This window comes from Mesoplodon mirus, assembly GCF_964341445.2.
Source record: "Mesoplodon mirus genome assembly, chromosome: 1".
NCBI classification, from domain to species: domain Eukaryota; kingdom Metazoa; phylum Chordata; class Mammalia; order Artiodactyla; family Ziphiidae; genus Mesoplodon; species Mesoplodon mirus.
Genome location: NC_138976.1, coordinates 222,483,756 through 222,627,934, shown reverse-complemented (window position 1 = coordinate 222,627,934; position 144,179 = coordinate 222,483,756). Strand labels below are relative to the sequence as shown.

Sequence of the window (144,179 nt, the reverse complement as noted above, 5' to 3'; positions counted from 1 at the left end):
TTCTTGTATGCATTGTGCCTTTGGTATCATATCCAAAAAGTCATTGCATACCCGAAGTCTGTAGGTTTTCTTCTGGAGTTTGTAATTTTGTATTTTACATTTAGGTCTCTGATCCGTTTTAAGTTAATTTTGGGGAAGGGTTTAAGGTCTGTGTTTGGATTTTTTGCATGTGAATTACTGAGCATTTATTAGAAAAAATTTCATATGTTTTAAAGGAGTATTTCATTTCCCTTCCATGTGGGCCTTTTCAATGTTACATCATTTAGGATCATTCCTAAACAGTTTTTAAACACAGAGAAAGCTTTTTCAGAGTCTCAGTAAGGGACATGAATTTCTTGCTTATCATTTAGAAGCAGTGTGGACCCCAGCCAAGTACAGATTTGTTCTCCTGTTGATCTGATTTTCTTTCCTTTTTCAACTTGGTTAGTAGCCAGGCAAGGCAGGGCATTTATCAGTGGCAGCCAGTTCCAGGTAAACATTGAGTAGGGGAAAAGGTTACTGCTGATTTTGGTTTAGCTGGCAGCGGCAGCTGTTGTATAGGGCTAAGAGCACAGAAACGGATCCTAAATTGTCTCTGGAAGGGAAAACACAAAGCAGAAGCTACGGAGCAGGGCAGGAGGGGGCAGTGGTGATTCAGTGCTTTATGACTCCTTTTCTGAGTCACCACAGAAACAGTTTTCTCAAAGCGATGGTGATTGTTTGGGGAATGGCACCAGGAAAGCCAAGCCAAGCCCAGTTCTGCAAAGTGAACAAACTGCAGAGAAGGTGGGCCAAACTCGGGCCCTGTTTCCTCAGGGGGTGGGGCTAGGGTGAGTGAGACCCCAGCAGACAGACATGCGGGGCCTCTCCCATGGCGCATCCACGCGCTGGTGGAAGGGGCAGTGGACACGGCAAGCGCTGAAGTTCACACTTCCAGTTTTCTCCATGTCTGGGTTTTTCTCCCTGGTTAATTCCTCCATCTTTCCCCTCTCTTTGCCCCCGCCGACTCCCACTCCATTTCTCACTCAGAGCCTTTCCTTGCTCTGGACCGTGGTTTTCACTGAGCCCCTCACTGCACCAAACCAGATTATTGAGTGTCTGCTCTGAGCCCAGACACTGGACCAGCACTGGGCCTTGGGGAAGAGAGAAGCAGAGGTACAGAAATGTACAAGACAGTAGAGTTACAGAGAGCTGGGAGGGGAGGTGCGTGATGTGTCAATACCGCCATTTGGACATCAGGATCATTTTTTTCAGAGTATGGTAAAAAACACATAATATTCGATTTACCATCTTAATCATGTTTAAGTGCACAGTTCCGTGGTGTTAAGTATATTCTCATTTTGTGCAACAGATCTCTAAAACTTGCAACACTGAAATACTACACTGATTAGATACTAATTGCCCCAACATTAGAATACTTTTTATTTTTAAATTAATTGTATTGGAGTATGGTTGATTTACAATGTTGTATTAGTTTCTGCTGTATAGCAAAGTGAATCAGTTATACATATACATATATCCACTCTTTTTTAGATTCTTTTCCCATGTAGGTCATTATAGAGTATTGAGTAGACTTCCCTGTGGTATACAGTACGTTCTTGTTAGTTATCTATTTTATATATAGTAGTGTGTACAGAATACTTTTTAATATCTATGTCTTGATAATCACAGTGTCAGAAAACAAATGATTAAAACTTTCATCTTGAAAAACATCAAGCATATATATTTATATGCTTGAGCGAATCCTGAATATCTCTGGAAAGATGAGTGGCTGCCTTTGAGAGAGGAAGGGGTGGCTGGGGACAGGGTAGTAAGGGAGACTTCTTTTTCATGATATATTTTTTGTGCCTTTGGAATTTTGCGCCGTGTGTATACATCCTAGTAGAAAAAGTAACTAAGAAAACAAAAAAGATCAGGTCGTGTGTGCCACAGACCGCACACCACCAATCCCTGAGCAAAAGCTAGGCTCAGGGAGAGGTGGAGAGAAGGGGAAAGGGTGAGGGTTAAGGATGTCTTGGTTATTAAAAATGAAATACAATAAGATAAAAAAACAAAAAGCAAAACCAATAACCTGTTTATATTTAGATATGACTGTTTGGATCCTGTCACCTCAAAATGTCTTCCACGCCAGAATGGCCCCGTCACATCAGCGATGCCGGGACATCGTACTTGGCACTACACCCCAAGAGATAAGGTACCGTTGGCACTGCTCAGCAGGGGCACTGACAACAGCAGAGGCATCAGGGACCACGGCGGGCTATGACGGCCTTAAACATGGGATGGAAGGAGGGCTCCTGCAGTTGTGCCTGGGAGGACGGGTCAGGAGGGCAGAAGGGATGGAGGGGGACCTAGGAGACAGGAGAGGGAAAGTACCAGACATATTTAGCCAAGGGAAAGGCAGGAGTCTCACTGACATGAGTACAGCAGAGAGAGTGAGGTGGGGGCCGCTCTGTGGGAGATGTGGTTTGGTCAACACGCAGTAGACAGTGGGGGGGGGGGCTTATGTCATCCTAATGCTCCACACACCTAGCTGTGTGTTCCTGGGTGGGCTGCTTAACCTCTCTGTGCCTCAAGTTTTCTCATCTGTAAAGTCAGAATAACAAAATGAAGATTGCTGTGGTTATTGAATGAATGGATATATGTCAAGATCTTAGAACCTGGCACATAGTACGTGCTTAGTAAATATTGACTGTTGTTATTTTAACTTTTATTATGGGAAGATTAATCTGTTAGATCAGATTAAAGGAGAGAGAAAATGAAGGCAGGTAGATACATTAGGAGCAGAGGTAGTGTGAACCAAAAAAAAAAAAAAAGAGGTAGTATGAACCTAAAAAATGGTCGAGGCAGTGAAAATTCAGATGAGTGCTAGAGAAAAGTTGAGGAAAGAACTCAGTAGTTGGCTACATCTGCAGTGGTGGGTGGGGGAAGGCAAGAGAGTGAGCAAAGTCCAAAGTGACCATGAACTTGAGTTTGGACTTGGGAGGCTATTGAAGCCATTAGTAGAAATAGAAGTCAGGCAGGGCAGCTCTTCTGTGGGGATGGAGGAACTCTAGCTTAATTTTAGATGACTTTGAGGTGACAGCGGGCCATTACAGTAGAAATGTCAAGTATGCAATCGGAAACGGTTGACTGGAGCCCATGAAGAGGGGACTCCATGGTCACTAATGGATTCATGACGCATCTTAGATCACAGTGGAGGCCGTTGTCCTTGTGGAGAGGTGACGGGGGAGGGGAGGGTGGTGGGGAAGCTCACTTGTCTAACGTAGAATGTCGTCTGAGACCAAGGAAGGCGGGAAGGATCATAATGATCCTGGGGAGAGTGAAAAAAATACTGGAGAAAAGGCCTCCAGAGTTGAAAATAGGAGATCCACGTTGACATTTTGAAGCATAGGACCCTTTTCTGTTAAAACATTTAAAGTAAAAGCTTCCTGGCTTACAGTATTGAATGCAAGCTACAAAATATAAAGCAACTTCGGTTATTTTTGTGTCTGGCAAGACAAGTGCATAAAGATTAAGAGAGAAACCACACGTTGACCACAGCGCCCTGCGCTGAGGCCGCTTACCTTCTCAACAGGAATCTCCTGATTCCACAGCAGGAGCGTGACTTCTGTTCTGGCCTTTCCTCCAGCAAACGTTTCCTGAGGCTGTCTGGGTACCGACCTCTGGGGACACAAAGGTGAAAGAGGCATGCTGCGGTTGGAGCAGCTCACAGCCTGGAGGGGGCAGGGGTGAGCCCCCTAGTTCCCCTCCCTGCCCCCAATTGCCTTCTCTACTCAGATGTGGTTGTAAAGAACTTGTGTCTGAGTAGATTGGGGTCAAGGATACTCACTGCATTTGCAGCTCTGTACCCCTCCCTGCCCCCACTTTTGTCCATTTGCTGCTGCATTTTGAGTTCTCAGATGTCTTCTCTCCTTCACCTTGTTCAGCCTACTTCTTTCCAAAACTGGTCTTTCCACTGTGGGTGAAGATTGTCCCCTGTCATATCAGTCAACAAAGGATGTTGCAGCCATCGGGCCATCGGTCACAGCCGCCCCGACTGCACCCTGAGGGGATTCAGGATGGGGAAAAGCAGGACACTGGCTCTAGATAAGGTGCACATCACAGGAATGATTTCAGTGAGCCCAGACTCTTGCATCTTCCCATACAGACAAGTGCTAAATTCATTAACTTGAGATGCCTGGTTTTTCTTTAATTAGCAGTAATCTTTTCATGTTCGATGGTGAGGTGTTTGTTTGTTTGTTTGCTAAAATTCCTATATCCTGGCTCCTTCCTTACCTCTTCAGAACAGTCCCTCTGAGCAATCTGAGAGGCTGTTTCCCTGGCTTAAGTCCTCAGCAAGTCTACCAAATAAAACATAGTTCTCAATGTTCAGGTGCATTTTTTTCAGTCGACACCACCCAGTGGTTAAGAAAACGTCCTTCACCCCCCACCATGTCCAGCCTCTGGAGTACACTCTGCTCTGTGGCTTCTCTGTGCAGGTGTGTGAGTTCTCTCTGTGTCCCTGTGCCCCGGCCGCTGTTATTCATCCTCATGGCCCTCCCCGCAGAAGGTTTCCTCTCACTGAATGCCCTCCACTAGGCTTCCATAGATTTTCCTGCTACAGTCTGTTCTTCGTAATAAACGAATGCCATGAACTGACCACCATCAGGCAGTTTTAGGGTATTGCCTTTCTCAGCTAACTTTGCTGTGTAACTTCCAGAGCCGTGAGGGGTAAGTGCATTAAATGAGACTCCAGATTATGAGACTGGGCTGTGATTCCCTGCACTTCTCCATAGCTGGTATGCAGGATAAGCATGAATCTTCAAAACCAGCCCTGTTTTCAACTCAGTTAATACAATTTCCTTTAATGTTATAAAGCACATTCATGAATTCACATACATTCAATATGCTTGATTTTCTTTTTATTCACTTCAGATCCCTGACCGGGCAGTTTATGACCTCAACACACAAAATTTTCCCAAGTAATGTAAAAAAAAGTTCTTAGAAATCTAATATATAAAAATTTAAATATTGTAAATCTCATGTTTTCTTAAATATTCCAGCATTGTTTGCAAATTTAGACAAATTCACACCTTTCAGCTTAAAATCGTTAAGTCTAAAAATCAATGGCACATTTTAAATTGGAATCACAAGCTCATCTGTCAAATAATCTAAAATGTCATTCTCTGAAAAATGACAGTTTAAACACCAAATACATAGATTATCTCTAACTTTAGCCCCGAAGTATTGATAGTGTGAATTTCATTTTAAACTTTCCGTGGTTGAAAACGATTTCACCCTTATATAATCTCAGTCTAAGGATTTGTCAGCTGAAAAAAAAAATGTGCAACCTAAAAATTGAGAATTATGTTTTATTTAGTGCAACACTGAAGACTGTAGCCCAGGAAGGCAGCTTCTCAGATGTCTCTGAGGGTCTGCTCCAAAGAGGTCGGGAGGAGCTGGGATATATAGGAGTTTTTGCTAAAAAAAAAAAAAAAAAAAAAAAGGTAGTGGAACATCAAAAGATCACCACTAAACACAAAAAACAGATATCTTAAAATAATGATTTTAGCACTTTTCTATATATGGGAAGATGCAAGAGTCTGGGTTGGTTGAAATCATTCCTTTGATATGCACTTTAACTATCTAGGGCCAGTCTCCTGTTTTACTCCACCCTGAATCCCCTGAGGGCACACTGTCAGGGCAGCTGCAATGGCTGCCGGCTTGATGGCCAGCATAATTTATTGTTTACCGGAAAGGCAGGCAACATTCTTTGTTTACTGAAATGCAGGCAACATTTTTTGTTCACAGATCTAAGGCTGCATTCTCTAGTTACAGAGCAGTGTCAGATTCCACACCTGGCCCTGAGATCTTGGTACAGAAGAAAAAAACATCTGTTTTCAAGGGGGGTAACAAATGATTAAAACAAAAGTGGTAGTTAAATATTTCTTATTCAATTTTTTTTCAATTTTCAATTTAAAATGCAAATTGAGTGTTGCCCATGCTAATTGAATGGCCTGAGTGGAATCAGAATAATGTCACTACTATTTTTTTTTTATTATGAGGTCTTTTTTTTTTTTAATTTTTATTGGAGTATAGTTGATTTACAATGTTGTGTTAGTTTGAGGCACACAGCAAAGTGAATCAATTATAAATATACATATATCCACTCTTTTTTAGATTCTTTTCCCATATAGGCCGTTACAAGAGTATTGAGTAGAATTCCCTGTGCTATACACTAGGTTCTTATTAGTTATCTATTTTATATGTAGTAGTGTGTATATGTCAATCCCAATCTCCCAGTTTATCCCTCCCCCCTTGCCCCTTGGTAATCATAAGTTTGTTTTCCATATCTGTGACTCTATTTCTGTTTTGTAAATATTATAAGTTCATTTGTACCATTTCTTTAGATTGCACGTATACGTGATATTATATGATATTTGTCTTTCTCTGTCTGACTTACTTCACTCAGTATGACAATCTCTAGGTCCTCACTACTGTCTTGAATGAGCCCAGTGGATGGGAGGTTCTCAGGGGCCTCCCAGGACTTCTGTGACCTCTCTTAGGTTATGAGAGGTCCTTCCTTTTCTTCTGAGTCCTGCAACACAATCCCAGTTCAACGGTGAGAATGTCCCATCCCATATAAAAGCCGCGCTTCAAAGGTGTGACCTCTACCCTCTCCCTATTGGTGGGGGTGGGGTGGGTGCTGCTACAGTGGGGTGCCAGGCCTCCTCCCCACTCCCTGCAGGATGAAGGGCTGGAGCTATAGACAAGTCCAGGTGGGGAGGCCTGTCCTAGGCTGGCTTTGTGAGGTCATGCATCTCTTTTCTGGTTGGCCACTTGCTCCTTCTGCAGCCCTAGGAATCTGGGGGTGCTTTCAGATTCTCCTGGCAGAGACCTAGTTGCCCCTAGTTTTGGACCAGCCCTGGAACCCCATGCTGGCTTCCTCTCGCGTGGCTCACCTCTGGTCCCTGGGAACACTTGTGCATCTGCATCCAGACAAATCCTGGGAGCGCGTCCCCTCCTCTCTCCCTCCTCACTCCCATTCCTCTCACTTCCCCTGGAGGGGCTGTCAGAAGATTCCAGATTTCCCTGGAGGGCGAAACTGTGCCCATGCAGGCAAAGCACAGAGCAAGCTCACAGAGGGGCCTGCTGAAGCCGAATTCAGGTGATGGCAAATTCCACCTCCCCTCTTTGAGGAAAGAGGATGAGGGGTGTCTCTAAACCCCTCATTTTAGATTCCAGAATCTCCTCCTCTCCAATCTGACTTACATTCCTGATCTAGATGATGAGAGGTTTAAGATCCATGTCCAGCACCCTGAGTCTGGGTACCCCACTTGGATAGCTCCCTCCTCAGAAACCCTGCTGGAGCTGCCATTTTGTGTTTCATTATATGGACCAGCTCCACGGGCAGTGTCGGGGACCAGCTTTATTATTTTTTTAAAAATTTTTTAAAATTAATTAATTAATTTATTTTTGGCTGTGTTGGGTCTTTGTTTCTTTGCGAGGGCTTTCTCTAGTTGCGGCGAGCGGGGGCCTCTCACTGTCACGGCTTCTCTTGTTGTGGAGTATAGGCTCCAGACATGCAGACTCAGTAGTTGTGGCTCACGGGCCTAGTTGCTCCACGGCATGTGGGATATTCCCAGACCAGGGCTCGAACCCATGTCCCCTGCATTGGCAGGCAGATTCTCAACGACTGCGCCACCAAGGAAGCCCTATTATTATTTTTTTTACTACCAATACCTTCACATGATTCCATCAATTTCCCTCTCAGCCCCCCACCCCCTATGACATCTCAGACACACCCACGGTTGTCCTGCTTTAGCTGTAAGAACAGTCTCCTTTGCAGACATTTAAAAGTTAGCCTAAGTCAGCACTGTGACATCACGCTGAGTTCCAGACGGGTCCCCTCCCCTGGGGGTGAGGAAGGGGCCTGGGGTGTGTACTCTGGCTCCATCTTGCTCTGTCATGCTCTCTATGTCCCCCTGCTGCAGGCTCCTCAAAGGTGGGGGGAGAGCGGGGGGCAGAGAAGAAAAGGGTAAAGCCTGTGTGACAGGAGTGCCGTGATGAGGCCACCTGGTACCTCTTTACTCTAAAGGCATGAGGTGTGTTTCTGGAACACACCTTTGCAAGGACCTCTGTGCCATGCTCTTTCTTGCCATTTGGTGGATTCTCTCCCTACCCTGGTTCCCATCTGCATCTACAATATCTGCTGTGGTCTGAATGTGTCCCCCCAACATTTAAATGTTGAAATCCTGCCCACCAATATGAGGGTCTTAGGAGGTGAGTCCTTAGGGAGGTGATGAGGTCATGAGGGTGGAGCCCTCATGAATGGGATTAGTGCCCTTATAAAAGAGACCCCAGAGAGATTCCTTGCCCCTTCTGTCATGTGAGGACACAGCAAGAAGACAGCTGACTGTGAACAAGGAAGCAGGTTTGCATCAGAAACTGAATCTGCCTTGATCTTGGACTTCCCAGCCTCCAGAACCGTGAGAGATACATTTCTTCTGTTTATAAGCCACTGGTCTATGATATTTGTAACATGGACTAAGGCAGCCTCTTTCTGCTGATTCCCTCATCGCTGCAGACACTCCTCTTGGAAGGAGGAACTTCAAGATGTTTCAAGCAGGCTGTGTTCCCTGGGTCCTCTTGCTTCACGGGGATGTGTCCATCCTTGCACTCCTACTCACTGCTCATGAGCTTATGTTCACATGTATCCTCTGACTCAGGTTCTCCCCAACCCTCTCTCACCATCTACATCCTGGTGGCCCCACCAAGATGGTCCCGTGAGTTTCTATAGCTGGAGGGAGACCTCAGGCACCCCTTCCCCGGGAGCTCCCCATCCTGCTCAGTGCTTTTCCTGGAGACCTCTCAGCTGGCTTGTGGGAGGCCCCTGCCTCCCTCTTCTAGTCCTGTGAATTCCCTGCCAGTAATTCTCCTTTCCCCTTTCAGTCTTCTTAGTCTAGGCTGGGGGTGTCCAGCCAGACTGGTTCTGCTCTAGTTTACTGGGTTCTTGGGTCTGCTCTCATTTATTAAAATGTTAGCTTATTAAATCTCAGCTGTCTGTAGAATTAGAGGTCCTTGTCACTATCAGCCTCAGCTTGGGGACTTCAGCCCAAACTCTGAAACAGCAGGAGGAGTATCATCACGTCCTGCGTGAAGGATGTGCTTACACATAGGTTATTATACTTTCGGTTGTTGATCTTTTCTTAAACCTACTTCATTTATGATAATCCCCTGTAAGCTTTGAGAATGTAATCCCGGCTCTATATTTTTCCTTATTTTTTAAAAGATTGTTTGATCTTTTTTTTTATTGGAGTATAGTTGCTGTACAATGTTATATAAGTTACAGGTGTACAATATAGTGATTCACAATTTTTAAAGGTTATACTCCACTTATAGTTATTATAAGAGATAAAAAAGATTGATCTTACTCTGACAGAAGTGAATTAGTCTCCCATTGCTTTGTGTTTTATTAATTTTGCTGCATGTTCGGCTTTTTGTGCTTTTTGCAGGAAAAGTGACCTGAAACTTGGAAACAAGAAAAAGAGAGAACACTGAAAGTGTTCTTTCAGTGCAATGCTAGGCCTGACTCTACTTACTAGGTATTTCACAAGCCCTTGGGGCAGAGGTTAAGTTAACTTGCAGATGGTCGTCAGGTAGAATTGAAAATCATTTCTGTCTGGAGGAACAGATAACCCCAAAGGTTTATGGCCCTGTTGCACATTAACCAGTTTTGTATTTAACCCATAATTAAACTATATGTACATATCTAGCTTCTCAGTTGGTCTTTTGATAGGTTTGTTTGTTTGGTTTTTTAACAACAGAAATTTATTTCTCAGAGTTTTGGAGACTGGAAGTCTGAGACCAGGGTTCCCACATGATTAGGTTCTGATGAGGACCCTCTTAACTGTTTTGCGGACAGACGTCTTCTCTCTGTATCCTCACATGGCAGAGAGGAGAGAGGGAAGCAAGTTCTCTCCTGTCTCTCTCTCTCTTTTTAAAAAATATTTAATTAATTAATTAATTAAATTTTGGCTGCGTTGAGTCTTAGTTGCAGCATGTGTGATCTTTGTTGTGGTACATGGGCTTCTCTCTAGTTGTGGCATGCGGGCTTCAGAGCACATGGGCTCTCTAGTTGTGGTGCGCGGGCTCAGTAGTTGTAGTGCATGGGCTTGGTTGTCCCCAGCATGTGAGATCTTAGTTCCCTGACCAGGGATCGAACCTGCGTCCCCTGCATTGGAAGGCGGATTCTTAACCACTGGACCACCAGGGAAGGCCCTTGATAGGTTTTAACATCTTTCTGGTTACCTCATTAATTAGTTAAAATCTTTGACATGTGTTCTTTTTTTTAAGTTTATACTCCATTTATAGTTATGATGTAATATTGGCTATATTCCCTGTGTTGTACAATACATTCTTGTAGCTTACTTATTTTATACATAGTAGTTTGTACCTCTTAATCCCCTACCCATATTTTGCCTCTCCCCAATGGTATCCGCTAGCTTGTTCTCTATATCTGTGAGTCTGTTTCCTTTTTGTTATATTCACTAGTTTGTTTTATTTTTTAGATTCTGCATACGAGTGATATCATACAGTATTTGTCTTTCTTTGTCTGACTTATTTCACTTAGCATAATGCCCTCCAAGTCCATCCATGTTGTTGTAAGTGGCAAAATTTCATTCTTTTCTATGGCTGAGTAGTATTCCATTGTATATATGTGCCACATCTTCTTTATCCGTTCATCTGTTAATGGACACTTAGGTTTTTTCCATATCTTGGCTTTGTAAATAGTTCTACTATGAACATTGGGGTGCATGTATCTTTTCAAATTAGTGTTTTCCATTTTTCCGGATATATACCCTAAAATGGAATTGCTGGATCATATGGTAGTTTTTAGCGTTTTGAGGAAACTCCATACTCTTCTCCCCAGTGGCTGCACCAACTTACATTCCCATGAGTAGTGCATGAGGCTTCCCTTTTCTCCACGTTTGCCAGCATTTGTTATCTCTTGTCTTTTTGATGATTGCCATCCTAATATGTGTGAGGTGATATATCATTGTGGTTTTGATATGCATTTACCTGACAATTAGTGATGTTGAATACATCTTCATATACATGTTGGTCATTTATATATATTCTTTGGAAAAATGTCTAGGTCCTTTACCCATTTTCCAATTGGATTATTTGTTTTTTTGTGGGGTTTTTTGTTTTTGCTGTTGAGTCGTATGAATTCTTTATATGTTTTGGATATTAACACCTCATCAGATATATTGTTTGCAAAGATTTTTCCCATTCTGTAGGTTGTCTTTTCATTTTGATAATCATTTCTTTTGTTGTGAAAAACTTTTTTTTGAATAGTCCCACTTGTTTATTTCTATTTTGTTGCTGGTATTGATACTTCAGGTGTGATTTCCAGAAAATCATTGCCAAGACCCATGTCAAGGAGATTTTTCTTATATTTTCTCCTAGGAGTTTTATGGTTTCTGGTCTTGCATTTAAGTCTTTAATCCAGTTTGAGTTAATCTTTGTGAGGTGTAAGGTAGGGGTCTAGTTTTATTCTTTTACATGTGAATATCCTATTTTCCTAGCACCATTTATTGAAGAGACTGTCTTTTCTCTATTGAGTATTCTTGGCACACTTGCCAAATATTAGATGATTGGATAAGTATGGGTTTATTTTTGGATTCTTGATGCTGTTCCATTTGTCTATGTGTCTGTTTTTATGCCAGTACCATACTGTTTTGGTTTACTGTTTGGTTTACAACTTTATAATATAGCTTGAAATCAGGATGCCTCCCACTGTGTTGTTCTTTCTCAGGATTGCTTTGGCTATTTGGTTTTTTTTTTTTTTTTGTGGGTCCATATAAATTTTAGGATTTCTTCCTGTTTCTGTAAAAAAATGCCCTTGGAATCTTGATAGGATTGCATTGAATCTATAGATGGCTTTGAGTAGTGTGGATATTTTAGCAATATTAATTCTTCCGATCCATGAACACAAGATACTTTTCCATTTATTTATGTCTTCTTTGATTTCTTTCATCAATGTCTTGTAGTTTTCATTGTAGAGATCTTTCACCTCCTTGGTTAAATTTATTCCTATGTACTTTATTGTTTTTGATGCTATTATAAATGGGATGGGTTTCTTTATTTTTTTTCAGATAATTCATTGTTAGTGTACAGAAATGCTGCTGATTTTTGTATGTTATTTTGTATCCTGCAACTTTACTGAATTCATCGATTAGATCTAATGGTGTTTTGAAGTCTTTATGATTTTCTATATATTCAATTATGTCATCTGCAAATAGAGACAGTTTTACTTCTTCCCTTCTAATTCTGATGCTTTTTATTTCTTTTTCTTGCCTGATTGCTCTGATGGGGAATTCTAGTGCCATGTTGCATAGGAGTGGTAAGAGTGGGCACCCTTGTCTTGTGCCTGATCTTAGAGAAAAAGCATTCAATCTTTCACCATTGAATATAATGTTAGTTGTGGGCTTGTTATATATGGCCTTTATTACATTGAGGTACGTTCCTTCTATACCTATTTTATTAAGAGGTTTTTTTTTAATCATGAATGTATGATGAATTTTGTCAAATGCTTTTTCTGTACCTATAGAGATGATCATATGTTTTTTTTCTTTCATTCTATTACTGTGATGTATCCCATTGACTGATTTGCATATGTTGACCTATCCTTGCATCCCAGGGATAAATCCCACTTGACCATGGTGAATGTTCCTTTTAATGTGAGTTTGGTTTGCTAGAATTTTATTGAGAATTTTTTACATCTATATTCATCAGGGATATTGACCTGTAGTTTTCTTTTCTGGTAGTGTCCTTTTCTGGCTTTGATATCAGGGTAATGATGGCTTGTAAAGTGAGTTTGGGAGTGTCCTGTCCTCTATGATTTTTGGAAGACTTTTAGAAAGATTGGAGTTAACTCTCCTTTGATGTTTGGTAAAATTCACCAATGAGGCCATTTGGTCCTGGGCTTTTCACCATTGAGTGATATTTGATTACTGACTCAATCTCCTTATTAGTAATTGGTCTGTTCAGATTTTCAGTTTCTTCTTGATTCAGTCTTGGTAGGTTGATTGTAAGAATTTTTTCATTTCTTCTAGGTTGTTCAGTTTGTTGGCATGTAGTTGTTCATAGTGGCCTCTTATGATCCTTTGTATTTCTGTGATATCAGTTGTAATGTCTCCTTTTTCATTTATAATTTTGATTTGGGCCCTCTCTTTTCCTTGGTTAGTCTAGCTAAAGGTTTGTCAATTTTATCTTTTCAAAGAATGAACTCCTAGTTTTATTAATCTTTTCTATTGTCTTCCTGTTCTCTATTTCATGTATTTCTGCTTTGATCTTTATTATTTCCTTCCTTCTGCCAACTTTAGGCTCAGTTTGTTCTTTTATTTTGGTCATACTGTGTGCTTGCAGGATCTTAGTTCCCCAACCAGGGTTTTGACCCGGGTCCCAGCAGTGAAAGTGCTGAGTCCTAACCACTGGACTGCCAGGGAATTCCTTCTTTTTTTTTTTTTTTCTAGTTCTTTGAGACATAGAGTTAGATTGTTAATTTGAGATCTTTCTTGTTTCTTATTGATTTTTTTTTAAAGATGATGTTGGGGGTAGGAGTTTATTAAATTATTTATTTTTGCCGTGTTGGGTCTTCGTTTCTGTGTGAGGGCTTTCTCCAGTTGTGGCAAGCAGGGGCCACTCTTCATCGTGGTGCGCGGGCCTCTCACCATCACGGCCCCTCCTGCTGTGGAGCACAGGCTCCAGATGCACAGGCTCAGTAGTTGTGGCTTACGGGCCTAGCTACTCTGCGGCATGTGGGATCCCCCCAAACCAGGGCTCAAACCCGTGTCCCCTGAATTAGCAGGCAGATTCTCAACCACTGCGCCACTAGGGAAGCCCTCTTTCTTGTTTCTTAATGTAGGTGTTTATAGCTATGACTTTCCCTCTGAGAACTGATTTTGCTGCACCTGTAAGTCTTGGTATGTTGTGTTTCCATTTTTGTTTTTTCCAAAATACTTTTAAATTTCCCCTTTAATTTCCTCTTTGACCCATTGGTTGCTCAGAAGAGTTGTTTAATTTCCATTATTCATATATTTTCCAGTTTTCCTCCTATTATTAATGTCTAGTTTCATACCATCATGGTCAAAAAAGACACTTGGTATGATTTCAGTCTTCTTGAACTTGCTGAGGGTTGTTTTGTGGCCTAACATTTGGTCTATCCTGGAAAATGTTCTGTGTGCACTGGAGAAAAATGTATATTCTGCTGTTATCAGGTACAACGTTTTGTATATGTTATGTCCGTTTGGTCTATAGTGTTATTCAAATCTGCTGTTTCCTTATTGACTATGTCTGGATGATCTATCCATTGTTGAGAGTGGGTTATTAAAGTCCCCAATTATTATTGTATTGCTGTTTATTTCTCCTTTTAGCTCTGTTAGGTTTTGCTTTATATATTTAGGTAGTCTGATGTTGGGTGCATAAATATTTACAATTTTATATCTCTTTGATGGATTGACCCCCTTATCATTATATAATGACTTTGTCTCTTTTTACCATTTTTAGTTTAAAGTCTATTTTGTCTAAGTATAGCTACCCCTGCTTTTTCTGGTTAGCATTTGCTTGAAATATCTTTTTCCATATCCCTTTACTCTCAGTCTGTGCATGTCTTTTTTTTTTTTTAGTTTCTGCTTTATAACAAAGTGAATCAGTCATACATATACATCTGTTCCCACATCCCTTCTCTCATGCATCTCCCTCCCTCCCAACCTCCCCATCCCACCCCTCCAGGCGGTCACAAAGCACCGAGCTGATCTCCCTGTGCTCTGCGGCTGCTTCCCACTATCTACCTACCTTACGTTTGGTAGTGTATATATGTCCATGCCTCTTTTTCGCTTTGTCACAGCTTACCCTTCCCCCTCCCCATATCCTCAAGTCCATTCTCAAGTAGGTCTGTGTCTTTATTCCCGTTTTACCCCTAGGTTCTTCATGACATTTTTTAAATTCCATATATATGTGTTAGCATATGGTATTTGTCTTTCTCTTTCTGACTTACTTCACTCTGTATGACAGACTCTAGGTCTATCCACCTCATTGCAAATAGCTCAATTTCGTTTCTTTTTATGGCTGAGTAATATTCCATTGTATATATGTGCCACATCTTCTTTATCCATTCATCCGATGATGGACACTTAGGTTGTTTCCAGCTCCGGGCTATCGTGAATAGAGCTGCAATGAACATTTTGGTACATGTCTCTTTTTGAATTATGGTTTTCTCAGGGTATATGCCTAGTAGTGGGATTGCTGGGTCATATGGTAGTTGTATTTGTAGTTGTTTAAGGAACCTCCATACTTTTCTCCATAGTGGTGGTACCAATTCACATTCCCACCAGCAGTGCAAGAGTGTTCCCTTTTCTCCACACCCTCTCCAGCATTTATTGTTTCTAGATTTTTTTATCATGGCCATTCTGACTGGTGTGAGATGATACCTCATTGTAGTTTTGATTTGCATTTCTCTAATCATTAGTGATGTTGAGCATCCTTTCATGTGTTTGTTGGCAGTCTGTATATCTTCTTTGGAGAAATGTCTATTTAGGTCTTCTGCCCATTTTTGGATTGGGCTGTTTGTTTTTTTGCTGTTGAGCTGCATGAGCTGTTTATAAATTTTGGAGATTAATCCTTTGTCAGTTGCTTCATTGGCAAATATTTTCTCCCATTCTGAGGGTTGTCTTTTGGTCTTATGGTTTCCTTTGCTGTGCAAAAGCTTTGAAGTTTCATTAGGTCCCATTTGTTTATCTTTGTTTTTATTTCCATTTCTCTAGGAGGTGGGTCCAAAAGGATCTTGCTGTGATTTATGTCATAGAGTGTTCTGCCTATGTTTTCCTCTAAGAGTTTGATAGTTTCTGGCCTTACATTTAAGTCTTTAATCCATTTTGAGCTTATTTTTGTGTATGGTGTTAGGGAATGATCTAATCTCAAACTTTTACATGTCCCTGTCCAGTTTTCCCAGCACCACTTATTGAAGAGGCTGTCCTTTCTCCACTGTACATTCCTGCCTCCTTTATCAAAGATAAGTTGGCCATATGTGCGTGGGTTTATCTCTGGGCTTTCTATCCTGATCCACTGATCTATCTTTCTGTTTTTATGCCAGTACCACACTGTCTTAATTACTGTAGCTTTGTAGTATAGTCTGAAGTCAGGGAGCCTGATTCCTCCAGCTCCGTTTTTCGTTCTCAAGATTGCTTTGGCTATTCGGGGTCTTTTGTTTTTCCACACAAATTTTGAAATTTTTTGTTCTAGTTCTGTGAAAAATGCCAGTGGTAGTTTGATAGGGATTGCATTGAATCTGTAGATTGCTTTGGGTAGTAGAGTCATTTTCACAATGTTGATTCTTCCAATCCAAGAACATGGTACATCTCTCCATCTATTTGTATCATCTTTAATTTCTTTCATTAGTGTCTTATAATTTTTTGCATACAGGTCTTTTGTCTCCTTAGGTAGGTTTATTCCTAGATATTTTATTCTTTTTGTTGCAATGGTAAATGGGAGTGTTTTCTTGATTTCACTTTCAGATTTTTCATCATTAGTGTACAGGAATTCCAGAGATTTCTGTGCATTAATTTTGTATCCTGCTACATTACCAAATTCATTGGTTAGCTCTAGTAGTTTTCTGGTAGCATCTTTAGGATTCTCTATGTATAGTATCATGTCATCTGCAAACAGTGACAGCTTTACTTCTTCTTTTCCGATTTGGATTCCTTTTATTTCCTTTTCTTCTCTGATTGCTGTGGCTAAAACTTCCAAAACTATGTTGAATAAGAGTGGTCAGCGTGGGCAGCCTTGTCTTGTTCCTGATCTTAGTGGAAATGGTTTCAGTTTTTCACCATTGAGGACAATGTTGGCTGTGGGTTTGTCATATATGGCCTTTATTATGTTGAGGAAAGATCCCTCTATGCCTACTTTCTGCAGGGTTTTTATCATAAATGGGTGTTGAATTTTGTCGAAAGCTTTCTCTGCATCTATTGAGATGATCATATGGTTTTTCTCCTTCAACTTGTTAATATGGTGTATCACATTGATTGATTTGCGTATATTGAAGAATCCTTGCATTCCTGGAATAAACCCCACTTCATCATGGTGTATGATCCTTTTAATGTGCTGTTGGATTCTGTTTGCTAGTATTTTGTTGAGGATTTTTGCATCTATGTTCATCAGTGATATTGGCCTGTAGTTTTCTTTCTTTGTGACATCCTTGTCTGGTTTTGGTATCAAGGTGATGGTGGCCTCGTAGAATGAGTTTGGGAGTGTTCCTTCCTCTGATATTGTTTGGAAGAGTTTGAGAAGGATGGGTGTTAGCTCTTCTCTAAATGTTTGATAGAATTCGCCTGTGAAGCCATCTGGTCCTGGGCTTTTGTTTGTTGGAAGATTTTTAATCACAGTTTCAATTTCAGTGCTTGCGATTGGTCTATTCATATTTTCTATTTCTTCCTGAGTCAGTCTTGGCAGGTTGTGCATTTCTAAGAATTTGTCCATTTCTTCCAGGTTGTCCATTTTATTGGCATAGAGTTGCTTATAGTAATCTCTCATGATCTTTTGTATTTCTGCAGTGTCAGTTGTTACTTCTCCTTTTTCATTTCTAATTCTATTGATTTGAGTCTTCTCCTTTTCTTGATGAGTCTGGCTAATGGTTTGTCAATTTTGTTTATCTTCTCAAAAAACCAGCTTTTAGTTTGGTTGATCTTTGCTATCGTTTCCTTCATTTCTTTTTCATTTATTTCTGATCTGATCTTTATGATTTCTTTCCTTCTGCTAGCTTTGGGGGTTTTTTGTTCTTCTTTCTCTAATTGCTTTAGGTGCAGGGTCAGGTTGTTTACTCGAAATGTTTCCTGTTTCTTAAGGTGGGATTGTATTGCTATAAACTTCCCCCTTAGAACTGCTTTTGCTGCGTCCCATAGGTTTTGGGTCGTCGTGTCTCCATTGTCATTTGTTTCTAGGTATTTTTTTATTTCCTCTTTGATTTCTTCAGTGATCACTTCGTTATTGAGTAGTGTATTGTTTAGCCTCCATGTGTTTGTATTTTTTACAGATCTTTTCCTGTAATTGATGTCTAGTCTCATAGCATTGTGGTCGGAAAAGATACTTGATACAATTTCAATTTTCTTAAATTTACCAAGGCTTGATTTGTGACCCAAGATATGATCTATCCTGGAGAATGTTCCATGAGCACTTGAGAAAAATGTGTATTCTGTTGTTTTTGGATGGAATGTCCTATAAATATCAACTAAGTCCATCTTGTTTAATGTATCATTTAAAGCTTGTATTTCCTTATTTATTTTCATTTTGGATGATCTGTCCATTGGTGAAAGTGGGGTGTTAAAGTCCCCTACTATGATTGTGTTACTGTCGATTTCCCCTTTTATGGCTGTTAGTATTTGCCTTATGTATTGAGGTGCTCCTATGTTGGGTGCATAAATATTTACAATTGTTATATCTTCTTCTTGGATCGATCCCTTTATCGTTATGTAGTGTCCTTCTTTGTCTCTTCTAATAGTCTTTATTTTAAAGTCTATTTTGTCTGATATAAGAATTGCTACTCCCGCTTTCTTTTGATTTCCATTTGCATGGAATATCTTTTTCCATCCCCTTACTTTCAATCTGTATGTGTCTCTAGGTCTGAAGTGGGTCTCTTGTAGACAGCGTATATATGGGTCTTGTTTTTGTATCCATTCAGCCACTCTGTGTCTTTTGGTGGGAGCATTTAGTCCACTTACATTTAAGGTAATTATTAATATGTATGTTCCTATTCCCATTTCCATAATTGCTTTGGGTTCATTATTGTAGGTATATTTCTTCTGTTGTGTTTCTTGCCTAGAGAAGATCCTTTAGCATTTGTTGTAAAGCTGGTTTGGTGGTGCTGAACTCTCTCAGCTTTTGCTTGTCTGTGAAGGTTTTAATTTCTCCATCAAATCTGAATGAGATCCTTGCTGGGTAGAGTAATCTTGGTTGCAGGTTTCTCTCCTTCATCACTTTAATTATGTCCTGCCACTCCTTTCTGGCTTGTAGAGTTTCTGCTGAGAGATCAGCTGTTAACCTGATGGGGATTCCCTTGTGTATTATTTGTTGTTTTTGCCTTGCTGCTTTTAATATGATTTCTTTGTGTTTAATTTTTGACAGTTTGATTAATATGTGTCTTGGTGTATTTCTCCTTGGATTTATTCTGTATGGGACTCTCTGTGCCTCCTGGACTTGATTAACTATTTCCTTTCCCATATTGGGGAAGTTTTCAACTATAATCTCTTCAAATATTTTCTCAGTCCCTTTCTTTTTCTCTTCTTCTTCTGGAACCCCTATAATTCGAATGTTGGTGCGTTTAATGTTGTCCCAGAGGTCTCTGAGACTGTCCTCTGTTCTTTTCATTCTTTTTTCTTTATTTTGCTCTGCATCAGTTATTTCCACTATTTTATCTTCCACCTCACTTATCCGTTCTTCTGCCTCAGTTATTCTGCTATTGATCCCATCTAGAGTATTTTTCATTTCATTTATTGTGTTTTTAATCGATGCTTGATTCATCTTTAGTTCTTCTAGGTCCTTGTTAACTGTTTCTTGCATTTTGTCTATTCTATTTCCAAGATTATGGATCTTGGAAATAGAATCTTGGATCAGCTTTACTATCATTATTCTGAATTCTTTTTCAGGTAGACTGCCTATTACCTCTTCATTTGTTAGGTCTGGTAGGTTTTTATCTTGCTCCTTCACCTGCTGTGTGTTTTTCTGTCTTCTCATTTTGCTTATGTTACTGTGTTTGGGGTCTCCTTTTTGCAGGCTGCAGATTCATAGTTCCCGTTGTTTTTGGTGTCTGATCCCAGTGGCTAAGGTTGTTTCAGTAGGTTGTGTAGGCTTCCTGGTGGGGGGGACTAATGCCTGTGTTCTGGTGGTTGAGGCTCGATCTTGTCTTTCTGGTGGACAGGTCCACGTCTGGTGGTGTGTTTTGGGGTGCCTATGGCCTTATTATGTTTTTAGGTAGCCTCTCTGCTAATGGGTGGGGTTGTGTTCCTGCCTTGCTAGTTGCTTGGCATAGGGTGACCAGCACTGTAGCTTGCTGGTCGTTGACTGAAGCTGGGTGCTGGTGTTGGGATGGAGATCTCTGGGAGATTTTCGCTGCTTGATATTATGTGGAGCTGGGAGGTCTCTTGTGGACCCGTGTCCTGAAGTTGGCTCTCCCACTTCAGAGGCACAGCACTGACTCCTGGCTGCAGCACCAAGAGCCTTTCATCCACCCGGCTCAGAATAACAGGGAGAAAAAGTAGAAAGAAAGAATTAGTAGAAGAAAGAAAGAGAGAGGGAAAGAAAGGAAGAAGGGAAGGAAGGAAGGAAGGATGGAAGAAAGAAAGAAAGGAGGGAGGGAGGGAGGAAGGATGGAAAGAAAGAAGGAAAGAAAGGAGGGAGGGAGGGAGGGAGGAAGGAAAGCAAAAGGAAGAGTGAATGGAAGAAGGGAGGGAGGGAGGGAGGAAGGAAAGAAAGAAAGAAAGACAGGAGGGAGGGAGGGAGGAAGGAAAGAAAAAGAAAGTGGAAAGAAGAAGGGTGGGAGGGAGGGAGGGAGGAAAGAAAAAGAAAGAAGGAAAGGAGGAGCGGAGGGAGGGAGGAAGGGAAGGTAGGAAAAAAAGAAAGAGCAGGTAAAGTAAAATAGAATAAAGTATGAAATATAGTAGCGTTATTAAAATTAGAAAGTAATTATTGAAAAAGAAAAAAAAAAACGGACCGATAGAACCCTGGGACATATGGTGGAAGCAAAGCTATACACAGAGAATCTTACACAGAAGATTACACATACACATTCACAAAAAGAGAGCAGGGGGAAAAATCAAAAATCTTGCTCTCCAAGTCCACCTCCTCAATTTGGGATAATTCGTTGTAAAAAGAGGAAAAGGGCGAGAAGTCTGAAATCTTGCTCTCTAAGTCCACCTCCTTAATTTGGAATAATTCGTTGTAAAAAGAGGAAAAAGGGGGGAAAGTCTTAAATCTTGTCCTCAAAGTCCACTTCCTCAATTTGGGATGATTCGCTGTCCATTCATGCACTCCACAGATGCAGGGCACATCAAATGGACCGTGGAGCTTTAATCCGCTGCCTCCGAGGCTGCACAGAGAGATTTCCCTGTCTCTGCTCTCACAGCTCCCGGGTCTCAGCCTTGGACCTGGCCCCGCCTCTGTGCGTAGGTCGCCGGAGGGCGTCCGTTCTTCGCTCAGACAGGACGGGTTTAAAGGAGCCGCTGATTCGGGGGCTCTGGCTCACTCAGGCAGAGGGGAGGGAGGGGCGCGCAGTGTGGGGCGGGCCTGCGGCGGCAGAGGCCGGCGTGACGTTGCAGCAGCCCGTGGCGCTCCGTGCGCTTTCCTGGGAAATCCGTCCCCGGGTCTCGGGACCCCGGCAGTGGCGGGGTGCACAGGCCCCCCGGAAGGCGGGGCGGACAGTGACCCGCGCTCGCACACAGGCCCCGCGGCGGCGGCGGCGGCGGCGGCGGGCCACGGCGGCGGCGGCGGCGGGCGGCGGCCGCGGCGGCCCACGCCCGTCTCCGAGGTCCGCGCCTTACCCGCGGCTCGCGCCCGTCTCCGGCGCTTCCCCAAGCAGCCCTCTTAATGCCCTCTCCTCGCGCACCAGGAAACAAAAGGGAAAAAAGTCTCTTGCTTCTTCGGCAGCTCCAGACCCTTTCCCCGGACTCCCTCCGGGCTAGCCGTGGTGCACTAACCCCTTCAGGCTCTCTTCCTGCCGCCAGCCCCAGTCCTCTCCCTGCGCTCCGACTGAAAGCCAATACCCGAGCCTCAGCTCCCAGCCCCGCCCGCCACGGCGGCCGAGCAGACAAGCCTCTCGGGCTGGTGTGTGCCTGAGGGCACCGGTCCTCTGTGCCGGAATCTCTCCGCTTTGCCCTCCACACCCCTGTGGCTGTGCTCTCCTCCGCTACTCCGAAGCTTTCCCCCTCCGCCACCTGCAGTCTCCGCCCGCGAAGGGGCTTGTAGTGTGTAGAAACCTTCCCTCCTTCACGGCTCCCTCCCACTGGTGCAGGTCCCGTCCCTATCCTATTGTCTCTGTTTATTCTTTTTTTCTTTTGCCCTACCCAGGTATGTGGGGAGTTTCTTGCCTTTTGGGGGGTCTGAGGTCTTCTGTCAGCGTCCAGTAGGTGTTCTGTAGGAGTTGTTCCACGTGTAGATGAATTTCTGATGTATCTGTGGGGAGGAAGGTGATCTCCGCGTCTTACTCTTCCGCCATCTTCCTCCGGGTCTCTGTGCATGTCTTTAAGGCTAAAGTGAGTCTCTTGTAGGCAGCATATTGTTGGATCTTATTTTTAAATAAATAAATTTATTTATTTTTGGCCGCTTTGGTTCTTCATTGCTGTGCACAGCTTTCTCTAGTTGCAGCGAGCGGGGGCTACACTTCATTGCAGTGCACGGGCTTCTCATTGCGGTGGCTTCTCTTGTTGCAGATCATGGGCTCTAGGCGCGTGGGCTTCAGTAGTTGTGGCATGTGGGCTCAGTAGTTGTGGCAGGTGGGCTTAGTTGCTCCGTGGCATGTGGGATCTTCCCAGACCAGGGCTCGAACCTGTGTCCCTGCACTGGCAGGCGGATTCTTAACCACTGTACCACCAGGGAAGCACCACCCCCCTTCTTTTTTTAATCCATTCATCCTATCTATGTCTTTTGATTGGAGAATTTAATCTATTTACATTTAAAATAATTATTGGTAGGTAAGAACTTATTATTGATGTTTTGTTAACTGCTTTCTGGCTGTTTTGTAGATCCATTGTTCCTTGTTTCTTATTCTTCTGTCTTTGTGTTTTGAGGTCTTTTGGTATCAGTATGTTTTGACTTCTTTATCATGTTCTTTTGTGTAATTACTATGGGTTTTTCCCCTATGATTACCATGGGACTTACATAAAATATCTTAATATTATAACACCATATTTTAAACTGATAGAAACTTAACTTCAATAGTATTCCTAACTTTATGCCTCACAATTTAGGTTATTGATGTTACAGTTTACAAATTTTTTATATTGTGTAACCAATAACAGATTATTGTAGTTATGGTTATTTTTTTTTTTTACTACATTTGTTTTTTAACTCTTAAACTAGAATTGTAAGTGAATTATGCACCACCATTATCATATTACAAAATCTAACTTTGACTATATATTTATCATTACCAGCAAGTTTTATTCTATCTTCTTATGTTTTTAATATGTTAAATAGCATCCTTTCACTTTCACTCAGAGAAGTCCCTTTAGCATTTCTTGTCAGGTAGGTCTAGTGGTGATGAACTCCCTCAGCTTTTGCTTGTTGGGGAAGTCTTTAACCCTCCCTCATTTCTGAAGGACAGCTTTGCCAGGTATAGAATACTTCATTGACAGGTTTTTTTCTTTCAATATATATATATATTTTTTTGCGGTACGTGGGCCTCTCACTGTTGCGGCCTCTCCCGTTGCGGAGCACAGGCTCTGGACACACAGGCTCAGTGGCCATGGCTCACGGGCCTAGCCGCTCTGTGGCATGTGGGATCTTCCTGGACCGGGGCACGAACCCGTGTCCCCTGCATCGGCAGGTGGACTCTCAACCACTGCGCCACCAGGGAAGCCCTCTTTCAATATTTTTAATATGCTATGGCATTCTTCCTGGCCTAAAAAGCCTTATTGAGTTTTCTTTATGTGAATCTTCTCTCTTTTCTCTTGCTACTTTCAAAGTTTTTTTTGTCTTTGACTTTTGACAATTTAATTATAACATGTCTTGAAGTAGACCTATTCAGGTTCAACTTATTTGAGATCTTCTGGGCCTTATGGATTTGGATGTCCATTTCTCTTCCCAGGTTTGGGAAGTTTTCAGCCATTATTGTTTTAAATATACTTCTTGTCCCTTTCTCTCTTTCCTCTTCTTCTGGAATTCCCATAATGTGGATATTATTTCTTTTGATTGTGTCCCATAAGTCCTGTAGGCCTTCTTCACCACTTTTCATTCTTTTTTCCTTTTACTCCTCTGACTAGATAAATTAAAATGTCCTGTCTTCTAGGTCATTGATTCTTTCTTCTGCACAGTCAAGTCTGCTTTTGAATCTCTCCCTTGAATTCTTCAGTCATATTTTTTCAGTCACTGTATTCTCAGTTCTTGGATTTCTGTTTGTTTTCTTTTGATGTTTTCTATTTATTTGTTGAAATTTCCATTTTGTTTATGCAATGTTTTCCTAATTTCATTTAGTTGTCACTGTGTTCTGGTGGTTTGCTAAACTTCTTTAAGAGGATTATTCTGAATTCTTTGTCTGACAGTTCATAGATCTCCATTTCTTTAGGGTCAGTTATCCTACCTCTATTGGTTTCCTTTGGTGGTGTCATGTTTACCTGATTTTTCATAATCCTTGATTCCTTATGTTGGTATTTGTCCATCTGAGTAAGTGGTCTCCTCTTCCAGACTTTACATGTTTCCTTTGGCAGAGGCAGGTCTTCACCGGTCAGCTCAGTTTACGTTTCTGAATGTGTGTGCTGGTAATGCTCTTGGGCAGGTAAGACTTGCTAGCAGGGTCTATTTTTGGGTGAGGCCACTGCCTGAGCTCTGAGGTGGCAGAATGGGGTTGTGCCACTGGCTGAGAACAGTTGGATAGGACTACTGGCTTGGTTCCCTGCCCAAGCAAACTTGGTTCTCTGCCTAAGCAAAGTTGTAGGATGAGCTCTCTGGTTGCCTCAGTTCTCTGATCAAGTTTACTAGATGGTCAGGATTGAGTACTCTACTCAGCAAAGGAAGGGGCTATGAATTAGCTTCCCTGTCTTGGAGGGGCAGCAGGATGGGCCCCAGGACCTGCATGGCTTAATCTTTGGGGACTTAAATCAGGTAAGACTGCACTGAATTCCCTGGCCAGTTGGGACCAAGGTTTTGCTCTGCAGACAGGGAAAGCCATGAGTGTGCTCTCCGTTCAAGTGCCTCTGTAAGTAGGACCATTGGGTGGGCCATGCAGCTTCCCATGTGCTCTGGTTAGGTTCTCTGGTAGGATGAGCAGAGGGCTGCATTTAGCAGTGGGTGGGGCTACAAATTAGCTTCCCTGCCCAGGTGCAGTGGGAGAACCAGTTCCAAGGCCGACAAGGCTCTTTGTATGTGGTCTTGACTCAACCTGACCCATGCCCCAAGTTCCCCGGCTGAACAGGGCCACTGGCTTTGCTCTACAGGTCATCAGCTCTGCCTGCCGTATCCTCTGCTCTGCTTGAGCATTGCTGGGCTATTGCAGCCTCCCAGGTGTCCCCAGTCAGGGTTTCTAGCTGGAGGGGCTGGGAGCTACACTCAGCAGTAGGCTGGGCTCTGACTCAGCTCTGCTGCCTGGGCCAGGGCAGACCAGCCTCCAGGGCTGGCAAAGCTCTTTGTTTGAGGGCCCAAATCAGGTAAGCCTGTATCCTGCCAAGTTCCCTGGCCAGACTGTGCCCATCTTGGCTCTGCAGATGAACAAAACGGCTGCAGTCGTTGGGACTACTGCTTAGACGCCACAGGTAGGACTCGGTCTGCTAAGATCTGAGTGCTGGTTGTTGCCAGCCCTTCCCCACTTCTCCATCACAATCATATTCCCGGGGGTCAAGTCCTGCAGGTACCCCTGCAATTCCTGTGGGGCATGACCAGAGTGGGGGGCTCCCAAGAAGGGACCCACAATGGGAGCTGGATATGTACCCTTGGCTCTCTTTTCCCACTGGAGGAGCCGTAGGCTCAGGGGCGACCTGTCAGTGTGATACTGCACCAGCCTGGGGATGGGGCAGTGCTGTCAGCGTGCAGCGGCTCCTCTTACCCTTCTGATGTGGTGTCTTGGTCTCTGCAGTGCAGGGCTTGCTTCAGCCTCTCTCTTGTGTTCTAGGGTTCTCTCAGTCGTGTCTTGCTCATGAATAACTGTTAGTTCTTCTTGAGGGGGAGTGAAGGCCTGTAGGAATGGACTATGTCACCGTCTTGGTGATGCCACTGTTCTGTTGTCTCTTGTCTAATATTATTGGATGAAGGCTCCACCCTGTGACCTCATTTACCCTTAGTTACCTCCAGAGAGGCCTGATCTCCAAATTCAGTCACATTGGGGGTTGAGGCTTCAATGTATACATTTTGTTGGGGGGGGACACAAACATTCAGCCCATCAGAGCAGGGCTTACTGATTTTGCCATGGAGTTGCCGTCTGGGTTGTTTCTTGAGGAACTCGATATGATTGTATGTTTAAGTCTTTCCTCTCAGGCTGGTTATTCTCTAGAAGAGCCTGTCAATTTCTGGCCTGTGGGGAAAGGTCTTGTCAGCATTCTGAAAACTGAGCTGGGGAAGACGGCGGGAAGTCTCAGTACTCACTATTTAATATGCATGCGTTCACTTCCTCATCCTGTTCTCAGTTCTGTTACCCCGACCTTCAGCTTCGTCTGGAGTTCTCTCACCCAAAGATCCTGTCTTGTTTGACTTCCTTAATTCACCTCCAGTCTGTTGGGGAGGTGGTAACAGAGCGCGAGCTGAATGGAGGGAACCCAGGGACCCAGGACCAGTAAAGGGGCTCCGTCAGTCCTGCTCCGGCTCTTCCCTTCCCCTCCAGTGTATGGTGTTGCCAGGTCCTGTGGCTTAAATTGTACTGGAACTTTCTCCACTATCCAGTCTCAACTGCCAACTGAGTTACTATTGTCCATCTGCTTTAGAGTTTCCAAAATCTTAGCACTTTCGTCTCTTCTTTTGTCCTTGTGGATTAAAAAAAAAAAAAAAAAAAGAAAGAAATCCCCTTTAGTCTGTGTGAGCTTTGGTTGGGAGCCAAACTAGATGTGTATATTCACTCCTCTATTTTAACCCGGAAGCGTCCATCCTTTTCTATGAGAGTAACTTCCAGAGTTACTTGGTTTCAGCTCTCTATTTAAATAGATTAATTACTTACTGCTGGTTCTTTTTCCGTATTATCCCTATTCCTAAGTTCCTTATTTGGATATGTCTGTTGGCTGTATTTATTCGAGTAGTTTTTCAAAGGAGAGCTCACTGGCAGTTGTGGTGAGAAGTGGCTTGAGGTTGATGGGGGTGGAGAGCAAAGAGCATCTGCAAGGCAAACATAGCTGAAAAAAAAATCCCTTTCCAACCCAATTGCCAGCCTGAAACCATTGGTTTTAGAAATTCTAGAGCCACCACTGCTCATAGGTATTAGGGTCCTTAAATCTTTACAAGTTTGCGAAAGTCAACCTGTTGCCTTTGTACTTAGCTCTTCACTTACCAGCTTTGTGGCCTTGGTTACATTATTTAACCGTTCTGAACCTTGGTTTCTCATTCATAAAATGGGGGCCAAAATTCCTACCTCGGAGGATTGTTGTGAGGGCAATACCGGGCCTGTCCGCTCAGATAATTCTTCCCTTTCTCCTTCCCTTTCCCCAGCGTTCCTTTCCCTTCCTTCAGGTTGATGTAAGTAGTCCCTTACCTACTGCCCCAGCACCCCAAGCACGCAGTGGTCCAAGACCCTAGTTTTTGCAAAGCTAGATGGAGGCAGAAGCCAGCCTCAAACCCAGGCAGCTGGATGCCACGCCGGCTCTTCCTTGGAGGGCGGGGTGGGGTGGTGGCCAAGTGCCGGGCCCCTCCCTACCTGCCCCGCTGGATAGCAGGGACTATCGTCTTCCTAGCTCACTTCCCTGGTGGCACAGTGGTTAAGAATCCACCTGCCAATGCAGGGGACACAGGTTCGAGCCCTAGGCCGGGAAGATCCCACATGCTGTGGAGCAACTAAGCCTGTGCGCCACAACTACTGAGCCCACGAGCCACAACTACTGAGCCCACGAGCCACAACTACTGAGCCCACACTAGCCACAACTACTGAAGCCCGTGCGCCTAGAGCCTGTGCTCTGCAATAAGAAAAGCCACCACAATAAGAAGCCCACACACCGCAACAAAGAGTAGCCCCCACTCGCTGCAACTAGAGAAAGCCCGCGCGCAGCAACGAAGACCCAAAGCAGCCAAAAATAAAAAAATATTAATTAAAAAAAAAGGGAGAGAGTTACAGAGAGGACATGTGAGCCCTGAAACACCATTTAAAAAAAAAAATGTTGTGAGGTTAGCTCATACCGCTAACCTCACAGACAAGATCAGCCCTGAAACAAGAGGATAACCTTCCCTGCAGGGCTTGAGCAGTTGAGGAATGTGACCTGAAGCAGTAACTTCCATCAGGGGAGGTGAGGTAAGGTAGGGTCACCTCTGACCTCAATGAAAGTACCTTCACGCTCCAGCGCCTCTCGGTGACGCACAGCTTGGCATTTTGTGTGATGGGACTTGCTCCCAACCGCAGGTGCTGCTGACTCTGCCGGGGCAAGGCCAGGCCGCAGGCAGGTCGCTCCTTCCCCACCTCCTGGAAGGTGGGTAACAGAGAAGGATGGAAGGGCTTGGGGGCGAAGAACTACAGGGAGGGACCCAGAAGCCTGTCACGGATGAGTGAGGCTCGTAGGAAAAAAACTAAAGCAAATCTTAGTGTATTGAGTCAGCGAGTGTATGCAGCCCCCATGCTTCATACACAGTTCTAGCTATTGTGACCATGAGGATATAAAGGAATGTAAGATGTGAGAAGACCCACTTAAATAAAGTGTGGGATCTGCAGACAGTGGGAAGCTAGGTAGCCATTAAAAAGGATGAAGTAGATCCGTGTGTCCTGACACGGGAAGATGCTGGTATTACTTACATTTTGTGGAATGAAAAAGGTTACAAAGCGACAGGCACTGTGTGACCATTTTACGTAAAGGTGACTGATGGCTGTGTGCGTTCGGGTGCGGGTGAGACGCGTGGAAGCACGTTCATCACGGCTTACCACTGTCTGATGGTGCGATTTCAGGTTATTTTGTACCTGTTTCATTTCAATCTGTTACATTGAGCATATATAATTTTTAGAACCAAAAAAAGCTTTTTTTTTTTTTTTTTTTTTTTTTGCGGTACGCGGGCCTCTCACTGCTGTGGCCTCTCCCGTTGCGGAGCACAGGCTCCGGACGCGCAGGCTCAGCGGCCATGGCTCACGGGCCCAGCCGCTCCGCGGCATGTGGGATCTTCCCGGACCGAGGCACGAACCCGTGTCCCCTGCATCGGCAGGCGGACTCTCAACCACTGCACCACCAGGGAAGCCCAAAGCTATTTTTATTGAAACGGAGAGAGCAGACCCTCCCTTGCTCTGCATTCTCTCGATGACGTTGTGCCCTTCCATTACCTGCACTGGGGAAAACCGGGCTGGTGACAGGACTCAGGTTACAGGTTGTTGTGAGGATGAAATAATATGAAAGCACAGCCTTGTTGCTCAATACTTGTGTCTTCTTTAAACATAAGCTGACTGAAAACATTTTTCCCCTAAAAAAGGAAACATGGGGGTGGAGTGGAGAAAGGCCGAGTCAGTGACTCGCGTTGGAATCCTAAACCCACTTAGTATTATAGCTGAGCTCAGGGCTTCTGTGCTGGGCCGCTCTGCGGGCACCTTTCACGTGGCTGTGTATGCGATCCGTGGACATTTAGGGCTGGTGCCGACTCTACTGGGCAGCGTGGTGGCCCTGGGGCTTCAGGCCCAGCCGTGATGACACCAGCCTGTGTCCTCATGTGTTAATGGGGGAAGACGAGCGTTGACCTTGAGGGCTGCATAAGGGTGGCCTAGATAGAGAAGCAGCACATGGTGGGCCTCAGATGGCAGCTCCCTCCTTGGAGGAGGAGTCCTCCAGGTGGACGGAAGGGTATTCTAGGCATGTGGAGACAGGCAGAGATAAGGCCGCACATTTGGCTGTAGAAAAGCAGCTGGTTTGCCCCTTGTTACAGGGATGTGTTTGATTATCTGTCTATGTTAAAATCAGTTTCTTTAAAAGGTCTGTAAGCTTAGTTTCTGGAGCTGCCTGCACGGAGTTCAACACAAGCGTACAGAGGGCACACACACAACTCTAAGGCACAGATGGGGCACTGCTTCTCCTCCCTGCCACGGAAGGTGGCCAGCCTCCCTCGGGGGACTCCCTAAGTGGATGTGGCTACCTGTGCACACTCATGGGAGACCGCAGTCCATGCTAATACTGGACAACTTTCCGGGAAGCCCCCAGAATGACAGTGATATTTGGAAATGCTTTTTTGCTGTTGCAGAGTCTCAGCTAGTTTCTTGTCCCTCAAAGCATGGATCTAATAATTTGTAACCCTAGACTTAAGTGAATGAAACAGAAGGAATGATCAGAGGGCGGGAGAGAAGGCCTCAGACCCCAGCAATACTATTCTTCTGACACTGGCCTCTAGCAAAAGTTAGAGATTCTAGCAAAAGATCAGATTCGACTGCCAACAGATAAGAAACTCCCATGTTAAAATGGGCCAGATACTGCACTTGTTAGATACTGGTCATAGTAGCCAGTACTTGTATTGTGTTTTACGTTCCACAGGCCCCGGTCTAAGAAACGGACACACGTGAGCTCATTTAATCCCGACAGCTACTGCACGAGGGAGAAATTGTTGTCATTTCCACTTTACAGACAGGAAACTTGCTGAGAGGCAGTTTTCTTGCTCGAGGTCACACATCTGTCGAGAAGCCACTTCACTGGAGGAACGGCATTTTACATAATGTGGTTTATGCAGCGTCTCTCAAATGGGACCCCACTGGACCTTGCGCTTACCCTGACAGATGGGCGATTCTCTCATGTTACAAATTGGAGCGGGGGTGGGGGGGGAGCGTGTAGCTGAAAAAGGGGAGGGGACTTGCCCACAGCTTCAGAGTTAACAAAGGAGCCCAGGTTTTCAGAACCTAGATCTTGAGCACTTTCATCAGTTTAAGGGTCTGTGGGTTCTCTATGAACAAAATTTTGTTTTTAATTAGATGATAATCTTAAAAAAAATCACAGCAACCCATAAAAACCTTTGGAAATGAAAACTTGCAATTCGAAAGCTGTTTTCATAGAACAGGCTTTGGCTTTTAAGTTGTATTTTCAGTATTCTTTTGTGTTAGACATTTTTTCCTTTAAAAAGGCTCCACATTCATTCCTAAGTTGGGGAAACAGCTCTACCAGGCCCTTTTACTTGGCGATAATGTATTTTTAAAGCCTCATTTTTTATTTGAATAGATTTCAGTCTGCTTTTGATAATTTAAAAACAACAATAAAACCTCTCCAGGTGATTTAACAAAAACTTGAGTCAGAAGCGGAGGTATGTGAGTGGGCCTGAGATGGTTGCTAAGGAGGCGTTCAATACAGATCAGAAATACAAGCTCTGCAGCTTTAGAGGTTTCACGCGAGGCCGACAGGATCCTGCCTGACCTTTCTTACGAGGCGGTCATTTGAGCAAGCGCAGGTATCTCTAGGAGAGCCAGGCCAGCCGGGCTGTGGAGAGGCCCGGGACAGTGCTTGGCAGTCAGGGGAGAAGCTGAAGCTTCTAGCGGCAGAAAGGCTTGGTAAAAGACATGTTCACATACCGAGGTCTGGGGAAGTCATTCTGGCTTATCCATGAGTTAACTTGAATCTGATGCTAAACAGAACAGCCTCTCTGTGGCCTATCAAACGTACACTGTACATCTGCTTTAATTATTAAAGAAAAGGGCACAGTGACTAGAAGAATGTCCACGTTAAACATAAAGATTAAATGCCTCTCTGGCTGGGAAGCCAATGCCGATAACTCCTTCCATGACAGGACTTCCTTCCCAGGTGCCAAGACCATACTGACTCGCTGTGTATGTGCTGACCTTTTTTGGTTTTTTTCCCCCAAGACTGTGCTGAAAACCACGCTTCTCTGGGGCAGTTCCTCAGTTATCTGAGAGGCTGTGCTCTGGGCTATAATCGTCAGTTTGGCTCAAAATTGAGAAGTAGCTGAATTCCTTAAATGGCACTCACAGAAAGCCTCTGCAGTGCCACAGCGAGCCCACAGGAAGTCAGTGCCATTTGCCTTGTAGCAGTTTAACAAAATGGCAAACAGGACCCAGGAAGAAACAAACAGTGCCACAGGCAGGAAACCCAAACCTGTAAACTCATGGCAAATGTCACTGCGTTTACAGGGAAAGGAAAAAAACCTTACGTGATTCTTCCTCGTATGTTGAAGATTTTATTTTTCAAACCTTTAGAAGAATCGATTCCATTTAATAAACCTTTGTAAAATGCCGCAGAAGCCAAGGGATGCAGGGTTAAGCTATGTTCTTAAGAACTGACCCTCTCCAGGCTGAGTCTCCTTAGATTACCTGGAAGTTACATAGAGGCAGATCTATAAAGATGAAACTTTGAAAAAGCCAGTCTCTTTCCTATTTTTAGATTTGGGCCTGTTTTCCACTTTTTTTGCTTTCACAAAAAAGTTTAACCCTGACCTTTCTCCATTTAAAACAAACCAAAATCCATTTAAAGAATTAAAAGGCAGGGAACAGCTCCTGTGGATGTGCCTCTTGACGTCCACAGACGTCACCCAAACCCAGACACATGCACGGCAGACTGCCTGCTCAGGACAGACCAATGGGGAAGCCAAACGCCTCTCTGGGAGAAAGTGCCGCCCACGGTGTTTTGCAATTGTCAAGAGTGTGCAAAGTACAGACGATTAAAAATGTGAAATAAATGGATGTCTGTAATGGCCCTTCATAGATGGTAGATGCCCAAATGAGAAAGGCTGGTTTCAAGCTTGAAACACAAGCCTACAATCTCGCTTCTTCTCTCCCCATCACAGTTATTCAAACCAGAATGATGTCCGTGAAAAGAAAAGCTCATTTTCTTGACCTGTGCTGGAAGGCATATGTAGTTATAGGTCAGAGATCAACGTGACAGTTTTCACATGTCCCATCCTGGCGTTTTGTCTGTACAGGATATAAATAACCTGCTGATAGAAACTGGATATAAATAACCTGCTGATAGAAACTAAGTGCCCTCCTCAGATGGTATAGCCAGTTTTTAGTTCATGAAGCGTGCAGTTCAAATGAGATGATCAGTTTGCTTTTGTCACTGTGCCTGAGTCATGGTTAGGTCACTTGCAGGCCTCATGCAGAATTTAGAAATTGGATACAGGACTTAAGTCTCGAAAACGGAAGTGACGTCTTGAGAACATGCAGGAGGGCGCGGTGCGGGGGCTCTGAGTGCCACGCTCCGTAGGCTTGGTCAGCAGACGCCCGGCCCGGACCTGAGCGCGGCTTCCAGTCTCTGTGGCTCCAGCGGGAGGGCGAGGCTACTTGTCAGGGGGTCAGGGAGGTCCATGTGCTTTGCTCAGCCTCTGTGCTGAGTGTTCAACACAGCCTGAATCTGTTTTCTGCCAGGGAGGACAGGTATCAAGGTGTGCTGGTGTGGCGGTTATTTTAGATTTTTTACCATGTACGGACCTTGCAATCTGTAGCCAATCTTTCTGTAATAATTCCTGGTGCCAACCCCTGTGAAGAAGCAGGAAAACAAAAGTCAGAAGAGTCTCTTACTAAGCATTACTTTAGCAGCCCTCAAAAGCCAGCACACGTGCCCCTCGTAGCCGTCCTCCTTTTCCCACTCTCATTCACAGACCAAAGTCCTTTCCAGATCGAATCTCATTTGATTAAGTTTGGAACTTTAAAAACATTCTGAATTCAAGTTGCATTAAAACACAGGAACTGTATTTCAGAGCCTGTGGGTTTACAATCCTGTGGGTACCGTGCAGCACGGCTTCAGGTGTAATAGGCGAATGGGAAGTGGTGGATCTAACGTGTGAGGTGTCCACACTCCAAGTGAAGCCAGACAGCGTTACGGTTTCCTGGAAGGTTGAACGAGAGGTCAGGTATGGGAAGTGGAGTCTCCACAGCCGCCGGCAGCCAGGGCGCCCAGACCAAGCGAAGTGTCAGTGCCACTCACTCATCCAGAGCAACGATTTCCACCAAACACCATCAGTGACATTAAATTAGTGCTACTTAATTTGCATTTCATTCACTTTATATATATATTTTTTGGGGGGGTATTAGTTGGTATACTTATCTTGATATACGAACAGTGTTAAGTACCAGGAGTTTATGTCAGCTTTATATTTGCATCCGTTTGAGGAACACTAGCTGATTTAAGTCAATACTAAAGGTCCGTGAAGTTTTTTTCTTTAAAAGGAATCATTATCCTAAATGGTGCCGCTATAATGAAACATGATCACATTTAAGAAGCTGAGCTCCTAGGAGGATAAAGCATGGCTTATGTGGTGTTATCTATACGAGTGGCTAAGAGACGGGCTTTTGATCATTCAAAAGATACGGATTTAAGGTCTAGACCTGTCATTTTAAGGGCTGTAGCTTTGGCCAATTACTTAATTACATTTTATCATCTATAATAACGTACCTATGTTTTAAGGATATTAAGTATTAAATGAGATAGTCCTTGATATGTGCTTAGTCCGGAGTCTGGAAAAAGCCAATTCCTCCAGAACATTGGCTGCTGTTGTTATTATTTTAGAGCTTTTCATGGTCTGGTATCTGATTATATTTCTAGCTTCAATGCTTGCTACTATTCTCCCCTGAAACACTATGCTTCAGCCCCAGTGAAGATTTAACTTTTCTAACAGCTCCCGGTGTGTCGGGCTCCACCTAGCTTCCAGGCTGGGCTCATGCCGTGCCCTCTAGCAAACTGGTCGAACCCAAGGAGGGGGGTCCTGGGAACCTCTGATCTGGAGCTGTCGGTCAGAAGCACAGTGACAACCTAGACTTGCAATTGGCATCTGAGGTGGGGTCAGTCCAGCGGGACCGACCTGTAACCTGTGGAGTCTGGTGCCACCTCCAGGGAGACAGTGTCAGAACCGAGGCAATGGTAGGCCACCCGGCTGGTGGTGCGGAGCTGAGTGACGTGTGGAAACCCCACACCTCCGGCGCGGTAGTGCTGTGGTTTCCACGTGTGTCACGTAAAGGAAGACGCTGGCGTTTCTCTTTACCGTGCTCCTCCCCACGGCGCACTGCGATTGCCGGTCGGCCTCCCCACGTGGTGGAAGCTCTGTGTATCTTGTTCGTCAGTTTGTATTCCTAGCCATCAGTATGTGCATGAAATCAGATCACTGCTAGCCCCCTCCAGTCTCGCCTAATTCTGCAGCCCAAACATCTACTATTTAGGAATAGGGTTTCCTACCGTGTTCTGTTTCCCACCTCTTTCAAAAAAATTTCAAGTATTAAGAAAATGGAACTGAAACTGATGTGATGAAGGTAACAGAACCGTGTCATGTGATAATAGGTCACTGGAGAATTTCCCTTTTAATCCAAGGGTTACTGATATTCCGTCTTGCACAATTTCAACCTTGTCTTTGTGTTCTAATCATTACTTTTGTTCAACACTGTGGCTTGGGGTAGAGCAGGGGGAAGACAAAAACATGAACAAATAATGGGTCAGGCAGCAGCTCAGACCCACTGGATCCAGGAAGACATCTCACACCCCTCAGAGGGTACAACCACTTTATTGTTTGCACTCTAAAGTTCTATACCTGTAAGCGTGTTCTATGACCTAGCAAGTATACTCCCAGAGTGAAAAGAGAAATGAATGCTTACAGCCAACAAAAGACATGTTACTCATAACAGCCAAAAGAGGAAATAACCCAAATATCTATCAATAGTAGAATGGATAAATTGTGTATTTTCACACAATGAAATATGATACTGCAACAAAAAAGAAAGAACTAGAGCTACCTGCAATGCCATGGATGAATCTCAGACCTAATTTTGCATGAAAGAAACCAGATGTAAAAGATTTCATCAACGCAAAGTTCAGACACAGGCAAAACTAATTTTACGGTGATACAAGTCAGAATACTGGTTACATTTGGAAGATGATATGGACTGAAAGAGGGAACAAGGGAGTCTTCTGGAGTGCTGAAAAATGGTATATCTTGATCTGGATTAGAAGTTACATGGGAACACACACAGGCATAACATTATTAAGTGGTATACTGAAAACGTTGTCATTTATTGCATGTACGTCCTAGCTCAATTTTAAAAAAACTCAAGAGGGGGCACATCCATTTAATAGATGTTCTATGTGTTTTGAAAGCTCAACTTGTCCAAAGAATTCAGCAAAATAAGGAAAAAGGATGAGAGGCAGGTGGTTAAGAAATCATTACTGGAGTGATCACTCTATCCCATAGATGCCTCTGAAGTCATCCAATGCAGTGCTTTCTATTTCTAGAATCCTGCATGCTAGAAACTATTTTTTCATCCTCTTTCTCTGTACTTTAAAAGTTCACATTCAAACTGAACTATGCTCTGTGACATGACAGCATTCGTCAGAGGCACAGGCACCCTGAGATTAAAATGTGCTTTTCCTCGTCACCTACACGTACAGACTACAGCATAAATCTAAGAATTTTGACCAGAGAAGTGACATGATTGACTTACATTTGAAAGAGGTCACTCTGACTGCTATTTTGAGAACAGAATGAAAGCTCCAGGAGGGCAGGGATTTTTACCTGCAGAATTGCTAGCACCCGGAGCAATGCCTGCATATATTAAGTACTCATTGAAATATCTGTTTGATGAGTGAATAAGTGACCAAGGGCAGAAACAGGGAGACCAGTTAAGAAGCTACTGCAATAATCCAGATAAGAGATGGTGGTGGCTCAAAGCAGAGTCATGGTGGTGAAGAGTAGCTGGACCCTGGAAACATTTAAAGGCAGAGTCAGAAGAATCTGTTGATGGATGTAGGGTGGGACACAAAGAGAGGGGCCCAAGATGACTCTAAGGTTTTTGGCTTGAGTACAGGAATGGTTTGGAGAAAGAATGAACTGCCAGTTAGTGAGACTGAAAGATGGTGAGAAGAGGGTGGGGGAGGAGGACATCAGGAGCTCGGCTTTGGCTGTGCTGCAGGTGAAATGGCTATTAGACATTCCAGTGGGGATGTTGAGGAATACGTGATTTTGGAAGCCTTTCTTGCTCTTAGATGGTCTCTTTTCTTGGATGCTCTTTTGGAAAGCAATTTATTTTCTTTATCTTAATTGAAGGATAGTTGATTTATAATATGAGTTTCAGGTGTACAACAGTGATTCAAAATTCTTACAGATTATATTCCATTTAAAGTTATGATAAAATACTGGCTGTACTCCTTGCTCTGTACAACATATCCTTGTAGCTTATTTTACACAGCAGTTTGTGCCTCTTTTTTTTTTTTTTTTTTGCGGTACGTGGGCCTCTCACTGTTGTGGCCTCTCCCGTTGTGGAGCACAGGCTCCGGACACGCAGGCTCAGCGGCCATGGCTCACGGGCCCAGCCGCTCTGCAGCATGTGGGATCCTCCCGGCCCGGGGCATGAACCCGTGTCCCCTGCATCAGCAGGCGGACTCTCAACCACTGCGCCACCAGGGAAGCCCTAGTTTGTGCCTCTAATCCCCTACCCCTACCTTCCCTCTCCCCACTGGTGACCACTAGTTTGTTCTCCATATCTGTGAGTCTGTTGGAAAGAAATTTCTGACTGGGGCAGTTGTCTTACGAGGGGAGTTGGCTGAGGAGGAAGCAGGTGGGTGGAGGCTGGTGGAGTGGGCAGCTGAAGGCAACCTGGGTCCTTTTTGATACTGTTGAATCAACAACTAACCAAGTCTGAAGCTGCTCTACCAAGGAAGCTGTTAGGAAATAATGTTTTCCGTTTGGTTTAAGCCATTTTGTTTTGGTACTTTTTTGTATTGTACTAATATACATAAGATAAACTTACCATTTTAACTACTGTTAAGTGTACAGTTTACAGGTATTAAGTACCTTCACACTCTTGTGCAACCATCACCATCATCCGTCTCCAGAAGTAAAACAGAAACTCTGTACCTAGTAAACAATAGCTCCCTGTTCCCTCTTCCCCCTGTCCCTGGCGACCCCCCGCTCTACTTCCTGCCTCTATGGATTTGGTTACTCTAGGTACCTCACGTAAGGGGAATCATTCCGTATTTGTCTTGTGGTGACTGGCTTATATCTTCAGGGTTCATCCATGTTGGGTTTAAACCATGTGAGTTGAGTTCTGTGTTACTTGTAACTGAAAATGTTGAAACTGACATGTGAGCTTGAGGACAGGAAGAGGTTAAACACATGAGGTCAAGTCAGCACTTAAGACCATATATCAGGGGCTTCCCTGGTGGCGCAGTGGTTGAGAGTCTGCCTGCCGATGCAGGGGACACGGGTTCATGCCCCGGTCCGGGAAGATCCCACATGCTGCGGAGCGGCTGGGCCCGTGAGCCATGGCCGCTGAGCCTGCGTGTCCGGAGCCTGCGCTCCACTACGGGAGAGGCCACAGTGGTGAGAGGCCCGTGTACCGCAAAAAAAAAAAACAAAAAAAAAAAACCCCATACATCAGGGTGGTAATTCTGACCATGCTGCTGTCCTACTGGCAAGTCCCAAGACAGAGCTCAGATTCCTCAGCCTGATTTTCACATCCCGTCTGGTTTACCTCTAGTTCCTGCCACAACTGACCTCAGTGCTTATAGTCCGGCGTTACCGAACCAGGCATAATTTCACTAATCCACTGGCTTGGCCGCTGCTCCTTCAGTGCTGCAGCCCATGCCCCAGGGCACGCCCATTCATCCTGGAACCCTCACTCGGACACCACTTTGGCCAGGAGACCGCTGCACACGCCTCCCCTCTCCACAGAGTCTGGCATTCATAACCCCCCTCTGCACGCTGGCGGCATCCTTTAGAGTTCTTCTGTCTCCGTAGTCATGCTGTGCTTTAGTTTACTTGCATGTCTAACCCCCTGCCTAGAACGTAAGCCTTTTGAAGTCAGTGACTTCTATCCTCAGGGCTTAGTACAGTGTCTGCATATAATCAACAGGCAATACATGCTTGCGGATTTACTGTACTGTATTCAGTTATCGTTATGTTGTGTATATATAAAGAAATGTGCTCCTGGGGATGTATTTTTTTAAAAAAGAAAAGAAAGAAGAACTGGCCCTGTGTTAGCTGCCAGGTAGTGGGAATGACTCAATGTAAAAGGGATGAAGGGTAGGGCTTCTTAATCTAGTTACAGATTTCCTACTTTGTTAGCTTACAGATGTAGAGGCAGCTCTCTGATTTATACTATTACCTCTAACTAATAAAAACTTCCCCTAAAATTTTCAGAAATATTTCTGGATTTTTAAAAATTTGAAGTACAGTTCATTTACAATGTTACCTTAGTTTCAAGTGTATAGCGAAGTGATTGTTATGTGTGTGTGTGTATATATATATATATATACACACACACATACAAGACATTGAATATAGTTCCTTGTGTGATATAGTAGGTCCTTGTTGGTTATCTATTTTACATATAATAGTGTATATCTGTTAGTCCCAACCTCCTAATTTATCCCTCCCTCCACTTTCCCCTTTGGTAATCATAAGTCTGTTTTCTATGTCTGTGAGTCTATTTCTGTTTTGTAAGTAAGTTCATTTGTATAATTTTTTTAGATTCCACATATAAGTGATAGCATATATTTGTCTTTCTCTTGCTTACTTAGTATGATAATCTATAGGTCCACTATGTTGCTGCAAATGGCATTATTTCACTCTTTTTTATGGCCATGTAGTATTCTATTTTGTGTGTGTGGGCATTATTTCGTTCCTTTTTTATGGCTGAGTAATATTCCACATCTTCTTTATCCATTTATCTGTTGATAGACATTTAGGTTGCTTCCATGTCTTGGCTATTGTATCTACAAATAATGCTGCAATGAACACTGAGGTGCATGTATCTTTTCGAATTAGAGTTTTCTCTAGATATATGCCCAGGAGTGGGATTGCAGGATCATATGGTAAGTCTATTTTTAGTTTTTTAAGGAGCCTCCATACTGTTCTCCATAGTGGCTGCACCAATTTACATTCCCACCAACAGTGTAGAAGGGTTCCCTTTTCTCCACACTCTCTCCAACACTGATTATTTGTAGACTTTTAAATTATGGCCATTCTGACTGGTGTGAGGTTGGCTTTTCATACTTCTAATTTTACAAAATAGATGCCATTTCCCATGGGCTTAAAACAGTCTATTACAGAGAATTTCAAATATACAAAAGTAGAGACAGTGGTATATTGAACCTCCACAGACCCACTACCCAGCTTCAAGGATTATCAATTCATCCATCAGACTTCTAATGCTTCTAGCTCTCTACCCATGTGAAGTCACAAGACAGATTTAACGTTTCCTTTTGGTTCTGCTCAGCTCAGTCACTGGAGACATGTTTAATTCCCCTCTTTCAAATAAAGATGATGGTAACCTTTACCGTCTTCTTTACCAGTTATACCAGATTGAAGATGTGCAGCTGGTCAAAGAGCTTTACTTCCCCAAACATGCCACAAGCTTCATGTGTCCACCATAAATAAATAGCTGTAGAGGTGGGAGAGAAGCTGTTCCTTACACCTAACACAGGACTCAACACCCCTGCACAACCACAAAGTGCCATGTTCTGGAGTGCCCTGATTTCCTAGGTGTGCCAGTTAAAGGAACAGCTTTACTGGGGTACAACTCAGCATTCCTCAGTCAGATTCCCACTAAGCATCCAGGCTCCTCAGGTCCTCTACTTTTGCCCTAATACAGGAGGTGGGCCCTGGAAACTACCACCACCTTGAGGAGAGGCGCTCAGGCTTTGCTGTGAGCCTTTTTGAAGGAAAAGGCGTCTCTTTCAAGCTCCTCTCCTTGTTTTCAGTAACACGCTGTAGCACTGAGATGAGAAGTCTACTTCTGGACCTTCAGGGAGGCCTTAAGTCTCTTGACCTCTAGCCAGTCTGGACTCCAACCTCTTACTTAAAGGACTAAACAAAAATATTCCCCATTTGTATTTCTCTGTGCCTCTTGTTTCTTGAAAGAAAGATTCTTCCTCTGTTTCTACACTCTGCAGAACAGGAAAGATTCTTCCTCCGTTTCTACACTCTGCAGAACAGGCTGGCAAAAGTATTAGCATTCTTAGCCAGCTTAGAAGGGAACACACCATCACCGGCGTGGGTGGAGGCCACACGCGGCAGCCTTCTCCTCCTTGGTTAGCAGGGCTCCTACAGTCCTCGTCACAGTAACTTTCCTCTTGTTAGCCAGCCAAGAAAAAGCAATTACCTTTCACAGCTGACGTCAGCCAAGCTCCTGGACTGACGTGGGCAGCTGTGTCACAGGCTCCTGCCCTTGAGGACAGACACGCAGCGGGGGCTGTACAAGTATCTGTGTTCTCTACCTGACCACCTGCGTGAGATTCTGCCCATCCCTGGGCTGGGGGTGGTGAGCAGGAGTAATCTCTGTGCAGCAGTCCTCAGGGTGCCCTAGCGGCAGAGCTGACAGTTGTCAGCGGAGCAGTAAGGACGGGGAGCAGGGGGCAGTCCACATGCTTGCTTTGTTTTATCCTCCAAGTTACTGAACCCACAACCTGAATCTACCTCTATCACGGGGGGCCTTTTTCCTACTCTTGGAGGCAGGATAAATATTTTTATCTTCACTACTTTACCAGCTATGATGATGATGAAAAGAGAGAAAGTGAAAAAGAATACCTTGGGGCTTCCCTGGTGGGATGGTGGTTAAGAATCCGCCTGCCAATGCCGGGGACATGGGTTCGAGCCTTGGTCCAGGAAGATCCCACATGCCACGGAGCAACTAAGACTGTGCAACACAACTACTGAGCCCACATGCCACAACTGCTGAAGCCCACGCACCTAGAGCCCATGCTCCGCAATACGAGAAGCCACCGCAATGAAGAGTAGCCCCTGCTCGCCGCAACTAGAGAAAGCCCGCGTGCAGCAATGAGGACCCAAAGCAGCCAAAAACAAAACAAAACATTAAAAAAAAAAAGTGGGTGGGGGCGGGGGATCACAAAACCTTAAAAAGATGAATCAAAGATGAAAATGGAAAAAAACTAGCTGTTTAGTTAAATTCTACTGATTCTATATTAGAAAGTATGCAATCTATTTTAACATAAATTTAGAGGAAGCAGGCAAAAGGAGTGAACTAGTCAATGTGGTACCTGATTTGGCTGCGAAACTCTGCTTCTCCACCTTACTGCAGCCCTTTCTTTCTAAGGGGATTAATCCAACGCCAGAGTAAAGTTTGGAAGCTGAAAATAAACACGTTTTCCCTCTAAAAGAGAAAATAAGTCAGGAGCAGGAAATGAGCCTCAACTCAACCTAGCTTGTGATTCTGACTAACTCCATCTCAAAACAAAAGAAGCAACAACTTTATAGCTGGGCAATTGTGAAGTACAAAGCTAGAGGAAGACTCTTTTCTGAGCCCTTAAATACATGCCAGGCAAGTATGCTGGATGCTCAACACACACCAACAAGACTGAGATTACTATCCTGGGAGGCACGAGAGTTTCAGAAAGGGTCATAACTGAAGGTCACATGGCTGGGAAGTAGAAGAAACATAATTCAGGGCCAGCTTGTCTCCACGGCTCGCAGAGTGTTCCCAAGGAGCCACGGTGCCTGTGTTGTGGGTGATGCCAGACCCTGCTTCCCCCGCTCTGGCTTTAAACATCTAGTTGGCTCTGATAACAGTACATTCATTTTTTTATTAAAGCACAGAAAGGACATTTGACTTGTCTTGATCACCTTACCTCCTCTATCTGTGTCTAGTTTCTCAGTGTCCTTTGTTTGATAAATCACTAGATGAAACAGACATGGTGACCTTATTTCCATTTCACTAACAGAGCTCAGTAAGAAACAATAATGACATAAAAGATTCTGATAACATAGGCAGGCAACACAAAACTGTGTTAAAAGATGTGGCTTACAAATGTGAGAACTACTGGGAAGGGGGATACTTTTAAATAACAACCTGATAAATGTGGTCACCCTTTTTAAAATGAAGAGAAATACGATGTAGAGTTTGGGGGAAAAAAAGCAACAAAGATGGAACAATGATGGAAACTAGACCCTAGAGGAGGAGACAAGTCAGGAGTATTTAAGCTTACAGAAAAGGTGACTTCAGGCTTGATTACGGCAGACTAAATGACCAGGATCAACTTTCCAGCTGAAGACAATTTAAAAATTTAGACAAAATTAAAAATGCTTCCACTAGAAAAACAAAGATATAACAGTTATTATCAGGCAGAGAATAAGGAGAAAACGTGAGCTTTGAGAAGTAGAGCCTTTTCTGCCTCAGTGGTGACGCCAACCCAGGAAGGTCGGCCAGATCCACAAAGGCCGGCCAGAGACAAGTAGGATGGGAGGAGTCACGTGGCCACCAGAGGCAGAGAACCAGCTGCCAACACCCTGAATCTCACTCCCCTTCACCAAGGGCTATGCTACAAGGGAGGTGGGGGAGCAACCATCATCTAGGTCTTGAAGTATTCCTGAAAGCAAATTCTCTCATAAAATGCTCAGCAAATAATAAAAACGAGGCACACTTAGAGATGACAACATGATAAGAAATAAGAGACTTCAAATCTGGAGTCCCTGCCATTATTTGACATAGACTGTCGAAAAGCTATGCTTACTACATACATGGAGATGGATACTGAATTTAAGAATGTTTAGAAGCAACAGGAAACTATAAAACATGATATAACAGAGTTGAAAAAGATGCCAGAAATCAGAGAACTGAAAAATAAAATAAGAACTTAGGCATCAATGGATGAGTTTAATGGTAGATTAGACTTAATCAGTAAAGTGTAAGTTAAGTCAGAAGGAACTATCAACAAGGAAGCATGGAGAAACAAAATAATGGGTGGGGGAAAGAGGGTATGAGACACAATGGATACAATGAATAGGTCTAACATATGTTTAACTGGAGTCCCAGGATGAGGGGGAAGAGAATGGGATAAAATCAGTATATGAGTCAGAGACTGAAAATTACATGGAAAAAAAAAATCAACCACCAATTAAAGAAACCCAAGGAAACCTAAGCAAGCTCAAGCAGAGGAAATGCACATCTAGAAACAATCACAGTAAAACCAGAGAAAACAAAGACGATCTAAAAATAAAGATACTAAAAAAATCATAAAAGCAGTCAGAGGATATCCTCAAAGACAGACATCTGACTTCTTAACTGCATCATTAAAAGTCAGAAGACAGTGGAAAGACAGCTTCAAGGTGCTGAAAAAAAGTAAATGCAAACCCAGAATTCTATACTCAGTGAAAACTTATTTTAAGAATAAGCAAAATAAGATATTTCATACAATCAAAATTAGAATAATTTGCTATCAGCAATTACTAAATTAGATTCTTTAGGTACAAAGAAAACAATACTTGCAAATTACCCAAATAAATACTCATCAGTAGTAAAACAGATAAACTGTGCTATATCCACATCATAGAATCCTATGTATCAATGAAAATGAATAAACTACCTTAGAGATTCAGCAAAGATTGAAGAGCAAAGAAAGTGATAAATATACCAGTAAATCTAAATGAATATGGACTGTATATAACAATAATTATGGTAGTAATAATGTCTTGTGGATTTTTGAAAAAATATATCTCACACACAGACACTTCAGAAAAGAGGACATCTAAATGGCCAACAAGCATATGAAAAGGTAGTCAACTTCATTAGTCATCAGGGAATGTAAATTAAAACTACAAAGAAACACCACTACATACACATCATACTGAACCAACTGAAATTCTTATACATTCCTGGTGGGAGTGAAAATTGGTAGCCCTTTGGAAAACCACTCTGCAGACTCTTATAGTTGAATATATGTATTCCCTGAAATCCAGCAATGCCACCCCTTGGTATATATTCCACACAAATGTGTGTTTATGGGCCTTAAGATACATGTATAAGAATATTCATAAGCCCAAACTGGAAACTACCTAAATATCCAGCAAGAGTAAGACATAAATTGTGAGATATTTGCGTTATGGAATCCAGCCTATCAATGAAAATGAATGGACATAGCCACACACAATGTGACCTAATCTCACAAACAATGTTGCACGAAAGTAGCCAGAACAATAACAAAAATATACCAAAATGATCCCACTTATCTAAAATTAAAAACAACAAAACTAAACTATTTATAAATGATTCATAATTAGGTAGTGGAATATAAAGAAACACACAGAAGAAAGTAGGGAAAAAGAGGCTACAGGGGAAGGAGGAAGGCAAGGAGAGGGGAGGGGATTACAATGGGGTGGGGTCAACAGGGATGTTGGTTATGTTCTTGACCTAAGTGGGGGCTAGTTAAACAATTCATTTTTAAACATCTAATCAACTTTGCTGTCTATCTGCTACAGTTAACTGTCAACTTTTAAAAATGAAAAAAAATAAAAATAAATAAAAATGAAAAAGAGAAGGTAAGATTAAGTTATTTCAACTACATGAATGTTTCTTTAAATGGGGAAATAAATCAGTTCTTCATGCATATGGAAAATCAAATGAAAAAACTTGGATTTAGTGATTCCAACTGGACAAAGAAAGAACATGATATTTCTAATGTGACTTAATAGAGGAAGAAATCATTTAATCAAGTATTTATTGAGGATATACTAGGAGCCTGGAAATTAATGAGTTTTACCTCCTAGAATCTTCAAGAAAAGAAAAACTCTAGCCTAATAGACATTTTCATGTCTGAAGAAGGAAAATGAATTTGAAATCTGGAGGTTCATTCCTGTTCTTTGACACGACTTTGTTAGGACACAGGGCTGTGCTTCATGGCTAGTTATGTGTTGGACTGAATTAAAATTGAGCCCACATCACATTCCTAAAGCCAAACTTGAAAAAAGAGAGAAAATATGCTAAATCTATCCTCTGAAACTTAACCTCTGATTTTTCTGATTAGATGCAAAAGATTGAGATAAGTCATGATCACTTAATAAAAAAAAATCAGTGAAATAAAAAGAACTTCAAAAAACTGTTTTAATTACTTTTGGGTTCAATTAATCACCTATTTATTGAGTGCTTATATATGACTAGCAGCATTAATACAAGGCAAATGTATTCATTAGTTTCATTCATTTGCTACTGAAATGAGATTTTACTACATCTCATTGATCTCTTAGTAGGATGGCAATATTTCACTCTTCAACAATACACACTGGTATCAGAGTTGGGGAAAGGTTTTTCTTCTGACTGTTTGAAAATGAGCCAAATTAACTCAGTGACCCTAAATCTTTGAAAGAGAATTTTTTTTCCTGTTCTGTTAAAAGGAAACTCTTAGAAGGTTACCCACATATGATCTTAGCTCTTCAAAGCAGTTGGTTATTGCAAGCCATTAACACAGCACGTTAGTACATTTATTCTCCATCACCTTGGAAGATACAGAGACTATCCCAGGAGAAGAGATTCAGCCAGTTACCCAGCAGCCTAAAGGTTCCCCTGTTCCTTCTGAAATGGGTACACCAAGATAACAAAGTAAAAATGAACAAAGAATAAAAGCAGAACTTATAAAGCACATATAGAGACTCTAAATAGAAGCTACTGTGGTAACTTACAGTAGGGTGACACTTACAGTAGGGAGATGCTGGAGGGTTATCCTATAGCTCTTAGGTTTATTCTTCATGGGAAGTCTGACACAGGAGGGCCCACAGTCATCTAATTCAAAAATGAGTGGCTCTATTCCCACCAGGGCAGAATGTATGCTATGTCACAGATCATTTTCACTACTTCATGTCTCAAATCATTAGTGAGTTTCTGTAGAAGTTAAAGACTGTCATCGGTAACCCGGTAGGAAAAGGGATCCCTTCTATTTATAGTCTTTAAAAAAAAAAAAAAAGACTTTAAGAAGGAAAATGGTAGAGTAGAAAACGCTAGAGATCAGTCCCTCTACTGAAACAACCAGTAAGCTGGAAACAACCATCAAAGCCAACTACATGGGGACACCAGAACCTGATAAGGCACTTACAGCAACCAGGGGAGTGCCTGATGAAGGGAGAGGCCGCTGCCCTTTGGTAAGAGGGCAGCAGATGTGAACCAACTACCATCCCCCTCTCCTAGAGTGGCCAGCTGGAGCCCGGGTGGGCAGTAAGGGTATCTATTGTAAGATTTGAAGAGATATATTCCCTTACCACCTTTCTAAAAAAGATCCAGACATTTAAGGAAATCCCTGTCAGGTCACAGCTGATTGCAGAGAAAATGAAACAAGAAATTTTAGTGAGCACATGCAACAAAGAATACTGACTTTGCCAAAATAGCTTGAAAAAATACAAGTGGATGACTGCAGCCCTCAAGAGCAATCCCTGAGGAGGGAGAGAATCTGACTTTTATAATTCTTGAGTGTGTGCAGTTCTAAACAAAAAATTGCAAAGCATACCAAAAACAAGAAACTAAGACTCATTCACAAGAAAAAGAGAAGTTGGCAGAAACTATGCCTGAGGAATCTTAAACATTGTGATTACTAGGCAAAGTCAACTGTCTTAATTATGCTCAAGGAGCTAAAGGAAATCATGTCAAAGAACTAAAAAGGAGCACAAACAACAAAAGCAGAAGTCAACAAGTGGGACTGCATCAAACTAAAAAAGCCTTTGCACTGCAAAAAAAAAAAAAAAAAAAAGAAAACAAAAAGAACAAAATGAAAAGGCAACCTACAGAATGGAAGAAGATATTTATATTTGCAAACCATATACTAGATAAGGAGTTAATATCCAAAATATATAAAAACTCATGTAACTCAATAAAAAATAATCTGATTAAAAAAATTGGCAGAGGAACTAAATAGACGTTTTTCCTATTGGCCATAGAAGACATTCAAATGGACAACAGGTACATGAAAAGGTGTTCAACATCACTAATCATCATGGAAATGTAAGTCAAAACCACAATGTGATAGCACCTCACATCTGTTAGAATGACCATCACCAAGAAGACAAGAGATAACAAGTGCTGGTAAGGACATGAAGAAAAGGGAAGCCTAGTACACCACTGCTGGAATGTAAGTTGGTAATGTTTTTTCCCACTATGGAAAACAGTACAGAGGTTCCTCAAAAATTTAGAACTACCATATGATCCAGCAGATTCCACTTCTGGGTATATATCCAAAGGAAATAAAAACAGGATATTGAAGAAAATCTGCACCCCATATTTATTGTAGCATTATACACAATAGCCAAGATATGCAAACGACCTAAGTATCTGTCAATGAATAAATGTATAAAAAAACTGTTCACACACACACACACGCACTCACGCACGCGCGCGCACACACACACACAGAGAAATATAATTCAGCCCTAAGAAAGGTGGAAATTCATTTCCATACCATTTGCAACAACATAGATAAACCTTGAGGACATTATGCCAAGTGATATAAGTCAGATAGAGAGAGACAAATACTGTATACCACTTGTGGAATCTGAAAAAGCCAAACTTGTAAAAAGAGAGCATAGAATGGTGGCTACCGGTGGCTGCGGGGTAGGGAAATAGGAGAGATGCCATTTAAGGGTACAAACTTGACACCTGTAGATAAATAAATCCTGGTGATCTAATACACAATATAATGATTACAGACAACAGTACTGTGTTATAAACATCAAATCTGCTAAGAGACTGGATCTTTATTATTCTCACCACAAAAAAGAAATGATAATCATGTGATGTCTTAGAGGTGTAACACTACAATGGCAATGATACTGCATTATATAAATGTAACAAATCAACATGTTCTACATCTTAAACTTACACAGTTATATGTCAAATCTATTTCAATTAAAAAAAGAAAATAAAAAGGACTAAAGGAAATGAGAACACTGTATGAACAAAGGGGGGAACCCAATAAATAGAAATTATAAAAAGGAACCAAACAGGGCCTCCCTGGTGGCGCAGTGGTTGAGAGTCCGCCTGCCGATGCAGGGGATACGGGTTCGTGCCCCGGTCTGGGAGGATCCCATATGCCGCGGAGCGGCTGGGCCCGTGAGCCATGGCCGCTGGGCCTGTGCGTCCGGAGCCTGTGCTCCGCAACGGGAGAGGCCACAACAGTGAGAGGCCCGTGTACAGCAAAAAATAAAAAAAAATAAAAAAAAAAAATAAAATAAAATAAAAATAAAAAGGAACCAAACAAATACTGGAGCTGAAAAGTACAATAGCTAAAATAAGGGACCTGTGTTATACCACCACCATCAAGCATACTAACACCACATCGTAGGAGTCTCAGAGGGAGATGAGAGAGAGAAAAGGTAGAAAAAATAAATAATGGCCAAAACCTTCCCAAATTTGAGGAAAGACACGAAACTACACTCCTAGGAAGTTCAACAAGTTCCAAGCAGGATAAACTCAAAGAGATCCACACCGAGGAACATTATAGTCAAAAAAAAAAAAAAAAAAAAAAAAAATATATATATATATATATATATATATTTTTTTTTTTTTTGGCTGTGTCGAGCAGCATGTGAGATCTTAGTTCCCTGACCAGGGATCACACCCGGTCCTCTGCAGTGAAAGCGCAGAGTCTTAACCACTGGCCCACCAGGGAAGTCCCCAGTCAAACTGTTGAAAACCAAAGACAGAATCTTGAAAGCAGCGAGAGAGAAGTGACTCGTCACATACAAGGGATCCGCAATAAGATTAAGAGCTGATATCAGAAACCATGGAGGTCAGAAAGGAAGTGGGGTGACACATTTAAAGTGCTGAAAGAAAAAAAAAAACTGTCAACCAAAAATTCTTTATCTGGCAAAAGTATTTTTCAAGGATAAAGGATAAATTGAGACATTTCCAGATAAACCAGAGCTAAGGAAATCTGTTATCACTAAACCTATCCTACAAGAATCCTTCAGGATGAAATAAAAGGACATTAGGCAGTAACTCAAAGCCATGTGAAGAAATAAGTAAACACTGGTAAAGATAACTACGTAGGTAAACATACAAGCTGATATGATTGTTCTTTTGGTTTGTAACTCCTCTTTTTTCCCTATATAATTTAAAAGGCAAGTTCATAAAGTAATTATAAATTTATGTCAAAGGTCAGACAGGTGTAAAGATGTAATCTGTGACAGTAACAATGTAAACGAGAGATAGAGATGTACAGGAACAGAGTATTTGCATATTACTCAAACTAAAATGGTATTAGCCCAACTAGGTTGTTACAAATTTACGATGTTAACTGCAATCCCTGAGGTAATCACTAAGAAAATAACTCATAACCAGAAAAGAGCTGGGGTGGATTTAGTATCAAATGAAACACATTTTAAGTAACAAAAAGTTTGTAAGAGACAAAGAGGGACGCTGCAAATTGACGGAAGGTTCAATTCATCAAGGTTTAACAATTATAAACGTGTATACATCGAACGACAGAGCCCCAAAATATATGAAGCAAAAATGGACAGAACTGAAGGGAGAAATAGATAGTTCTACAAGAGCTGGAGACGGCCACACACACTTTCAACAACGGAGGACTTGAACAACACTTTAAACCAGTCAGACCTAACAGAACGCATCACCCAACAACAGCAGAATACACATTTTCCACGGTGGACACGTAGCATTCTCCAGGTTAGATCATATATCAGGCCATAAAACAAGTCTTAATCAATTTTAAAAGACTGAAATCATACAAAGTATGAAAAAGTACAAAGAAAAAAAAGACTCAAATCACTAAAATTAGAAATGAAAGAGGAAACATTACTACTGACTTTACAGTAATGAAAAGAATTATAAGAGAATATGAATAACAATATGAATATGTATGTACACCAACACATCGGATAACCTAGTTGAAATGGACAAATTCCTAGAAACATAAACTACGAAAACTGACTCAAGAAGAAACAGGAAGTCTATATAGTCCTGTAACAAGTAAAGAGATTGATTCAATAATCAAAAACCTCCCATCAAAGTAAAACTCAGGACCAGATGGCTTTACTGGTGATTTCTACCAAATGTTTAGAGAATTAACACCAATCCTTCTCAAACACACCCAAAAACCTGAAGAGGGATACTTCCTAACTCATCCTATGAGGCTAGCAATACCTTGATACCAAAGCCAGACAAAGACACTACAAAGAAAATTACAGACCACTATCTTTATGAATATATATGGGAGAAAATATTTGCAAATCACAGATCATTTAAGAGTCTTGTAGCCAGAGGATATTAAAAATTCCTACAACTCAACAACAAAAAGACAAACAACCCAATTAAAAAATGAGCAAAGGACTTGAATAGACATTTTTTAAAAGACACACATGACAAATAAGCACACAAAAAGATGTTCAACATCATTTAGGTCATTAAGGAAATGTAAGCCAAAACCCCAATAAAACATTACTTCACACCATTAGGATGGCTATAAAATAAAAAAAAATTTTTTAAAGGAAAATCACAAGTGTAGGCAAGGATGTGGAGAAAGTGCGCCCCTTGTGCACTGCTGATGGGAAAGTACGATGATGCAGCAGCTGTAGAAAACAATTCGGTGACTCCTCAGTAAGTTAAATGCAATGACCACTGATCCAGCAACTCCACTTCTGGGTACAGACACAAGGAACTGAAAGCAGAGACTCAAATAGACATTTGTATACCAACGTGATAGCAATATTATTTACAATGAGCAAAAGATGGAAACCACCCAAGAGTGCGTGTGTGTGTGTGTGTAAAGCACAGATGAACCTTCAAGACATTATGCTAAGTGAAATAAGCCAGACACAAAAGGACACATATTGTATGATTCCATTTCACAGAGTCAGGAAGTAGATCAGAAGTTACCAGGGGCTTAGGAGATGGTGAAACTGGGAAATTACTGCTTAGTGAGCGCAGAGTTTCTGTTTGGGGTGATGAAAATGTTTTGGAAATAGTGGTGATGGTTGCACAACACTGTGAATGTAACTAATGTCACTGAACTGTATACTTAAAAATGGTTATAATGGCAAATTTTATGTTATGTACAATTTACTGCTTCCCCGAATGGGGGGAAGAAGTCTTTACGGTGCATTAACTATCTTCAGTATTTATGGAGAGGAAGGAACGTCCCTAGGGAAAGCATGGACCCTTGCCTAAGATGGTCTTCTATATTCCACAGCTTAGAAGGAAGACACAAATGGGCAACATCTTAGACCTAAAGCGTGAGATGTTTAGACAGGCCTGTAAGGGGAAACAGAGGAATGTCCTCATGGAAGAGAGGGCAGACAAAGGTCAGATGCAGGTGCGTCTTGTGCGGCCTGCCAAACTGCTTAAGAGTGTTAGGTGTGCCTGTGCTGCATGATGGCTGCATGAAGATACTGACATCAGGACGGGGACAAGAACCCTTGACGCTAGGTATGTCCAAAGACAGTCCATCCTGGGAGAAGGCTACATGAAGTTTCCTGTAGAAAGCGGCTGGATGCCTTTTAATCACAAGTTAATGAAAGTGTATTCGCTCACTTAGTATCCAAAGATGGTCACTACCAGAGCCTCTCTCTGTGAGAAGTGGGATTTTTTTCCTTTCCCTTTAAATCTGGGCTGGCCCAATGACTTCCTTAACTAAAAAAAATGGGGCAGAAGTCACATCGCGGCAGGCAGTCTCTAAAATGACCCTCGAAGTTCACTGTCTCCCGGTATTCACAGTCATGTGTACTCCCTTTCCCTTGAAGGTGGCGTTAGGCTCGTCGGCTCTCTTCTGAGACCAGGTTATGAAGACTAGGCTTCCATGTCAAAGGGACTCCGTCTCTGTGATCACTCTGCTGGGGGAAGCAGGCTGCCACGTGATGAGCAGCCCCATAGAGAGGCCCACATGGCATGGGGAGGAACGGTGGCCCTGTGACCAACGGCCCGTGAGAAACTGAAGTCTGCCAAAAACCATACAGTGAACTTGGAAGTGACCCTTCCATCCCAATTGAATCTTGAAATGATTACAGTCCCGGCTGACACTGTAAATGCAGCTTTATGAGATGCTCTGAGCCAGAGGCACCCAGCTAGGTCCCAGGTCCCTTCTGAATTCCTTACCTACAGAGACCATGAGATGACTGCTTGTTGTCTTCAGCCACTACGTTTTGTGGCTTTTTTATTACACAGCGATAAATGATGCATATAAGATGTTCTGCAACTTCTAAGCCGAGGCCTTTCCTCCCTCCTCTTAGAGGCCAGCCTTCATGCTAGGAGAAGTTCAAGGCATGTGGAGAAGCAGCAATGTGCTCATGTGGACAGTCTCAGCCAAGCACCCGCTACCAGCTAGAAGACAGACTCTAGGCAAGCCACCCCAGCAGCTGCCAGCCATTCAAGCCACTCCAGCCGAGGCCCTAGACATCATGGAACAGAGATAAGCCATCTTCTCCATGCCCTGCTGAATGTCTGACCTAGAGAATCCCTGAGCAAATAAAATGGTTGTTTGAAGCCACTAAATTTTGGGGTGGTGTGTTCCACCACAATAAATAACCCAGACAACCACTAATTAGTAGGATTTGCAGTAAGAGGTAACAGACCACACGGGGTATAGATCTGGAGCTTCTGACTGGTATACTAGACATCAGTGATTCATTCACAAAGGGTGGACAAACTGAACACCTGGATGCACTGGGAGGCACAGGATGAGGTGCATAAGGAAACACTACCCTGTGGCTACAATCTAAAACCTACATCCACCACTTAATGTCTTGAAAATGTGAGCCGTTGCTTAGAGTCAACAGTTTAAGCCAGACTGACCAAAGAAATCCCCTGTGTATGTCCTGCTGGAATTAGAAATGCCCAAACTAAAAAGGCTGTATAATATCAGTATCTTGGTTGTTGCTAAAAAAAAAAAAAAAAAAAAAGGGAGCATCAGTATTTTCCAGCATTATTTAGTTACCTGCTCACCCAAACGGGAAGAATCTGCCAAAGCCCTGCCTCTAACAGATCTAAAAGAGAAAAGCTTTATCAAATTGAATGGGTTATAGCAATGTCAAACATTTAGAGAAAAGCACAGTACTAATCACATGAATGTTACACTGGTAAGGAGTTAACACTGCAACAAACTATAAAAGAGCCTTTGTCATAGACAGCAGATGGTGAGCAGTGCAGGCTAGACCACTTTGGAAAAGGAGTCCTTGCTCAGAAAAAAGCCCGCGAAGCATGTAACTTTACAATAAAGGCGGTCCTTTATATTAAAGCTCCCAGACCTCTCGGGCATATTATTAGGAACCACATAATATAACACTATTCCTCTACCCAAGCAGAAGTATACAGCTATCATTCCCAATACCCATAAACAAAAAGGAACAAGAATGGGGAGAAAAAGTCTACAAATGTAGGTGTGTCAACCAAATTAGCAAGGCTATCCTCCGAGACTTTAACCTGCACGTTTTGGAGACACAGCAAGACTTGACAGCACGGATGTGGGAAGAGCAACAGCACTTGTTCCTCCAGTGTCAGCTTATCTACTGGTACCACTAGCTTCTGCCTAGGAAACATCACCAAAAATTCACTTGCCCACAAGATCCGAACAGTGGAAACTGACTAATGGCCTATTTGGGAATATTTGAAAAGCATGCATTAATTAATATAGTCATGTGATGCCAAGTGAGACGTGGGTCGAATGCACTTGATATGCAATGTACTATCTAACTGGTACCTGATTCATCTATAAGTGAATAAACATCAAGTCAGGGAATAAAGAGGCCTGAAGTGAGCTATGCATCAGTGCCTCCACAGCAATACAGACACCACTTAGCACACATTTAGCTAATCTGACGCCAAGCTAAGTAGTATTCTACGTCACCAGTGCTAGTCTGATTAATAAAGACGATGAAATTAATAAAGTTCTTGTTGTAAAGCAATATTTTTTTTTTTTTGCTGTACGCGGGCCTCTCACTGCTGTGGCCTCTCCCGTTGCGGAGCACAGGCTCCGGACACACAGGCTCCGCGGCCATGGCTTGCGGGCCCAGCCGCTCCGCGGCATGTGGGATCTTCCGGGATCGGGGCACGAACCCGTGTCCCCTGCATCGGCAGGCGGACTCTCAACCACTGCGCCACCAGGGAAGCCCTGTAAAGCAATATTTTATGTTGTACCTATTGTTCCTGAAAAGAAAGATATTCACCACCACAACAAAATCCCACTGGAACATGCACCAAAAAAGAAATATGCATGATCACAGTTAGAATATCAAAATGAAAGAAACAGAGGAATATGCAGAACCCTATTAAGGTACACTTAACTAGGGAATAGTTAGGGGATAATTTATGAAAAGATAAATTATGTAAAGGGATGAAACAGAAGCTATAAAAAGAGCAAACAGCCTTTTCCCTTCCTTTCTGAGAAGTCCTATATTAACACATGCGGCACAAACTGGTTTGCATTTGGCAGGCTTCCTGTGTCCATTAGCAAATAGGTAAGCCAAAATAAGGAAAAGCTTTTCTAGGCATTTTGGTAATGATTACAAGCCCATTACCAGACAGATCTAGTTACAAATGTACCCTTTTTTTCCCCAACTAGATTATAATGCAAAGAATAAAACTACCTTCACCTCAAAAGGAGGGAGATGTGTTACAGCCTGGAATACAGGCCAAGTTTCTGGGGCCCAGTAAGTAATCTCAGTCATTCATAGTTCATTGAAACAAAACAACTGTTACTTTCTGCCCACATATCATTTGATTAATCAGTGGCTCTGGGGCACAAGACCATTAATTTCAGTCCCAGGAAACCATATCGGATGCTATAAGTCTCAGGCACATTGATTTTTTCACTAGTGGGGATTGTACATGTGGCTTTAGAGTCATACAGCTCTGAGCATCATGATCTAGAACGATGTCATCCCACGGTGACTCGTTTGCTCATCCTGTATTTAAGCTCTTCTCTTCTCCCCTCTTCTTTGTCTTTTTAATAGGTTTAAACAAAATGGCTATCAGCCTCTGACTTCAGTGATTTCTGTCATCAGACACTCAGACATTTTCCTCGTTTCTCATCATCATTGTTTGATCCGTCAGCCTGGTACAATTCTTGGCCAATGGCCATGTTAATTTTCTACTTGAAAGAACACAAATAGGATACTGCTTATGACGAAGGTAGTAGGGAGAGCTTGGGGAATAGCTGTTCATCTTGATGCACAGCAATTAGCTTGGCAAACAGAAACAGGAACATGATTGGATCTGATGCCTAGCCAAAATTGCCTAAAGGAAAAAAAATCATTTTGTTGGGGGTATTAAGTGGCTCTTTAAATAGTGGCTATCCACAGTTATATTTGCCCTTTGAGAAATCATATGGGCAGTGTGACATCAGAGATCTCGTTTCCATGGTGATTATTAGTGATGGCATTTCAAATGTTATTGTTACGTTCTACAGTGTAATCTTTGCACTTTACACCATATGAGAGGGAAGGAAAAAACTGCTCCATCTTAACATTTTTAAAGGAAAGAATGCTGATCATCCAAGTAGATAAAGATCATGGCTTTTAAGTAGATACGATTTGTTAATCTTAAACAGATGTGTGCTGATCGAAGCTACATAAGTAAGTTGATGAAAGATACTAAAGTACTTGGGCTTAAGTATTAATTAACTTAATTAACTGCTTAGATTAATTAACTGCTTAGATATTTAGCAGCAATTAACTGTTATTTCCTGCCTACACATTATAAGCTGGTTGTTCTCATACTACCGATTTACCCATTTTTATATGTAGGAAAAGATGATTTTCTTACACTGAAGCAACTAATCCTGAGTTGAGAAATAGTCTAAGTAGGGAAAAATTTGTCTTCCTCTGCAGTTAAGGACAATCCGCAGGGTGAAGACTGAGCGAGCTGCTCTGGCCCCATGTCAACATCCCTTAAAGGCACGGTGGCATCTCCTCCTTCCTCTCTTTGCCCTCTCAGCCCATGTCCCCTGCACACAGGAGATACTCAATACACGTAGTGATTTTGATGTTGATGAAGTTAGCCATTTCATTTTTTGCTTTGTTTAATTTTCACATTTAGAGTTGATGGTTAATTTTAAAACACACAGTTTACTTACTAAGACAATTTTATAAACTTAAGCAGAATGAATAAACGTAAAAGTCACTCTGAGAAAGTGATTCATTGGACTCTGATAAACAACTTTTCAGTTTTCTCATGCACCTATAAAGTTAGTCTTTTAAAAAAGATAAATCAGCTATAAAATATACAGTATGTACCTTCTATTAACAAAATATTTTGAGGTAACAGATAAAAACAATTTGGTTTTTAATATGGAAGAATAGACTATATGGAGTCTTTCTGACTAGTGATTCAAATCACATCTACTGTGCAGTTAATAATATTGTCTAGAGGCAGAATCAAAGATTATAAATCCAAGAAAACAGAGAAAATCTGCTGGCAAGATGAATGGAAGTCACAATGAATCAGGATGTAATTCAAAAAAAAATTCTACATAAATGCATTCCTCTTACAGTCACAGAAACCAGAATGATAAATGATCTGTCTCTCCCTTTACTCAAGCTACTAGTTATGCCAGGACAGAATACCTGGACCACCACTGTGTATGAGTTACGCAAAAGCCTACAGACCAGAACCAGATGGATTTACAAATCAAGGACAAGGTCAGGGAAAAACAAAGTAGGACACAGGTCAAAAAATATCACTACTTGGGACAGAAAGGGACGTGCCCCCACAAATCATGGCTAGGATTAGCTACCTACGGGAAACTTTATCATCAAATTCCCCAAACTAAATGAGACTGAGATCAATTACTAATGAAATTAAAGGGTCTCTTAATATGGTTTTAGAAAAGAATCTACTTCATATGTAATCAGTACAACACAGTTGGTCTTGTCGAGAACTAAAAGAAATGAAGATATTAAGGGGCAGAATTCTAGACTGTTAGAACTGTAAAAGGTAACCTAACCCACTTATTTTTTGTAAAGAAATAAAGGTCCATGGAGATCAAGCAACATTACTCAAGATCACAAGGAGAGCTACTGTCAATGCAGGAACAGAATCCTAATACCCCCGTCCAAGTGTCTCTTCTTACACACCGCATCTAATGAAGTCTTGTGAATAAATGCAGCACACAAGCGCCAGTACTATCACAAGGAGATCTGCATTCTAAGGATCAACCTATGGAGAGTAATGCACTATTTACAAAAACCAGTTAAACACACACACACACACACAGCACTGTACTTAAATCAGAAAGACCAAAGTCAACTGAACAAATATAGAAGAAAAAAACCAACCAAAAAACACATTATGATGAAAAAAAACACTTTAAATCTGCCCTTCCTGAAGTTCTGAATAATGGACACCTCAGACGTCTGATTCAGAAATTTAAATAGAACAGTAATATATTATTAAATTAGAGAAACAAAATGCATCACACACAGAGTAAATGTTCTTGGTGTTTTCACTTGAAGAGTGATCAGGTCGTCAGCCAAACAGCAAGTCAAGGCCCTAGCTGGTTTCCCCAGCAGAGAGCAGGGGTGGGGAGGCTCACAGACCAGAGAGACAGGAAGTAACACAGAACTCCCTTGAGCGCCAAGAATGCATTCCAGGGCTGCTTCTGTAGAAACCCCCTGGCTAAGAGAAACCCCTGTACAGAAACCGAGTAGTCTTACTGTGACAACTAATAAGCAGAAAGGTTCTTCCCTGTTATTTTTAGCAAGTCTCTTCTTGTTATTTTAAAAGTTCTACAAGCAGATGATCTGAAATTGAGCTATTATTTAGAGTATAACAAAAGGCTAGAAAGAGGACAGACGCTGATTTCCACTTAGAAAGACACTGCTCAAAAAGCAGAAACTGAGGCTCTTACAGGCAACTGAATGTGACCTCGGGCAAGTCAGAGGCCCCTCTCTGCATGTAACATTTCTAAAAAGAGATAGATATCATGAAGGCAAATTAAATATAATGGAGAGGTGAAAGAATACAGATGCCCTGGGACTTCCCTGGTGGCGCCGTGGTTAAGAATCTGCCTGCCAATGCAGGGGACATGGGTTCGAGCCCTGGTCCGGGAAGATCCCACATGCCACAGAGCAACTAAGCCCGTGCACCACAACTACTGAGCCTGTGCTCTAGAGCCCATGAGCCACAACTACTGAAGCCCTCGCGCCTAGAGCCCATGCTCCGCAACAAAAGAAGCCACCGCGGTGAGAAGCCCACACACCGCAACAGAGTAGCCCCTCTCACTGCAACTAGAAAAAGCCCGTGCACAGCAACGAAGACCCAACACAGCCAAAAAAAAAAAAAAAAAAAAGAATACAGATGCCCTTCAGTTTTAAAACTGATCAAGTTCCCACAGATACCAGAAAATCACTTGATTGCACATCAGACTTAGGGAATGCAGGCACTGCCAGGGTCACAGAGAATCTCTTTACCTTAGTGATTTGAAAGAGAATACTACATTTGGAGGAGAATACTAAAAGCTTGCTACTCAAAGTATGGTCTGACAACAATCAGTATAGGTTATCACTGCGTGCTGGTCAGAAATCCAGGCTTTCAGGCCCCACCCCAGACCTAATGAGTCAGAATCTGCATTTTAACAAGATCTCCAGATGATTCACAAGCACATTAACGCGTGGGAAGTACTGTACTGAAAACACCGACAGTGCGCTGGCAAAAGAGGCCACTGAAGTTTTGGGTAATCCACGGATGCACATGTACAAAGAGTTCTGAGTTGGTCTGGCTCTTTCCTGGTACCAGGAAAGGCTGACTTCTGGTCAACCACAGGCTAAACAATTGAGAAGTAAACATTTTTTAATTACAAATATCGGCACCAATTAGGTGAACCTCATTTAGTTCCTACTTCTTTAGTGGAATTAAAGATAACACAGAAAAAACAGAGAACAGACTTGTGGTTGCCAAGGTGGGAGGGGAAGCGGGAGGGAGAGGGATGGACTGGGAGTTTGGGGTTAGTAGATACAAACTGTTACATTCAGAATGGATAAACAACAAGGTCCTACTGTATATCACAGGTAACTATATCCAATCTCCTGGAATAAACCATAATGGAAAAGAATATAAAAAAGAATGTATATATGTGTATAACTGAGTCACTTTGCTGTACAGCAGAAATTAAGCTCAACATTGTAAATCAACTGTACTTCAATAAAAAATATTAAAGATAACACAGAAACACAGAGAGAGCTAGCCATGTTAAAAAATGCTTTATGGGCTTCCCTGGTGGCGCAGTGGTTGAGAGTCCACCTGCCGATGCAGGGGACATGGGTTCATGCCCCAGTCCGGGAAGACCCCACATGCTGCGGAGCGGCTGGGCCTGTGAGCCATGGCCACTGAGCCTGCGCGTCCGGAGCCTGTGCTCCGCAATGGGAGAGGCCGCAACGGGAGAGGCCACAACAGTGAGAGGCCCGCGTACAGCAAAAAAAAAAAAAAAAAAAAAGCTTTATTATCTGTCTGGATAATGCCAAAAACCAGAGCCAGACTGAATAATCGATTAAGTGAGCCTGGGTCATTACATTTCTGTATTTGGAATCACTGAAATCTGGGCAAAGGTATTGATGTACTGATTGGCAACAACTTACTGATTTTTTTTTTAAAAGTGTCGTTTCAACTTTCATTTAATAATGCCATAGTCTAATGGGAAAACAAATGCTGGAGGGAAAATAACCTGAATCTTGATCATGGCTTTCACAATGTTAGCTTCTTATTGAGAATAGCAAAGTTTGTGAGGATATGACACTCTAGAGTATGAGTGAAAGGGTGCATATGCGTTATTTCTTGCTCCACTTACAGCAGGCCTCCCTTTACATACCCACTTCCTCCACTTACCTGATGTCCTAGGCAAGGTAAGGGGAAAGCTTCCGAACAGGGCAAATCTGTTCCCCAGGAACAAAGTCACTGAAAACAATTTTTAAGGAGCAAGGAACTCTGCTTTTAAACATCTTGTACTGGCAGCTAGGTTCTATTTTAATTTCTAGAACGATACTGACAAATCTCCACACTGACTTATGATTTTCTTAGATCCGTATCATCAAATTTCATTTTTCCCAGACAGCGTAACTGGGCAAAAAGCACAAGAGACCAGTGTGACAGACCACGAGGAAGACAGGATATAGATTACCGGCCTTGCCACTCAAGAGATGGAGAGCTTCTGCAAGCTCTATTCCGCCAAACTGCTTAAAGGAATTTTCTTTGTGCTTGAGCACCAGTCTTTCCCTATTTGGCTCTGCCCAATTTTGAACATAATAATCATATATAGGGGCAAGAGAGGCCTGAGGTACGTTTCACTGTGGTACCAAGTTAAAAATGTGAACGAATCATGAACTTTGCCCTCCCCCAGTTACCTGATATAACAGCTATTTTCCCAGATCCATGTTCTTCTCTAGCTATTCTTTCTGCTTCCTCCATCAGTAGCATGCCAAATCCCTGTAAGAGGCAATGGAGGGGTTAGGGAATTAAGAAGGGAAGAAGTCATTAAGAGGGGTCCATAAAACAAGAAGGGTACTATTTCGTAGCTGCTAAACTCTTTTAAAATAAGAGTGACAAAAAACCCTTTACGGGTGTAAGGAAAAGGTTCACTATTCAATTATACCAGAAGCACACTGTAGCAGACTAGGAATAACTCTGCAACAAAAGCCATCAAAAGGTATTTTGTGGATGATGTAATCTAGTCACAGCAAGCGTGTAATTGCCTCTCGACTTGTCTTTTTTTAAACAAGTGCTAGGCAATCTCCAGGTGATGAAAGTCTGGGGCATCTACCCTTGTATTATTAGTCACCCCTTCAATTTCTAAAAAGCTTTTTGAAACCAGGCAATATTCTTAAATCACCAATATGGGGGTTTATGCTACATCCACCATTAGCAGTTTTAACCTATTCTCCTGAAATTTAAAAAAGTGAGTTATTTATTTAGGTTGTTTGGGGGGAGTGGAATAGTGTTCCACTATATATATCACATAGCTTGCTTGTCTTTACGAAGTGCTTTAACATTTCATAAGTGCTTTCTTTCAAATTATCTCCTTCGATCCCAAAATAGTTGAATCATACGAAATTGCCAGTATTAGACCATTTCTGACTTTCAAAAATAGCAATTTCATATGGTTCAGTCTATTATTATATCCCACTTGACTGAGCCTCAATTTGTCTCTCCCTCCCCCTCCCTCACACCCAAAGGGGAGCAATTTAAAGAGAAAACATCTCTGAACAACTGTAGTATTGTACTGGTTCCTGTTTCTACACTTCCCGAATTTCCCCTCTCCTTTTCCTCTGCTCCCACCCTCACCCCATTCTTTTTCTCTTTTCCTCCTTTGAGCAATTTCTTAATCACAGTCAAAGAGAAATGGAATACAGGATACCTGATGCTGAAATTTAGTGGGGTCCCGACTGCTGACGGGGACGACACTTCCATACACGTGCAGCTCTCGGACTATGGACACCCCGCCGACCAATTCGAAACGGAATGTCTCCTCTGAGCACTTCCGTAATCTCAGGAGGCCAATCAAAATGTCCTGATCGGGGTCTTCATAGGATAAGAACGTCTCCCAGCCACCATTTGCAACATAATCTCTTCTTACCAATTCAACCTGTTTCATAAAAAGCCATGCAAAAACTTTTTTTTAAAATTAGAGAACAAAGTGCGTTTCTATAATTATATGTTTATTTAGACTAATATCCACTATTAGGGATAAAGAATAAATAACCATAAATTATGTTTCTTTTTCCTTGTCTCCTCTCGATAGCACTGATTAACGAGAGTTCATGACTTGTTCGTGGACTATAAAAAAGGAAACCAGTTTTACAATCTCATAAATATCTGAACCTCATTAACCTTGTGATTCTTACAGAGTTTGGCTCAGTAAATGCTTCCATGTATTTATATCGGATCCTCCATGAAGAGTCTCTAAGGTAAAATTATACATTATGTCATGTGTGCAGCTCTCGGGAGCACCCTGAGGCCCCAGAACTGTCAGGTACTCAATGTTTTTCTTTTCTAGTCCTTACCTCCTCCACTAAAACCTGCTTTTAGGTGAAAAAATGTGTTATTGGTTACTTATTCCTTGATGGAATTTTTTTAAAAAGTATCCCACAGGACCTTTAAAATAGTATGCCTAGTTATGAGATTCACATGTTAAAGAAAATCCAGTCACCAGAGAGGGGCTTTTGGGGATGGGGAAGCTTTTGTGTTAGCAATCTACATGGGCTTTTGACTCTTGCTTCCTGCTCAAGTGTCCCTTGTACTTTGCGTAAATATAAGCAATATGCATGCAGAGAAAGCTACATATGTGGGCATGGTCACACCCAGATACACTCTGAAAATGGGCACACTGGACCCACAGTGAGGTGAATAAACAGACTAATAGTGACATTCCTCCTCAACTTAATGTTTGCTGAATAACTGGCTTGCACAAGAATTTGACAAAATGACTAACTATGCTTGGGTCTACGTTCTTCCTCAAAAGATCCAAAATGTGAAAAATGTCAATCAAATAAACAATTCACTTTGAGAACAGAAATATCAATGCAGGTCTACTCTAGCCTTTCTCAAATAGGCTCCCACACGACAGCTAACCCCCACAGAAAATCTGGCAAATAGCTAACACGATGTCATTCTAGGAGAGAAGTTAATTCATCACAAACACGTTGTATGGAACCCCTGTTCATATGGCTGATCTATTCGCTTGATTACCACAAACAGGCAATAATTTAACAGTTGCACACAGAGATAAGCACATGACACTCAGCTTTACCTGAAGGTAGCCACTAGTCACATTTGGCTATTTACATTTGAATTACTTGAAATTAAATAAAATTAAAAACTAAGTTCTTCTTTGCACTAGCCACATTGTGACTGGTAGCTGATATCCTATTAGATGGCACAGATTATAGAACATTTCCAACACTACGGAAAGTTCTACTGGACAGTACTGATCTACAACAAAGTTCAAACTTGGTTTTCCTAACCTGGCTCTTCTAGAGTTGAGCCACCCTCATATCTGGCTTTCCTGGCTTGACTTCATTCTGAATTGCTCTTTGCTCTTAGTTTACTCATTAACTTCTAGGGTTTGGTCCTACTGGTAAGTAGGTGTAGGCCCAGGCTTGACAAAGATTAATGAACAGGACCCAATCTCTCTATAAAATGAAGAAACTAACCTGGTATGGACGCACTTTGTGATGAATTTCTTGGATGCCAACCTCTCTGGTTCTCACATCTCGACACTGCCAAAAAAAAAAAAAAAAAAGAAAGGAAAGAAAGAAAGAAAAAAAAAGTGGGAAGGGGGGAAAAGTATAAAACTGGTAACTAATTCAATTTTTATTGAAACTTCTCCACCAAATCCTGGGCTCAAAATCAAGTTTGGACATAATTTACATTGAGATAAAAGAAATAAATTAAAAATGAAGCCATCTTTAATAAACCTGATAGGGAAAAACAAACTAGAAATACATGAAGTTGGTACAGTATTGCTTTTAAAATAAGTTTAGAATCCAAAGGAGATCAATATATAATATTGAAAGTAAAGAACATACATCCTGAAATCTGAAAATCCAGAGGATATAACTGTATCTGAAAGTGCAATCCAAAACTATGTCTACCGAAGAGTAAAAACTGAATTCCTAATTTTTTAAAACCTTCACCATTTTATGGCAGTTAACATTTTTAGCATCACCATATTTGTATCATTTTAGGAATGTCAGAAAGAGGGGAGCTAAGACTGCTGTTTTTTGCAGAGAAGGGCTCTGTGGAAGAAAGGATGGGAGGGAGGAAGGAGGGGAAGGAAGAAGAATGCAAAGAAAGAACCTCGACTTATTTATTATACAATCTGAACCACGGTCGCAGATTGGCTCTTTGAGTGTCCCTGGGAAGCACAAAGCTGCCTGTGGATGATACGGAAGCAGTGCCTGGTCTGCACGGCCAAGCTATGTGATGTAACTCTTGCTTCTATTCCACAACCCAGTGTGCAGGCTACACAGCCTGGCATTTATAATTACAGTAACTATTATATGCCCTATGGTATATTTTCCCCTATAGACCTGTAAAAATTATTTCCAGGATTCTAACATTTCCCATCAGTGAGAAAAGATCGCCATAGGAAATCTGATGATGTCATGCAGCTATACTACTAATGGTATATTTAGGATATATATGGATGGAATGCCATGAGAAAAATAAGAGCTCATTATTCAGTTCTATAAGAACTAAGCTATTTCCATGCCCCGGGAACCCATATTACATGCTTTTAATGAACACTTGCATGCTTTCTATTTTTTGGAGGGGAGGGGAATGCTTTTAAAGGCAGAGATGGGTGTGTGCTTATTTTCTAGTAAAGACACTGCCTATGTGAACTGGATGTCTTTCGGTGTGACTGAATTCCAGTCTTTAGACTCAATCCCAGTTTACCTTACGAGAGGCTATCACGGGTTAAGAAGGGTACAGGGTTAAAAACAGTGCCTGGTTGATGAGGTCAGCAGGCTGAGCAGGCCGGGTGGGTCACTCGGCAGCGGTATTCTCAGGAGGAGGAGCTGGACGACGAGGACAGGTAGGGACTGGGAGGCTGAGCAGCCACATGCTCTTGTTTGGGGCTATTCATTACTGTACATACATTTGCTGTTTTTCTAGAACTGAAATTTTTTTGTGTGGGGGAGGGTAGAATAAGCCATAATGTTCACAAACTCTCCTATGGACAATTTTCTGAAAAATTTTCTCCATAATATATTGACAGAGAACAAAATGTTTTGGGTAGGTCCACAAACATGATATGCAGTCCTCTCAACGACGTCTTTCGAAGTGGGGTCCATGTTTGCACTGTGTGTGAGAACCTCCCACAGCTCCATCCCAAATGGAGTGAACGAGAATCTTTGAAGGCAGAGGCCAGGAATCAGTGCTCAGGCCTAGACACCCTCCTGGCCTTTTCTCTTTAGCAGTTCTGAGAAATAGCTCCTAGGGCACTGAGTTTCAAACCTCATCGTGATTTCAGAATCATCTACAGAGACTGTCAAATTGCAGATTCCTGGGCTCTTTCAGGGAAAGCAGAAAGGAGGTGCTTAGTAAATATTTGTGAAATAAATGAGTGAGTGAATAGACATGGGGGTGGGGCGGGGCGAGGGAGACTGGTATATCTGGGCAATAACATTGCTAATTATTTCAGTATGTAAGCCTTGTATCTTCAAATGTTGTATTCTTCTCTAACCACTAGTCAAGAATCGAACACCCAATACTTCAAAAAAAAAAAAAAAGTTTTTTTAAAAAAGGAGTTGAACACATAGTTGGCAATCTGAGAAGGCAGAAAGAACAACCATTAAATTGACAAACCTACGCTCTTTTAGAAGAAAGCAGAGGGGTGTGGGGGATAGGATGCAGACTTTGCAACCACTAGCTTCAATTTCAATGTGTTATACAGTAAGAATGGCTTCAATACATGAAAGCTTTTTGACCAAACCTGTAAGTTTGTAATGTGATAGTATCACAGGTTTTCGTGTCTCAGACTACTTTGATCTCAACAGTTATGGTCAGACTCTTACCTGTATTCCAAGGTCTTTCATTCTCGCAAATGCCAGCTCTCTCAAGTTACCATGTTCTACTCCTGAGCTGACTAAGGGCATTGGAATGTCTCTGTAGGAGAAAAACATCAGATGTTGCAAAATATAAGTCACTCCCTACAGCAGTAAAAGGCAGGGATATTTAAAAAAACAAAATATAAGTCACTCCCTACAGCAGTAAAAGGCAGGGATATTTAAAAAAACAAAAAGAACAAAACCACCCCTTCCCCACCTCAAAACCGAACAGGAAAGCAGAGGTTGAATATTCTGACCCGAAAGCAAGGGTGACCGCTTTTCTACCTCCCAGTTTTCCCGTCTATGAAATTATGATTTTCACCTATCACTCAGGGTTTTTCTAAGAAACATCTGATGAAAACACTTTATAAGATTACAAAGTACAAAACAAATGCCCAATAACCATTAGTAATGATTTTTGGCTGAAGAGACAGACATCTGTACTAAACAAAACAAGAAATAAAACTGTTTTTTACAAAGTTTTTACAAAGTCCAATTTAAGAGGAGAAATAAAAATTATTATTAACACACTGATTTATAGCTTACAAACACTTTCCCATACAGTTGCTGAATGACAAGTAACCAGGAAGCGCAGGAGCCTGGCTTAGACAACTGGTCTCAAAGAATAAATTTTTTCCCATTTCCTAAAAATCTAAATTAGAAGTGACTCTGCATTCGAAGAATAAGAACTTGCCTAAAGATGAGAGTAGATAAAATTTATTTCCTGGCATTAAAATAGTGTAAAGTGCCCGGCATCAAGGAAACGTCAATCAAAAGTTGAAATTATGAGTTTCATTTTAGTAGCCCTCACTATCCCTTCTAGACAAAAATCAGTATCTAAAGACAAGACAGTTTTAAAAAAAAACCCTAAAGTAAGAATGCTCAGCACATCTCCAGTTTAAAGACAAATCCCCAATTTCTTTTGTCTAATATTTGGTTGATTAGAAGACTTGAAGAATACGTCATTTATCTTTTCTTCTCATTTTTGCTTTTGAATCAGCTTGAGTCTTTTCCTTCTCTTTTCACTTATCCCTCCAAATGTTAAGTAAATACAATTAGCTAATTCATCTATTTAATTCTAATAAGATATTCCCCAATCACTCAAAAAAGTATCAAAAGCCAATTGTTTAGCATTAAAAACTATACGCAATAAATCTGTCAGGCTCTGGAAGCAACTATAAAGCACTGATAAGCCAAAATTCTTTAAGAGAAAGACATACCAGGGAGTTCAAAGTGAGGGCAACATAAAAAACATATTTTAGAGTGATTAGTTAATAGATATGGTTTACTTATACTTTCTAGTAAAATAAACTTTCTATCTTTGGAACTATAATTTCTTAAAATCAAATTCATCTTAAATTAGTAAGCAGATGAAACCGAAAGAAGGCTAGTGAACTAAAAAGTATAGTTTATTTTAGCAAGAAATGTACAAACAACTGTTTTAAATATTTTACTATTTCATATTATATAAGTCAAAGTTAGTCTTCCAAATGTCCCTTTTAACCCTGAAATATTTTATAAATCACTCACAAATACATATGTATAGTTTCACAACAGAGTAAAATTTTGAACACTGTTATACGTCATATGAAATTAATCTGATAAAACCAATGGCAACCACTGTTTGCGATAGGGACAAAGTAAAGGGACAAATCAGGCACTTAAATAGTTAATCCCACTAGGGGATTGTAAGTAAAGAAAAAAGTATGGGAGACCCCTGTAAGTTAATGGTCATTCAAGAAAGCAGGTTTGCTTAACCACAAAGCCAAGCAGGCCTGCTTAGCAACAAAACCCATGCATGAGACAAGCCCCAAAACAATCAAAACAATGGTGACATGAGACCCACATCCTGCCCAGTGAACTCAGTAAGTTAATGATCCCTAGGACATGCTCTCTGCACACATAAAAAACAGTACTTTATGGAAAGGTGACATTTCAAAGTGAAAGACCTGAAATAATTTTTCCATAGTGCCATGACAGTCCTAGCTTGACCATGTAGGGACAAGAAAACTCCCCTGCCCAATATGGAGGAGGAGCTGATGATGGAAGTGTGATGTCTACTCAAGAATGAGGCAGAAGGTGGTCTTTTCACCCTCCCCACTTTTCCTTTGATTACAAAACTGTAGCCGACTAAGTTCTCAGGGCGCGGCACCTTCTTCTTGCCCAGCCGCTTGGAAGCTTCACAAGCATCCTATTCTAATAAATCACTGCTTATCTATCACTTTGACTCTCGCTGAATTCTTTCTGTGCTGAGACATAAAAGACCGGGCTCCTTGGAGCCCCCCTGAAACGACACTTATCGGTTTCGGCAGTACCCATCACGTGAGATACATTTGATTCTTGTTATTCATGGCAGTGAAGTCCTATAATGTGCCATGAACACTGAATTAGCAAACACGGAAGCACTGCTCCTACGGAAAATGCAGGGTTAGGTTCCTGTGAGCCTTTAGTCCATTTTCTCCAACTGATCAACACGTAACCTTGTTTTATGTGTGTTTCCAGCTAAAAACACTTTATTTAACGCAGAATTGATTCGGTGACATTGCACTTGTGGCTAATAGCACTATAATTCATGCTGCAACGAAGCTTATCTAACATATTCATTTTCTTTGTAAGACACATCACAGCCTTCTCGTACTCAGGAACACTAGAGAGATGGCACCTCGGCACTACATGTGGGGGCTATTTTAAACAGCAAAATCAACAAAAAGCATAAAAGTGTGAAAAATGTGTTATTAAACGGACCGTGAAAGGACACTTGCTACAGTATGAGAGCTGCAACAGGTACACTGCATCATGCCAACAACCTGTTCCTCACCAACCCTCCAACTACCAGTCTAGCATCCACCGATGACTCCTTCTGTATCACTGTCCCTGTAACAGACATCAGTGGTGATTATCTATTTCTACCATCCCTTCTGCATTTATTAGTTGAACTTGTATATTAAGGAAGAATGTTCCCTTCTCTATTGATTCATTTATTTATAAACGCATACAGAGATTTCTATTTTATTCAGTGAGCTGTAATCTGGTATTAACAGTATTTATTTTGTTGCTTACATTAGATTTGGTCAGTGGGCATGCATTTAGGCTGGCTTTGGGGTCCTTTTGACATGTTCCCACCATTCTTTGAAGATTTCTTTACTTTCTGGAACAACATGATGTTCCAGGTTGATCTTATATGTTTGCTGCCCCAGTCCTAGAACTGGCCATTTATCCAAGCATCCCTGATTCCTTTTAGTGGAGGGTGGTATTTAGAAATCAAGATCTGAGCACTCACTGTACTCATTACTATTGAGGTATCATTGCCTCTAGACCCTTTCACTGTACACAATTAAGAAACTTATGTATGTCTATACATATGTGTATATATATTTATATTCATATATTCATATATATAAACATTATAACCGTTTCTACATATAAATTTAAGAAGCTGTGAAATCATGCTGGTAATTACAACTCTAATCCAGTGCCTCAGTGTTCTTTTCAGCCTCCTAACCTTCAATGTCTGGAAATCCCTTTGGACAGTGAGAAATCTGGCTCTCTTATCTTTAGTATACTTATTTGTTTGCTAAACCAAACAACTTATTTGCTCAATATAACCAATCTCCCAACTACTCTCGTTGCCACCTCTGCACTCACTACTCTTACTCTCCATGTCTTCAGATGCCAGGCATGCTGTGGTCAACACCTCTGTGGCACTGCCTGCGGAGGTGATGGGAAGGGGAGATGAAGGGAAAGGAAGATGGGCTCTACAAGTATTTTTAATAATGAACCAGTCCTTTTTTTTTTTTAAACATCTTTACTGGAGTATAATTGCTTTACAATGGTGTGTTAGTTTCTGCTTTATAACAAAGTGAATCAGTGATAAATATACATATATCTCCGTATCTCCTCCCTCTTGCGTCTCCCTCCCACCCTCCCTATCCCACCCCTCTAGGTGGTCACAAAGCACCAAGCTGATCTCCCTGTGCTATGCGGCTGTTTCCCACTAGCTGCCTATTTTACATTTGGTAGTACATGTAAGTCCATGCCACTCTCACTTCGTTCCAGCTTACCCTTCCCCCTCCCCATGTCCGCAAGTCCATTCTCTACGTCTGCGTCTTTATTCCTGTCCTGCCCCTAGGTTCTTCAGAATCATTTTTTTTAGACTCCATATATATGTGTTAGCATACAGTATTAATTTTTCTCTTTCTGACTTACTTCACTCTGTCCATCCACCTCATTACAAATAACTCACTTTCACTTCTTTTTATGGCTGTGTAATATTCCACTGTATATGTGTGCCACATCTTCTTTATTCATTCATCTGTCAGTGGACACTTAGGTTGCTTCCTAAGTGTAAATAGAGCTGCAATGAACGTTGTGGTACATGACTCTTTTCTGAATTATGGGTTTCTCTGGGTATATGCCCAGTAGTGGGATTGCTGGGTCGTATGGTAGTTCTATCTTTAGTTTTTTAAGGAACGTCCATACTGTTCTCCATAGTGGCTATACCAATTCACATTCCCACCAACAGTGCAAGAGGGTTCCCTTTTCTCCACACCCTCTCCAGCATTTATTGTTTCTAGATTTTTTGATGATGGCCACTCTGACTGGTGTGAGCTGATACCTCATTCTAGTTTTGATTTGCATTTCTCTAATGGTTAGTGATGTTGAGCATCCTTTCATATGTTTGTTGGCAATCTGTATATCTTTTTTGGAGAAATGTCTGTTTAGGTCTTCTGCCCATTTTTGGATTGGGTTGTTTGGTTTTTTGATATTGAGCTGCTTGTATATTTTGGAGAAGAATCCTCTGTCAGTTGCTTCATTTGCAAATATTTTCTTCCATTCTGAGGGTCGTCTTTTCATCTTGTTTATGGTTTCCTTTGCTGTGCAAAAGCTTTTAAGTGTCATTAGGTCCCATTTGTTTATCTTTGTTTTTATTTCCATTTCTCTAGGAGGTGGGTCAAAAAGGATCTTGCTGTGATTTATGTCATAATGTTCTGCCTATGTTTTCCTCTAAGAGTTTTACAGTGTCTGGCCTTACATGTAGGTCTTTAATCCATTTTGAGTTTATTTTTGTGTATGGTGTTAGGGAGTGTTCTAATTTCATTCTTTTACATGTAGCTGTCCAGTTTTCCCAGCACCACTTATTGAACAGGCTGTCTTTTCTCCATTGTATATTCTTGCCTCCTTTGTCACAGACACAGTGACCATATGTGCGTGGGTTTATCTCTGGGCTTTCTATCCTGTTCCATGGATCTATATTTCTTGTTTTTGTGCCAGTACCATACTGTCTTGCTTACTGTAGATTTGTAGTATAGTCTGAAGTCAGGTAGCCTGATTCCTCCAGCTCCGTTTTTCTTTCTCAAGATTCCTTTGGCTATTCAGGGTCTTTTGCGTTTCCATACAAATTGTAAAATTTTTTGTTCTAGTTCTGTGAAAAATGCCATTGGTAGCTTGACAGGGATTGCACTGAATCTGTAGATTGCTTTGGGTAGTAGAGTCATTTTCACAATGTTGATTCTTCCAATCCAAGAACATGGTATATTTCTCCATCTGTTTGTATCATCTTTAATTTCTTTCATCAGTGTCTTATAGTTTTCTGCATACAGGTCTTTTGTCTCCTTAGGTGGGTTTATTACTAGGTATTTTATTCTTTTTGTTGCAATGGTAAACGGGAGTGTTTTCTTAATTTCTCTTTCAGATTTTTTATCATTAGTGTACAGGAATGCAAGAGATTTCTGTGCATTAATTTTGTATCCTGCTACTTTACCAAATTCATTGATTAGCTCTAGTAGTTTTCTGGAGCATCTTTAGGGTTCTCTATGCATAGTATCATGTCATCTGCAAACAGTGACAGCTTTACTTCTTTTCCAATTTGGATTCCTTTTATTTCTTTTTCTTGATTGCTGTGGCTAAAACTTCCAAAACTATGTTGAACAATAGTGGTAAGAGTAGACAACCTTGTCTTGTTCCTGATCTTAGAGGAAATGGTTTCAGTTTTTCACCACTGAGAACTATGTTGGCTGTGGGTTTGTAATATACGGCCTTTATTATGTTGAGGTAAGTTCCTTCTATGCCTACTTTCTGGAGGGTTTTTATCATAAATTGGTGTTGAATTTTGTCAAAAGGTTTTTCTGCATCTGTTGAGATGATCATATGGTTTTTCTCCTTCAGTTTGTTAATATGGTTTATCACATTGATTGATTTGCATATATTGAAGAATCCTTGCATTCCTGGGATAAACCCCACTTGATCATGGTGTATGATCCTTTCAATGTCCTGTTGGATTCTGTTTGCTAGTATTTTGTTGAGGATTTTTGCATCTATGTTCATCAGTGATATTGGTCTGTAGTTTTCTTTCTTTGTGACATCTTTGTCTGGTTTTGGTATCAGGGTGATGGTGGCCTCGTAGAATGAGTTTCAGAGTGTTCCTCTCTCTGCTATATTTTGGAAGAGTTTGAGAAGGATAGATGTTAGCTCTTCTCTAAATGTTTGAAAGAATTTACCTGTGAAGCCATCTGGTCCTGGGCTTTTGTTTGTTGGAAGATTTTTAATCACAGTCTCAATTTCAGTGCTTGTGATCGGTCTGTTTATATTTTCCTCCTGGTTCAGTCTCGGAAGGTTGTGCTTTTCCAAGAATTTGTCCATTTCTTCCAGGTTGTCCATTTTATTGGCATATAGTTGCTTGTAATAATCTCTCATGATCTTTTGTATTTCTGCAGTGTCAGTTGTTACTTTTCCCTTTTCATTTCTAATTCTATTGATTTGAGTCTTCTCTCTTTTTTTCTTGAGTCTGGCTAATGGTTTGTCAATTTTGTTTATCTTCTCAAAGAACCAGCTTTTAGTTTTATTGATCTTTGCTATCATTTCCTTCATTTCTTTTTCACTTATTTCTGATCTTATCTTAATGATTTCTCTCCCTCTGCTAACTTTGGGTTTTTTTTGTTGTTCTTTCTCTAATTGCTTTAAGTGTAAGGTTAGGTTGTTTGAGATGTTTCTTGTTTTTTGAGGTAGGACTGTATTGCTATAAACTTCCCTCTTAGAACTGCTTTTGCTGCATCCCATAGGTTTTGGGTCCTCGTGTTTTCATTGTGATTTGTTTCTAGGTATTTCTGATTTCCTCAGTGATCTCTTGTGAACCGGTACTTTTAAAAGACACTAAAATTATCAATACAAGTAAACTCTCTAAGGTCTAGGTTTTATCATATTGTGTTGTTAAGCAGAACTATATGACAGAAAGACAGAATTACCAGCAGGGCTAGCTAATAATTTGTGGTGCCTAGTGCAAAAGAAGAACAGGGGGCCTCTTCTGGGAAATTATTAATGATTTCAAGACAGTGAGAGCAGAGCATTAGGCCAAGTTAAAGACCTATGAGACTACACAGGTCACATGTCCCTGAAGCTGGCACTGACTACCCCAAGGCACAAGTCAGTGTGGACCTGGTAACACGGGGCTTTATAATGATGCTGACAGTTCATAAATGTCCTTAAATTTATGTCTGTCACTACAAAATGCAATATGGCTTTAATGGTCTTTGGCAGTGAAATGCCTGGAGTGTACCAGACAGGAGTTTTCCTCATTAGGGAGTAGAAATGTGGCAATCTCCACTTTCAGTGATCAAGTTTTTTTCACTAAAAATGAAGAGAGAGAGTTCTATATATGTTGAGCATCTTCTATGTGCAAAGTAGTATACTAAGTAATTTGGAATATATAAATAGACACTGTTACAGACTCCTAGGAGTTCAAAACCCAGGTAAGATTACTAACCATGTGTACCTGCTACATCCATCTGGGTAGGACTTAAAATTATTTTTAGATTTTTCAATTTGTTTCACTTTCTTGGCTTGAAGAGATATTACATTCAAGAATATTCACTTTTCTATTTCACAGGTAACATTTCAAGCTTAGAGGCACTAATATTTGCAATTTGCTCATCAAAAGCCTTTCAAAATGCTGTCTAGAGCTTTTTTGGTCTGAAGTTTCTCACACTTCAGAAGCATCTTTTGGCTGCAAATTGGTATTCTATTCTAATGCTTCACAGTGATTTAAAAAAATCACATCAAGGCAGACAGCTGTTAAACAGCCTGTGGGCACCAGCAGTTTAATGTGGCTCCATCATGTGCCTGGACAGAATTTAACATTTAATCACTGACTGCACCCTTCAGGGCTGCAATACAGAATCATCTATTGGGATGCTACTTCATAAAAACACCCGGTAAAATGGTATTGACTCAACTGTCATAAAATTTAAAGTGTAAATTAATTAAGAAAAAAGGGGGGTGGGGAAAATGGCCAATTAAAAAAATATCAGGTAATCTAATAGTAAATTATAGTGTTTTTTAAAAAAAAAGACAAGTGTAAAACATTGTGTTTTTGCTTGAAATATCTTCCCTCCCACTTTCCTTCCTTTGTTCCTTCCTTCTGATACCTGTCTAGAAAATAATTCCTAAAATCTTCTCCTCCATGTATAAGTTTAGATTAGCTAGTCAACACTAAGCAAGTTGCTTGTAATTAGTAGAAGCTGTCACTAGGTGAACCAACATAGAGAAAGCCAGATTTTCTAAAGGCACAGAACAAAAAGACACACATGATTTTCCTTTACTATGATTTAAAACAAAAATAAACTATAATTATTAAAATCACCTGGACTAAACACCCTAAGAGGAGGCTTTTTCCTTTGCCAATGGCTTCTTTCCAGTAAGACATAACCAACTGCTTCCAAATTAAGAGTGAGGGTACTTAACTGCACTTCTAGACCACTATCAGTTTTCTACATTTTCAGAATCGTTCTAAAAGTTTAAAACAAGCTAGAAGAAACACTGCGATTCTCTTTTCCCAACTCAAAAGGTTTCTCAGCCCCTGAACACTGTCTAAACACTCAGCCTTCTCTTGTACACATCTGTATGTAAACCTTGAGTTACCCATTAACACTTTCCTTAGCACTTCTTTTTCAACATTTTACCATCGAGCCCTCAATACAAGTTTCTTTCTAGAAGTCTAGATATACCAAGTTCTAGCTATATTTGAATATAACTTTAAAAACATCAGTAAATGGAGCATAAAGTTTTTATGCAGAGATATGAAGCTGTTTTACCAGAACACAGCTACCAAATTGTTATTAAGTGTTAAGTGTACTATGTGAACAAGGACAGCTCTCCAGAGAGCTGCAATGGGGTCATGACAGGAGAACTGGGAATGGGGAGGTGTCTTTAATCAGCCTCATGTCCGTTCTCCATAATATCATGCCTTTCTCCTTGTACACCCTTTTGGTTGTATAATATACATATTCTTAATTCTTCCTGTCATGACCCCTTTACAGTTTTCCTATAGAGATTATATTTGCTGCTCCTGTTTTCTCGAAGTCCTTATTTTTTCAGTTGGTGGTAAGCCAGGATAATGTCCCATAGTGGTATTTCATAAAGCCTATAAAATTAAGCTTTTAATGTTATAGCAATGTCTTTGTTGCTTTTGACTTGCTGGTTACAGCAGTAAGAAATTTAAAGCTAAAAATGAATGGGGAGAATTCAAATTCTTCATCTGATTGCCCGTGTGATCTATGCCTTGTTACTCTTGGTAGGAAAACTATGGTGTCTATATGGCTGTGAAATTTCTATCTATTCTGTGATATCCGTTGACTTGCTCTGCTACTGGGAAGTAGTGTCTTCACTGTCCTCTGGTTGCCCCAGTGAGTTAAATGCAAATGCTATTTTCTTTTGTTGTTATTAGTATTACTTATTGCATCTTTGTTTCTATTGTATTAAGTTTTTTAAAGAATCTTGACGTCACAGAAAAATTCCCAAGTGTGGTACAAATAACTATATTCCTGAAGCATAATATTTGAAAGTAAATTGGCAACAAGATGTCCCAATACCCCCAGAATACTCTAAGTATTTCCTACAACAAGGATATTCTCTTGCGTAACAGTAATACAACCATCAAAAGCAGGAAACTAACATTGGCACTTTACTCTTGTCTAATCCTAGACTCCATCCCAGCTTCCTGTGAGCCTCTGGTCACAGCATTTCCATCAGCTGATCAACACATGACCTTGTTTTATGTGTACTTCTGTTTAAGGTGTCTCTCTCTCTCTCAATAAACAGGCAGATGATTCATTATCATGAAACTTATGGCTCATAGCTCATGTCTGAATGAAGCTAATCTAACACATGCCTTTTCTCCGTAAGGCACAGCATAGCCTTCCTGCACTCAGGAACACTACACACAACACTTCAGTACTATGCTTAGAGGCCATTTTAAACAGTGAAATCACCAACAAACAGCACAAAACTGCAAAAATCGTGGCCATTAAACAGACTGTGAAAAGGACATGTGCACACACCATTGTATTTATCATCTGTTACATTTACAATTATTTCTATCTCTACCAATATGTTGAAAACCACAAGTTCACACCAGTATCTCCTATTCCCAAACACCATGGGGTACATTCTAATTTTCTCCTTTTCATATTTGTCATTCCCTTTTCAGATAACAGAAAACCCAGCTCCCATTATCCTTAATATTATCTACTTACTAGATCCACCCCTTGCAAGTTACTGACCCTTTGTTGCTATCCTCATCTCCACACCCCTCAGACACATCCTCCTCGCCCTGCTGAGCTCTGACATCTGGTGCCAGGTCAGCCCTCAGTGAGAACGCCTTCCTCACACATCTGGGCTGCAGCAGCCTGAGCCACACCACCACCTCCTCCCCGAGAACACCCTTCTCCCCGTGCTCTGGGCCCTGCGGCTCCCTATGTCCCTCGTGTGGATGCCTGCGTTGCTCAGTACCTCCTAATGTCTTTTGGACTGAATTGTTGCAGAAAGGTGGAAGAGAAGAGGAAGGATAATGCAAATGATTTTGATGGCTGATTTTCTAGTCACTATATCCTTAGTATTTTTACCTGTATTTTAAAAAACAGAGATCATTAAGCAATTTAGGTCCCTAAGTTGGGCCAATAATTTAAAAAATTTGAGAAATAAATACACTGTGCCAGAAATGTGGTGTAAATATCCTTTGACCTTTAAGGAAATCCATTATTTTATATCCTTGATAATTTTCATTACTTGATAGTTCTGCTTTATGTTATTAGTAGCACAGTCGTTATGCTCAGTGGAATACTAGTCACAGCAGCTGACTGGACATGCACTTATCGATCCCCATTTGGCCTTCTACTGGTAATACTGGAATCCAGGCAGTTTTTGGCAGGGTGGTGGAAATGTGCCTTAACGACCAGGAAGTACAGGAATGGCTTTGTCAGGATTGTAGGTAAATAGGTAACTTTACAGCTTCTAAATTTTTTCTTCAGTGTTATGCTTCTATTAAAAAAAAAAAAAAAGGGCAGAAACTTCTTTCTCTGGAGTCACTGCCTGGGTTCTCCACCCCATCTGAGGTCTGAGCACCATGCCACATCAGAGCTGCCGTGTGGATGAAAGGCTCTCGGTGCTGCAGCCAGGAGTCAGTGCTGTGCCTCTGAGGTGGGAGAGCCAACTTCAGGACACTGGTCCACAAGAGACCTCCCAGCTCCACATAATATCAAACGGTGAAAATCTCCCAGAGGTCTCCATTTCAACACCACCACCCAGCTTCACTCAACGACCAGCAAGCTACAATGCTGGACACCCTATGCCAAACAACTAGCAAGACAGGAACACAACCCCACCCATTAGCAGAGAGGCTGCAGAAAATCATAGTAAGTCCACAGACACCCCAAAACACACCACCAGACGTGGACCTGCCCACCAGAAAGACAAGATCCAGCCACATCCACCAGAACACAGGCACTAGTCCCCTCCACCAGGAAGGCTACAGAACCCACTGAACCAACCTTAGCCATTGGGAACAGACACCAAAAACAACGGGAACTACGAACCTGCAGCCTGCAAAAAGGAGACCCCAAACACAGTAAGATAAGCAAAATGAGAAGACAGAAAAACACACAGCAGATGAAGGAGCAAGATAAAAACCCACCAGACCTAACAAATGAAGAGGAAATAGGCAGTCTACCTGAAAAAGAATGCAGAATAATGATAGTAAAGATGACCCAAAATCTTGGAAATAGAATAGACAAAATGCAAGAAACATTTAACAAGGACCTAGAAGAACTAAAGATGAATCAAGCAATGATGAACAACACAATAAATGAAATTAAAAATACTCTAGAAGGGATCAATAGCAGAATAACTGAGGCAGAAGAACGGATAAGTGATGTGGAAGATAAAATAGTGGAAATAATTACTGCAGAGCAGAATAAAGAAAAAAGAATGAAATGAGGACAGTCTCAGAGACCTCTGGGACAACATTAAATGCACCAACATTCAAATTATAGGGTTTCCAGAAGAAGAAGAGAAAAAGAAAGGGACTGAGAAAATATTTGAAGAGATTATAGTTGAAAACTTCCCTAATATGGGAAAGGAAATAGTTAATCAAGTCCAGGAGGCACAGAGAGTCCCATACAGGATAAATCCAAGGAGAAATACGCCAAGACACATATTAATCAAACTGTCAAAAATTAAATACAAAGAAAACATATTAAAAGCAGCAAGGGAAAAACAACAGATAACGCACAAGGGAATCCCCATAAGGTTAACAGCTGATCTTTCAGCAGAAACACTGCAAGCCAGAAGGGACTGGCAGGATATATTTAAAGTGATGAAGGAGAAAAACCTGCAACCAAGATTACTATACCCAGCAAGGATATCATTTAGATTTGATGGAGAAATCAAAACCTTTACAGACAAGCAAAAGCTGAAAGAGTTCAGCACCACCAAACCAGCTTTACAACAAATGCTAAAGGAACTTCTCTAGGCAAGGAACACAAGAGAAGGAAAAGACCTACAATAACGAACCCAAAACAATTAAGAAAATGGGAATAGGAACATACATATCGATAATTACCTTAAACGTAAATGGACTAAATGCTCCCACCAAAAGACACAGATTGGCTGAATGGATACAAAAACAAGACCCATATATATGCTGTCTACAAGAGACCCACTTCAGACCTAGAGACACATACAGACTGAAAGTAAGGGGATGGAAAAAGATATTCCAGGCAAATGGAAACCAAAAGAAAGCTGGAGTAGCAATTCTCATATCAGACAAAATAGACTTTAAAATAAAGACTGTTAGAAGAGACAAAGAAAAACACTACATAATGATCAAGGGACTGATCCAAGAAGACATAACAATTGTAAATATTTATGCACCAAACATAGGAGCACCTCAATACATAAGGCAAATACTAACAGCCATAAAAGGGGAAATCCACAGTAACACATTCATAGTAGGGGACTTTAACACCCCACTTTCACCAATGGACAGATCATCCAAAATGAAAATAAATTAGGAAACACAAGCTTTAAATGATACATTAAACAAGATGGACTTAGTTGATATTTATAGGACATTCCATCCAAAAACAACAGAATACACATTTTTCTCAAGTGCTCATGGAACATTCTCCAGGATAGATCATATCTTGGGTCACAAGTCAAGCCTTGGTAAATTTAAGAAAATTGAAATTGTATCAAGTATCTTTTCCGACCACAACACTATGAGACTAGATATCAATTACAGGAAAAGATCCGTAAAAAATACAAACACGTGGAGGTTAAACAATACACTACTTAATAACGAAGTGATCACTGAAGAAATCAAAGAGGAAATAAAAAAATACCTAGAAACAAATGACACTGGAGACACGACGACCCAAAACCTATGGGATGCAGCAAAAGCAGTTCTAAGAGGGAAATTTATAGCATTACAATCCTATCTTAAGAAACAGGAAACATCTTGAATAAACAACCTAACCTTGCACCTAAAGCAATTAGAGAAAGAAGAACAAAAAAACTCCAAAGTTAGCAGAAGGAAAGAAATCATAAAAATCAGATCAGAAATAAATGAAAAAGAAATGAAGGAAATGATAGCAAAGATCAATAAAACTAAAAGCTGGTTCTTTGAGAAGATAAACAAAATTGATAAACCATTAGCCAGACTCATCAAGAAAAAAAGGGAGAAGACTCAAATCAACAGAATTAGAAAAGAAAAAGGAGAAGTAACAACTGACACTGCAGAAATACAAAAGATCATGAGAGATTACTTCAAGCAACTCTATGCCAATAAAATGGACAACCTGGAAGAAATGGACAAATTCTTAGAAATGCACAACCTGCCAAGACTGAATCAGGAAGAAACAGAAAATACGAACAGACCAATCACAAGCACTGAAATTGAAACTGTGATAAAAAATCTTCCAACAAACAAAAGCCAAGGACCAGATGGCTTCACAGGCGAATTCTATCAAACATTTAGAAGAGCTAACACCTATCCTTCTCAAACTCTTCCAAATATAGCAGAGGGAGGAACACTCCCAAACTCATTCTACGAGGCCACCATCACCTTGATACCAAAACCAGACAAGGATGTCACAAAGAAAGAAAACTACAGGCCAGTATCACTGATGAACATAGATGCAAAAATCCTCAACAAAATACTAGCAAACAGAATCCAACAGCACATTAAAAGGATCATACACCATGATCAAGTGGGGTTTATTCCAGGAATGCAAGGATGCTTCAATATATGCAAATCAATCAATGTGATACACCATATTAACAAATTGAAGGAGAAAAACCATATGATCATCTCAATCGATGCAGAGAAAGCTTTCGACAAAATTCAACACCCATTTATGATAAAAACCCTGCAGAAAGTAGGCATAGAGGGAACTTTCCTCAACATAATAAAGGCCATATATGACAAACCCACAGCCAAAATTGTCCTCAATGGTGAAAAACTGAAACCATTTCCACTAAGATCAGGAACAAGACAAGGTTGCCCACTCTCACCACTCTTATTCAACATAGTTTTGGAAGTTTTAGCCACAGCAATCAAAGAAAAGGAAATAAAAGGAATCCAAATTGGAAAAGAAGTAAAGCTGTCACTGTTTGCAGATGACATGATACTATACATAGAGAATCCTAAAGATGCTACCAGAAAACTACTAGAGCTAATCAATGAATTTGGTAAAGTAGCAGGATACAAATTTAATGCACAGAAATCTCTGGCATTCCTGTACACTAATGATGAAAAATCTGAAAGTGAAATCAAGAAAAGACTCCCATTTACCATTGCAACAAAAAGAATAAAATATCTAGGAATAAACCTACCTAAGGAGACAAAAGACCTGTATGCAGAAAATTATAAGACACTGATGAAAGAAATTAAAGATGATACAAACAGATGGAGAGATATACCATGTTCTTGGATTGGAAGAATCAACATTGTGAAAATGACTCTACTACCCAAAGCAATCTACAGATTCAATGCAATCCCTATTAAGTTACCCCTGGCATTTTTCACAGAACTAGAACAAAAAATTTTACAATTTGTATGGAAACACAAAAGACCCCCAAGAGCCAAAGCAATCTTGAGAACGAAAAACGGAGCTGGAGGAATCAGGCTCCCTGACTTCAGACTATACTACAAAGCTACAGTAATCAAGACAGTATGGTACTGGCACAAAAACAGAAAGATAGACCAATGGAACAAGATAGAAAGCCCAGAGATAAACCCACGCACATATGGTCACCTTATCTTTGATAAAGGAGGCAGGAATGTACAGTGGGGAAAGGACAGCCTCTTCAATAAGTGGTGCTGGGAAAACTGGACAGGGACATGTAAAAGTATGAGATTAGATCACTCCCTAACACCATACACAAAAATAAGCTCAAAATGGATTAAAGACTTAAATGTAAGGCCAGAAACTATCAAACTCTTAGAGGAAAACATAGGTAGAACATTATGACATAAATCACAACAAGATCCTTTTTGACCCACCTCCTAGAGAAATGGAAATAAAAACAAAGATAAACAAATGGGACCTAATAAAACTTCAAAGCTTTTGCACAGCAAAGGAAACCATAAACAAGACCAAAAGACAACCCTCAGAATGGGAGAAAATATTTGCCAATGAAGCAACTGACAAAGGATTAATCTCCAAAATTTATAAGCAGCTTATGCAGCTCAATAACAAAAAAACAACAACCCAATCCAAAAATGGGCAGAAGACCTAAATAGACATTTCTCCAAAGAAGATATACAGACTGCCAACAAACACATGAAAGAATGCTCAACATCATTAATCATTAGAGAAATGCAAATCAAAACTAGAATGAGGTATCAGCTCACACCAGTCAGAATGGCCATCATCAAAAAATCTAGAAACAATAAATGCTGGAGATGGTGTGGAGAAAAGGGAACCCTCTTGCACTGCTGGTGGGAATGTGAATTGGTACCACCACTATGGAGAAAAGTATGGAGGTTCCTTAAAAAACTACAAATAGAACTACCATATGACCCAGCAATCCCACTACTGGGCATATACCCTGAGAAAACCATAATTCAAAAAGAGTCATGTACCAAAATGTTCACTGCAGCTCTATTTACAATAGCCCAGAGATGGAACAACCTAAGTGTCCATCATCGGATGAATGGATAAAGATGTGGCACATATATACAATGGAATATTACTCAGCCATAAAAAGAAACGAAATTGAGCTATTTGTAATGAGGTGGATATACCTAGAGTCTGTCATACAGAGTGAAGTAAGTCAGAAAGAGAAAGACAAATACCATATGCTAACACATATATATGGAATTTAAGAAAAAAAAGTCATGAAGAACCTGGGGGTAAGACAGGAATAAAGACACAGACCTACTAGAGAATGGACTTGAGGATATGGGGAGGGGGAAGGGTAAGCTGTGACAAAGCGAGAAAGAGGCATGGACATATATACACTACCAAACGTAAGGTAGATAGCTAGTGGGAAGCAGCCGCATAGCACAGGGAGATCAGCTCAGTGCTTTGTGACAGCCTGGAGGGGTGGGATAGGGAGGGGGGAGGGAGGGAGACGCAAGAGGGAAGAGATATGGGAACGTATGTATATGTATAACTGATTCACTTTGTTATAAAGCAGAAACTAACACACCATTGTAAAGCAATCATACTCCAATAAAGATGTAAAAAAAAAAAAAAAAAAAAGACCACGACTGTAAATGAGATCTCAGTTTCTCCTAGAAAAGTATTTAAGATGATTTCCTTCACACTATCAGGAATATGTCACTCTTTCTCCACATTTACATTAATGCCAGTAAAGAATGCTTGTTGCTACTCTTTCTTTTTTCTTCAGAGGCTCTAGAACAGGGATAACAGACACATGGCTCCACGTCCTCCTCCCACACTCACTAGAGTATCTGGGTTGGAGCAGATCTGAAAAAGGAAACGCTGATGTAGATCACAAGCTCCTGGAACCAAACACCATGCCCACTTCCCATCATCCTCCATGTCCTGGCTCGCGAATGGAGAGATGAACATATAAATAAACGTGATACTGGCAAAGAGGCTTGGACGTGCTGTCCTATCATTTCCATCCTCTCTATCTACAGACAGCATTCTAGGTGTCCCATTTTTAATTTTAAAAAATTCAAACCCATCAATTTGCAGTAAGACTCTTCTCATTAGAAACTGTTAACAGATAAGACTGGTCACTGATGATTTCTGGCATAAAAGATTAACACGTTACCTCTGCACTCGGTACACTCGAGTCCACGGAGGCACGAGGGCAAGGATCCGGGCCACCAATTCAATCAGGTCACTGGGAGAGTAACTCTTGTATCTTCCCGATTTCCACAGCTCATAAAGCCCAGTTCCACGAATCACCAGGGTAGGGTAGAGTTTCAAACCATCAGGACGAAAAGCAGGGTTCTCAAAAAACTCCTGTGAATAGAGAAAATGACTCCTCCATCAGTTATATGGAGATTACCCATAGTGAAGTTTCAATCTGGGGCTGGCTTCTCTCACATACCTATGTGGTCCTTAGACTAATTTTCCTTCCCATCAAGCGAGGGAAGGTAGAACAGAAACTCATTGTTTTTACAGCCTCAGTGGAGCAGAACATGTGTGTGCTGGGTGACCAAGCCCTTGCCAAACAACCCAACCCCGGTCCACTGCTGTGGTGTCATTGCATGCCACCCTCCCCACCTTGCTTTTCTGTCTTTGCAAAGGCAATTTCCTCTGCCTGGAAATTTCATCAGTTTTTCTTCCTCTAGCTAAACTTCAGGTCTCAGCTTGAATGCCAATTCTTCACAGAGGTCTTCCTGACCTTCAAATACAAGTCGCTTCACTTAAAAATGTTTTTTGGAAGTCTGTATTCTTGCCTTCCTAGCAGCATCATACTGACAATTTATCTGATGCTTGCCTTCACCTCCAGACTATAGCCTCCTTTAATAATGGAATATATTTAATTGTTTAAACTTTTAAAAGTTGTGACATAGATCATCATCTGGGCTGCAAAACCTAAACTGTCTACTATATGGCTCTTTGCAGAAAAAGTATGCCGACCCCTGGATATGACTATTTTGTCCTCAGGCCAACTGGCGCCATTCCTAACCCGGGATACACACAGTCCATTTGTTATCTGGACACTGAGGGATACATCTAATTCATCTACTTTGACATAGTAATTTTCTGCACTGTATCATCCCAGCTGGCTGCCTTATTTCTTTACTTGGGATGTAGCAAGGAGACATCAGGCATTCTCCTTTCTATGGCTTTGCACTGCTAATGTGCTCTTATCTTGATTTCGCTTGACATGTGATAGAGGAATGAAGGTGGACTCATACAGCTCCCTCTCACCCCGACCCTGGCGTTAGTATTTAAATGGCCAGCAGTACTGTATCTTGTGAATTGTGAAAATGCTTTTTTATCTTGTGCTGTTATTCTTACAGAGCTTTCCATTGTTTAACTTGGTTTTCAAAGAAATATATAACTATAGAGTTTTCGATCTCTCTCATTGATTTCTGTCACAGTCTTAAATGCTGTAATCTTTGTGCACCATTTGCTCTTAGGGCTCTTCTTCTGTAATTGCGTGTAATTTTCCCTGTAACATTTATATATTAAAGATTCATGAGGTCTTTCTTTAATATTCTATAGCCATCCATAAAGAGTATGTATGCAAGTCAATTTCTACCTAGTCTGCATCTATATCGGAACATAGGATTTCAGTAAAGTACTTCTGGTTACTCGTGTAATAAATTTAGGGGACATATGGGCTGATATAATCCTTTCATAAGAATGATGATAGATGGAATTGGTGCTGGACTTCCGGTTAAACATGGAGAATTAAAATATGTGTTTCTTTCCTTTCCTTCCAAAATCACACTGAAATAAGAGGAAATAATTTTTTTAAAAAGCATAAACCCAGAAGAACAAAGAGAACATCAGAGGAGACAGGAGGGGGAATAAGTGATAGCAATAAATTTTTGGAAGACAGAAAATGGATGGAAGATTGGTAAATGACTTTGCAAATGAAGAAAACTGTAAACAAACTATCTGCAAAGGGGGATACAGATGAAAGGTCAGCTCAGTCACACCAGAGTCCCAGGAACGAGCATGGATCAGAAATAGCAGTAATGACAGTTCTTCAGAATATAGTTATGATTCAGACGATGTGAATATTATACCAACAAAAAGACAAAAACCTTAGTGATTGATTCTGATATGGAAAGTGAAAATGAAACTCACGATGCTGGAGAATGCTCCTTTGCTTCTACAGAAGAGTGGACTGAAGACAACATTTCATGAAATTTAGAAGACTTTACAGGTGTGTCAGGTGTAACTATTGAATGTAATAACCCACAAAGTGTTAGTGAAGTAACAGAATTAATTTTGATCGGCCGAAATAAAAATCTCCGGCCGCAGGCATTAATTTCTGCAAAAATCCCCTGGTCAATAATGAGTTAAAAAAAAAAAAAAAGGAGGGAAAATGATTTCACAGAATTCTGTAAGTGTGAAGGTATTAGAATAGAGACATTTTGGGGCATGTAAAAGGCTTACTTCCCATGATGAATCCTTTCTTAGAAAGCTGCTGGAGGGCTTCCCTGGTGGCGCAGTGGTTGAGAGTCCACCTGCCGATGCAGGAGACACGGGTTCGTGCCCCGGTCTGGGAAGATCCCACATACCGCGGAGTGGCTGGGCCCGTGAGCCATGGCCGCTGAGCCTGCGTGTCCAGAGCCTGTGCTCCGCGACGGGAGAGGCCACAACAGTGAGAGGCCCGCGTACAGCAAAAAAAAAAAGAAAGCTGCTGGAGAATGTGTTTTAGTAAAGTAAAGGAATAAACCAATAAAAAGGATTAACTTGGTTTCTCAAAAACAAAGGATCCGATCCTAGAGAGCGGAGAAGAGGAGGCCTAAGGAAGACCTCTGTGAACTAGGCACAGAGAACTGCCAGGCCAGTCTGGACCTGGAAGATTAGACCTCCAGGACTTATGTCTCCAGCCTAAAAAAGGAACTTACAGAGTATCTGATAGGGTCGGCCACTGAGAGGGGGCTTTAACACTGAATGGGCACACTTGAACGTTACAGATACTCAGAGAACTAATAAGCAAATAAAGAAATAAGACAATTCTACTGTTAACTCTAGGAAAAACAAAAAGTTATTTAAGAAAAGAAAGTAACTATAGTATATTACTTGGGTCCATGCAAATAATAATAATTCATGTAAAAACTGTAATGAAAACATTGACTACTCACATAACTAAAACAGTGGCCTAATAATATTGGGGGAATGGGAGTTCAAAGAATTAACTCTTTAACTATTGTATTGATAACAGTAAGACAAGAGAATCTCTCTACTGATAGTCAGGAAACAGGAATCCAAGCACAGAAGAAGGAAACACAGTGGTAAATACTGGGACCCCCCACCTGGCCTGGCCACAACAGTTGAAAGTGGCGGAGGACTACTGTGTTTTGATATGACCCCTTTAGAACTTACTGGATTTTCAAACACGTTAATAATAATTTTATTAATTAATACCTTTTATACTATAAAGATAAAAATCAATTGAATAAACATCATTCTGGTGGCAATGTGGATGATACATTACAAGGGAACATGGCTGGTGGCCGTGGGACTTAGCTAAGAAGCTGTCGACCTGTGCAGCGAGCTGACAAAAGCATGAACTGAAGTTGTGGCAGTGGGGATGAAGAGGAGGCGACAGCCCTCAAAAATATCAGAGGGAGTAATTGACAGGACTTCCTGTTAGATTAGACCCACGGTAGAGGGAACAGCGAGAGCAGCAGCAGTGATGTACTGAGCACTCGCTATGTGCCAGGCACTCTTCTAAGCATGCTGCATGCATTACCTCTGCCCACCTTCACAACAGCCTCATTCGGAGATGAGGAAACTGAGGAACAAAGCAGTCCGTTTGCTACCAAGTGGCGGGTGGGGCCAGGATTCAAACTAGGCCCAGTCTGGCTCCACATAGTCTCTCTTTCCTTCTGAATGACTGAATATCTAGCTTGGGAGGGTATGTGGATGATGGAACACCAATATCACAGGAAACAGAAGATGAGGAGACCACTGGGGGAATGAAGTAGGTCCATATTGGACACGTTAAGTACAAGACATCTGGTACTAGCTGAAGAGTATTCAGCAATTGGACTTAAGAGCTAAGGCTTAAGGCTGGAGAGAAAATGAGATTCATTGAAGTGTAAGTGGTAAGGTTAGAGCAACAGAAGAAAGACAAGCCTACAGACGAGAACAAAAGACAGAAGCCACATTTAAGTGGTGGGAAGAAAAAGAAGATCTAGTGGAAAAGAAATAGTCCTAGAGGTTAAAAAGGGAACCAGGGGACAGCAGAGTCACAAAAGCCAGGGAGGTGAGAATTTAAAACTGGAGAGTCTTTAAAAATAACAGGTGCTAAGATTGGATAAAATGTCAGCTAAGAAGTATCCTTTGGATTTGGAGATTAGCAAGTACTTTACAATGTTTGAGAGAATAGTTTCAGAGGCGGGGGGGAGTGTGTGTGTGTGTTGGCGGGCAGCAGAGAGTGAGCAGAAGCCAAGCTGCAGTGGATTTGGACGAAGCAGGGACACTGAAGCGTCTGTAAATGACATGGGGGCACTCAAGGGAAAGGAAGGCAGGTTACTGCTGTTTTTCTTTGTAGGCCTTACAGTACAATTTGACTTTTAAAATTGTGCATGTATTCCTTTGATACAAATAAAAAATAACTGAAAACGGAGAGTTTTGTTTCTGTAAGATCCAACCCGACCAGGATTTCAACATCATTCAGGTCATGCATAGTCATTCATCATAAAACAGACTTTCCTTGGCCTAAGAAAGGAAACACAGAAAGGTGCAATAGAAAGGGTGCCTTCCTAAGAGCCTGTTTCTACCTAAGACTCACCATGGCCTTTAACAGTTACTTAACCGCGTCAGGTCTTGTTTCCTTATCTGAGGAAGCTGCAACAGGTGGTCTTTACTAATATAATTCTACACTACCTGTATTCTATGACATTACCTTAAGTATTGAGCCTTTACATTAAGAAAACCAAGCAAATGAAGAAGTAACAACAAACACCTCTAACCATACCTGCCAAACTGTAACTTGATCACACTGGCTTTTGGGAAAAACAGCTCAGTGGGGAAAAAAAAGAACTTCTGAGTGTCCAAAGGGTGGGCAAACATTAATGGACTTTGAAAGATTTCGCATTACTGACAAGAGGTTCTGGAGATAAATTTTTCCTCAAGAGAAACTGACACTCTCTAAGCATTTTCAGCAACCTGAGCTTGGATATCCAGGAGCAGTCTAATTTTAAAGGAATAAAATACAAAAACAGCTAAAGGTTATTTTGAGTAGTAAATGATATATCATTTTGGAGACCTGAGGACAGATGCAAAGGCTGAAGTTAATGCTTGGAGGATAAATTCCTAAGATGTTAAACATTCTCCATCACAACCAGGACTTTCAGCTTTATAAGAAAAAAGAAAACTTCATTTCAAAAAATAAATCTCAGTTACTGAAAAATATAAGCAAATGCTATTTATCACAAACAGCTATGAGCTCTGTACTGACCACTAGATAAGAGTGTGAATCTGCAATGAACAGACGCAAATGACCAACTCCACTCTTAGCGACCCAGAACTGACCTAAGCAACAAGATGTGAGAGCAAAGCCAATTTATAACTAACGCATGCAGGCACATAGCTGGGTAGAGGCTTTATGGATCCGTGCCAGGCAAGGCTAGCTTGTCCTCTACAGATATAACATTTTTTAGACTTCTACGATTATACAAGTAGACCCTTTACTTGGCAACCCTTCCTATGGATAAAACACATTAAGGGAACTCTATCTGTGGGTTGCCAATAATGTGACAATAAAATAAAGTAGGGAAAAAAGAAGTTTTTAAAGTGTAAAATATACTGCCTACTAATTCAGGAAAAGTTGTGAATTCCAAATAGGCCCAAACAAGATTTCTTAAACAAAAACTAGTTTAAAAAAATTTTAGTAAACCTTTTATTGAAATATATCTTAGTATAAAAAAGTACACAAATCATAAGTGTACACCTTGATAGATTTTTACAAATCATGTAGCCAGCACCTAGACACTCAAATCAAGAAAAGGCACCTTATCCAAACCTCAGAAGCCTACCACATGCCTGTTTCCAGCTACAATTCCACCCAAAGCTTCTGAACCTCACATTAATAGGATTGTATGTTAGGTAGTCTTTTGGATCTGGTTTCCTTTGCTCAATATTATGCTGAATAGAATCAGCCACATTGTTGCATGAAGTCATAATTAATTTACTCTTATTGTTTTATGTATTTCATTGTTTGACTACACCACAACTTACAATATTTATGTATTTGACTTTAATGGACACTTGGGTTGTTTCCAACCTGATGATACTACACTCAGTAATTTGTGACTGTGTCTTGGTAGATATGTGTGTGCATTTCTGTTGGGTAAATGTGAAGGAGTAGAATTGCTGGGTCATGGAGTATGCCTACGTTCACTTTTAGCAGATACTGTCAAACAGTTTTCTAACATGATGTACTATATTCCCACTGGCAGTAAATGAGAGTTCCAGTTGCTCCATACTCTTACCAACACTTGATATTGTCTTTTTTCATTTTAGCTATTCTTAGCTATTCTGATGAGTATACAGTAGCCAAGCACTGTAGTTTTAAATTTCATTTCTTTGAAGATAAATGACTTTGAGAACTTTTAAATAGTTTTACTGAATATTTGAATATCCTATCTGTGAAGTGTTTGTTCAAGTTTTTTTTTTCCCATGCTCCTATTAGGTGGTCTGTCTTTTTTTTAATTGATTTGTAAAAATATTTAAGACAATCTATAGATTAATTTTTCAGAGAATTTTTCTCTAGAGAGAAATCAGATTTCTCATTTTAGCTCTATTTTGTTACTCATTTGCTGGGATGCAGTTAGAAAAGGCATATGGTCTGCTCATATTCCCTGTAGGTTTCTTTGAAAAGATTATAAACAAGTAGATAAATCCATTTACATGAAGGGCTGTCTTTGCAATATTATTTATGAACTATTCTTTATTTTGAAGATACTAAGAAAATGAATTTTAAGACTCAGCTATTTGCTATTACTTGACATATTTTTTCCAAGAGCACATAAAGTTATGAATTCTGGTTATACCACTGGCCCACCTAGGAGCTGTGCTAAAGAAAAGTGTGTTTCAGGTGTCTTTTAGGCTTGAAGTCTGAGTACCTGGCTAGTACTACTGAGGGGAAGATATTAGACTCAAAATCTATTACATAGTCAATATGGGGGAATTAATAACATCTGTGAACATCTGTGAATTAATGCTGTCTTATAAAATAGGCTTTTATTTGTAATTCATTGGCTTAGAAATAATAAAAATAAACTTTTTAAAAGGAAAGAATTATTAACTTCACAAATAAGCCATGATGAATTCTATTGTTCTAATAAACAGAGCAAAATAAAAGCATTTTTGTGGATGAAATAACTTGATAAATATTTTCATTCTCTTCTCTAAAAGGATATCCTTAAGCCACTTTCCCTATTTGAGAATCTGAAGGAAAAGAGTTTTGAGCAATCTCATTTCCCAAGGCAAGGCTAACATGAATCAAGCTAACATGTGATAGAGTAAAAACAAACAAACAAAGAAACAAATAAACCCCAGAGTTAGGTATTAAAATTCAAAGAACAGAAAGGCTAGAGGAAAACAGAATATTTTCTTTCACTGTTTAATGAAATGCTGTACGAGAAAGGCAGTTCTAAGTTTAGAAGTATCTTAAGAAATCATCACTAAGAAAATAAGTAAGTAAATAAGATAGATTTGACAACAGAAACAAAAGGTCAAGGATAGGTTGGGGAAAATATTTTTAACAAATATAAAAGACAATCCATAATGTTATTACCTAGAAAGTCCATATAATTAATATTAGAAATATTCATATCCAACAGAGTAATTGGTCAGAGGACAAAAACACACAATTCCAAAAAGATGAAAGAATTATACTTACTAAATACAAACCTAAAAAATGCATTACTTATAATTACAAAATACAAGTTGAAATGGCACTTTTATCCGTCAAATTAATGAAGATAAAATATTGTATGTGTGTGTGTGTATATATATATGTATGTATGTATGTAGAAAATACATAAATAGGAGAGAATATTTTGGGAAAAAGATAACCCTGCTGAAATGAGTGTAAGTTGTTACAACCCTGGGAAAAGCAACTAAGTGGTGAGATTCTTAAAGTATTTATACCTTCACCTGATAATTCTACTCCAGGGAATTTGTCCTAAAGAAATAACCCTAAATACTACAAAAAGTTACAGGCATAAAATTTGTTGATGTGCAGTCTATTTACAATATCAAAAACTGATAATATCTTCAATTAAAAAAACTGGAAGTGGTTAAGCAAAGTATGGCATATTTGTTCAATGGAAATTAAGTGGATATTTAAATATGTTAACCTTTTAACAGAGACCAGGCTGTAACAGGAATAAATGCTTGCTATAATGTTAAGTGAAAAAGCTATTAAAATAATTACCTATCATATATGTAAGTATAAGTATATCTTTGTGTATCTATGTATCACCCACCTCATCCCCTAAAAAATCCTAAGTATAAAAAAATCCTGGGGGGCTTCCCTGGTGGCGCAGTGGTTGGGAGTCTGCCTGCTAATGCAGGGGACACAGGTTCGAGCCCTGGTCTGGGAGGATCCCACATGCCGCGGAGCAACTAGGCCCGTGAGCCACAACTACTGAGCCTGCGAGTCTGAAGCCTGTGCTCCGCCACAGGAGAGGCTGCGATAGTGAGAGGCCCACGCACCGCGATGAAGAGTGGCCCCCGCTTGCCACAACTAGAGAAAGCCCTCGCACAGGAACGAAAACCCAACACAGCAAAAAATAAATTAATTAATTAATAAACTCCTACCCCCAACATCTTAAAAAAAAAATCCTGGGAGTATATTGACATGTTAGGGTTTTATTTGGTGTCGGGGCTGTGAGTGACTCCTCTTTCTCCACTGTGTCATAATGAGGATGTCTTGCTTTAATAATGGGAAAAAAATCACAGTAAATAATCAGAAAGAGCAGAGAGGGTAGAAGCAGCATGCAGAGGCATTCTCAAGTAGCTCGGTTTAAGGTAACACTTACTATAAACTGTTCAGTGTCTCTCTCTAGTCCCACATTTGGCAGATCGGGCATCATATGAGCCACAACTTTGAAACCAGAATCTTTGGCCAGGTGAAAGGACTCACATACCGCCTTCACAGTGTGGCCCCTGAGGAAGAAAATTCACTACCTGTTACACAAATAAATGGGCAGCAAGGTGAGTACAAGGAATAGAGGGAAAACAATTTCCGAGACAGGTAACAGTTAGCTCTATAATGAAGAATATGGTTGGGGAAAAAGAAATCTTAGAAAGTCATTTTTACATCTCCACCTCTGAGAAGGCCTGGAAAAAAAATAATTTTACTTCTGAGATATTTCTCAGAAATTCCCTTATGCACTTACTCAAAGTTCTGACAGTAAGTGACTGAGGTCACAGGAGTTAATATACACTAAAATTATTTGATTTAGCATCATTGGCCAAAATAAGCTTGCTAATGTAAATATCTAGGTTAAAAACAAGAATAATGAGCTCAAAACCATGCAGGAGCAGCATCTTGTTATGCTCTTTCCTTTAAAAATCTTTTAACAAATAATTTCATTTGGAGAAAGAAAGTGGTGGGGGAAGACAGACAGAGAGACAGAGAGAGAGACAGAGAGAGACAGAGAGAGACAGAGAGAGAGAGAGAGAGAGAGAGAGAGAGAGGGAGAGAGAGGGAGAGAGAGGGAGAGAGAGGGGGGAGAGAGGGGGAGGGGGGGAGAGAGAGAGAGAGAGAGAGAGGAGAGGGGGGAGAGGGGGGGAGAGAGAGAGAGAGGAGAGAGAGAGAGAGAGAGAGAGAGAGAGAGAGAGAGAGAGAGAGACCTCTATACACAAAGTAGATTTAACTCTGGTGGGTTGGAGGGCCCTAAAAAAAAAGTAAGAAGAGCGAATGATTTAGTGACAAGGCAGAATCATTTGGGGCCAGCTGTATAAATCATCTTAACATTCTAGTGCCACATTCAAGTAAGAAGCAAGCCCTAATAATAGTTTGGGGCTACTAAAGACCGAAAGCCCTGTGTCAATCCTTTCACCACCTAGCCATTCCTATTCACCACCAAAGAATCCTACAAACCATGGACTCCTTCCCACTCTCTGAAGGTTCCCATCCATTTCCATGGCTTCCATCTCTAATCTCTTTTTGCTCATGACTTCTCAATCTATATGACCCGGCCAGGCATCTCTTCTGACACCACGCCCAAATATCCAATACTCTAATGCTGCACTGTACAATATTAGAGTCACGAGGCACACGTGGTTATTCAAGTTTATCTTTAAATTAATTCAGACGAAAAATTCAACTCCTCGGTTGTGCTATCACAGTGGACAGTGCGGGTACAGACCATTTCAGTCACTGCAGAATGTTCTGCTGGACAGCCCCGCTCTAAAACAAACCTTCAACCAGTTGTCCCACAAGTATCTAAAACTTAGTTTATCCAAAATGAAACTCATCTTCCCTCCAAGCCTCTCTATTTCCCATTCTCTCTTACCCTCATTCCCACTCAGTCACCGAACACTGCTTTTCAGGACATCATTTCCTGCTTAAATTACCACAGCAGCCCCTGAACTGACCTTGCTTCTAGCTTGGTCTTCTTAGTCCACCCTCACACTGTGATCCTCAGGACTTCCCTGCTGGTCCAGTGGTAAAGAATCCGCCTTCCAATGCAGGAGGACGCGGGTGCAATCCCTGGTCAGGGAACTGAGATCCCACATGTCGCAGGGCAGCTGGGCCCGTGCGCCTCAACTAGAGCCCGCATGCCTCAAACTACAGAGCCCATGCACCCTGGAGCCCACGCCACAACTAGAGAAGAGAAAACCCGCACGCCACAAATAGAGAGGAGCCCGTGCACCACAACGAGGAGCCCGCGTGCTGCAACTGAGACCCGACGCAGCCAAAAATAAATAAATAAAATAAAAAACGAATCTTTTAAAATAAATAAATAAATAAAATAAAATGCAGATATGCCTTGATCACAAGTTAGCTTGCAGCCTGGCCTTGGATTAAAGCCCAAACTTGCTGGGCTGACTTCTAAGGCGCCCCATGGTCTGGCCACCCTGCTGACCCTTTCAGCCTCACCTCTTACCACGCTCCTACCTCACGCTCCACACTCCCATCAAATGAAACCACTCCAATTTCCTGAAATGTGCCATGTATTCCTATCCTCAGGAGCTTGCTCGTACTCTGCCTGAAAAAATCTTCCTCTTCCCCACCTGACTAACTCAGACTCTTCCTGTAAGTCTCAGCTTCGATGTCACTTTCTTCAAAAAGCTTCCCTGACCTCCAGAGACTCTTTCCACCCCCAAGGTACCCCTCTGGCGTAGCCTTGGTTACTGCAGCAGCCCTACCAGCGTTCCCGGTTCAAGCCTTCCCCGACAAGAACGCATCCTATGCAGGCTGATCTTTCGCAAGCTTGATATCCATCTGACTCTTCCTGTGTGCAAAATATTTAATAGACCTCTATTACCTAAAGAGAAGCATCTGCCCTCCTTAGCCTGGCACTCTTCCTGGTTGTTGCTAAGATGCTGACCCATGTGTTTCCCTAGTTTCCCTTTACTTCCTTCTCCGAGCACAACCCTCTGCCATGTCTATCCAAATCCTATTAAAGTGAAGCAGCCTTTAAGGTCCAACTCAACACACACTTACTCCCTGAAGCCTGCCTTTATCTCTGGACGGAAGAGAACTTCATGTGGCTCTATCAACCCTTATTTCTTTCCTTCCTTAGACTCCCAAATTTCTCTAAGTTTATACCCATCACCTCACCAGCCTTTCTTTCACTACCCTACCAGCTGGCATTTGCTTCACCAAAACTAATCTCTTAAATCTCACACTAGTTTCCTTCTTTTTTTTTTTTCTTTTTTTTTTTCTGTATGTGGGCCTCTCACTGTTGTGGCCTCTCCCGTTGCGGAGCACAGGCTCTGGATGCGCAGGCTCAGCGGCCATGGCTCACGGGCCCAGCCGCTCCGCGGCATGTGGGATCTTCCCAGACCGGGGCACGAACCCGTGTCCCCTGCATCGACAGGCGGACTCTCAACGACTGCGCCACCAGGGAAGCCCTAGTTTCCTTCTTGTTCAAACCCTTTTCTTTGTTCCTATTCTCCTTGGCCTTCTCTCGTGCTTTAAACTACTAACCTTGAGCCCTGCCCTCTGCTTTCCATATGGGAAAGGCTATTTATCACAAGAATTGGAAGAGAGATGAGCATGTTTACAGACTACTGGAAAAAAGCCAGTAAAGAAAGACTGAAAATCAGGGAAGGAGGAGATGGAATTAAGAGCACAGACAGAAGAATGAATAGGAGGAACACCTAGACCTCTCCCTGTCAGATGGGTAGTAACACAGATCCAATCGGTGGGGGAAAAGGAAGCCTAGTGCAAGATCATCTGCACCGTCTTACCGGTTGGTATCTCTGGCCACATCCTCATAGACACTCTGCACCCCTATCTCCAGCCTTGTGCAGCCATACGTCAACATATCACTTAAATGCCGCTTCATGCAATAATCTGGTCTGGTCTCAATAGTAATTCCGATGCACTTTGTGAGGCTTCTCTCAGAATACCTGTAGAGTAAAATCGAAAAGTAAACAACTTGCCAAAGCTTTAGGACATTTGCTCTCATTTAAAGGATGTCTTCCTCTTGTCCTCCCGGCTCTAACCCAGTGGTTAAGAGCGTGGGCTCAGACTTCCCTGATGGCTCAGTGGTTAAGAATCTGCCTGCCAATGCAGGGGACGCGGGTTCGAACCCTGGTCCGGGAAGATCCCCCGTGCCGCAGAGCAACTAAGTCCATGCGTCTCAACTACTGAGCCAGTGCTCTAGAGCCCGCGAGCCATAACTACTGAGCCTGTGTGCCGCAACTACTGAAGCCCGTGTGCCTAGAGCCCGTGCTCTGCAACAAGAGAAGCCACTGCGATAAGAAGCCTGCACACCGCAACGAAGAGTAGCCCCTGCTCACAGCAACTAGAAAAAGCCCACGCGCAGCAAAGAAGACCCAATTCAGCCAAAAATAAATAAAATAAATAAATAAATAAAAACAGTTAAAAAAAAAAAAAAAAGAGCGTGGGCTCTGGAGCCAGATTATCTGAGTTCAAATCCTGGCTCTGCTATTTCCTAACTATGCAAACAGGAAAGTTATTAACCTCCCTGTGCTTCGGTTTCATTATCTGCAAAATGAGGATAATAGTAGCTATACCTCATGGGACTGACGTGACTGAGCCGGCACAAAGTAATGCTATCATCACCATCATCATTATTATTCTCCTCAGTGTGCTGCAGCCGTCATCTCCTTGAAAGCAGGGATGTCAACTGTGAGAACCCTAATTTTCCATTCCTAGCAACAATTTTTCATGGAAGTGAAAACCATCTGCATTATTTATTTCCCACTCTATATTTTAGAGTTATGTTAAATAAAAGAAAAGAGGGGGGAGGGGAGGGTATGCATAGTGATCATAGGAATAATTCAGATGAAATGTCTTCTATACCCGTAAGTCTTTTTGTCAAGCCTATTGATCTTAGCAACAACTTACAAAATTAGGAATCATTTCTCTCCTTCACTAAAACCAGATATCAGAGTAGTGAGTACCACTCTAAATTTATTTATTTATTTATTTATTTATTTATTTATTTTATTTATTTATTTTGGCTGCGTTGGGTCTTCGTTGCTGCGTGCAGGCTTTCTCTGGTTGTGGCGAGCAGGGGCTGCTCTTCGTTGCAATGTGCAGGCTTCTCACTAAGGTGGCTTCTCCTGTTGTGGAGCATGGGCTCCTGGTGCATGGGCCTCACTAGTTGTGGCTCACAGGCTCTAGAGCGCAGGCTCAGTAGTTGTGGCACACGGGCTTAGCTCCTCTGCGGCATGTGGGATCTTCCCAGCCCAGGACTTGAACCCATGCCCCCTGCATTGGCAGGCGGATTCTCAAACCACTGCGCCACCAGGGAAGCCCATGAGTACCACTTTAGATTTAAGCTAGAATCTAGAAGAGGAAAATGACTTGCTAAGTGGTCTGCTGATGTGATGGAACAGGAACCATTACCTAGAGGCCACTGCAGCCAAGCACTGCACTATATACTCCACACGCATTGAATGCTCCCATTAGCTCTATGAAGTATGTCTTATTATCCCCATTTTACAGATAAAGAAACTGAAGTTCCTAAAGTGATTAAATACTTTGTCCAAGGGTACAGAGCTCATAAAATCCAAGTCAGGATTTGAAGGTAGGTCTGTCTGACTTCAAAAATCCTGCTCTGTGTTTCACTCTATCACATGGCTTGGACAGTTCAGCATGGGGCATCAGATCTGTCCTCTCTTCAACTTCTCCTAGAACGAAATAATTCTTCTCAGTGTACCCTTCTACAACTTTCTCAATTCTTCGGGCAGGGTGAGGGAAGCCTTTTTCTGCCACTTAATTTCGTCTTTCCAAAGAAGTTCATAGCTTTTTTTCTTGAAAAATAAAAATCATAAAATTTCCATAGTTTTGTAACTACTGTTCTCCTTTAAGTTCATTCATTACTGACAATTCATAATTGTCAATAAAACTGACTTATCTAATTTAATAATAATTATTAAGAAGGTTACGAATCACTGAACTGAAGGACTGATTCTGAAGTCTTTCACTCTAGACGTTCAAAGTGTTTACACTATTACCCTATTCCTAAGGTTTTATATAGCATTACCAGAGGCAGCAAGAACCAAAGGTAAACAACTAGTCTATAGTTACTAAACGATGAATCATAAGACAAAAAAGGGCACAGATCTTATCAAATCTTGCCTCTGACAGCTAGCTTCTCTGAGACAATCACATCAGAAAGTCTCATGCCTCTCAAACAGGTGGGTCCCAAGGCATGCAGAATACATGTAACTCACCTTCTTTGAATACCAATTATTGTGTTTGGAGAAAACCATTGTTTTAAAATATTAAGGGACTTTCCTCGTGGTCCAGTGGTTAGGAACCTGCCTTCCAGTTCAAGGGACGTGGGTTTGATCCTTGGTTGGGGGAACTAAGATCCCACATGCTGCGGGGCAACTAAGCCCGTGCACCACAACTACTGAGCCTGCGCTCTAGAGCCCGCGAGCCACAACTACTGAGCCTGCGCGCTCTGGAGCCTGTGCCCCCACAACTAGAGGGAAGCCTGTGTGCCACAACAAAAAGGATCCTGTGTGCCGCAACGAGGATCTTGCATGCTGCAGCCAAGACCTGACGCAGCCAAATAAAATAAATAAATATTAAAAAAAAAAAAACAAAACACTAATGTATTATGGAGAAAGCATATTGCATGACAGCTGAAAAAACCAAAAAGTGGAAAACTCTTAAGTTTTGAGTATATTTAACGAAGTAAGTGAGAACATTTTACAATCAGGCATTCCAAAATTGTATCATAAAACCTCTCCATTAATTGATATTTTTATAAAACCCACAGTATTTCCTGGGACTTCCCTGGTGGTCCAGTGGTTAAGACTCCATGTTCCCAATGCTGGGGGCAGGGGTTCAATCCCTGGTCAGGGAACAAAGATCCTATGTGCCACAAGGCGCAGCCAATCAATCAATCAATCAATAAGTAAGTAAACACAAACAAACAAAACAAAACAAAAAAACAACCCACAGTATTTCCTAAAAGGATGCCATTAAGTTATCAGCAAAGTTGGCAGCACAACAGTACCCTGCATTACTACAACTAGAGGACAGGCAACTGCACAGATGGGAATTCGTCAAGAGGAAAGCTAATCTCTATTGCACAGATCATCAAAGGCCCAAGCAAGACTGATAGAGAAAGCTGCTGTGAGGATGATAAGGTCTCTTCATAAGTAGTTAGAATGTAGTACAGGACACAGAGGCAAACCTTATTCTCAAACAATAATTTAACTCCATTTCAAAAGTGTCTTTCCTCTTGGGGAAAATGTCATTACCTTTTGCAGGAGCAGAAATGGAGGAACAAAAAATAACTCAAGTTTTTAAAAGCCAATATTTTCTATTTACCACTATCTTTCTTTCAGAATTGTATTTTCATCTGAAAAGCAATTAAGCAGAAATACCTATCAAATTTAAGCAAAAACAATGGAGTATTTTCTAAAGAACAGAATATAAGGTCATCTTATACAGTATAAGGTCATTTTTTAAAGGATTTTTGTTAATGCTATATTTAGTTCTACATATCACTAATTCTTGCCTCTTCATTAAAGAGAGATGTAAAGATATCAATATGATTGGTTTTTTGAAATATTGCAAATATGTTCATAAGGGCTGCCAACTAATCTAAGCAAAATATCTGAGCTGGCATTTTATGGCCTGCTATAACCCACCACACTGTTTAGACAGCCATCCAACAGTGTGGCTCTCCTTTACTACCGAGTTCAATTACCATACCATTGGGGAGCGGGGAGAGGCAGACTTGTTAAATTCTTGGGCGTTTAGGAAAGGTACCAAATTTTCCAACCCTGATCATGAGCTTCTAAGAGACAAAGTCAGGACTTGTACCCGGGTCTTCTGATTCCAATTCCACTTCTCTTTTTGTGGCATTAGAGGGTCATTTGAAATAAGCCTAAATGCCACCACTGTGGGGCTATGCTGAATCCTACACTTTTCTGTATGCCATAGGAGTGGCACCAACTATAAAAGATGCTAATGTTCTCTGTGAAGCATAACTTAAGCCCATAACTTATGCTGACAGCATTTATTTTTTTAACTGGGGTGTTGGTGCTGGGAGGGGGTAGGAGGTGGGACAATAACCTGGGAACATAAAAGCAAATAAAAACCAAACGCTACCCAGACTTCAAAACAAAGCTCAAATACGTTTCTCCTGCCATGACATCTTCCCAGCGCCTCTCAGTAATTCTGCGCTCTCATTCCTAAAGTACCTTGCCCATACTCTGCAGTTTGTCTTGTTATTTGTGGCTGTGTCTGTCTATCCACCTAGACAGGAAGCTCCTGGAAGGCAGTAGGCTCGTATACATGTAGAGGTAAGGGCTTGAGCACTAAAAACTCTCCTTCAATATGAAAATTACAAATATGAAGAATGAGTAAATGAATGAGGCATAACCGAAAACATAGGAGGTCCCTCTCTACTCCCATAGCAGCCTCTAGCTAATTCTACTGGTTACCTTTCCTCTTGCGAAGAGTTAACCCTAAAAGTTGCTGAACACTAGGCCAGGTAATCCACAGAAAGTAAAGATACAGTAGTTCAGTAGTTCTTGTCCCAGAGATGCTCAACAGTCTAGCTGTAGGGATAAGACACACAGCTAAAACCAAGAACCACTTAAGAACACAGAGCCAGAAGTGGCAGACAGATAACTGGATAGGAATGATTTCTTGGAAAGCATGCTTCTATTTCTGGAAGGAAGCAAGTGACCTGTAAAAGTGACATCTATTGTTATTACTTACTGTCCCTTCACACTAAGGTCCCAACCCGGGGGACACTGAAGAAAGACGATGTGAAGGTCTCTTTATTATCTTCTGTAAACGGTTTCTGATTCACTCCAAGAAGGCTGTGGCATCAAAGAACACTTCTGATTACTATTAATCTCCTGAAGTCCTCTCTAAAACCTGTCATTCATTAAGTTGGATGTGTCTTACTTTAGATTTCCTGTGTGAAATCTCACTAGAGGTCTAAACCCAAATTTCTGAGAGGTTTATGGACCCTTTCCTACCTGGACATCCCTCTACCTCAAACTCAACCTGCTCAAACCAAATCACAACGTAAATATTTGTGATATGTAGATGAAATATTGATTTTCATTAATCATAATGTACAAATTCTCTTTTGCATCTGCAGTCTCAAAATGAGTAAGTAGAATTTATAAACCTCTTTGGACAGCCAAAGATTTTTTTGACTTGCCAAATAACATCTGGGGTTATTGGTGTAATTCCTCAGTAGTACCAAAGAACACATGCTTTTTTGGTGCGGGGGCAGGGTGGTGCAGGGGCTATTATCATATCTGGAAAATATCTCAACAAAATTTTATGTTCTGTATAATGCTGTGCTAGTGATATTCCAAACTTAAGAACGACTGAGTTGAATGTTTGAGAATTTAAAAATAACTATCTTTTCCCTTTTGAGATGGTGGTCAAGTTTGCTTCCTGGATATTGGCAGTTATGTCAAGAGGGTCTATAACATAAGGTTCTGCCCAACACAAACTGAGGAAACAGACAGGAACAGAAGTTCAATTTTTAAATGAGTACAACCTATGAAAAAATCACCTGGTAACATAGCTTAGAGACACTAATCAGGGACCTTTGGTCCCTTATCATGCTAGTTTAAACCCAAACCCATAACGGTTTGGGTTTTGATTCTTTCAGTAGCTGACAAGAATGCTACCATTTTATACTCCTAATCACACAGCTGAAGAACCAACAGCAATGTACTATTAACAGAAAAACACAATCATGGTTCTTACACATTCGTTTAATATTGTATTCACAGTCAAATTTAAGGGCTATACACATCAATGCACTACAGAAAAGTTGTCGTTGTCAGAAAGTGACTGCTAGATGAAAAATAACCTTCAAGCACATCTTTTAGATAAAAATTCCCATTCCAGTAGAAATCTTCAAAGTATACAACGTCACAGAAAGAAGGAACTTTAGAAATAATATAGTCCTGCCTCCTCATTAATAATGTAAGATAACAACAGAAATAAGTCTGGAACCTAATTCTTAATGCACAGTTCCTCCCACTGCACTCATTTAACAATGCTTTTTAAGTACAGTAAGTCCCCTACCTACAAACGAGTTCCATTCCGAGAGCACATTCGTAAGTCCAAAAAAATTAGCCTAGGTACCCCACTTTTACAGATAATGCCAGACACGTGAACTAACTTACGTGACTGGACATGCAAACGCATGTTCACATCTTTGAAAGTTCACAACTTGAAGGTTCGTATGTAGGGGACTTAACTATACCTTCTCTCCTCACGGAATTGTGTTAGATATGACAGACCCTCTCTCTTAAGAAGACATTCCCTATTAAAGGATATAGAAAAAATGCATCGCACAGAATTAGACAATAATGGTATTCAGTAAAACCATTACTCTTGGCTACTGAAAACCAAAGTGAGGGAGTGACTAAATTGGTAGATGCAAATATTAATGGTATCTAATGTTAACAGATTAAACATTCCAATTAAAAGGCAGACATTGTCAAAATGGATAAAAGAAACAAGACCCAACTACTGTAGACTTCCATAAAACTGCCAACTAGACTGTTAAAAGAAACACAGTTTCAATACAGAGACACATATGGGTGGAAAGTAAATGGATGGAAAAAGATACTACATAGGGAAAACAGTTATGTAAAAGCTGTAATGTCTAATTTAACATCAATAAAAGGAAACTTCAAGACCAGAAATAAAGGACATTTCATAATGATAAAAAGGTAACTTCATATTGATAAAAAGTTCATACACCAGGAAAACATATCAATCATAAATGTGCATACTCCTCAGAGCAGACCTTCAAAATAAATGAAGTAAAAACTAATATAACTAAAGGGAGAAATAGATAATTCTTCATAGTTGGATATTTTAATCTCTCTTTCTCTCTTAGCAACTGATAGAACCATATAGAAAAAAAACAAAACAAACCAACCCCAAGACAAGGACCACCTGAACAACACTATCTACCACTTTGACTGAACTGATATTTATAGAACATTACATCCAAAAACTGCAGAATACACATTCTATCAAATATACATAGTTTGTTCACCAAGACAGACCATATATGCTGAGCCACAAAATAAGCCTCAATAAAAAAACTTTAAGAAACTGAAATTGTATAGAATAGACCCTCTCTGACCAATATGGAATTAAATTCGAAATCAATGACATTAAGAAATCAAGAAAAACTCCAAGTTTTTGGAAATTTAGAAATTAAACAATCCATTTGTATATAATCCATGGGTCAAAATACAAACAATTAGGAAACATTGTGAACTGAATAATAATTAAAATACAACATATTAAAATTTGTGGGATTCAGCCAAAGCAGTGCTTAGGGGAAAACTTTAAAGCTTTAAATACTTATTAGAAAAGAAGAAAGGTCTATACTGATAAGTTTCTATACCTTACTTAAGCACAGAAAGAGCAAAGGAAATCCAAAGCAAGTAGAAGATGATAATAAAAATAAAAGCAGAAATATATTAAGTAAAGGACATAAACAAAACTAAAAGTTAATTCTTTACAAAGAACAACAAAATTGATAAACCTTAACTAGACTAATAAAGAAAAAAAGAGAGAACACAGGTAATCAATATCAGGATTGAAGGAGGGAAGATCACTAACATCCTACAGAAATTAAAGACAAAATAAGGGAACATTATGAACAACTTAATACCAAAAAGTTTGACAATTTGGATAAAACAAATTCCTTGAAAAATATAATTTACCAAAATGGACACAGAAGAAACAGAATATTTGAATATCCCTTTATCTATTAAAGGAATTGAATTAATCATCTAAGACCCTCCCATAAAGAAACTCCAGTCTTGGATACTTTTACTGTTGAGTTCTAGCAAATACTTACAGAAGAAGTAATATTCATCTTACATGAACTCTTTCAGAAAATAGAGGAGGAAACACTTCATAAGTTGTTTTATAGGGCCGGCATAACACTAAAACCAAAATCTGACCAAGAAGTTACATAAAAGGAAATCACAAACCGCCATCCCTCATGGACAAAATCCTTTACAAAGTATTAGAAAGGTGAATACAGTGATATATAAAAAGAAAAATACATTTTGACCAAATAGGGTTTATCTTAGGAGTGCAAGGTTAGTTTAACATTAAAAGATCAATCAAAGTGCTATATATTATCAGAATAAAGGAGGAAAATCATATGATCATTTAAATACAGAAAAATCATTAGACAAATGAGTTAATGATAAAAACTCTTAGCAAAATTCTTCAATCTGATAAAGGTATCTACAAAAAAACCTCACAAGTAACACTGTACTTAACACTGCAATATTAAATGTTTTCCCTGAATTACTGGGAATAAGACAGACAGACTCACTCTCACCACTTCTATTTAACACTGTACAGAATGTCCTAGCTGTTGCAATATGGCAAGAAAAAGAAAAGCATGCAAATCCAAAAGGAAAAATTAAAACTCACTGTATTTGCAGATTATATGATTGTTTTTGAAGAAAATCCCAGCAAATTTACAAAAACAACTTTTAGAACTAAGTAGTGAATTTATAGTAAGGTCATATGATATAAAGTTAATATACAAAAATCAACCATGTATCTAGATACTAGCTGCAAACAATGTGAAAATAAAATTTTTAAAAATTTCATTTAATATAGCATCAACAAAATACTTTGGAATAAATTTAACAAAAAGCTTACAAAATATCCAAACTGAAGATTGCTAAGAGAAATTAAAAAACACTTAAGGAAACCAGGAGATAGACTATGTTCATAAACTGGAAAACAATATGTTAAATGGTAATTTTCTCAAAATTCTTCTATAGTTTAAACACAATCCCAATCCTATCACACTTTTTATTTTTATTTACTTATATTTTTAACATCTTTATTGGAGTATAATTGCTTTACAATGCTGTGTTAGTTTCTGCTGTATAACAAAGTGAAATTAGTTATACGTATACTTACATCCCCATATCCCCTCCCTCTTGCGCCTCCCTCCCACCCCCCCCCATTCCACCCTGCTACGTGGTCACAAAGCACCGAGCTGATCTCCCTGTGCTATGCAGCTGCTTCCTGCTAGCTATCTATTTTACATTTGGTAGGGTATATATGTCATTGCTACTCTTTCACTTCATCCCAGCTTACCCTTCCCCCTCCCTGTGTCCTCCAGTTCATTCTCTACGTCTGCGTCTTTATTCCTGTCCTACCCCTAGGTTCATCAGAACCTTTTTTTTTTTAGATTCCACATATATGTTAGAATACAACATCTGTTTTTCTCTGACTTACTTCACACTGTATGACACACGCTATGTTCATCCACCTCACTACAAATAACTCAATTTCATTTCTTTTTTGGCTGAGTAATATTCCATTGTATATACGTGCCACATCTTCATCCATTCATCTGTCGATGGACACTTAGGTTGCTTCCATATCCTGGCTATTGTAAATAGAGCTGCAGTGAACATTTTGGTACATGTCTCTTTTTGAATTAAGGTTTTCTCAGGGTATATGCCCAGTAGTGGGACTGTTGGGGCATATGGTAGTTCTATTCTTAGGTTTTTAAGGAACCTCCATACTGTTCTCCATAGCAGCTGTAACAATTTACATTCCCACCAACAGTGCAAGAGGGTTCCCTTTTCTCCACACCCTCTCCAGCATTTATTGTTTGTAGACTTTTTGATAATGGCCATTCTGACTGGTGTGAGATGATATCTCATTGTAGTTTTGATTTGCATTTCTCTAATGATTAGTGACGTTGAGCATCCTTTCATGTGTTTGTTGGCAATTTGTATATCTTTTTTGGAGAAATGTCTATTTAGGTCTTCTGCTCATTTTTGGATTGGGCTGCTTGTTTTTTGGATATTGAGCTGCATGAGCTGCTTGGATATTTTGGAGATTAACCCTTTGTCAGTTGCTTCGTTTCTAAATATTTTCTCCCATTCTGAGGGTTGTCTTTTCGTCTTGTTTATGATTTCCTTTGCTGTGCAAAAGCTTTTAAGTTTCATTAGGTCCCATTTGTTTATTTTTGTTTTTATTTCCATTTCTCTAGGAGGTGGGTCAAAAAGGATCTTGCTGTGACTTATGTCATAGAGTGTTCTGCCTATGTTTTCCTCTAAGAGTTTGATAGTGTCTGGCCTTATATTTAGGTCTTTAATCCATTTTTTTTTTTTTTTTTTGCAGTACATGGGCCTCTCACTGTTGTGGCCTCTCCTGTTGCGGAGCAAAGGCTCCGGAGGCGCAGGCTTAGCAGCCATGGCTCACGGGCCTAACTGCTCCGCAGCATGTGGGATTTTCCCAGACCGGGGCACGAACCCGTGTCCCCTGCATCAGCAGGCGGACTCTCAACCACTGCGCCACTAGGGAAGCCCTTTAATCCATTTTGAGTTTATTTTTGTGTATGGCGTTAGGAAGTATTCTAATTTCATTCTTTTACATGTATGTAGCTGTCCAGTTTTCCCAGCACCACTTATTGAACAGGCTGTCTCTTCTCCATTGTATATCCTTGCCTCCTTTGTCAAAGATACGGTGACCATACATGCGTGGGTTTATCTCTGGGCTTTCTATCCTGTTCCATGGATCTATATTTCTGTTTTTGTGCCAGTACCATACTTTTTTTTTTTAAACATCTTTATTGGAGTATAATTGCTTTACAGTGTTGTGTTAGTTTCTGCTGTATAACAAAGTGAATCAGCTATATGTATACAAATATCCCCATATCCCCTCCCTCTTGCATCTCCCTCTCACCCATACTGTCTTGATTACTGTAGCCTTGTAGTATAGTCTGAAGTCAGGGAGCCTGATTCCTCCAGCTCTGTTTTTCTTTCTCAAGATTACTTTTGCTGTTCGGGGTCTCTTGTGTTTCCATACAAATTGTAAAATTTTTTGTTCTAGTTCTGTGCAAAATGCCATTGGTAGCTTGACAGGGATTGCACTGAATCTGTAGATTGCTTTGGGTAGTACAGTCATTTTCACAATGTTGATTCTTCCAATCCAGGAACATGGTATATCTCTCCATCTATCTGTATCATCTTTAATTTCTTTCATCAGTGTCTTATAGTTTTCTGCAAACAGGTGTTTTGTCTCCTTAGGTGGGTTTATTCCTAGGTATTTTATTCATTTTGTTGCAATGGTAAATGGGACTGTTTCTTTAATTTCTCCTACAGATTTTTCATCGTTAGTGTATAGGAATGCAAGAGATTTCTGTGCATTAATTTTGTATCCTGCTACTTTACCAAATTCACTGATTAGCTCTAGTAGTTTTCTGGTAGCATCTTTAGGATTCTCTATGTATAGTATCTTGTCATCTGTAAACAGTGACAGTTTTAAATCTTCTTTTCCAATTTGGATTCCTTTGATTTCTTTTTCTTCTCTGATTGCTGGGGCTAAAACTTCCAAAACTATGTTGAACAATAGCGGTGATAGTGGGCAACCTTGTCTCGTTCCTGATCTTAGATGAAATGGTTTCAGTTTTTCACCATTGCGAACTATGTTGGCTGTGGGTCTGTCATATATGGCCTTTATTATGTTGAGGTAGTTTCCCTCTATGCCCACTTTCTGGAGAGTGTTTATCATAAATTGGTGTTGAATTCTGTCGAAAGCTTTTTCTGCATCTATTGAGATGATCATATGGTTTTTATCCTTCAGTTTGTTAATATGGCTATCACACTTTTTAATAGAAACTGACAAGCATAAACTTTATATAGAAAGGCAAAGGACCAAAAATATCCAAAGCAATCTTAAAAAACAATGACAGAGTTAGAAGACTTATACTACTTAAAGGTATACTATAAAACTACAGTAATCAGGACTGTGGTACTGGCATTAAGACAAAAACACATCAATGGAACAGAAGAGAGTACAGTCCCAAATTTATATAGCCAATTGATTTTTTAAAAAATTAATTTATTTTATTTTATTTATTTTTGGCTGCACGGGGTCTTTGTTGCTGCGCGTGGGTTTTCTCTAGTTGCAGCGAGCGGGGACTACTCTTCGTTGCGGTGCGCTGGCCTCTCATTGCGGTGGCTTCTCTCGTTGCAGAGCATGGGCTCTAGGCACATGGGCTTCAGTAGTTGTGGCTTGCGAGCTCTAGAGTGCAGGCTCAGTACTTGTGGTGCATGGGCTTAGTTGCTCCGTGGCATGTGGGATCTTCTGGGACCAGGGCTCGAACCCACGTCTCTGCATTGGCAGGCAGATTCTTAACTGCTGCGCCAACAGGGAAGCCCTAACCAACTGATTTTTGACGAAGGTGCCAATACAATCTATATAGGAAAGGGAAGTTTTAAAACAAGTAATGTTGAAACAATTAGGTATGTATATGGAAAAAAAACCCTTGACTCCTACCTCACACTATACATAAAATATTAAATCAAGATGGATCATAAGCCTACTATGAAAGGTAAGCATAAAGGCTAAAACAATAACTAGAAGAAACACAGGAAAGTATCTTTTTGCCTTGTGAGTAGGCAAAGGTTTGTTAGAGATAATACAAAAAGCAGTAATTATGAAAGAAAAAAATTGCAAGTTAGACTTTACCAAGACAAAATACTCTGCTCAAATATATTAACATCATGAACAGTCAAGCCAGACTAGGTTTTCGTATTTGTAAAATATAGATCTAACAAAGGACTAGAATCCAGGATATATAATAGCCCAATAAAAAATGGGCAAAAGATTTTAACACACACTTCACAAAGGAAATATATATAGAAAGCATAAGCACGTAATAAAGTGCTCAACATCATTAGTCATCAGAAAAATGCAAATTAAAACCACAATTAAACCCACAACACACCCACTAGAATGGCTAAACTTACAAAGACTGACAACACCTTATGCTGGTGAGGATGTGGAACAAATGAACACTCATACATTACTCGTAGGAGTAAAAATGGTACAACCACTTTGGGAAAATGTCTGGCAGTTTTAAAACTAAACATATGATGTAGCAATTCCACTTCTAGTTATTACCCAAGAGAAATAAATACATATATTCACAAAAAGACTTATATAAGTATGTTCACTGAAGTTTTATCATAATAGCTACAACCTGGAAACAGCCCAGCTATCCATCAATAGAATGGATAAACAAACTGTGCTCTATGCATACAACGGAATCCTACCCAGCACTAAAAAGGTAATGGCTACTGAAATACCCAACATGGATGAATCTCTAAATATAACGCTCGGTGAAAGACGCCTTACACAAAAGAGCATATGCTATACGGTTCCATTCATATGACGTTTTAGAACAGGCAAAACTAATCTATGAAAGGGAAAAAATGAGAAGACTGGCTGCTTCTGGGAGGTGCAGGTGAGGATTTACTGGGAGGAAACAGGAGGAAACTTTCTGGGACGATGGTAATGTTCTACATCTTAGTATGCTTTTGTTGCACAGGTATATGCATTTGTTAGAACTCATCAAAGAGTACCCATAAGACCTGTGCATTTCACAGTATGTAAATTTACTTGAGAAGAAAATATTACAAACAGTGAAGTAGCTAATGATGTGCAAATGCACGTATTTGGGGAGAAGTGTACTGAAGTCTGCAGCCTGCTTTGAAATGTGTTAAAAAAAGAAAAAGAAGGATTGACAGGTGGATAGAAGAATGGCTAGTTGGATAAGTATGTGATAAAGCAAACACTGTAGAATCTGGGTGACAGGTATGTGATGTTCACTGGAAAATTCTTTCAATTTTTGTTTGTTTCAAATAAAATGTTGGAAGAAAAACAACTAATATCACCTCTTCTTATGATGACTAAGATTGTATCCTAGGTTGGACTGCCAATGTTGAGGATCCTGGTCACCATCTATGAAAATCTGATTACCAAGGGAGGAAGTAAAAGTGATCAACAATATGAAGTGAGGGGCGGGGATGGGGAGGGTATTAGAGCCAAAGTCCAGACATGCAAGAGGTTCTGAGGCCTGTCAGAAATAAGGCCAGGGCAGCAAGGCAGGAGACGGCCACTTTCAGGCCTTCTTAGGTTGCTTTGCTTTTTTCATTCCTCTGCAAGTCTATGAAATTATCTTCTGGGCCTGGGACCCAGCATTACCTAGCACTCTAGTTTTTCCAAGACACAGAAGGACATAGTTGGAGGATTTAAAGTCATTGATGGAGGGGGAAAAAAAGAGGAAGGAACAGAATTGAACTAAAAACTCCACAGGGAGAAGGTATGACTCACCTACTTCTTGGTGGGTAACTACCCTTTTAAATTGCATCTTGTGAAAACAGCCAAGGAGCGTTAAAAATTGAATGCAAAACCGCTTCTGGGCAAGGCTGATTAAAAAGGAATAAAACCATTTTAAAAGGTTGTTTTGAGATATTTGGCAACATTTGCATTCTGGTGAACGGGTGACTCAGATCCCACTGCCGGTCCTTTTCACCTCCAGAGCTATGATTTTTAGAGGATGATAGTCACCAGTAATTGATGATCTCTGGAGATCACTGCAGTCTCAGTCTAGCTGATAGTAATGCATGATTATCACTTTGCTTAATTTAATGAGCCTTCACAGAAATCACACCTGCTTTGTCCTTGACCTCTCTGTTCACTCAGCTTTCCAATGTTTCCATCTGCAAGGATATAACATACTGCTTGTTACTAACCTGCCATAAATAACAACCAAGTTCACCTTGTTAGGGTTTTTCCTTACCCTAACTCTTAATCTTTTAAGAAAAAAGCAAAACTTTAACCAGATGACACACACGATAGCAAAGCAGAGACACACTCGAGCTGATGGTAGAACTTGACACTAACTCGAACAAAGACTTTTAACCTTAAACACGGTTGACTCATCTGTCACAATATGTAACTTTTAACTTAATTTAAAATTAATCTTTAAAAAAAAAACCCACCTAGGGACTTCCCTGATGGCGCAGTGGTTAAGAACCCACCTGCCAATGCAGGGGACACAGGTTTGAGCCCTGGTCCGGGAAGATCCACCTGCCGCAAAGCAACTAAGCCCGTGTGTTACAACTACTGAGCCTGCGCTCTAGAGCCCATGAGCCACAACTACTGAGTCCACGTGCCACAACTACTGAAGCCCGCACACCTAGAGCCCTTGCTCTGCAGCGAGAAAAGCCACCGCAATGAGAAGCCCGCGTACCGCAACAAAGAGCAGCTCCCGCTCGCCGCAGCTAGAGAAAGCCCGCGTGCAGCAACGAAGACCCAACGCAGCCAAAAATAAATAAATAAAATAAATAAACGTATTAAAAACAACAACAACAAAAAAACACACCCCACCTATGCCAAGCTTGTCACAGTCAGTATTACATCTGTATAGTTGTACTTGTATCAACTACTAGTAAAATAAACATGAAATTCATCACCTTACCCCTGAGAGAGGTGGGTCACGCTGGGTAACCCAAACGGTTTTCGTGAATACCCTCTGGGCAAGGGAACGTAGAGCACAGTAAGGAGAATATCTCATCCAAAACTTTTGAAGAAAACGGTATGTTCAAAACACAGTATCTCTGGGCTGCTCTACAGTTTGCAAAGATGTCAACATTTGAAAATAGTTTTCTACGTCTCTATAATACAAACCAGACAACTGTTTCTTCAAATTATACAAAGCTTCCCTGAAAAACAAATACCAACTCTATTATAGGGAATTGGCAGTAAAAGTTTACCTCAACAAAGCAAACAAGATACCACAAACTGGCCGTTTCCAGATAATCTCATCAAAGTACAGAGACCAGGGGTAAAAAGCAAAACATGTCGAATGTGGGTTGGAAGGATTCAGTGTAGCATTTATGGATGGTTTCATGGCTCCCAGATTGTACTTTTATTACTTCCCGAGAGCCATTCATGATATGTGTTGCAACGAAGGCTCAAATCCCATAAAAATTTTTATCCGAAAGTAAAGTGTTTGTTGCCCCCTTGAGGTAAACTCAAGAACAGAAACAAAACGGCTATGCCTAGTCCATTAGAGAAAGAGGCTTGCTTCTCCAAAGGGCTTTTTCTACACACATACCGTAATTGCAAGTTATAATAAAACTCTATTTTCACCTGGGAAAAAAAAAGGCAATTTACAAACACCACTAGACACTGCACCATTTCTGCAAAAATAAAGATAAAACCTCACACAGTGAATATAGCAAACATTTTTTTTTTTTTTTTTTTTTTTTTTGCGGTACGCGGGCCTCTCACTGTTCTGGCCTCTCCCGTTGCGGAGCACAGGCTCCGGACGTGCAGGCTCAGCGGCCATGGCTCACGGGCCTAGCCGCTCCGCGGTATGTGGGATCCTCCCGGACCGGGGCACGAACCCGCGTCCCCTGCATCAGCAGGCGAACTCTCAGCCACTGTGCCACCAGGGAAGCCCCTAGCAAACATTTTAAAGTTTCAGTTGATGAGATGTCAGACTAACTGCATCCTAAAAATTCATTACGCAGACCTTCGGCTGGCCTAGCTCACATGACCCAGGGGACCCAAACTGTAGACTGAAAAGCTCTGCAGCAAACTTTCATGGGGGTGGGGAAGGGCGGGACAAGTCCAAGATATTTATGGCTCAAATCCACATAATGTGCAAGGTCTGCAACATGAGAACAGCTGCACTGAGGGAAAAAATATATATAATACATAAGCATGGGTAGAAACATATGATGGTCTGAATAGATTACCCTGTGAGGGAATTCTTAGAGTTCAATGGATTTTAGTCAGTAATCCTCTGACGTACTTCTGCCGTCCTAATATCATGGGGCTCTGAACTAATTAAGGTGGTTTTTCTTCCTCCAGTTGCATTTTATTCTAAGCTATCATCTGATTTTCAGTATTATTAGGAAGAATGCGATGGATTTACATCATTACTCCTCTAAAGATTGAAAGACTTCAGCGTTTTACTCAGCGTGACTCATATTCATGAATGATCAAGGTTTCTGAATGAGCAGTAAAATATGGTCCCATCTCATCCTGCTACTAAAGGCCCTGCCGGATGGAGAGATCACCTGGGCCAGCTGTTGCTCGAAGTCCAGATTCATGGACACAGAATTAACCTGTCACATCCTCTACTGGCAGTCACACAAAGTAGCTGCTCACACGTGCTGTCCCAGCTGCTGAACTCTCTACCCAGGCCCCTCAAACTACCCTTGAGATTTATTTAAACTTATGAAAAAGTCTCTCTACTCTTTTCATCTTTACCAACCCAAAGGAGAGCAAAAGAAGTTAAGGGGCTAGGAGAAGTAGGGAGAGCACAAAAAGACGGCCCTGTCCCCAATTCCAAGAGGAAGCCCTACCTAGGTCAGTAGCTGTCAATATCTGACCAACAGATGGATCATTCAAAATTCATTCACAAGTTTGCTTGTCCAAAAACTGTTTTAATTACAGGGTAATAAAAGTTTCCTCACTTGTAAAACAGGGATAAGTTAAATACTTAAAGACTTCTTAAAAGAAGTGAATAAGTGAATGCTTATCACAATGCTCAGCACACTGTACACTGTATACGTCCTCCTTTACCCCCACGTCTCATGTCCCTTTCTCCTCAGTGCTAACTATCGCCTATGATGATCATCATTCTATGCATTTATACTCACAGGCACGTACACAAAAATGCTGGGCTCACGCTGTAGGAATGGCCCGAAAGATTACGTTTTCATGTAGCATACCTTGGAAATCTGAAACTCTCCCATAAGGTGACCTTGTCCATTTGCATGGCTATAAATACCATCTATGAGCTGATAATCCCCAATTTTATATCGCCAGCCCAGACATCTCTTATAGAGCCTATGGACATCCCCACCTGAATGTATTCTAGGCATTTCCAACTTAATGCAGCCAAAGTAAAACTCTTGATTTTCTCCCACAAGCCTGTTCTTCCCTCTGTCTTTTCCATCTCAGTGTGCGACACAACTCTCGATCATTTTCTACAACCAAAACCTGGGTGTCATCCTTGATTCGTTCCTCTTTCTTACCGCGGACCTGATCCAAAGTCTGTCAGTTTCCACACAAAAATACAGCGAATCCATCTATTTATTCTTCTCTGTCATTACTGCCACCACCCTCATCTGAGCTGGGGTGGATACAACACTCTTCCACCCGGCTTCCCACGTCCACTCTTGCACCCACTAGCCACACAATAACCAGAATGAGTTTCTTACAAACCCGAACATGTCAGTCTCCTGCTTGAAACCATTCACCTACTTCCTACTGCTGATTCGAAAGTTCTTAAGTCCTCAAAAGCATGTATAATCAGGCCCACACCTAACTTTTCAATCTCCCTTCATGACATATGCCCCCCTTTTCACTGGAATCTAGATACCCTGGGCTCCTCTCTGTTCCTGGAACACCTCAGTTCTTCCTCATTTCAGTGCCTCTTCTTTTTTTCTGCGCTTGGCCTGACTCCCTGCTTATACTTCAGATCTCAGCTTAAATGTCACCACTTCGTGTGCAGAATCAGCCCAGGTATTCTCCATCACAGCCGTCTGTATCCATCACAGCACTTACTGTCTGTTATTTGTTGAACCAGTAGAATGTAAGCACCATGAGGGCAAGGACAACATCCATCTTGTTCACCATGTTGTTTCCAGTGCCCAAGGCAGTGCATGGCCCCTAGTGGGCCTTCAATTAATGTTCAGTAAATAAAAGAGAATAGTACACAGTAACTTAGCCAGGTGTTCCTGAAATTTCTGAAAATAAAAACTATTCTAAGACTTTCACTTCTTAAATCATTGAACTATATATGAAACCTTAGTATTCTTCTCGCTAAAAATGGAGATATGAGATATCAAAAGAAAGCATAATTGTCTTGTCAACTAGAATTTGAAATAAATGATCCCATCCATAAACAAATTATTTAATAGTTATTAAACAGTAATTAAAACAATAGTTATTAAATAATAGTCACTTGTTTTTATATGGCTGAGTAATATTCCATTGTATATATGTGCCACATCGTCTTTATCCATTCATATGTCAATGGACACTTAGGTTGCTTCCGTGTCCTGGCTATTGTAAACAGAGCTGCAATGAACATTGTGATACACGACTCATTTTGAATTATGGTTTTCTCAGGGTATATGCCCAGTAGTGGGACTGCTGGGTCATATGGTAGTTCTATTTCTAGTTTTTTTTTTTTTTCTCCCCCTGGTACGTGGGCCTATCACCGTTGTGGCCTCTCCTGTTGCTGAGCACAGGCTCCGGACACGCAGGCTCAGCGGCCATGGCTCATGGGCCCAGCCGCTCTGTGGCATATGGGATCCTCCCGGACTGGGGCACAAACCCATGTCCCCTGCATCGGCAGGTGGACTCTCAACCACTGCATCACCAGGGAAGCCCTCTATTTCTAGTTTTTTAAGGAACCTCCATACTGTTCTCCACAGTGGCTGTGTCATTTTACATTCCCACCAACAGTGCAAGAGGGTTCTCTTTTCTCCACACCCTCTCCAGCATTTATTGTTTCTAGTTTTGATGATGGCCATTCTAACCAGTGTGAGGTGATACCTCATTGTAGTTTTGATTTGCATTTCTCTAATGATTAGTGATGTTGAGCATCCTTTCATGTGTTTGTTGGCAGTCTGTGTATCTTTTTTGGAGAAATGTCTATTTAGGTCTTCTGCCCATTTTTGGATTGGGTTGCTTGTTTTTTTGATATTGAGCTGCATGAGCTGCTTATATATTTTGGAAATGAATCCTTTGTCAGTTGCTTCATTTGCAATTATTTTCTTCCATCCTGAGGGTGGTCTTTTCGCCTTGCTTATGGTTTCCTTTGCTGTGCAAAAGCTTTTAAGTTTCATTAGGTCCCATTTGTTTATTTTTGTTTTTATTTCCATTTCTCTAGGAGGTGGCTCAAAAAGGATCCTGCTGTGATTTATGTCAAAGTGTTCTCTATGTTTTCCTCTAAGAATTTTATAGTGTCTGGCCTTACATTTAGATCTTTAATCCATTTTATTTTTGTGTATGGTGTTAGGAAGTGTTCTAATTTCATTCTTTTACATGTAACTGTCCAATTTTCCCAGCACCACTTACTGAACAGGCTGTCTTTTCTCCATTGTATATTCTTGCCACCTTTATCAAAGATAAGGTGACCATATGTGCGTGGGTTTATCTCTGGGCTTTCTATCCTGTTCCACTGATCTATATTTCTGTTTTTGTGCCAGTAGCATACTGTCTTGATTACTGTAGCTTTGTAGTACAGCCTGAAGTCAGGTAGCCTGATTCCTCCAGCTCTGTTTTTCTTTCTCAAGATTGCTTTGGCTATTCGGGGTCTTTTGTGTTTCCATACAAATTGCAAAACTTTTTGTTCTTGTTCTGTGAAAAATGCCTTTGGTAGCTTGACAGGGATTGCACTGAATCTGTAGATTGCTTTGGGTAGTATAGTCATTTTCACAATGTTGATTCTTCCAATCCAAGAACACGGTATATCTCTCCATCTGTTTGTATCGTCTTTAATTTCTTTCATCAGTGTCTTATAGTCTTCTGCATACAGGTGTTTTGTCTCCTTAGGAAGGTTTATTCCTAGATATTTTATTCTTTATGTTGCAATGGTAAATGGGAGTGTTTTCTTATTTGTAGTAAGTTGGATGGGCCTAGAGTCTGTCACACAGAGTGAAGTAAGTCAGAAAGAGAAAAACAAATACCTTATGCTAACACATATATATGGAATCATAAAAAAATAGTTGGTTCTGATGAACCTAGGGGCAGGATAGGAATAAAGACGCAGACGTAGAGGATGGACTTGAGGACCCAGGGAGGGGGAAGTTGGCAAGCTGGGACGAAGTGAGAGTAACACTGATATATATACACTATCAAATGTAAAATAGATAGCTAGTAGGAAGCAGCTGCATCACGCAGGGAGATCAGCTCCGTGTTTTGTGACCACCTAGAGGGGTGGGATAGGGAGGGTGAGAGGAAGGCACAAGAGGGAGGGGATACGGGGATATATGTATACGTAAAGCTGATTCACTTAGTTATACAGCAGAAACTAACACAACATTGTTAAACATTATACCCAATAAATATATTTTTTTTTAAAGTCACTTGTTTTGTTGATTATATAGCAGTTAAATGTCTCAGATTAAGAGTACGCCCAGTGCTCTTTTTGGGTCGGCTCACCTAGTCCAATCAAAGCTACCCCTGCAGTTTAGACCAGCCTAAGGCTGAAAAGATCTGCACAGTGGTTTTTTTGGGTTTTTTTTTAAGTAAATTTATTTACTTATTTTATTTATTTATTTTTGGCTGCATTGGGTCTTTGTTGCTGCACATGGGCTTTCTCTAGTTGCGGTGAGCAGGGCCTACTCTTTGTTGTGGTGCGGGGGCTTCTCACTGCGGTGGCTTCCCTTGTTGTGGAGCATGGGCTCTAGGCACGTGGGCTTCAGTAGTTGTGGCACACAGGCTCCGCAGTTGTGGCTCGCGGGCTCTAGAGTGCAGGCTCAGTAGTTGTGGCACATGGGCTAGGTTGCTGCATGGCATGTGGGATCTTCCTGGACCAGGGCTCGAACCCGTGTCCCCTGCATTGGCAGGTGGATTCTTAACCACTGCACCACCAGGGAAATCCCTTGGTTTTGGGGTTTTTTTGTTGTTGTTCTTTTTCTTTTTTTTTAGTTTCTTTTTATTCTTTCACATAGTGATTTTGTGAAAATACTAATAACCAATGGACCATACTCACTTTTTAAAAACATAATCCTTTTTCCCACAAAACAGAAGCAACTACAAGGACTAGGACTGCATGGGATGACAGATGTTAACTAAACTTACTGTGGTCATCATTTCATGACATATGTGACATCAAATCATTATGCTGCACACCCTAACTTATACAGTGCTCTATGCCCATTGTATCTCAAGAAAATTGGGAAAAAATGTATTTAACCTTACAACCCATGAAAGGTATGCAAATAAAAAGAATGACATTCTCTCCCCTCCCTCCCCAAAAGAACCAGGAATATAGACATAGAGCAAAAAGAATTCTCACAGACTGCTGCTAGAAGGATAAACTGACAACCAGCGTTGGTGAATATGATAAAATAAGGATTTCTTACTTGACTGCCTCGTAAATATTGTTGGAGGTATGTCCTGATAAAGCATCGTGTAAATTTCGAATAAAATAATCTCTGTATTCTTCTGGAAGGGCCATAAATGTTCCACCCATCACAATAAATTCCACTTTATCCACACTGTGACCAAGTTGTTTTAACTGAAAGACATAAATTCATCAGCATTAGAAAGATATAGTCAAGTACCCTAAGAGGGTGATGGCAAATTTCTAATTTTACTTTGCAGTATTCTCATCAGTATAGTTTAAAAATGAGAAGCAAACATGTTAAACAAATTCTATGGACTAAAAAAAACAGATTCCAGGGTCTGAAAAGGAAATTACTGCTCAAATAAGGAGGACGAGAATTAAAAATAATAAACAAGAAGTCTGATGTCAACTTAGAGTTAAGTGAAAATTTAATAATGCAAAGAATATAAATTAGAGAGCAGCAAAGCAAATAACACAATATGTAATAGAATAAACAAATATTTATTGATTACATATTTTATGCCAGACTTTGTGGTCAGCATTGGGGACGAAGAAGACTATATGCAACATAATCAGGACTTGATGCAAGTGAAAGAAAGAGAATACTAGATTAGAAAGAAACATTAAGAAAGCAGTTTTAAATTAAAAGTTTTGAATTAATTATGAAGTTTCTGGGTACAGGTAGCACCTTAAACCTGGTTTCAGGGGTGGGGGAAGGACAATAAAAGTCTGAAATATGACATCTCTTCTATTTGGGAAGAGAATGGTATAGATCTTTCAGTTTTTCAACTACAATAAGGCAAGATTCTAATTTTTAGAAACAGGTATTTAAATTTCTTGCCATATCTTAGGCCTGAGAAAAACTAGGTCAAGTAGACTACAAATTATGAACTCTAATGTACTATGTAAAGAGGATGTCCACACTTAATATGAGCAAACAGTTACTTTGTTTTATATTTGTTTCTGAAAATGGCAAATAACTTATACATACATACATCCTTATACATATGTAAATCCTTACAGATACATAAGCTATGGGCATGCATGTGCATACACATGCAAATGTGTATCTGTAAGTACATGTACATAGCTATCAACACTAAAAGAATACTCTATAACTATGGTTGTTTACCAGGAATACACAACAAAATCTTCCTGGTAGCTTTTTCAAAATATCTTGCCTGGACCCTAAACCAGACTTAATCAGAACTTCAGCAGTGAAATCTGGCATGTGTTTTGGAAAAGTTACTCAGGTGATTCTAATGCATTTACAGTTAGGAAAAGAATCAATACTCTCTGGTAGTTTCTAAAATCTTTCAAAACCCATGCTCCTTTTTGGTAAATATAAACATTTCGAACTCTACTGAAATACTTCAAATGAGTTAAATATCATGGCTAAGGGAATTCCCTGGTGGTCCAGCCAGTGGTTAGGGCTCCGTACTTCTACTGCAAGGGGCATGGGTTCCCCCCCCAAAAAAAATTATGGCTAAAAAAGAAATTGAAGCAATGGCCAGTTTAGGAACTATGTAGGCTCCCTGCAGGTGGGGTCCTCTCCTACAGCTGACGATCCTGATCCATATATGCTTGGGTGACAATGATGTGAAAATTAGAAGTGGCTGGTATCCACTTGTAATAACAGTTAAGCACAGAAGCGACTTACTGACTATGGTATGTGCTACTTGCCATTTGAGATTTTCTAGTTGTCTTACTAGATGTAACTATAAAAACTATGGACAGTGCTTGCATTGCTTGAAATTGGACAAGTTTAAAATAAAATTGTGAAAAAGAAAATCTGTATTAATGTTCAGAGTTCTTGAACAGAGCAAGGCCATCTACACAGTACTTGTTTTTCATCAGTTATATTGAGGTATAAATTTTTTTTTTTTTTTTGGTGGCTTTGCCATGCAGTTTGCAGGATCTCAGTTTCCCGACTAGGGATTGAACCCAGGCCAAGGCAGTGAAAGCCCAATTCCTAACCACTAGGCCACCAGGGAACTCCCAGGGTATAATTTATACACAACAAAATCCACTAACTTTAACTGTACAATTAAATGAGTTTTGACAAATGTTTAGAGTTGTGTAACCACTGCCACCACCACCACCAGGATACAGAACAACTCCATGGCTCCCAAGAGTCCCTCATCCCCCTGTACAGTCAATTCCCCATTCACGCCCCAGCAAACCAGTCACAATACTTCTCACTTGGTTTATGGAAGCTAAAATTCAATCCACCCACCTTTTGTCTAAGATATACCCACATTCTGTAAATTTCATACCATAAGTAACTTTCTACAAATTGAAAAAACTTTAGAGACTATAAAATCCTTACAGAAAATAATACAGTCTTTAAAGGAAGTAGTTTTTGACCTTGCTAAATACTGCAAGATAGTCCCCCTCCCTCAGATGGATATTAAAAACTTACAAAGGGGAGAAATATTCTTTCAGTTCTTATTTCTGGTTCAACTCAAATCAAGCAATAATACCTTCTAGGTAAGTATAAAGATCTAATGTAAAAATGCTTTTTAAAACCTTACCTGTTCTATTCGGTGTCTTGTCTGTAGATAAGGGTCATACCTAGCACGGATAGCTCGCATGGAGGTTGGCTAAGAAAAAAGAAAAGTATCCTGTTATGCCCATATTGAACTAAGAATAAAGAGTAGTTTCAAAAGGGTATTAAAAATAAAGTTCCCTTGGGCTCCTTTCTTCCTCTCAGTCTTGTCAGGGTTCAAAATAATGTCCTGAATAGCATTTGGCTGGTCTCCACTCAACAGCAGGCAGCTCCTTGGATCATAGTTATATCTTTGTGTAAACCCTTATGGAATCTCCAGGGTCACCAAATTGTTATACTGCTCACAGACACAGCTGTGTATACATTCAAAAGAGTTACTTGATAAAATAACCTTTAAACCAGATCATTAAATATCAATACAACACAGTTTGTAATGGCTTAACAAAAAGCCATCATGCTATGATACAATGGAATAGTCTATGGCCATGAAACAATATACTGATATAAAATGTTCCCTAAGATACATTGTTAAATGAGAAAGGTAAGGTGCAAGGTTTTGACAGACTACCTCCTGTGTAAAAAGTTAGGATAAAGAATATGTATTGCTTTTATATCTGTATACTATCTCTGAAGGACGTACAGGAAAGGGATGATACTGATTGTCTTCGGGGGCTGGAGCAGAAAGGGGTGGCTGGGGAGAGTGATGAGAGGGAGTCTTTTCCCCGAAAAATTCTTTTTGTATTTTTAAAAATTTGAACTATGAAAAACAGGTAAGAAATGCAAAACCATGTATAAGAAAAAAGTCACATGGTTTCCTGGCTGCTGGCCTCTTCGGATGAGGCCGATGGCCTCCAAAGCCTGCTCGCTGGCCTCCTGCTTGCACTCTTGCACCTGCTCTAATCCTGCCCTCACAGAACCATCAAATGATCTTTCAAAAACCGACGCTGGATTGTATCATCCCCCTGCTTTAAACCTGGATGGCTTTTCACGACACCTGTAACACACTCCTTGCCCTGGCGTACAATCCCCGGCGTCACCCGTTTCCCGAATCTCATTCTCCCCTCACCCGCTCTGCCCCAGAGCCCCCCACTGGCATTCTGAGCCTGGCTCCGTGGTCCAGCTGTTCTCTCTGCTAGGAATGCTCTTTCTTGGTATTCTTGAAAGGCTCTTTCTTGTCATTCAGGGCTCAGTTTAAATGTGACCTCCTCAGACCATTCCTTCCTAGCATCCAAGGCTGAAGTATCCACCCTGCTACGATACCTTACTTGACTTGACTTCCCTGCTTTGCATTTACTAGTACCTGATTTATTTTTTCTTGTCTGTTTCTTTACTGTTTACCCCCCACTTATTAGAATGTAAATTTCTCAAGACCTGACCTGTTTCTTCCCAGCTGCAGGGGCAGGACAATGTACTGGTGAAGAGCACAGGATTCAAAGCCTGGCCCTGTTACATATTAGGGGCGTGTCCCCAGGCCAGTCGTGTAAGACTTCCGGGCCCTGGTTTCCTTATCTATAAAACTGGGATAGCAATAGTGTCTACCTTCAAAATCCTGCTGTAAGGTTTAAAGCTGTAAAGCACTTAGAACAATGTTGATATATTAATAATAAGGGCTTACATAAATATTTCTCCAGTGACTAGAACAACAGACACTCAGCAAATGTTTGGTGGATGAATAACTTAACATAATCAGGAAAAAAAATAAAAAATAAAAATTTTAAGAAAGCCAGTACTTGTAAAAGCACACTCTTAATAAAGTATGCTGTAACACTCCTCAGGACAGCCTCACATGACTTTACCTCATATCCAGTGTAAGACTGGGTCGAATATTCAAAGTCTGAATCAGGTCCACCAGGGCAGTATCTGCCAATACAATGAAATGAAGATGTCAGATACAGAACTTAGTTCAACCGTCTAGTTCAAGTATCTACAAGCTCCGTAAAATCTGACTGAACCAGCTTCATTTACGAATCCTAACAGAAGATTGTACCTTTGTAGTATCTGCAAATATATACATTTTCTACTAACAAGTAAAAAGATAAACATATAAAGGAACATTATTACAGTCATTTTCAGAGTACTGCAGTCACTATTATTTTAGAAGTTTAAGCTTTTAGGGGCAAATAACCGGGCCTAAGCTTTCCTAAGTTTGGACTGATACAGTGCTCTCTTGGGAACTACACTTAAGAAAATCTTTCTCCTGGGGCTTCCCTGGTGGCACAGTGGTTGAGAGTCCGCCTGCGGATGCAGGGGACACAGGTTCGGGCCCCGGTCTGGGAGGATCCCACGTGCCGCGGAGCGGCTGGGCCCGTGAGCCATGGCCGCTGAGCCTGCGCGTCCAGAGCCTGTGCCCCGCAGCGGGAGAGGCCACAGCAGCGAGAGGCCCGCATACCGCAAAAAAAAAAAAAAAAAAAAAAGAAAATCTTTCTCCTGATTATTCTTCCTGTCTAGAGTCATGAATATTCTTCTGCTAATTTTTCTTTCTAATTTTTCTAAGTTTAAAGATTATTAGTAAGGATAAGTTTTTACTTTGATACTTTTCTGATCCAAATTCATTATAAACTTCTGACATTTGGAATTTAGGCAGCTCATATTTCCATTATCATTTATCAAGCTAATAGAATATCTACTGTTTTGAGTTCTGTAACCTATGAATTTTTTTTTACTGTGTATTGCAACAAATTAAAATCTTTATATGCTTCATTTATTTTTTTTAATTTATTTTTTATTTTTATTATTATTACTTTTTTTTTTTGCAGTACACGGGCCTCTCACTGCTGTGGCCTCTCCCGTGGCGGAGCACAGGCTCCAGACACGCAGGCTCAGCAGCCATGGCTCACGGGACCAGCCGCTCCGCGGCATGCGGGATCCTCCTGGACCAGGGCACGAACCCGTGTCCCCTGCATCGGCAGGCGGACTCTCAACCACTGCACCACCAGGGAAGCCCTATGCTTCATTTTTAAAGCATTGAGATATCCTACTAGTAGGTGCTTGTTTCAAAGAACTAACTTATGAATCTATTAAGTCAAAGTTTTAAATATTACCAGGGAGTTCCCTGGTGGCCTAGTGGTTAGTTACGCCGGGCTTTCACTGCTGTGGCTCGGGCTCAATCCCTGGTTGGGAAACTGAGGTCCCACAAGCCGTGGCCAAAAAACAAATACAAACAAAAAAAAGTTTTAAATATTACCAGCATGTATTGATCAAGGCTCTAGGGGACTTATTGGTTCAATTAAAATACACACACATACACAACTTATCACAGTCATCATACTCACACACATATGTTTCCTGTAAAACTGATGTGTGGACATCTGTGGGGTTTGCACATGACAGCCACAACAGCAATCTATAAAAGGAAGATTAATAAAAAAGCAATTATGAAATAATTCATACAAATTCTGGAGAGTTGTTATCGCTCAGAAAGCAGGAGAGGGATGCAATCAGAGGGTGGCACACAAGGGGGTTTCAAAAGTACTGGTAATGCTGTATTTCTTAAACTGAGCCGTGGGTACCAGGGTGATCTCTTTTCAATATTATTAATCTTCAAAATGTACATATGCATTGTATACACTAGTTTGTATTGTATTTGACAATAAATTAAGTGCAAAATAAGGAATTAATAATTTTTAAAGTCACAGTGATTCTTATTCTCTCTTGCTCTTTCTGATTTGTTTTAATAAAATAGCCTACAAGAGAACAATTACTTATGCAATTCTATAAACTTATGTCTAAACTTAACCTTTGTATCTCAACTTCTTCCCAATAGATCTCAATATTTATAATAGAGACTATTAAACTGGAGCTAGACTTCAGAGTGTGTGCCAGATATTCTCAGAGGGGTCTGTCAGAGCCCAGCGGGGTAGGAAGAGCATCTGCTTGAGCAGGACGTGATGGCACAGTTAGACAATCAGTTACATATGGGGGCAGCTGGTCAAATAAGGGTATACACTAAGATGAATGCAAGCCAGGTTTCTTACCGTCAGAGAAGAAAGTTATGATGTTTTAATTTATTTTATTGAAGTATAGTTGATTTACGATGTTGTGTCAATTTCTGCTCTACAGAAAAGTGATTCAGTTATACACATATATACATTCTTTTTCATATTCTCTTCCATTATGGTTTATCACAGGATATTGAATATAGTTCCCTGTGCTATACAGTAGGACCTTGTTGTTTATCCATCCTATATAAAATAGTTTACATCTGCTAGCCCCAAACTCCCAATCCATCCCTCCCCAACCCTGCTCCCCCATGGCAACCACAAGTCTGTTCTCTATGTCTGTGAGTCTGTTTCTGTTTTGTAGATATGTTCATTTGTATCATATTTTAGATTCCACATATAAGTGATATCATATGGTATTTGTGTTTCTTTTTCTGACTTACTTTACTTACCATGTTGCTGTAAATGACGTTATTTCATTCTTTTTTATGGCTGAGTAGTATTCCATTGTATATATGTACTACATCTTCTTTATCCATTCATCTGTCAATGGACATTTAGGTTGTGTCCGTGTCTTGGCTGCTATGAACATAGGGCTGCATGTACCTTTTTGAATTATATCAATAGTTTTATCCAGATACATACCCAGGAGTGGGATTGCGGGATCATATGGCAACTCTATTTTTAGTTTTCTGAGGAACCTCCATACTGTTTTCCAGAGTGGCTGCACAATTTACATTCCTACCAACAATGTAGGAGGGTTCCTTTTTCTCCACCCCCTCTCCAGCATCTGTTATTTGTAATGACTTTTTAATCATGGCCATTCTGACTGGTGTGAGGCGGTACCTCAGAGAAGAAAGTTAAAATATGCAAAGGGAGAGAACTAGAATGAACTCTGAGGGTTGGATGAAATTAAAGGTACTGTTGTGGACTCACAGTATACACACACACACACAAATATAGACGCAAATGTGTTATGTATATGTGTGTGCATGTATGTACATATATATTTCCTAGTTTGGTCCACAGAGAGGGTCTGGGAGCAGCAAAACCCTAACGGCATTGAGCACATCTAGCACTCAGATCTTTGTTTCTAAATATTCTTCTCCACTTAAAAGAAACCAGGGCTCCTTGGAGAAACAGCTGATTCCAGGGCTGGGGTAAAGAAAGTACAAGATGAGCCTGGAACATTTTATTACGACTGAAAGCTAGAAACTGCTCCAAGAATGATGGGGACATTTAAAAAAGAAACAGAAACCAGCTTGAAAGGGCTCCTACTGGTCAAAACTGGGAAAATTTGTACATCAAAATAAATAATGATGGAACAGATTATAACCCACCAAACAGGAAATCAGTTAATCCATTCACACAAATGAACGAGGAAACTGGAAGTCTGATAAGGAACAGGATATTTGCATAGTTTCAAAGTACTTCACCGGGCTTCCCTGGTGGCGCAGTGGTTGAGAGTCTGCCTGCCGATGCAGGGGACACGGGTTCGAGCCCTGGTCTGGGAGGGTCCCACATGCCACGGAGCAACTGGGCCCGTGAGCCACAACTGCTGAGCCTGCACGTCTGGAGCTTGTGCTCCGCAATAAGAGAGGCCGCGACAGTGAGAGGCCCGCGCACCGCGATGAAGAGTGGCCCCCGCTAGCCACAACTGGAGAAAGCCCTCGCATAGAAACGAAGACCAAACACAGCCAAAAATAAATAAATAAATTTAAAAATTTAAAAAAAAAACAGTACTTCACCACACAAAACTTCTTAATTACGAAGTGGAAAAGAATAACTTTACAAAGGGGACGCCTAGCAGACATCACCTTGATCAAAGTAGACAACATCAGTGACAGGACAACAAACTATGCATCACCTGACAGGATATAATAAGAACACAGTATCACTTCCGTGATGTTCCTGCCAGAGATGCAAACCCGAATCTAATTATGAGGACACATCTGATTAAACCAAATTGAGGGAGATGCTACAAAACAACTTGCCTGAAATCTTCAAAAGTGTTAAGGTAATGAAGTAAAGGAAATACAGAGGAAGTGTCCAGACTGAAAAGCCATGACAACTAAATGCAGCACGTGATTCTGAACTGGGTCCTGTACGTCATTACTGAAACACCATTAGAAACTTTTTGAAAGAGGTCTGAGGATTAGATGATGATAATGTATCAGTGTTAAATTTCTGATTTTGATGGCTGTATTGTGGTGATGTAAGAAAATGTTCTTGTTTGTAGGAAGTACACACTAAAGTATTCAAAGACATCGGCTTTGCAACTTACTCTCAAATGGCTCAGGGATAAAGTGCTCTTTGTAGTGGATTTTCAACTTTTCTCTAAGTCTTTGATTATTTTTTAATAATAAAAATGATTAAAATTGAACTTAAATCATTAGTGATCTAGAGAAACTCCAAAATAAATCGTTTTGCGAATCAAGGGCTTCCCTGGTGGCGCAGTGGTTGAGAGTCCGCCTGTCGATGCAGGGGACATAGGTTCGTGCCCCGATCTGGGAAGATCCCACATGCCACGGAGCGGCTGGGCCCGTGAGCCATGGCCGCTGAGCCTGTGCGTCCGGAGCCTGTGCTCCGCAACAGGAGAGACCGCGATAGTGAGAGGCCCGCGTACAGCCAAAAAAAAAAAAAAAAAATTTTGCAAATCTGAATTAAAAACTTAGATTTTCAAACAAATGTTTGTATTTAAAATGAGACACAAATGGTATATGTATACCACTGATGAGGTCAATCTAATTTCCCAATCTTTTATTGAGGGCCTACAATATAGGCCAGGTTCTGAGCTACACAGAGCAGGTGGGCCCTAAGACTACAAAAATATTAATGCACTGCCTCTGTCCTCTGAAATCATACAACCTAGCAGGGGAGGAGGACATAGAGAAATAGGCTATTTCAAAACCACATGGTAACAAGCATGTGGTAAAAGAAACTACTAGGGATGCCCAAAGAAGGGGATTAATTAGCCCTGACCAGTGGCGTCAGGGAAGCCTTCCTAAGGGGTTGACAGCCATGCTGAGTAAGAGTTAACTGAGCTAAGAAGGCAGAGGGACGTGGAGACCAGGGAAGCAATGTGCAGGAGTTTTCAAGCATTTTTTAAGTCGCTGAACTCTCCCTTCAAGTCATGTTTTACTTAGAACATCAACTTACAGATGAGAGAAAAGCAACAGCCCTGGGTGAAGGAGAGATGGGGCCTGCTCCCACGACTTCCCTATTATTCCCCACAGTAGCTCCTAAAACACTTATACGGATCCTGTAGTTTTGTAGAATACAGCTTAAAGATTACTGATAAGGTAGAAAAAGCTATGACTTTGGAGTCAGCCAGAGAGATGAACCTTTGAAACTTTTCTCTGCCTCTTACTGTGTATTTTCCTGTTTTGTAAAACAAAGACAATACTACCTACCCTCAAAACAGTTTTGAGGATTAAATTAGAAAACACACCAGTGCCGTGGCTGGTATGTAACAGGTGGGCAACATATGGTCACCACTGTTGCAATGAGTAATGATACTACTCTGAATAATAAAAATCATGATTTTCAAAGCAAAAAAAACAACAAAACAAAAACTCAAGTACACACAGACTCAAAATGGATCACAGACTTAAGTATACTAAAAAGGTATGCCACAGGGCCTCCCTGGTGGCGCAGTGGTTGAGAGTCCGCCTGCCGATGCAGGGGATGCGGGTTCGTGCCCCGGTCTGGGAGGATCCCATGTGCCGCGGAGCGGCTGGGCCCGTGAGCCATGGCCGCTGAGCCTGCGCGTCCGGAGCCTGTGCTCCGCAACGGGGGAGGCCACAACAGTGAGAGGCCCGCGTACGGAAAAAAAACAAACAAACAAACAAACAAACAACAAAAAAAAAAGGTATGCCACAGACTGGGAGAAAATATTTACAAGACACATGTCTGATAAAAGACATGTATCTTTTTTTTTTTTTTTTTTTTTCTTTTTGCGGTATGCGGGCCTCTCACTGTTGTGGCCTCTCCCGTTGCGGAGCACAGGCTCCGGATGCGCAGGCCCAGCGGCCCTGGCTCACGGGCCCAGCCGCTCCGCGGCATATGGGATCCTCCCAGACCGGGGCACGAACCCGTATCCCCTGCATCGGCAGGCGGACTCTCAACCACTGCGCCACCAGGGAGGCCCAAGACATGTATCTTAACTATACAAAAAAAAAAAATCCTTAAAACTTCACAATAAAAAAACCAAACAACCCAATTAGGAATAGGGCAAAAGATCTGAAGAGACACTTCACCAAAGAAGATGCACTGAAGGCAAAATAAGTATATGAGAAGATACTCGACATCGTATGTCATTCAGGAATTGCAAACTAAAGCAAAGAGATAGATATCACTACCTACCTAACAGAACGGCCAACATCCAGAGCACTGACGACACCAAATGCTGATGAGCTTGTGGAGCATCAGGAACGCTCATTTACTGTTGATGGAATGCAAAACAGTGCAGCCACTTTGGAAGACCGTCTGGGAATTTCTTACAAAGCTAAACCTAGTCTGACCATATGATCCAGCAATCATGCTCCTAGGTATTTATTTACCCAAATGAGTTTGAAAACTTTTGTGTATGCAAAAACCTTCAAACAAATGTTTATCGCAGCTTTGTCCATTATAATGGCCAAAAATTGGAAGCAACCAAGGTGTCCTTCAATAGGTGTGTGGATAAACAAATTGTGGGACGCTCAGACAACGGAATATTATTCAGTGCTATAAAGAAATAAGCTATTAAGCCACTAATAGGACACGGCATAACCTTAAATGCCCACTGCAAAGTAACAGAAGCCAATATGAAAAGGCTACAAAACATACTGATTCCAACTATATTACCATTCTAGGAAAGGCAAAACTACAGAAACAGTAAATAGATCAGTAGTTGCGAGAGGTATGAAACAGAGGAAATGATGAGGGGAGTTTTAGGACAGTGAAACTATTCCATATGATACTGTAACGGTGGATACGTGAAATTATGCATTTGGTAAAACCGACAGAAATGTACAACACTGTGAGTGACCCCAATGTAAACTACAGGCTTTGGTTAATAATAAGATAGCAATATGGGTTCATCAACTATAACAAATGTGTCAAACCAATGCAAGGTATTAATAATAGGGCAACCTGGGGAAGGGGGAGAGAAAGTATATGGGAACTCTGTGCTTCCTGCTCAAGTTTTCTGTAAGCCTACAGCTGCTCTATAAAAAAAATATAAACAAAGCACTACAGTAACAGCAGAAGTAAAAGCATGGAGGTTAGTGGACGTATATCTGGAGAAAACCATAATTCAAAGAGACACATGCGCCCCAATGTTCATTGCAGCACTATTCACAATAGCCAAGACACGGAAACGACCTAAATGTCCATCGACAGAGGAATGGATAAAGAAGATGTGGTACCTATCTATAATGGAATATTACTCAGCCATAAAAAAGAATGAAATAATGCCATTTGCAGCAACATGGATGGACCTGGAGATTATAATACTAAGTCAGTCAGAAAGAGACAGATAAATATATGCTATTGCATATATGTGAAATCTAAACTATGACGCAAATGAACCTATCTACAAAACAGAAGCAGACTCACAGACACAGAGAACAGACTTGTGGTTGCCAAGAGCGAGACATGGTGGGGGAAGGATGGATTGGGATTTTGGGATTAGTAGATGCAAACTATTATACAAAGAATGGATAAACAGCAAGGTCTTACTGTATGGCACAGGGAACTATATTCAATATCCTGTGATAAACCATAATGGAAAAGAATATGAAAAATGTATATATGTGTGTATCTTAATCATACACTTGCCATACAGTAGAAATTAACACAACATCGTAAATCAACTATACTTCAGTAAAATAAATTTTTTAAAAAGCATAGAGGTTAGGATGCATAGCAGCTAGGGAATGACAATCTGCTGTGTTCCTTTGATATTTTTAATAGTCATTCTGGTGACACTGCAGAAAATGGATTTGGTGCAGGTAAGACAAAGTAGGCCCATTAGGAAATGACTAAAACAATCTAAACAAGAAATAATAAAGGCCAAAACATTCCTCCCAGTGGTGGTAGGAATGGACAATGCATTTCGCATGTTTTAGAAACTGAGTGGATGGGGGTACCATTAGCTAAGGTGGACAAGGAAGATGGATGAGCAAGTCTGAGGTTTTGGTTATGCTATACCTAAGGGTATACTTACAGGCAGTCAAAGGAGAAACGTCTAACAGGCAATTTGACATGGATGTGAAGCTTGGGGAGAAGTTGGAGCTACAAGTCAGCATATGGCAATACTTGAAAACATCAATGGATGAGATCACCAAAGAAAGCATGTATGGCACTAAAAGCAGTTGGCCCAGGACCACAGAAAAATCAATTTTTAGAGGGAAGCAGAACAAGAGTAGCGGTCAAAGAAAGAAATGATCCGAGGTAGGAGGAAGACAGAGAGAATGGAATTATGAAAGCCAAGTGCATTTGTCAGGTTGAAACATTGCTAAGCCTTTGTCTCCATGGTGGCAAGCCCACACACAATGATGAAAACTGAAAATCCAAGACTTACCCATAAAGCACGTTATTTAGGGATATGGAAGTAAATGCCAAGAAATCAGCTAAGACCTAAAAGTGGTTGCCCTGGGGGAACAGTGGGGGGAGAATGGGAGGTGAGGGGTTTGGACCTACTCATTTTTCTGAAAGAGTCTTTTATACTAGGTACAAACAAACAAACAAACCCAAACACCTAAGTACAAAGGAGAAGAGACTAGGAGAGGTGGTACATTGTGTGTGAAAGTTCTGGGGTTTAGTCACAAATATATGATCCAGGAGATACAGCTACCCAGCAAGTCATTATAAGCTGCATTTACTAGAAGTACAATATCCCCATCCAAACAACAGACTGAACTTCTTAGATCACATCAGGAACACAGCATTCGCTTCTGGGTACCACGTTTTAAGAGGGTCTAAATACTATCAATTCTTCCCTCATGTCTTTCACACTCATCCTTTTTATCCTGGAGGCCCTACCTTGATTCAGGCTCTTAACACTTCACACCTAGGTCAAACCAAGAGTATCCCAACTGGTCCTTTTGGCTCCAAGCTACCCTACATCTTGTATGCAAATTAATTTTCTGAAAATCTATTTGGTTCCCATCACTCCCCTTCTCAAAAATCTTTCAGTTTCCCATTATCTGGCTATTTTGCAGGACATTTAAGATCTTTTACAAGTGGATCCCACCCTAACTCTTCACCCCAATGTCCTGCTGCTTTCCAAAATGAATTGTCAGCCCCAGTGAGTCTGGTACACTTGTGGTTCCCTGCACACACACCTCTTACATCATCTCTACCTCTGTGCCCTAGTTCCTGGGTCCTTGCTCCCATCACTCTTTGAACCTGCTCTTCTCTGCTTATATGGGCGCCATGTATATGTCAGTCAAGCTCCACGCTTCCTCTTGGGCTTTCCCTAGTCCCTTTTACTGCAGGGACATCTCTGTCCTCTGGACTCCCATATCACTCCCTATGGTGTCAACTGTTTCACAATTACCATATATATTAACAGAACGGCTTTGCACTATCAATTAACTTTTCAAAATACCTTTTATAAGTATCAATCTTATAAGCCACAAGCTTAAGATGGCCAACAATATTGGTCCTCTTATGACAGTCACCAAGCATCTAGCTATACTTTTAAAGACACCAAAAACCAAAACATCATCTACTCCTCTAAGAACAGGGACCCTTTCCCCTCTGTGCCCTCCTAGCATTCTGCACGTGTCTCCACTCCAGCACACACCATAGTATATGGATTTTATTAGTCCAAATCCCCCACTTCCACCTCACTACCCAGCTGTTACATGGAGGCAGGGATCTGTGGTGGAACAGACACACAATCAGTCTTTGATGAATTGAATCACTCACCCCGCTGGCAGTTCTGATGGGTTTTGCCTTTAACTTGGGGACCAAGACCTTTCGATACTGAGGTGGGACTGCAGCAATGATATCCACCAGGCGGGGCTGTGCTGAAAGGCCATATTTGGCAGCTGTCCTGGTTTTCACCCTGAAAGTAAAGCATCTAGCATTATCAAGATCACAATATTTCAAGGACAAGCTACCAAAAGGATAACCTATAAATCACATCATCAACTCCTTTCACCAGATGACAACAGTGGTTTTAACATTTGTAATTATCAGGGAACTAGAACAAAATTCATGACTTCTTGTTCTCCAGAGTACCAGAAAGAAAACCACATGACTACAGGGCGGGGGCCCAGGACAGTGATACAGTGTAGGTCTCGTTCAAAGTAGTGCTCCAACTTCGAAGGATTCTACCCTTTTCTCAGCTTCCACGCTACTACATTTAGGATCAGATTAATTCTGTTGTGGGGGACTGTTCAGTACATTGTAGGATGTTTAGCAGCATCCTTGGCCTCTACCCACTGGCACCTCTTCCCGTTGTAACAACCAAAAATGTCTCCAGACGTTGCCAAATGACTTGAGGGTGGGGATGGTCATGCCTAGTTGCAAAGCACTGCCTCAGGCCAACAAAACAAAACAAAACAATTTAAAGCAAAGCTATGCAGAACCAAATAGGAAATAAAGTAGATATATTTTTAAAGCTTTAAAAGTTTTAAAACTTTTTCTAATTCAAAATATTATATAAAGAACAGAATAAAACATATAAATATACTCTAAAAATTATAAGACAATCACTCTTGTAACCACATTCCAAGAAAGAGAATATGATCAGCACTTCAGAAGACCCGTTTGCCCCTTCCTGACCGTAACCCTATCCCTAACCCCCAGAAGTAACCTTTATTCCAACTAATAACTCCTCGCTTTCCTCTATAATTTAGCAATTTTTCTTTTCTTTGTGGCTGCTAACCAAATCCTAATAGGCACTTTATCTTCTCACTTTAATCCATCTAGAAATATTATGGGGTGTTAAAACCATTTCAACAAATGGTTACTGAGTACCTGATAGATACAAGAGACTACCTAAGTACTTGGTACGTCAGGAGGTGTAAGGCATAGCTGTTTCATGCTCTGTGTTCGCATGTTTGCAGACAGGCATGCACAAAAATAAATCTACAAGTAATAAAAACATATGTATCAATAATAAAACACACACACAACAATGAATGATTCCAGATCTCAAGAGAGGAACTCAATGTGTGCTGAGGAGATATTCAAAGAAAATGGGCACAGAAAAAAGATAGGCTTCAGACAGGCAATAAAGACACAGAGATGGGGCTTCCCTGGTGGCGCAGTGGTTGAGAGTCCACCTGCCAATGCAGGGGACATGGGTTCATGCCCCGGTCCGGGAAGATCCCACATGCCGCGGAGCGGCTGGGCCCGTGAGCCATGGCCGCTGAGCCTGCGCGTCCGGAGCCTGTGCTCCGCAACGGGAGAGGCCACAACAGTGAGAGGCCCACGTACCGCAAAAAAAAATAAAAATAAAAAAGACACAGAGATGACACTGAGAGCAGACAGGCTGGCTTATGTGAAGATGCAAAAATAGGATAGTACAGATTTTAAGAAATTTGAGTAGACCAACTTAACAGAAAGCAGAAGGTTTTCAATATGAAGATATAGAAGTTTAAAAAGTTGGAAAAGTTGAAGCCACACCGAGAGGCCTTACATAATGGGCTGAGGAATCTGCGTTTAATTCCACAAGCACTGGGAATGTGCTGAAAGTTCCCGCACAGGGAAATGATGAAGGAAAATTAATCCAGCAAGACAGTAAAAAGAACTGAAAGCATAAACTACTGCAGGAGTCTAGACTTAAGTTTAAAAAGGAATGGAAGAGGAAGTTGGTGGTGAACATGAAAGAGAGTTATAATGAAGAAACAGGCAAAATTTTGACTCAGTGGACCTAAGGGAAAAGATTCAAAGATGACACGAGTTTCAAACCTGGGTGAAGGTTAAAACAATTAGGCAAAGAGGACATCTGAGTAGGGGCTGGTTTTAAAGAAGATGCTAGCTTTAGCTTCAGATGTACTAAATTAAAGAGAATGACAAAAATATACAAGAAGTAGAAATGTTCATGAGAAACAAAAGATTTGTATAATTAGAGGTATAGCCAACAAAGATGGGGAAAAAAACCCCACTGCTAAACACATGGTAGAAAAACCAATAAAATATAATGTCTTCATGCTATAAAAGAAGTTACTAATTTATTCTTTAGCAAATGTTTATCAAGCACAATGTTCCAAGGAAGGGGTGTAACATTGTAGTATCTCAGGTAACAGAAGACAGGGTCCAAAATAAGGTCATGTGTGTAGTGACTAGACCACTGACAACCTGGGGATGGGGGGAGAACCCTTTCACTAGAGCAGATTTGTATCACAAATATATAGTAAATAAATAGATGCAGAGAGGAAAGACCACTCTTATTTGAGGATGTAGCCAAGTCAAAGCTGAACATGGCTGTGGAGAGGAAGTGGATGAACGTGTCCAGGAGGTTCTGAAGTAGGGAAAGGCTGGATTCGATCAAAGGCCCCAAAGAGAGGGCTTCCCTGGAAGAGAGCTACCACCTCTCTGAGACGACCGGGAAGAGAGGAAGGGTGTGAAGTGAGATGGCCCAGAAGGACAGCGCCTGGGCTCTGGAGACGGACGACCTGATTCTAAATCCCAGCTCTGCCAATCACCAGTTATTTACTCCTGAACAAATTATTTAACCATTCTCTAAGAGGACCCACCTGTCAAATGAGGTAAATACCTACCTCATATAGTGTTTGAGAGGATCAGCTGAGCCAATACACATAACGTACTACTAAGAGCGACCGGAATACCGTAAGCGCCCAAGGAATGTTAGAAACTATTAGTATTATAAGGCTATAAGGCAATTTTGCCATAAATAATCGATAGGGCAGGGCAGAAAGCTAAATTCTCAACTGAAACATGAAACATGAGATAGAACCAGTAGTATTTGATAATTTCATAAAAGAGATCGACTACCCAAGAACAAGATTACCTTCTTTTTTATAGATCCACTTACTTATTTAGATCGATGTCTTTCCCCTGTTCGTGGGCTTCAATTAGTTGTTTAATAACATCTCCTATGGTCAGCATCATCAGCTCAGCAGGGCTGAGATCTCCTGAAAAGATAATATTTGACATAAAAAAATCATATTACTCAGTAAAGGTTTTTGTATTTATTAGGAGTTTGCCTTCCAAAATCATTCCAATCATGTCAAAATGATAGCTCAAGTACACAAGACACTACTGTATACAATTTGATCATATACTTTACATCTTTAATTTTAAAACCAACCTGGCTTCACCTATATATGGGAAGAGTTCACTTTAGAAGCATATACACCCCAAGAATGATAGATGCAGGAAAGAGCAGAGACAAACATGAGGAAAAAGAACCTCATCACACAGGAAAGGACCAAAGTAGTTAAAGTAGCTTCCCTTTATCTCCAGATTGGTAATTACATTTAGATGCATTATTTCATCTGATTCTCGGAACACAGTGAGGTAGATGGAACAAGAATATTTGCCTGTCTCATAAAAATGCTACCAAGGGGGTGAAGTTGAAACTCAAACCCAGGTATCCGCAGAAGTAATCTTAATACTATTTTGAAATACAATGCAATGTAGTACTATTTTGAAATACAAAGACATGGGTCTGTACGTGCCTAGGGATCTTAACACATCTGTAAACTATAGTGTATCTGCCATCGCAACATTCTCCTGGCAACTGAGGCCGCCCTTCTCCTCTAAAAGGCAACAGCAGAAGCTGACGTGTTCTTACATGACCCCATCCCCCCAATTAAAGTTGATTGGTTCAAGGATGGGCACCTGTCCAGGTCGGGCAAATCTGAGCTCTTTTTCTCAAGGCAGAAGAGACCAGTCCCTCTCCAGTGATAAAAAGTTGTGAGATTTCAGCTTGGGAGTTACTAACAAGCCTGCCTCCTGCCTGCAGAGAAAGCTGGTGTGCAGAGATAAGGATGTCATCAGAGAGAAACACAGATGAGAAAGCCCTGGCGCTCATGGAGCCCTTTCAGTTACTTTATCTCATTTGAAACCTCCCAACACTGGAAGGTATCGTTACCACATTTCACAGGCGCGAAAAATTAAGGCTAGTTAAGACATAATTGTAAATGGCATAGTTAAGACTCAAATCCAGGTCTTTTCTCCGCAACTTACATGCTTTTTCCCACTGTACCAAGCCACGTCTAATTTGATGAGGTAAAGCTAACACATACAAAACAATCTGAGAGAAAAAGAAGTCCGTCTATAGTCAAAGGCTAAGTGCTTTCTAAACCGTAATTCAGCCCTTCAGAGTTCTACCAAGGTGCCTGAGGGGCCATGTAACAGGTCAGGCTGGTGGTGATTAAGGTAAAGGAGGAAGGGGAGGGGGAGGGAGAGGGAGGGTCTCTTTCTCCATTTCAACCAAAGCCGCTCGGCTTTCATCTGTTTATATGCTGAAGTTCTGCATAAGAATTTATTTGGAGGAGAAAAGGTGAAAAGGTGATTCGGGTGATAAAAATACAGGCAGACCTCAGAGATACGCAGGTTCGGTTCCAGACCATCACAATAAATCAAATACTGCAATAAAGCAAGTCACACGAATTTTTTTTGGTTTCCCAGTGCATATAAAAGCTATGTTTACACTGTACTGCAGTCTGTTAAGTGTGCAAGAGCATTATGCCTTAAAAAATAAAATACCTTAATTAAAAAATACCTTATTGCTAAACAATGCTAACTATCATCTGAGCCTTCAGCAAATCATCTTTTTGCTGGTGGAGAGTCCTGCCTCGATGTTAGCTACCAAACTGACCAGGGTGGTGGCTGCTGAAGGCTGGGTGGCTGTGGCGATTTCTTAAACTGAGACCACAGTGAAGTGTGCCTCATCCATTGACTCTTCCTTTCATGAACGATTACTCTGTAGCAGGCAATGCTGATTGACAGCATTGTACCCACAGAACTTTCAAAACTGGAGTCAATCCTCTCAAACCCTACTGCTGCTGTATCAACTAGGTTTAACCTAATAGTCTAAATTTTTTATTGTAGTTTCAACAATCTTCACAGCATCTTCACCGGGAGGAGATTCCATCTCAAAAAACCACTTTCTGTGCTCATCCGTAAGAAGCAACTCATCATTCATTAGTTTCATCGTGAGATTGTGGCGATTCTGTCCCATCTTCAGGCTCCACTTTCAATTCTAGTTCTCCTATTTCCACCACATCTGCAGCTACTTCCTCCACTCAAGTCTTAAGCCCCTCCAAGTCATCCATGAGGGCTGGAATCAACTTCAAAATCCTATTCATGTTGATATTTTGACCTCTTCCCATGAATCACGTATGTTCTTAATGGCATCCAGAATGGTGAATCCTTTCCAGAAGGTTTTCAATTGACTTTGCCCAGGTCCATCAGAGGAATCACTATCTATGGCAGCTATAGCCTTACAAAATGTATTTCTTAAATAATAAGACTTGAGAGTCGAAATGACTCCTTGATCAGGCTGCACAACGGATGTGTGTCAGCAGGCATGAAAACAACATTAATCTTGTCTCCATCAGAGCTCTTGGGTGACCAGGTGCATTAACAATGAGCAGTAATATCCTGAAAGCAATCTGCTCTCAACAGTGGGGTTAAAATATTCAGTAAACCATGTTGAAACACATGGGCTACCATCCAGGCTTTGTTCCATTTAGAGAGCACAGGCAGAGTAGATTTAGCATAATTCAGAATGGTAAAGGAACATTAGCTTCAACTTAAAAGTCACCAGCTGTGTGAGCCCCTAACAAGAGAGTCAGCCTGTCCTCTGAGGCTTTGAAGCCAGGCAGACTTCTCTCTAGTTATGAAAGTCCTAGATGGCATCTTCTTCCAGTATAAGGTTGTTTTGTCTACATTGAAAATCTGTTGTTTAGTGCAGCCACCTTCACTAACTATCTTAGCTAGACCATCTGGATAACTTGCTGCAGCTTCTCCATCAGCACCTGGGGCTTTGCCTTGCATTTTTATGCTATGGAGATGGCTTCGTTCCTTAATCATCATGAACCGACCCCTGCTAGCTTCAAACTTTTCTTCTGCAGCTTCCTCAACTCTCTCAGCCTTCAAAGAATTAAAGAGAGTTAGGGCTTTGTTCTGGATTAGGCTTTGGCTTAAGGAAATGTTGTGGCTGGTTGATCTTCTATGCAGGTTACTAAAACCTTCTCCATATCAGCAATAAGGCTGTTTTGCTTTCTTATCATTCATGTGTCCGATACAGTAACATTTTCAATTTCCTTCAAGAACTTTGTGTTCACAACTTGGCTAACTGTTTGGTGTAAGAGGCCTAGCATTCAGCCTACCTCAGTTTTCGACATGCCTTCTTCACTAAGCTTAATTATTTCTAGCTATTGATTTAAAGTGAGAGATGTACGACTGTTCCTTTTACTTGAACCCTTAGAAGCCACTGTAGGGTTACTAATTGGCCTCACTTCAATATCCCTGTGTCTTAAGGAATAGGGAGGCCTGAGGGGAGGGAGAGAGATGGGGAAATGGTCAACAGGTAGAGCAGTCAGAACACACACAACAGTTATCAATTAAGTTCATCGTCTTATGTGGCAATTTGTGGGGCCCCAAAACAATTACAAGAGTAACATCAAAGATCACTGATCACCATAATAAACATAACAATAATGAAGTTTGAAATATTGCGGGAATTACCAAAATGTGACACAGAGACACGAAGTGAGCAAAAATGCTGTTGGAAAAATGGAGCTGATAGACTTGCTCAAACGGGTTGCTACAAACCTTCAATTTGTAAAAAACACAGTATTTGCGAAGCGCACTAAAGCTAGGTGCAATAAAACGAGGTATGCGTGAAGATAAAGATTTTTAAAACACTTGTGTAGCCCTTGAGTATATCAAGAATTAACCAGAGAAGTAAATTAATAAGAAAAGGCTTCGTGGAGGAAATCACACAGGGATCTTTAGCGGGCAGGATCTGGACAAGCAAAACAGAGTGCAATCCAGAAGGAACAATATTAGGTATAGGAATTACCTATCATCTTTACGTGCAGGAGTACTGCCTAACTAGAATAGAGGCTTTTTCACAGGGTTCAGTAAGAACAGATCACAGGGTACACTGGCTACAAGGCAAAGGCATTTAAATAGGATGCAATACACAGTGGAGAATTATATGTTCTCAAGTTTGGGAGTAAAAAGATGAAAGTAGTGTTGAAAGAAAATAAGTACAGATTGATCCTTGAACACTGGCTTGAACTGCACAAATCTACTTATATGCAGATTTTTTCAAATAAATACAGTGCCTGTATTTTTATTTTACAGATCCTTAAAGTTTGTGTTTGAGGATCTGAGTCCTGATTCTATCCAAACTGTTTCAGCTTCCTGCCCTTTGGTGAGTCATTTATCAATTCCTTTGTTTTTTCAGGCAGAGATAGCAACACTCAGAATTTCAACTGTGCAGGGGTCAGTGCCCCCGACCACCCCCTCCACTGTTCAAGGGTCAACTGTATACAAAATATACTAAAGAAAAAGGATACAAAAAATGATTCAGAAGATGAAAAGAATACACATCCTCTGGATACTAAGTAAAAGGCTCTTGAAAGGCAACATTGTTAAAAAACAAAACAGATTTACAGTAAAGAAACTTGGATGACAGACTCAGTCCCTAGCTTCCAAACCCTACTGGCTGTGTGATAATGAGAAGATGAATGGCTTCTGAGCTCCCATTTCCTTGTCTGCAGAATTAGGGTAATCCATACATATCTTTCACAAGATTCAGTAAGAATCAACAAAAATAATGTATATATGAAAGCCAAAGTATTATTCAAATATCAGTTCTTAATGAAGGTGGGTTAGGGGGATGGTGGCTAGAATGATGAGGAATAAACTATTTCAAGAAGCAATTTCTATAAGAACTAACAGAACTTAGTAATAAATGAAGTCAAAAGTTTAAAGCTGGAGAGATGGAGGAGCACGTTAGAGGGAGAAGATAACTAATCAATTAGGGGCATGTAGAATTTGATGCCACAAAGCAACTGAAGGTAACTTGGACACTTGGAGCAGTTGATGCCAAGAGGCACAGTGATTAAGGAACAGATTTTTTTTTTAAATTTTATGTTTTTGGGGTTCATAGAGACAGCCTGAGAAACCAGTTCTGGGCTAGGAAAGTTTCTTAACTCTTTTCACCTCGGCTTCTTCATTTGTGAAAAGGGGACGATATCAGCCTAAGAATTATTAGCAAAGGCTCAACAGATGGTAACCATAGTTATCATAACCATCATTATAATTAGACCGACTGCTCAATTGAGCTTACAGAGATAACACTAGAACCTGTGAGAAAATACCTGAAATTTGACTCCATTCGGCTGAAAAACTAAAGATGGCATTGCTCCACGATAACTCAGGAGGTAATACAAATGGGAATGACTGCCTAACTGCCCCCACAGAATCGCAAGAATAATTCAGTGGTTTTCTTTCTTTAACTTTGAGCTTTAAAATAATCTCAGATAAAAAAGCACGTGAAATGTGTCGTAAAACGAATCTTAGCAAATTAAGAGTCCGAGAACGTGTTAAGTCCACCGACCACGTTAACTTCTTGGAGGGCATACCTTGGACTAGAGCTTTTGTCCTTTATGCAAAAGACACCAAGTGACTGCCAAAAAGGAAGAGTAAGGATAGGTTGGTTCAAAAAACACAACAGGTGAAAGGAGAAAGCAGGGGGCTGGAGGCCACAGACGGACCACAGGTGGCTGGGGAAACTGGATGAGGTAGCGGATTCCCGCGGGAAAAACTGGCTTCAGCACCTGAGGGCCCGGGGTTCGCCCCTTCCCTACCACCGCCCCGTTCCCCCTCTCTTTCGCACCTTTCCGCTTCTGCCTCATCTCTCCGCTGTCGTAGCAGCCGCCAACCCAGACAATGTAGCGTTACCCACTCGGACCTCTGGGAAAATTGACAGCCACAAAGCAACTCTGTCCTGTCGTAAAGTGACGATCAATATATCGTAAAGCTGTTCCCAGAAGACAGCGCGCGCAAGGGTCCGCCCCGCTTCCCAGCAGCTGCTCGCAGAGCTCCAGGAGGCGGGGCAAAGCGGCGGCCCGGGCGAAGCAGCCCAGAGTGTAAGAGCTGTAGGGTTCCCACGTCCGAACGCAAGGGCAGCTTGGGCATTAGTAACCGCGACCTGGGCAGCACAGCGACAGGACAGAGCTTATGGACAGAGGCTGTGCCAGGAAACCTAGATAAGAGGGCGGATGTGGGTGGTCTCTAAATAAAGGTGGAGGAGCTCAGGGTGCGTTGCGTCCAGGGTGGCTGGGCGGGAACGTGAGTGGGGATCGCGGGAAACTAGATTCAGAGCCTGGAAGAGACGATGCAGGAATCAAGTAACGATCTGAGGTCCAGGCTCTGACGCCAGTGGATCCCCCTGGTCTCAGATGAATGGCGCGTTATCAATAACCATCATGAAAGCTCTGGAGGTCTCTCCAGAAAAACGCACACACGCACAAAGTTTTGTAGTGTTTGGAGGCAGGACATGGAATCATGTTTTCCTGAAACCCATCCATGATCTCCTTTGTTCATGGACCAGAAATTAAGAACGCCTCTCGTTAACAAAGACAGGAATCTGTGCTGTTTCCAGTTCCTTACTTTCCACTAGAACTGAGGTACCGCCAAGTCTTTGACCTCACCATGACACTGAATCTGTCCTGGTCTTTTGTGACTGCCCAGCAGGACAAATTCAGCAGCATTTATGTGTTCTTACTGTCATCCTAGTACCAAGTGACATAAGTTAGCTACTTAGGAAGTTTTTTATGATAGGACCCTCCACACTCTGAGTTTTTCTTCTGCTTTTTCTCAATCCTGCTGTATATCATCTCAAAATATTGGTGTACCACAGGGGTCACTTCTCAGTCTTGTCTTCGCCAACGTGATCCCCAGAGTACCAGAGCTTTTAAACACCATCTGTCTGCTCCCATTTTTATAGTCCAACTCCAACTTCTTCCCTATTTGACATCTTGTTAGATCTGCATGTCTGATATGTATCAGAAACTTAACACGTCCCAAAAGGAACTCTGCTTTTACTTCAGTTCTGCTCTTTCCCCAATCTTCCTTAAAATGAAGACACCATCCTCTACCTCATCACTCTTTTACCTCACACAAGAGAAAGAGATGGGTAGTACATTTGTAGATTTTAACTTATAACTGGAAATGTGATATTTGAGCTAATACTTGATATGCAGATATCTGGGGGAAGAGTATTTCAGACAGAGGGAACACTTAGAGCAACGCTCCTAGGGAGAGAGGATGCCTGGTGTATTCAAGGAAAGTAAGGAGGCCGCTGTCAGTTGAGCAGTGAACCAGGGGAAGTGTAATAGAGGTCAGAGAAGTGATGGAGTGCAATGGGGGACACTGCAGCTCATGTAAGACGTTGTAGGTCAGTGTAAAGCCTTTGCCTTTTACTCGGCACGTGAGGAGCCACTGGAGAGTTTTTAGCAGAGATATAATCTGATTTATAATTTAAAAGTACCTCTATTTGCTGTGTTGAGAATGGACTGTAGGGAGGAAGGGTAGAGGTAGGGAGATCAGTTAGGTGGCTGTTATCATACCTATGCCAGGGATTCCCAAACTTTGATGCACATGCGAATCACCTGGAGAGAAGTGAAAAATCCTGGTGCCCAGGTCACATCCCATACCAATTAAATCAAAATCTCAAGGGGGTGGCAGCCAGGCATTAGTATTTTTTAAGATCCTTGGGTGATTTCAAAATGCAGCAAAGTTTGGGAACCGCTGAATGAGACCAGGGATGATTATGACTTTAATCAGGGTAGTAAGCAGTGGAGGCAGTGAGATGTGTTCCGATTCTGAATACGCTTGGAAGATTTCAACAAGACTGCCCGACAGGGGCTTCCCTGGTGACTCAGTGGTTGAGAATCTGCCTGCTAATGCAGGGGACACGGGTTCGAGCCCTGGTCTGGGAGGATCCCACATGCAGCGGAGCAACTAGGCCCGTGAGCCACAACTACCGAGCCTGCGCGCCTGGAGCCTGTGCTCCGCAACGAGAGAGGCCTCCATAGTGAGGGGCCTGCGCACTGCGATGAAGACTGGCCCCCGCTTGCCACAACTAGAGAAAGCCCTCGCACAGAAACGAAGACGCAACACAGCAAAAATAAATAAATTAATTAATAAACTCCTACCCCCGACATCTTCATTTAAAAAAAAAAAAGACTTCCCGACAGCCAGATGTAGTATGTGGGAGAAAGACAGGCATCAACATCAGGGGTGACACGGAAACTTTTGGACTGATGGACTGGAACCGTGTAGTTGCCCTGAGCTGAAATGGGGAAGACTGTAGGTGGAGTGGGGTATGGGGAGGGAAGTGTGGGGGGCTTAATTTGGATGCATTGGGTTTGGGATGCCTAGTGAGCAGTAAGACACGAAAAAGATTGGGGCTGGAGATATCAAGTGAGAGTTGTGGGCATATAGGTGATATTTAAAGCCATGAAATGAGGTGAACGTGGAAAAGAAAGAGACCAAAGATTAAGCTCTGGGGCATTCTATTATCAGCAGAAAAAAGAAGTAACTAGAAAAGAAGGCTGAGGAGGTGCCTCCAGGGAGGTTGGGAAGAAAACTAGGCAAGTGTGGTTCCTGG

General features: G+C 41.0%; 1 protein-coding gene across 1 annotated transcript; it reads right to left on the bottom strand.

Moving 5' to 3' along the window:
• Positions 1–31,978: 31,978 nt before the first annotated feature.
• On the bottom strand, positions 31,979–141,507 carry ELP3 (elongator acetyltransferase complex subunit 3). The gene is made up of 15 exons (XM_082637065.1): positions 141,402–141,507; positions 135,573–135,672; positions 132,494–132,632; positions 123,908–123,978; positions 122,432–122,495; positions 120,661–120,729; positions 118,143–118,297; positions 95,937–96,098; positions 92,552–92,678; positions 83,632–83,825; positions 66,022–66,112; positions 63,655–63,720; positions 61,860–62,087; positions 60,850–60,931; positions 31,979–33,289 (listed from the first exon to the last, which is right to left on the bottom strand). The coding sequence occupies exons 1-15, from the start codon at positions 141,418–141,420 to the stop codon at positions 33,213–33,215; spliced, it is 1,644 nt and encodes a 547-aa protein (XP_082493191.1). The 5' UTR covers positions 141,421–141,507; the 3' UTR covers positions 31,979–33,212.
• Between the last annotated feature and the right edge of the window lie 2,672 nt (positions 141,508–144,179).

What these genes read in the sequence shown, in the direction of transcription:
- ELP3 (XM_082637065.1), bottom strand. An exon ending in AATATTTACGAGGCAGTCAA is followed by an intron (nt 96,099 to 118,142) that starts GTAAGAAATCCT and finishes TTTACTCTACAG; the next exon opens with GTATTCTGAGAGAAGCCTCA. An exon ending in GAAAATAGCTGTTATATCAG is followed by an intron (nt 33,290 to 60,849) that starts GTAACTGGGGGA and finishes GCTTCTTCACAG; the next exon opens with GGGTTGGCACCAGGAATTAT.